Here is a 129,380-nt window from a genome sequence, read left to right as displayed (position 1 = left end):
TCTTCTCCTTTAAGAAGACATATTGTATCGCAGAGAATTTTTGTCTATTAGAAGAAAAGGGATATATTATTTCTGCAAAATCTTTTCGCAAAAGCAGAAGTATTTAAGAATTTTTCTTAAAAAAACAGAAGTTCGAGTGTCAAACACCAGAACCTGTCCAATAGCATTTAAAATTTGTTCCCTTTTCCGTCAAAGTTCAACAACCAGGACTTATCACTAGAATTGACCAAATCTCGTTTACTAATTATTTAACATAATATTTATTCTGTAAAATACATTACTTAAATAAATTATAATATTTTATTGTATTTATACTAATTATTACAATTCATTGCTTACATAGACAAGATAATGACTAATGTTGACAAATCAACACCTAAAAAATAGCCTTTTGACTAAGCACACTAGGCTTTTGACAAATGACATTAGCCTTTTGACAAATAAAACAAGGGCTTTATATTTCTCATGTGATAGAAATCAAAAACTTTTCTTATGCACACTCAACCAAAGTGGGACCCATTATGAAAGAGAAAAAAAACAAATCAAAAAAGTAGAAGCACGTAGATCGATGGGTGAGTAGGAATTTATTCTTCTCTCATGCAACATGAGAACTTCATTACCCATAAAACAGACATGATAATAACATAACAATTACTTTTGACTTAGCATACTAAAATCTAAATCATAAAGTAACTTTAAATTATAACAACAAAGTACTAAAATAGCTTTTTACTAAAATGACTCTTTAAAGGTGACTTTGAAAGTGACATTGTCTCTTAGTCATCACTATTCAGGATTGTTTGGTTGAATGTCATATTAAGCTTTCTCTTTTAATTTCTTCTAAATTGACACTATCATAGAAAGTGTGATACCAAGGTTGATCTGTCTTCATCTTTTTTGCATAATTTCATCCATGACATCAACATTTGGATATTAAGAATCTTGAAAGAACGGATCAAGATAAGGATCAAACTCTCCAAGCTTATCTAGTTCATGAATAGTGTTGTGAAAATTAATCTCCACTGGGCCTTAAGATGGACTTCGGCCTTGTGATGAACTTGGGCCGGCTCGGTTAGCAAGTGTAACATCATACCCATTTATCTCTTTCAAATGTTGATGCAATTTGATCTTATAGCTTAGATCTATTGGATATTCTTCAAATATGTTCCATAGATAAGCTATATTCTTAGACCATATAGATTAGAAGAGATACTACTGTAGATATGCTAGTGGACAATTCAAAGATTCTAAGAAACATTACCACGCCACTTTCAAAGAAGCATTGGCGGTGAAAAATGGAATCAAGAAATTTGACCTTCATCTTTGTAGTTGCAGTTTTGAAGTCCAAATGGATAATTCATCTTTCCAAAAAATATTGGAATTCAAAAATAAGATGCCACCAGATCCTTATATACTCTCTAAGATAGGATCAAATATCCTGGTCATCACCTTTTAAAACAGTGAAAGAGCAACCTTAAGACTAAGAGGTAGTACCTTCCATTGATATTGTGCATTTAAAATGAAAAATGCATTTTTGTATTTATTAGCAGGATCAATACCAAGTTTCCAAAATCCAGATTTGAGATCAAATTTAGAAAAGATGTAAGCATTTTTTATTAGTACTGGAAGTGCAGAGGCTTTTAAAATAGAAAATTTATTGTCTTGCAGGAAATGATTCAGTGACTTGTAATCAAAATATAGTGATTCTGTATCATTATCATCATTGAGATTCAAAGCATTAATCATATTTACTGATTTGTCAGATTTGTTGGGGGCAATTCTTTGCATAATGACATTTTTTTTTCAAATGAAGCATCTTTGTCCTTGCTTTTTCCTCAATTTCTTCTTCTTCTTGAAGAACATGAATTTCTTCTTCTGCTTTGTCATTCTTTTATGCTCAAATCTTTTGAAATGGTTCTTCCATTTTGTTTTACAATCACATATGCTACTATCTTTACACTTTATCTCCAAATAGGTCTTCTTACAAGCTTTGAAATACTTTGCTTTTTGTTTCATCACATCAGTGATGTCTTTAAATTGTGCTGCTTGTAGAGTTTGTCTACTGCTTCAAGTGACTTATGGTGAATTTGTCCTATTGTTAGAGTTGTGAAGTCTTTGTTCTATGTTATGGCCATGCGGTTCAACACATGTTGTAATTCTTTTGGTAAGAAAGCCAAGTAAGTATTCTTGAGACCAAGATCATTGTATCCATTCACCAGATAAAATCTTTGCATCATCCTTTTGAAATGCTTTTCAAGACCTTTAATCTTGAGAGAACAATATCTCATCACAAAATACTCTTGTCTGAATTTCTTGTCCAGAATATCTCCACCTCTAACAAATTCTTAATGTAGTACGACTAACATGGCAGAGGTTGAAGCAACACTGTTAAGTTGGTCTTGTCTTATACTACCAAGATTGTGATACCATTATCTAAGAAATCCAGTCATTCTGTAATAGGTTTCTTCAATAACTTTATAAAGATCAGCATCAGCAACAAGTTATTTGGTATAAATCCAAGCTCCAAATTCGAAGAGCCACCTTCTCCATTGAGATGGAGTAATATCATCATTTGTAAACCATGGTCCTATAGTAGCAGTAGGCTTTTTAGTTTGTTTTCTACTAGCAACGCCTTCTATTTCAGAATTAGGAGTATCATACCATGACTCAACTCTAGATTTTGATATTCTAGCCATCAATATGCTTGTAACATCAGCAAAGCAGTTTCTGAAGATTCTAATATAGAAGCAGGAGTTTCAGATCATTTTTCTTCAGTGGCTGTTTCTGGTTTTGTCTTAGAGGAATTGGCTGATGAAATTTCTAGTTGAAAAGAATTGACTTCAGATGACTCAGCATACATGTCGTCTTCTGAAGTTTCAGAATTCTAAGTGTCATTTTTAGATGAATCTGACTCAACTGGGTTCTCTGGTTCAACTTTGGTCAAGGCTAGTTGGTCTTTTATATTTGTGGTTTCAAGAAAAAAGGTTCATTTTGGGGGATTCAATTTTTCTGTGGGTTTAGAGGATTCTAATGGTTCAGATATGATAGTCTCTATTTTGGTTCTAGAAGAATGTCTTATAGAAGAAGATGGTTTATTTCTCTCTCTACTCTTTCTTCGAGCTTTGTGTACATGAGGTTGAGCAGTTAGTCAATTCCAAGGTTTTGATGGAATGAGGTTTGTGCAAAAGTATGGAGGTGGCTTCTGGAAAGGAGAATAATGGGTGGGAAAAGTAGGTGGTGCTAAGAATATATTATATTCTTTTGTTTCTAGGTTTTCTTGAGCCTTGATTTTGTGTTCAATAATTCTCTCCAATTCTTAAATTTATGCCTTCAATCTCCTTATCTCTTTGTCTTTCAAGCTGGCTTCAGGAGTGAATCCTAACTTTCTGACTTCTTCTTTAAGTTGAGATATCTTTATCACATTTGTCTTGTAGTATTTTCTCATCTTTTTTAAGAGATGTTGTAGACGGTCTTCAGTTGCATCCATCTGATTTGGAATTCTATTTATCTTGGCATCAAGCCTTTTTAGAATAGAATTTTGAGCTTGAGCATTCTCAGTTTTCCAGTTTAGAACTTCTTCAGCTTGACTTAAAGGTTTGAGTTTTCTATCTGGGACAACTTCTCCTTGGTGAACAGTTGGTGTGGTGGTAACTTTGGTGACATGGTTGGTTTGTCTCTCCAAAGGAGGAAAATCAACTGACAGGGTATTAGCTTAGAAACATGTGGTATTTCAGGCTGACACTTAGGAAAAGTATCTCTTGGGGACCAAGTAACAAGTTTTGGATCTTTGGTGGTTTAGGAGGAAATAATCATTCTTCTCTAAGAATTTCTAAACGTCTCTCATAGATCCAAAGAGGCTCAAATTTCTTTTGGTTTCTAAGACCAATCCATGGTCCATTATCAAGGTCAGACTTTCTTTGAGGAGGTGGAGGAGGCTTGCATCGCCTGCGTCTCCTTGCATCGCCTGCGTCTCCTTGCATCTTCATTTTCATATTCTTCATCACTGGAATCTCCAAAATGCATCCAACAATCACACTCAATATCACACGTATCAATATCTCACATATAATATTATATTATCTTGATTTTCTTGTGCTTCCTCGTTCAATGTACTACCTAGGAACATGATACTTCCTTATTTGAGATGGTGACCAAACTTTGTTAGGAAGGAGATAAAGAAAGGGCTTAGGGAAAAAATAAACATATATATTATTTATGATAAAAAGACATTGAAGTACCGAATACAAATTCCTATTAAACATACATAATTTTTTTAATTAATTATAGAATGTAGAGGATTCTCATGGGCATAATTAAATAACAAAATCGTGGCATTTGTTGGGAAAAACTCGGTTCCCTCAGATCGGCTCAGGGGCCTTTGTGCGGAAGTCAATCAACAAGATCATGATCTTGGATCTCGGCAATACCTCGGCCTGAACTTCACCAGGTCGGGAAGCGCAACGAAAAATCAAAACGAAAACAGGAGAGAGATAAGAAGAACACAACCAGATTTAACATGGGAAAACCTTCTCCAATGAAGAAGTAAAAACCCACTGGACCTAGTCCAAATCAGAAATCCACTATGAAAATAATGGTTACAAATAATCAAATACACCAATGTGGTGGTTAACTCAACCTCTCCAACAATGGTGATAATCAAACTACCCTAGAGATGTTTCACTCAAACTCTCTCTCTAGAGATCTTTCAAATGAAAAGCAGAAAGCTTTTCTCAAACAATCAAATAATTCTCTCAAATTTGTTCTCTCAAATCTGACCTCTCTTATCTAACCTAGCCTCCACCCTCAACTAATGAGTATATATAGAGGAGGTGGAAATTAGGGTTAGGGTTTTTAGGAAACCCCTCAAATGGGCTTGGACTTAGCATTGAAGGAGGAAGCCCAACAAATCTCCCCCTCCGACTTCAATGCGTCGGCTTCAGCATCAACCCGGCTCCTTCATAGCAGTCTTCAAATTTTCTTGCTAGAACCGGTTTTGTCATCATGTCGGACCAATTTTGATCAGTGTGCACCTTGACGAGTTCGAGCTCACCACCTTCCACCACATCCCGGATCCAGTGATACCTCACATCAATATGTTTTGTGCGGGAGTGATAGGTAGAATTCTTTGCAAGATGGATTGCGCTTTGATTGTCACAACCCAGTTCGTACTTGTCTTGATCATGGCCGAGTTCCATGAGGAACTTCTTCATCCACAACATCTCTTTGCTTTCCTCAGTAGCGTCAATGTACTCAGCCTCAGTTGTCGATAGTGCAACACATTTCTGAAGTCTTGATTGCCAAGAGACAGCTCCTCTGGCAAATCTCATCAAATATTCTGTAGTCGACTTCCTCGAGTCGGCGTCTCCCCCTAAATCAGAATCCGAGTAGCCTTGCAACTCGGCTTTGCCTTCTCCAAAACGGAGACATAAGTCGGTCGTACCTCGTAGGTACTTGAAGATCCACTTCACTGCTTCCCAGTGCTCTTTGCCGGGGTTTGACAAATACCGGCTTACCATTCCTACAGCATACGCCAAGTCGGGTCTAGTGCAAACTATTGCATACATCAAGCTTCCGGCGGCGGATTGGTAAGGGACCTTCATCATCTCATCTTTGTCTTCATCAGATCTCGAACATTGCTTTTGGTTCAGCTTTATGTGTCCGGCTAGGGGGGTGCTCACTGTTTTGGCTTTGTCCATGCTGAATCTCTTCAAAATCTTCTCAATATATTTCTCTTGACTCAGCCACAGTAGCTTCTTCTGTCTATCTCGGATAATCTTTATTCCGAGAATCTGCTTTGCAGGGCCGAGGTCCTTCATTACGAAGGACGAGCTCAACGCCTTTTTCAGGGCGGCTATCCTCGATTTATCTTTCCCTACAATAAGCATGTCGTCAACATATAACAACAAAATCAGAAAATCTCCGGCCTCATACCTCTTCACAAATACGCAGTGGTCGGCATCTGTCTTTTCAAACTTATGATCAGTCATGAACGATTCAAATTTCTTGTACCACTGCCGAGGTGCTTGCTTCAAGCCATAGAGACTCTTCTTCAACCGACATACCATGTCTTCTTGGTCTGGAGCTTGGAACCCTTCTGGTTGCTCCATATATATCTCTTCTTCTAAATCACCGTGAAGAAATGCCGTCTTCACGTCCATTTGTTCTACCTCGAGGTCCATTGAAGCCGCCATGGCTAACACGGTTCGGACCGAGGTCATTTTCACCACAGGAGAAAAAATCTCCTCAAAATCAACTCCTTTCTTCTAATTGCAGCCTTTCACTACAATCCGGGCTTTGTATCTCGGCTTTTTCCCGTTCTCTTCATTCTTAATCTTGTAGACCCATTTATTCTTCAAAGCTCGTCTTCCTTTAGGCAACTCGGTCAGCTCATAAGTCTGATTCTCGTGCAGAGACTTCATCTCGTCTTGCATTGCTTTTTCCCATTCTTCTTTCCCTGAGCTCGTCACAGCCTCATCATAACTCTGAGGCTCACCGTCTTCAGCAACAACAGTGTATTCATCGGATGAGTATCTTGTAGAGGGTCTTCTTTCTTGAGTTGGATATCTCGGCTGTTCTTCAGCTTGAGAACCCGGTTCATCAATTTCATCCCGGATCTCATCATCAACTTGGACCTCAGTGTCTTGGTCATCTTCAGCTTGTTGCTGATCATCATTTTCTTCATTTTCTTGATTTTCTCCCCCTGCTTCAGCTCGGACAGGAGGGATGGGTTCTTCACGTCTGACAGTAACCCGAACTTTGGGCTTCGAGATGTCATGAATGTTCTCATGCTCATGAAAGATCACATCTCGGCTTCTCACTATCTTCTTATTGATTGGATCCCAAAGTCGGAACCTGAACTCACATGTCGGCGAACCAAGATAGATGCATTCTTTTGTCTTTGCATCAAGTTTAGCCCTTTCATCTTTAGGGATATGCACGAAAGCTCGGCATCCAAACACTTTCAGTTGATTGTAGGCCGCTTTTCGACCTGTCCAGACTTCTTCTGGAATTTCTCCTTCAAGTGGCCGTGATGGTGAGAGGTTGATCAAGTCAACAGCTGTTTTGACGGCTTCTCCCCAGAATGATTTCGACAATCCGGCATTGGATAACACGCTTCGGACCTTCTCTTCAATAGTTCTGTTCATCCGCTCAGCCAGTCCATTCAGCTGAGGTGTCTTGGGGGGCGTCTTCTCAAGTCGAATGCCGGCCGCTCTGCAGTATGCATCAAATGGGCTGCAATACTCACCACCGTTATCAGATCGGACCACCTTCAATTTCTTACCAGTCTCTCTTTCAACCATAGCATGGAATTCTTTAAAGGATTGGAGTACCTGGTCTTTAGTCTTCAACAAATATACCCACACTTTGCGGGAATGGTCATCAATAAATGAAACAAAGGACTGAGCTCCTCCAAGGGATCTTTCCGACATGGAGCAGACATCAGTATGGACGAGGTCAAGAATATACCTGCGTCGTCTAGGTTGATCCGGTCTCACAAAAGAAACCGGTGCTGCTTTCCAGCTAGGCAGTGCGTGCAACTCTCCAACGCTTGGCCTTTCAACCCGATCAATAATCCTTTCTTGTTTAGGATGTGTAGCCCTTTCTCGCTCATGTGGCCGAGGCGCTTGTGCCATAGCTCCAAGCTAGGTTCATCTCGAACAGAATTGGCTTCTCCGCCATTGATCTTTCCTTGCATCACGTACAAGGAGCCTTCCTTCTTACCTCGGGCCACGACCAAGTTTCCCTTGGCCAACTTCCATCTAACACTACCAAAGTAGTTCACTAACCCGGCATCATCAAGCTTGCCTACCGAGATTAGGTTCAAACGCATGTCAGGTACATGCCTCACATCTTTCAACACAAGTTGGCATCCGACATTTGTGGTCAGAGTTACATCACTGACACCAACAATCTTGCTGCTCACTTGATTTCCCATCTTCACGACTCCAAAATCACCACCTCGGTAAGAGGAGAAAAAACCTTTGTGTGGAGTAACGTGGAAGGAGGCACCGGAGTCAACAATCCAGGTGCAGTCATCATATGCAACATTCAAATAATTATCATCACCAAGGAGGAATATCTCGGCATCAGGATTTGCAGCCACCGCAGTGGTGCTCTTGTCTTCCCTATTCTTGGGAACAATCTGATCCGGCTTCACTGAGCCGTTCTTCTCATCATTCTGCAAGGTCTAGCAGTCTGGCTTCTTATGGCCTGTCTTTCCACAGTAAAAACACTTCAACTCATATTTCGACTTTGACCGACCTCTGGACTTGTCTCGTCTGTCACGACCTCTACCCCGGCTTTTGCTTCTACCGCGGGAGTCAGATTTCCCTTTTTTCTCAGCAACGTTGGCCTCAGATGTACTCGAAGTACCTCGTTCTCTTCTCCTAGATTCTTCGCCCAGGAGGCTGTCTGTCACGACATCCATCTTCAATTTTCCATCTGGAGTCGAGTTATTCAGGGTCACCACCAGAGTATCCCAGCTTTCTGGCAGCGAGCTCAACAGCAGCAATGCCTGCAATTCTTCATCAATTTTCATATCAGCCTTTGACAGCTGATTCACAATACCTTTGTAGGTGTTCAGGTGTGCAATCATGCTCATGCCGTCCTTGTATTCAAGCTTAACAAGTCGGCGAACTAGGTGTGCTTTGTTCCTGGGAGTCTTCTTCTGAATCATGGACTCTAATTTCGTCCACAACTCATACGCGTTCGTGAATTCGGACACGTGCTCAAAGAGGCTTTTATCAATATATTTTCTGATCGTGGCTACCGCCTTCCGACTCAGGATCTCCCACTCCTTCTCTGTCTTGCCTGCTGGTCTCTCATCAAGGATAATGGGCTCATGCAAATCTTTGCAGTAGAGATGATCTTCCATCATCGGTCTCCAATATGTGAAATTGTCTGCGGTCAACTTGAACATATCTCCATCATGAGTTATGCCACTGGTCTCCATCTCGTCTCCCTCAGAACCCGTCGAACTCGGGCTTTGATACCACTGTTGGGAAAAACTCGGTTCCCTCAGATCGGCTCAGGGGCCTTTGTGCGGAAGTCAATCAAGATCCTGATCTCGGATCTCGGCAATACCTCGGCCTGAACTTCACCAGGTCGGGTAGCGCAACAGAAAATCAAAACGAAAACAGGAGAGAGAGAAGAAGAACACAACCAGATTTAACGTGGAAAAACCTTCTCCAATGAAGAAGTAAAAACCCACGGGACCTAGTCCAGATCAGAAATCTACTATGAAAATAATGGTTACAAATAATCAAATACACCAATGTGGTGGTTAACTCAACCTCTCCAACAATGGCGATAATCAAACTACCCTAGAGATGTTTCACTCAAACTCTCTCTCTAGAGATCTTAAAAATGCAAAGCATAAAGCGTTGCTCAAACAATCAAATAATTCTCTCAAATTTGTTCTCTCAAATCTGAGCTCTCTTATCTAACCTAACCTCCACCCTCAACTAATGAGTATATATAGAGGAGGTGGAAATTAGGGTTAGGATTTTTAGGAAACCCCTCAAATGGGCTTGGACTTAGCATTGAAGGAGGAAGCCCAACAACATTTACTTTTCAATCCCCTTAAAAAAAATAACATACCATACGTATTGTTTTTTTTTTAATTATATATTAAGCAACGAAGATTATAAATTAAGTAATAAAATAAAATATTAGATAATAACCCTTTAATTTTTCTTTATTTTTTTTGGTAGGGAATAATTGCATATTTAATTATTGCCTTTTATTGTACAAAACAGATAAGCCACTATTCTATCAAAAGAAATAAAAAGCTAACCAAACCAAACTCTTGTCTTTGTTTGGACAAAAAGACACTGTAAAACACTAAAACGTAACCCAGATCGCTTGTAGCAGCTACTCATGCATTGTTCCTCATTGTTTGTACACTCTGCGTTTCTCAAGCTCTCGGGGTCAAAACCTCACAACCCCATGGGATTGTGTTCAAGCACGGTTGTGGGTTTGGCCTTCTCAGAACATTAAGGACTGTCTATGATGTTGCCAAATTGAATATCACCGTTCATTACAACACTGAGGAGGTGGGTTAATTAATTTTTTTTTTTTTCTGGGTCTTGATGAAGTTTTAATTTTGTGATTGAGAACTTGTGTTGTAACTTCAACTTGGAGTGGATGAAAGCTATAGTTTGTTCGTTTCAAAAGCCAAGGTGCATTCAGTTGCTGGGGAAGTGACAATTGAGGTGTGGTTTATTTTGAATTTTATGGTGTCGTTGCGCTTATCCAGACGACTATTTATTTTTAGATTCAAATATTCGATTATATTATATCGCTGTGTAACTCTGAACTTTCCCTTCTTTTTTTTCTTTTTTTGGAAAATTTGAACTTTCCCTTTCTAAGTTTGAAGATATTTCCTTTTATATAATTTGTATTTTAATTAAATACATAATTTTCTTACTAGGAACAAGTCAATCAAGCGGTTAGGACTTATAAGTTATATGTCAAGTACTAATGATAAAGCTCGTAGGAATATCGGAGCCCAATCGACTCAAAGTGATATGAAAAAAAATAAAAATTAACTAATCAAACATATCCTCTAAATCCTCAAGGACGTTTGGTCGAGGAGAAATTTTTTGAATACTAGGGAAATGTAATTACTAGGAAAATGGTTAGAAAATGAGTTTGGTAGGAAAACGTAAAAAAAGTTGTTTGGTTGATCGAAATATTACCAGAAAAATTTATTTAAATTTGCAAAATCTATGTTCGGGAGAAACTTCGCACCTATTTTTTCACTTCTCCAGTTATCTCAAAATACCACATCTCAAGTGGTATTCTGTAATAGTGAATTTCATCCAAAAATCAACAAAAAAGTCATTTTTCCATCTATCCTATTTGCCTAGTATTTTTTTCAAAAACATGAACCAAACGTGGTATTTTTCAATATTCACTTACACTTTTCCATCAATCTCAAAATAAATCTTCTACCAAACACTACCTGTGTTTGGTTGGAGGATTGTGGTGAGATAGATAGGAAAATTAGAAGTGGGATTATAAGGTATCCATGTTTGGTTGACGAGCTTCCAAATTTGTCCACCTAAATCAGTTTGCTAGGTAACCCATTTACATGGTTATTTGGATCTAAATTGATGGCCAAATATTCCCACTTTAGATGTGGTATTCTGCTTATCTACCTAAATTTTCACATTGTCTAATAAGCAGATGACAACCCTATCCTCTGAAGATTGTATATCCTCTGACAACCCATTTGCATGTAGGTGAAAAAGGGTCCTTAGGTCTTCACCTTGCGTTTTTATGTTTTGGATTTTGTTGGTTAGTGTCTTTGAAAGTGATCGTTGATTAAGTTGTCATTCTGGGTACCCTTCATTTTGATTACTGGAAACTGATGATCAAAAGATTGTAACTTTGTATTGCGAATAATCTGTTTGTATCTGTGTCTAGTGCCTAATGGGTGTGATCCAGATTGTTGTTGTTTTTTCTTTCAGCAAGTTATTGATCTACTAAGGATGAAAAGAAAAAGGAAGATGATGGGAAGGGTGGATTCCTTGATACGGTAAAGGATTTCATTCAAGATGTTGGTGAGAAGATTGAGGAAGCAATTGGATTTGGAAACCCAATTGCAGATGTTGCAGGGATACACATTCCAAAAATTAACAGGAACATTTTTGTAATAGCAACTTTTTTACCCATCTATATTTTACCTACAACCAAACATAGATTTTATAAAAGTTACTTAATTTTTCAGGTTAAATTTTTTTCAACCAAACAACTTTTTTTTATATTTTTCTACCAAACTCACTTTCCTACCATTTTTTACATTTCTCTATGAATATCATTTTTTTATTATTCATAAAATTTTTCCTCAACCAAACGCCCCTAAGTGTTATAATTGGATAAACTTAACATCGGTAGTCAGTATGTTCAACTTAGATGCCAACAACTCTTCTATGCTCAGCAATCTCTCAGCATCACGCTAATGCTATTCTTTAAAACCATTCACCGAAAACTAAACAACCACCTATAAAAAGAACACGATCCATTTATGGACCTAAAAGACCAACTTCTTAGGGTTCATTGTCGATATCATGTTTGTCCCAAACTAGGTTGTTTGCCCATGGCATTGCCAACAGCCCAACATCGACCAGATTAATTACTACTATTTCAGCCACATATTGGTCGTGAAATGGTAGGTCTAGTTTATGAACATTTCAACTCCAAATTTCCAATGACCAAAAAAACATTAATATAAAACCATTTGATACACTCATCGAGTACCCTTCGTTACAATAACGCATTTGATAGGTTGCAAGAGGTATAATATAAAACCAGTGCATCATTTATTAGTTTGAGCGAAATGATTTTTTTATATGATAATAATATCAAAGTCAAGGTAATTACTAAATCACGAGTTTGATTTTTACTGTTTCATTTTTTAATAGAAATAAATCAATATTATAATACAGAAGAAAATGTATTTGGATAAATATATTTGAACCAGATTAAATTGGAGTGAATGAAAAAAATATTAAAATACATGTTTTCTTGATAATGTGCAAAATTACCATTTTAGAAATATGGTCGTGTCCTTGACAAACCTAAGTTCCAGTCTCAGCATCATGATTATATAAAAAAAATAAATTAAACTTCACTCCCAAATCAGTTGATGTGTCGAACGAGTTAAGTTTAGGGTTACTTGTAAAACTAACATGAAAATCAATTTCTGGTACTGGGAATGCCAGCGCGGCTTCCCCGGCCCCTACTTCATCTCCATCCTGAATATTTATTTATAATTTTTACAAGTAAACGAATATTTATATATATTTAAAGTTTTAATTTTTTTTAAAATAATTAAAAATATAGATGAAATTATTTTAATATCACATACTATAATTTTCTTATCAATTTACATTTTATAAAATTAAAAGAATATTCTTAATGACATAAAAATTTAATTATATTTTACAGTAGTTAATCTATGTAAATAATTATTATATGAATAATGTATAATTTTTAAATAATTTTTGTCGCTATATATGTTTTCATTCACCAAAAGATTCATTGTAAAAGAATAGCAAAATAATTTTTCATCTTGACCCAAAGCACCAAAAATCGCAATATATGTAACATATTGAATGAGTAAAATATATTTCGGGGAGGGTGCAGCAAACCGATTCCAGCCTGTGGAAATGTCTTAGTCGAATCTGGGACGGATTTCTCAATAATCTCCAATGGTCGATGGGCAATGGGAAAGAGACCTCTTTTTGGATGGATAGGTGGTCTAATCTTGAGAACCCTCTTATTGATTATGTCATGCCTACGACTAGCATAGCTGGGTTGGACAGTAAAGTGGCTGACTTGGTGGACACCAGTACTGGGGGTTGGAACTTTGAGCTGTTGCATAATTGGCTTCCCCTAGAGGTGATCCAAAATTTGCATGCTAGCCTTCCTCCTGCTGCGGACAAAGGTGAGGATGCTCTTGTGTGGAGAGATCCAGTTAAGCCTAGGTATGTGGTTAAATCTATTCATAGCAATTTGATGAATTTTAACAACTTAGTCCCTGATAAATGCTCTCCTCAAATGGCTGAACTGTGGGCTATTTTGGTGGGTCTTTGGGTGGCCTGGCATAACAAAGCTCAGCGTTTGTTGGTGGAAAGCGACTGCTTGGTGTCTATTCAAGCTATCTCAAGCCAAACGAACGAGTCTCCCCTTCAGCAACTTGTCCTTTGTATTAAGCGTTGGCGTAATTTGGATTGGCAGGTTGGATTTTGTGTTACTGTCAGCAGCTCCTGCTGAGATGGGTCCCCTGTTGGAGTCTGACTTTCCTTCCTTCTAGTTTGTTTTTTTTCTCTTTTGGGCTCTGCCCCTTTGATGTACTTAATACATACATATATATATATATATAGGGGCAGGATATTCTTACACTGGTGTAAGAGTTAGAAGTCTTACACTTAATCTTGACCATTGATCCACTTGTATCCAATGGCTCACATTACTAAAAAATTTGAGCTCTTAGATATAAATGGGATCAGTGGACAAGATTAAGAGTGTAACTTACACTGGTGTAAAATGATCCTAACCCATATATATATATATATATATATATATATATATATATATATATATATATATATATATATTTCGCTAACCATCTAACATCCTCTTACTATTTAAACATATTTAATAGTAATAATAAAGGTAAAACATTTTCTCCTTTTAAAGGAGAAATTTTTTCTCATATTAGTGACACATTGTATAAGTGGGTCCCACAAAATAGTGGAAAGAGAAAAAAATTAAAGGTGGGACCCGCATATGCTTTGAGTCACTAACATGAGAAAACTTTTCTCCTTTAAAAGGAGAAAATGTTTTCCCAATAATAAATAAATAAAAATATCTGAGAAAATAAATCTAGAAAGATTAACTAGGAATACTAACATCCTTCATTGTTTATACATGGATGGAAATCAGTATAAATATTTTTACACTCTAAATATTTTACATCAGTTCCACACATATATTATATTTCTAACTATATCAGGTTACAATGTTTATTCTACATACTTCTCATTCTAGTCTAGCCTATAGATGTAGGACTCCACACTGCCTGCATGGAATATGGTTGTTGCTCATTGGTTTTCAACTATTATGTAAAATTCCCAACGATCGTCATAAAAATAAATATTCACAATCCATCCTTCACCAAAAAAAGATAAATTAGGCATGATGATTTTCTGGAAAGGTTAGCACAAAATAAACAAATGTGAGATAATTCTCAATAATATTGAGATATTTAAACTATAACCATTTCCAATTTAATTCCCAATTTTGTGGGTCTCCTACTTGTGAAAAGATATGATATGCGGAGCTCAAGCCAAGATAAGGCGTCCCTTACCCTAACTATCTGATCCCAAACTTTTGAGGGTGAGTTCAGAGTAGTAACATACAGTTAAAATTTACACATCCTCTTAATAATTATTTGGTACCAAATAATTTATTGTCTCTTACTGCTAAGGAAGATTTAAAATTTGATGAAAATCACAATAACATGAGAGGTAGAATAAAATTAAAAGAAAGATTAAGATAGGACTATAGATGCAATTAATATTAAATAAGAGAAGAAATTAAAAAAAAAAATATTTTGACATGATAACAGCATTACAAGTTTTTATAAATAAATGAAAAGAATATAACTCGAAGGAAGAAAATAGAGAGAAAGTTTTACTCTCTCAATATTATCTTTCAACTATTCTATCCCCGTCTTCTTCCTCTTTATTGCTCTCTATGAAAATTTCTCAACTTTTCTCACTTTTTCTAACAGCCCTGCCCCTTCTGAGTCTTTCTTTTCTAACAAGATGAAAGGGACAACACCTATCTATATATATATATATAGTCACGTTTGAAAGCTGATTCATTCCCATTTTTTTTATCATGCATCATTTTACTTACCTCACTTAATTGACATCATCACATTCTATTAACTTGTAATTGTGGCTTGGAGGGGGTGATCCCCGTCGCCCCCTCCTTGCCATATATATAATACTATCTTACGTATTAATTTAAAATAATAAATAATATTTATTTAATTATTAATAAATAATAACTATAGTATCATTATTATTTATTAATAATGATTTAGGAGGGTGTAGTAACATATATAACTAAAAATAATTTACTGTGATTTTAAATAAATAAATTATACATAATTTAATATATATTTATTCATTACTAATACTAATTTATTTATTTACAGCAAACATATTAATATTAATAATATTATTTATTTATTCATTATTATTACTATTATTATCAATATGAATATTATTTTTATTATTATTATTTTATACATTATTACTTTGATTATTATTATTATTATTTTATTTTATTTTATTTTTTATTTGGTTATTACATTTCTCCTCTCCTAAAAAAAAAAATTTGCCCTCAAAATTTAGACATATCTTCTAAAAAAAATTCTAGATAACTTTGTTGTAAATCTTCTTCTTTTTCCCATGTGGCTTCGCGTGAAGAAAGTCCTTCCCAACGTACTTTAATTAACGAAATCACCCTATTTCTTCGTTGCTTTAGATTTTTGTCAAGGATCTGAGCTGGCCTTGTATTTGTAGTCATATTCTCTTTAACTTGTACTGAGTCTATATCAAGAATGTGAGAGAGATCTGAAACATATTTTTTGAGCTGGGAAACATGAAAAACATTGTGGAGATTGGAAAGATGAGGCGGAAGGGCAAGTTGGTAAGCATCTGGCCCTATTTTTCGGAGTATTTGAAATGGACCAATATACCTAGAACTCAATTTTCTAACTTTGAGGGTTCTGCTTACACCTGTGGTAGGAGAAAGTTTAAGAAAGACATGTTCTCCTTCTCCAAAAGACAGAGATTTTCGCATGTTATAAGCATAATTTTTCTGCCTGCTTTATGCCCTTTCAAGGTTTTCCTTTATCATCTGAATTTGTCTCGAGGTTTCTTGGACTAATTTATGTCCCATATTTTTTTCCATTTTCATACCAACACACTGGAGATCTACACTTTCTTCCATATAGTGCCTCATATGGAGCCATTCCAATACTAGAGTGATAACTATTGTTATAAGCAAATTCTATTAATGGTAGGTATTTATCCCAACTACCTCATTGTTCAAGGATGCAAGCTCTCAGAATATCCTCTAAAGTTTGAATGGTTCTCTCAGTTTGACCATCAGTTTGAGGATGATATACTATACTAAGTCTCAACTTAGTTCCAAAGGCTTGCTGTAAACATCCCCAAAATCTAGAAGTAAATCTAGGGTATCTATATGACACAATACTTAGAGGTACCTCATGAAGTTTGACAATTTCTTTTATATATAGTTGGGCTAACCTCTCAATAGAATATTGAGCCCTAATTGGTAGAAAATGAGTAGATTTGGTTAATCGATCAATGATTACCCAAATTGCATCATACCCCTCTTGGGTTCTTGGTAAACCCATAACAAAATCAGTAGCTACACTTTCCCACTTCCACTCTGGTATGTCTAATGATTGAAGTAATCCTGAAGGCTTTTGATGTTCAATTTTTACTTTTTGACAAACTAAACATTTTGAAACATACTTAGCAATATCTTTTTTTATTCTTAGCCACCAAAATGTCTTTTTCAAGTCTTGATACATTTTGGTGGAACCAGGTTAAACTATAAATTTACTACTATGTGCCTCATTCAAAACTTCTTTCATCAATTCTTTCTTCTTAGGTACAACAATCCTTCCTTGAAATTTCACCAAACCATCTTCCTCTTTGGTAAATCCTTCATGTTTCAAAGATTTTTCTAAACCAGAATCTTCCTGTTGAGCTTTCCTAATTTTATCTATCAACTCGTTATCTATTGTATTTCACTAATACCTAGACTTCGACGCAGTACAGTCACAGATAATTTCATTTCTCTAAATTTTTTCAACAATTTCATTTCTTTGACCATTAAATGTGACACGTGAAGAGATTTTATGCTTAAGGCATCAGTTACCACATTAGCTTTTCCTGGATGGTACTTAAGTTCAAAATCATAGTCTTTCAAAAATTTCATCCACCTCCTTTGCCTCATATTCAATTCTTTTTGGTCAAATAAATACTTAAGACTCTTATGATCACTAAAAACCTCAAACTTGACTCCATACAAATAAGGCCTCCAAATTTTAAGAGCAAAAACTACCGCAGCTAATTCTAAATCATGAGTTGGATAATTTTTCTCATAAGGTCTCAATTGTCTTGATGCATAAGCCACAACTTTTCCTTCTTGCATTAAGACACATCCTAATCCTTTCTTAGATGCATCACTGTAAATTTCAAATTTTCCTAATGGATCGAGGATTATTAAAATTGGTGCATATATCAATTTATTCTTCAAATCTTGAAAACAATCTTCACATTCTTGTGTCCAAACAAAAGGAAATCCCTTCCTAGTTAATCTAGTTAAAGGTAACACTAACTGTGAAAATCCCTTAATAAATCTTCTGTAATATCATGCCAATCCTAGAAAACTCCTGATCTCAGTGATAGTTTTAGGTCTTTCCCAGTGTATTACAGCCTCAATTTTACTAGGATCAACTGTCACTGCTTCTTTTGAAATAACATGCCCTAAGAACTTAACTTTTTCCATCCAGAATTCATACTTTGAAAGTTTGGCATACAATTGCTTATCTTTCAAAATTAGTAATTCTGTCCTTAAATGCTCCTTATGTTCTTCTTTATTTCTAGAATATATTAAAATATCATCTATAAATACCACTACAAATTGATCTAGGTAAGGTCTAAAAATTCTATTCATATAATCCATAAATACTGCTGGAGCATTTGTTAATCCAAAAGGCATCACTAGATATTCATAATGTCCATACCTGGTTCTAAAGGCTGTCTTTGGAATATCTTTAGTCTTAATTTTGATCTGGCGATATCCTGACCTTAAATCTATTTTAGAAAATATTGTGGCTCCTCTCAATTGATCTAAAAGGTCATCTATCCGAGGCAAATGATATTTATTTTAATGGTGACTTTGTTTAGTTGCCTATAATCCAAACTCAACCTCATACTTCTATCTTTTTTCTTGACAAAGAGCACCAGTGCTCCCCAAGGTGACATACTTGGTCTGATGAACTGTTTTGATAGAAGTTCCTCTAATTGTTTCTTTAGTTCAACAAGTTCTACAGGTGACATCCTATAGGGTGCAATAGAAATTGGTCCTACTTCAGGTATTAGGTCAATGGAGAATTCAATTTGTCTGTTTGGGGGTAAACCTGGAATTTCATCCGGAAAAATCTGTGGGTATTCAGAGACAATAGGGATATTGACTGCATCAGGTTTAGCCTTTGCTTCTGAAATATTAAAGAGAACATATCCTTGTGCTCCATCTAATAAACTCTTTCTAAGTTGGGAAGTTGACAAAAATAAAGATTCATTGCGAAGTTCTAACTCTTTTGTGAAAATTATCTTTTTATTATGAAAATCAGTGACCACACAGTTTGCAGACAACCAATTCATACCAAGGACTACATCAATGTCAATCATAGGCAAATAAACTAAATCTATTCTAAATTCTTTCCCTTCGACTTGAAGAGGACAATTTTTACAGACTTGAGATGTGGTGATTTTCTCTCCAGTAGGAAGAAAGATTTCAAGATAAGAAGATAGAATGGATATTGGTAACTTTAACTTTTGAGAAGAAGATAAGGATATGAAAGAATGAGTAGCCCCAGAATCAAACATTACAGTAATAAGAGAATCTCGTATTAGACCAGTATCTTGAACCAAATTTGAAGTTTGAGCCGCTTTCTGACCACTAAGAGTGAAAACTCTTCCTTTTGTTGCAGGTTGGATTGATGAATTTTCACCTTGATTCTGAGGACACTGCCTCAACATATGTCCAGGCTTTCCACATTTAAAGCATACTTCTCTTCCTGCTAAGCATTCTCAGCATGATTCTTTTTGCATTTTGGACATACCTGAATCTGAGTACTCATCTGACCTGTATTCTTCCTTCCTTTGTTGTTAGCAAAGTTATTTCCTGAGTTTTGTGCCTATGAAAACCTCTCTTTGTTGTTGTCATTGTTCTTTCTCCGGCTTGAAACTTTGTCTTTCTCTTTTCCCTCCTCAGCTTCCTTCATGCTTGCTTCAATGTCTCTGCACCTGTTTATTAATGATGAGAAATTCCTGATTTGGTGTCCTATTATCATACTTTAGTTAAAGTTTTAGTCCATATTCAAATTTATTTGTCAACCATTCCCCATTAGGTTGATTATGTACATAATTAGAACATCTGTATCACTCTTCAAATCTTGCCACATATTCTCCAACAATCATGTTTCCTTGTTTCAGTTCAAGAAATTCTATTTCTTACACTTTGAGGAAAGTATTTTTCCAAAAAGGTATCTTTAAAGATTGTTCAAGTAATCTCTGTTCCTTGGCTTTGAAAATATCTTTTGGTATTTCTCCACCAATGCTCTGCTTCTCCAATCAACAAGTATGTGGCAAAGTTTACACGATGAGTATTAGGACAGTCCATTACCAGGAATATTTTCTCAAGTTATTTCACCCATTCTATGGCTACCTCAGGGTTATAATCTCCACGAAAAGTGGAAGGTTTATGCTTACGGAATTCAGTGAGTCCTTTATAATCAGAATTAAGTCTTCCCTGAGTATTTGCAGTTCTAGGTCCACTCTCACTTTCAGAATTATGGGTGTGATTTTTGGTTGCACGATCCTCCCTTAGCTCTTGAATAATTTATTGATTAGTTGCAGTTTGTTCTCTAAGAGCTTCTGCCACTCGGATAAATGCATCTGTTACTAGGTTAACTTCTGGTTCAGAAGTTGAAGAATATATCTGCCTAGTATCTGCCATAGATCTACATATATTATTTTATGATAGTGAGTTGATCAGGCTCATTAAAATAACTCAACATATACATGGTCTATGACAAAATACCAAACAACTATATTAGTTTAGTTAGGTCTTTTATTTCCTGAACTGCACTCTGATACCATAAAATGTAACATCCTCTTAATATTTAAATATATTTAGAGTAAATACCCTTTTTCGTCCCTGGAGATATTTGCGAAGCACAATTTAGTCCCTCGGTTTAAAAAAGTCACATTTCAGTGTTTCATCTTTGAAAAAAAGGGCCACGTTCGTCCTTCCGTTAGTTGGCATCTAACGGCCCAACTAACGGTGCACACGTGGACCGTTACTTTGCTGAGTCACCGTTAAGTATGCCAGCTTGGAAGTAAAACGACGCCGTTTTGAAGGTGCCTTATGTCTTGTTGGAGTTTTGAACAGCTGAAGGTCCTATTTTGTCCCTGACAAATTTATCGAGGCCCTATTTGGTCCTTAACACTAAAAAGTCACCATTGCAGCAAACCTTTCAAACCACCATTGCAGCAAACCAAGGCTTATGCTATTGGCAAGGCTTATGCTATTCGATCAGATTTCCCATTGGCCAAGGCTTATGCTCTGATTCAATAAAAAATGATGATGATAAAATGAAACTAAAGTCGAATAGAGTATTTGGTGAAGGAGAACTGCATTTCATCGCAGGAAAATCACATTGACTCAAATTGCTCAAGTTTTGCATTGGTTGTGTAATAATGACAATAATATAAGAACCCACAATGAAACTTTTTTCCTCTATGAAGCAATATATTGTTTCATGCATCAGGGTTTAATTACAAAGGTTTCACTCTTACGACCTTTTAGAGGTATCACTTCTAAAGGAGTTCCTTGCAATTGCAAACAATGCATTAAATGAAAAGGGAAGAATGAGTTCTTTTTTCTTTTCTTTTTTCATGTGTTCTCCTTTTTCATTAGACAACACTTTTATTGTTACTCAAGACAGTTGCCATGATTTTGGAAAGTGGTGTTTTGTAAAAAAGAATGGTAAAAGTTAATTATTTATTATTTTTTTCATAGATCGTTGCATCTGTTATCATCATTACAAAGCTTGAACATCCATGAAATTTGTGGGATTGTTTGCCTTGTGTTTTAGTTCTGTGCCAATATTATTGATGGTTGCTTGGATATATGAAGTATGAACTAGATATTAGATTGATACTTGAACAAGATTGTATATATTAAGGTACATAGACTGGACAGAGACTGCTCTGGCATTCTGGTGATGGGAAGGACACAGACAAGTGCTGCAGTTTTGCATTCCATCTTCCGCGAGAAAACTTCCAGGGCGTCAGATGATGTGAGTGATAATTGTACTTTTTCATCAAATGCTTCATGCTGGTTGACCTGGATGATATAACCTCCAGAGCATTGGTCTATTATGATCACAATCTCAAGTTGCTATATCTGTTTCATTTTTTTCTGACCTTGTTCCATTTGATCCTTAAATAGATTGACACAAAAAAGAGAATCCTACAAAGAAGGTACTGGGCACTGGTCATTGGATGTCCTAGACGTTCAAAGGGGTTGGTTACTGCTTCATTGGGTAAGGTTGTATCCATATTGGCACTTCATATGTACTGTAGAAAGCTCGTTATATATTGTAAAAGATTGTTGTAATCCTTTTTTTGGTTTCAGGTGGTTGTTGACAATGGGAAATCTGATCGAATAGCATAAGCCTTGGCCAATAACATAAGCCTTGGTTTGCTGCAATGGTGGTTTGAAAGGTTTGCTGCAATGGTGATTTTTTAGTGTTAAGGACCAAATAGGGCCTCGATAAATTTTTCAGGGACTAAATAAGACCTTCAGCTGTTCAAAACTCCAACAAGACATAAGGCACCTTCAAAATGGCGTCGTTTTACTTCCACGCTGGCATACTTAACAGTGACTCAGCAAAGTAACGGTCCACACGTGCACCGTTAGTTGGGCCGTTAGATGCCAACTAACGGAAAGACGAACGTGGCCTTTTTTTTCAAAAATGAAACACTGAAATGTGACTTTTTTAAACCGAGGGACTAAATTGTGCTTCGCAAATATTTCCAGGGACGAAAAAAGGTATTTACTCATATATTTAATAGTAATAATAAATAAATAAAAATATCTGAGAAAATAAATCTAGAAAGATTAACTTAGAATACTAACATCCTTCATTGTTTATACATGGATGGAAGTCAGTACAAATATTTTACACTTTGAATATTTTACATCAGTTCCACACATATATTACATTTCTAACTACATCAGGTTACAATGTTTATTCTACATACTTCTCATTCTAGTCTAGCCTATAGGTGTAGGACTCCACACTCCCTGTATGGAATATGGCTGCTGCTCCTTGGTTTCCAACTATTATGTAAAATTCCCAACGATTGTCATAAAAATAAATATTCACATTTCATCCTTCTCCAGAAAAAGATAAGTTAGACATGATGGTTTTCTAGAAAGGTTAGCACAAAATAAACAAATGTGAGATAATTCTCAGTAATATTGAAATGTTTAAACTATAACCATTTTCAGCCATAATAATGGAAAATATCAATCTCCCAAGTTTATTTCATAATTGAAATAATAACTGAAATAATAACATAAATAATAAATAATAATAACAAATTGTGTAATATTTAACTGAAGCCAATTTAATTTCCAATTTTGTGGGTCTCTTACTTGTGAAAAGTTATGATATGACGGAGCTTAAGCATGATAAGACGTCCCTTACCCTAACTATTTGATCCCAAACTTTTGAGAGTCAGTTCACAGTAGTAACATACAGTTAAAATGTACACATCCTCTTAATATTTATTTGGTACCAAATAATTTATTGTATCTTACTGCTAAGGAAAATTTAAAATTTGATGAAAATCTCAATAACATGAGGGGTAGAATAAAATTAAAAGAAAGATTAAGGTAGGACTATAGATGCAATTAATATTAAATAAGAGAAGAAATTAAAAAAAATATTTTGATAGAATAATAGCTTTACAAATTTTTACAAATAAATGAAAAGAATATAACTGGAAGGAAGAAAATAGAGAGAAAGTTTTACTCTCTCAATATTACTTTTCAACTATTATATCATCGTCTTCTTCCTCTTTATTGCTCTCTGTGAAAATTTCTCAACTTTTCTCACTTTTTCTTAACAGTCCCGCCCCTTCTCAATCTTTCTTTTCTAACAACATGAAAGGGACAACACCTATCTATCTATATATATAGTCACGTTTGCAGGTTGATTCATTCCCATTTTTTTTTATCATGCATCATTTTACTTACCTTACTTAATTGACATAATCACATTCTAGTAACTTGTAATTGTGGCTTGGAGGGGGTGTTCCATGTGGCCCCCTCCTTGCCATATATATATATATATATATATATATATATATATATATATATAATACTATCTTATGTATTAATTTAAAATAATAAATAATATTTATTTACTTCTTAATAAATAATAACTGTAGTATCATTATTATTTATTAATAATGATTTAGGAGGGTGTAGTAATATATTTAATTAAAAATAATTTACTGTGATTTTAAATAAATAAATTATACATAATTTAATATATTTTTATTCATTACTAATACTAATTTATTTATTTACAGCAAACAAAATAATATTAATAATAATTTATTTATTCATTATTATTATCAATATGATTATTACTTTTATTATTATTATTATTATTATTTTATACATTATTATTTTATTTTATTTTTATTTGGTTATTACAAACCGCTACTCTAAGACACTTATTATGATCTCTGTCATTAATTCCCTACATGGGAAAAAATTTTATTATTAATTTTTACCATTAATGATATTTCCTTTCACATATAATATTATATTATCATGATTGTCTTGTGCTTCCTCATTCAATGTACTACCTTAGGAACGTGATACCTCCTTATTTGAGAGATGGTCACCAAACTTGTTAGGAAGGAGATCAACAAAGTGGTCTCGACAAAAATAAACATATATATTACTAAGGGTAATATATTTTCCCTGCACACTCCTTAAAAAATAGGTAAAATGTGTATATTTTTAAAGGACAAAAAATTATATTCTTTGAAGAGAAAAATAGACTATGAGTTTCACGGAAAAAATAAAATAAAAATAAATATGCGAGTCTCACCTCTTTCTATTTATATTTCTTTTAAAAAGATATAAATATATATCATTTAAAAAGATATACATTCTGTTATAAAAAAATATACATTTCTCCTAAAAAATAGGCCATTAATATTTTTGTATGCGGTGGGTCCCAGTTAAAAACGTGTCAGCACTAGAGAAATAGTTTCTCCAAAAAAGAAATTATTCCCCCTATACCGAGACATTGAAGTACCGAATACAATTTCCTTTTAAACATACATAACTTTTTAGATTAATTCCTGCACACTCGTTAAAAAATATGCCATTAACTTTTTTTATATGCGGTGGGTCCCATATTAAAAATGTGTCAGCAGTAGAGATAATAGTTTCTCCAAAAAAGAAATTATTCTCTCTATAACAAGACATTGAAGTACCGAATACAATTTCCTTTTAAACATACATAATTTTTTTAATTAATTATAGAATGTAGAGGATTCTCACGGGCATAATTAAATAACAAAACCGTGGCATTTACTTTTCAATCCCCTTAAAAAAATAACATACCACATTGTGTTTTTAAAATTATATATTAAGCAATGAGGATTTTAAATTAAGTAATAAAATAAAGAGATAGAATATTGTTATTATTAATTAGTGTTACTATCAATGTTATTATCAGTTTATCTTACTGTTATATTGATTACGTTATTTCAACAGTTCTGATTTAATTTTCTACAAATCTTCTTTCTTTTTTCTATATTTAATACTTTATATTTATTTTTACTTTTGTATAATTATAATTTCTCACGCATTAAATATGGAGAATCATAATCATATAGAAGTGAAAATAAATATAACTGTTAAATCAATATAATCGATTTAACGATGAAACAAACTGGTAATGATATTGGTAGTAACACTAATTGATAATAATAATATCCTATCTCTAAAATATTAGATAATAAAAAATAATTTTTAATTTTATAACTCTTTTAATTTTTCTTTACTTTTTTGGTATGGAATAATTGCATATTTAATTATTGCCTTTTAGGGTGCAAAACTGTCAAAACAGATAAACCACTATCCTATCCAAAAAATAAAATAAAATAAAATAAAAAATAAAAAGCTAACCAAACCAAACTCTTGTCTTTGTTTGGACAAAAAGACACTGTAAAACACAAAAACGTAACCGATTGTTTACACTTGCAGCTTGAGATTCCTCTAATTCCTTCTTTAAAAGCCTTCCTTTTATGTGTGCTAAGCTCGAATCTCAAAGTTTGCACTTATCACACAGATCATGGGTTTGTGGTGGTGCATACCCAGATCGCTTGTAGTTGTAGCAGCTGCTCACGCATTGTTCCTCATTGTTTGTGCACTCTGCGTTTCTCAAGCTCTTGGGGTCAAAACCTCACAACAACCCCATGGCCATGTGTCCCACCCATTCATTTGGCCTTTGCCTGAGAAATTCACATTCGGCAATGAGTCTCTTTCTGTTGACCCAGCACTCTCCCTCACTGGCAATGGTGCTGCATCTCCCATTGTCCTAGCTGCTTTTGATAGATACAAAGGGATTGTGTTCAAGCACGCTTCTGGGTTTGGCCTTCTCAGAACATTAAGGACTTTCTATGATGTTGCCAAATTGAACATCACTGTTCATTCCAACACTGAGGAGGTGGGTTAATTAATTATTTATATGTTTTTTTTTCTTTTTTTTTTCTGGGTCTTGAAAAAGTTTTAATTTTGTGATTGGGAACTTGTGTTGTAGCTTCAACTTGGAGTGGATGAAAGCTATAGTTTGTTCGTTTCAAAAGCCAAGGAACATTCAGTTGCTGGGGAAGTGACAATTGAGGTGTGGTTTATTTTGAATTTTATGGTGTATTTGGGCGCACCCAGACGGGTATTTATTTTTGGATTCAAATATTCGATGATTTTATATCGCTGTGTAACTCTGAACTTTCCTTTTCTAAGTTTGAAGTAATTTCCTTTTATATAATATGTATTTTAATTAAATACATAATTTTCTTACCAGGAACAAGTCAATCAAGCGATTAGGACTTATATGTTACATATTAGCATTAGTAATTTACTAGCGCACTTATTGATTGAAGTGTTTTTGTTTTTACGGGTAACAGCGATTTTTTAATAAAGATTTAGTGTTGTGCTTCTCTTAATTTTTTTTTGGTAAACTGTGTTTCTCTTCTTATTGTTGGAATGGACCAAAACATATAAATTGCAATTTGTTGTTTATTCTTTATTTTATTTTATTTTTTAAACTTAAAATCTGATGTATAGTCATTTCTAAATGATCGTTAGTGATCTAATTTTTTGATTTTGTTTATTGTAGGCAAATACTGTTTTTGGTGCATTGCGTGGATTAGAGGTATGTATAGAATTTGCAACTCAATCTGGTCAAATTTTTTTTTTTTCCTCCTTATCGTAGATGGTGAGGAAATAACAGTTGGTGAATAGAGAGCAGTTTGTTCTTGTTTATAGCTTAAACTTATGATGCTTTGATGACATTATTTTGTACATGATAAAAGGAGTTGGGGGTACCATATATTTCGGGAGAAATTTAGAATTTCAGATTTTTACTCTTTAAGATAACTTATGTTTTTTTTCGATCTCCATTTTTCATATTTTAGGTTTGTATTTTCTCCATAGGATTTGCAAAATCCATAATCTGTTATTTTCATGTATACTGGTTAATGTGTCAGCAATTTGAAATGATGTATTTCTTTCATTCTTATACCTGTTGGCATATAGATAGGAAGTTGCTTAAACTCAGTTTGTATTATATATATTTTTTTACCTTGAAAATGAAAACTGAACAACTGTTGTTTTTGTGTTTCTCAATGTGTATTGTGGTCACAGCACATTACCTACTTTCTAAATGATTGACAAACTCGTAATTCCTTTTGTCTTATGCCTCACCTATTTCCTTCATTTCTTTTCCTTTTTTATGATGCACCAGACTTTCAGCCAGTTGTGTTCTTTTGATTATACAACTAAAACAGTACAAATATACAAGGCACCATGGTCCATCCGAGATAAACCTAGATTTGCATACCGTGGGCTTATGTTGGGTGAGCCAAATTTTTTATAATGAAAAAAGTTTATAGTCCGTGAGTGATTATATGCTATGATCTGAGGTTATTGATACATATCTTGGGTTTTTATTGATTTTGCAGATACATCAAGGCACTATTTACCAATTGATGTAATTAAGCAGATAATTGAATCTATGTCCTATGCTAAACTTGTAAGATAAACATTATAAGTTTCTTTTTCTTCCCTCCCGGAAGTTTTGTGACAATTGGAAACCAAAAAGAAGCGTCTTCTAACTAGCATACCATGCTATTTTGTTTCATGTAATGCTGATATGAAAAATTCTACACGGAAGAATGTTTTACATTGGCACATCATAGACAAGGAGTCATTTCCTCTTGAAATACCTACATATCCAAATTTGTGGAAAGGTTCATACACAAAGTGGGAACGTTACACTGTAGAGGATGCATATGAAATTGTCAAGTAAGACTCACCTTATTCCATCTCTTTCCAATATATTAGATTTAATGGGCAAGGGGGATTTACCAATGGGAAAAAGTCGAAAAAAATAACTGAGTCAGGTCTTTGATAAGATCATATTTGCCTCAAACTATCCAGTTATATAGAATATTGCAACTACAAATATTGTATTATAAATCTATCACTCTCTCCAAAAAATTTGAACAGGAAATTTTAGACAAAAAAATTGTGCTAGAAACTCAGGTGAGAAGAAGATAGTGGAAAATATGTTGTTGTTATCTCAAAACAATATTAAAATATCCTGATCAATTGATCCTTGCCTTTTATTAAATTGTTACTTACTAGTTACTATCTTTGAGTTGGCTTTCTTAATCTAACGCTGACCAATATTTTGTTCTCTTCTCATGCTTTGCCTTGCCTTGCCTTGCCTTGCCTTGATATAAAGCTTTTCCAAAATGAGAGGTGAGTTATCTCCGAATTCCATTTGAATTTTCTGTTTCATATTATTTGCATTATTTTGCTGTTCTGGTCATGATTTTGGACTTCTTTAGTTTTTTTCCTTTTATCCCTTCCATCGTTCTTAGTATCGTGCAAGATAATGTGTATTTGCATGGTTTATCACAGGCATAAATGTCATGGCGGAAGTGGATGTCCCTGGTCATGCAGAATCATGGTAAGGCTTATGTCATGGTCATTTTTTCTTAAGCTGATAGACTGATAGTATTATAAATTTATATTATAAATTATAAATTTATAATAATGCCTTGAAAATGATGAAAGATGAAAACCCACAAAATTTATTTTTACTTTTACAATTTATTTTAAATATTTCTTTCAAGAAAGATTAATTTTACCATAGAAAAGTTTATGTTGCTCCAACAATTTTTTATTTCTATTGGCTACTATTATGCACCAGAAATATTTGAAGGTTTTTTTTGGTTTCCTGTTTAGGGGTATTGGATATCCTGATCTTTGGCCATCACCCTCCTGTAGGGAGCCACTAGATGTTTCGAAGAAGTTTACTTTTGATGTCCTTTCTGGCATTCTAACAGGTTAAGTTCCTATAAAACATTCATCGATGTATTCATATGCATATTCAACTTATTTCTTCTTCCGCCTTACCCTGTCCCTTGCTCTATCGTACAGCGTTATCAGTATTATGGGTATTATCTAAACCAGTCTAAAGAACATCACAATCCCTGCCCATATCTTTCCCTGGTACTATGTACAATGATCTCATAATTAATTTTCTTTCATTCTCCTTTTCTAAATTTTTCAGATATGAGAAAAATATTCCCATTTGAACTATTTCACTTGGGTGGTGATGAAGTGAATACAGGTCAGTATGCATGGCTTTCTTCTTACAAATTGCCAAAGAACCATTGACCTAAAAGCTGAAGCTATTAACCAAGGGCCTAAGAATCATTTTATTGTTAGCACAACATTAAGTTGATCACTATAGTGATAAAATGTGTAACAGTGCCCATGTGTGTGACTTCATAACAGTTAAAATAACAACAATCATAATAAAAAGTAGATTTTGGTTTAATGTAATTTTTAAGCTATTTTGTATCAATGCTAATTGATAAAAAAAATTATAATTTATTTTGACAGATTGCTGGAGCAATAGTTCTCAAGTGACCGAATGGTACAAACCTTAGCCTGTTATATTCATTCATTCATTATATGATGACTTTTTTTTGCCTAAAGCAGTAAAGCCATTAAATCCATCAAGCTATGGAAACTCAAATAAAACTCAAAATGTGAACTTGAACATAAAAAGTAGTTGTTTTTACCCTTATCTGAAGCTGAGAAAAAGTAATTCAGAAGGGATTGCTGTTGCTGTATGCGACTCACTTATACTTTGCGATCAACTGTAACTTTGGGATTATTTGCTTATGAAGCATGCAGAGGAATTTAGCTACTCTATTTTTGTTAGCCACTCGATTTTTGGTTTTGAGCATTGAGATGGTGATCAAATTTCCAGAAAATTAACCATCGTGATCCATGGATTTGATTGTTTGTCAATGTATCAAGCACAATGTTCAGACGTGATTATATCTCCAATGCAGGCTCCGGAATCACCACATGACTGCTAAAGATGCCTATCAATATTTTGTACTGAAGGCCCAAGACATAGCTCTGTCCAAAAATTGGATTCCTGTAAACTGGTATGATCTGTATATATGTGGCATTATACCATAAAAAGCTCATTTATACCCTCTATTTGTCTTTCATCGATATCTCTCCTAGTATTTCAAATGGCAGTAATAGTTTGCATGTGCATGAACAGTACAGCATCTATACTATTGTCTTCTGTACATATCAATAACTATGAAATAGTACTTCTATTTACAATATCATGTTCTTCAAATGTAGACATATTTTTTAGATATGACTTTTTTTATGTAAATTGTCAGGGAAGAAACATTCAATACATTTCCAACTAAGCTCCATCCGCAGACTGTTGTGCATAACTGGTGAATTTCCATCTATGTAGTTTTTCTTTGGTATGAAACTCAAATGTCTCAGTTTCAGAATAAAGAATTTCAAGTAATTACTGTAGGCTTGGCCCTGGGGTTTGTCCAAAGGTTGTAGCAAAAGGTTTCAGGTGCATTTTCAGTAACCAAGGTGTCTGGTATCTTGATCATCTTGATGTACCTTGGGATGTTGTCTATACTGCTGAACCACTAGAAGGAATACAAAAAGTTTCGGAACAAAAACTTGTACTTGGAGGAGAAGTTTGCATGTGGGGGGAGACAGCTGATACATCAGACGTTCAGCAAACAATATGGCCTCGAGCGGCCGCAGCAGCAGGTTAGCTGTCTTGCTAATACAAAGCTGTTCGCCATTCTTGTATTATATTCATGGCTTTTATTGTTTGACCATATTCCTTGCCTAGTAAGTATGCAATATATCTTATGTGCAATTGGTAATTCTGATGATGGATCAGGCAATTGGAATACCTTTTGTTTTGAAATATGTAAAGGCTTATTTATAAGTTAAAACTATAGTTGCCTCCGTAATAGACAATGACCAACCTACCCTGAGTACTTTCCCTTTCTTGTGGGTGTTTTGTGCATTTGGGCCTTCCTAGGAGAATACAATTATTCCTGAATTTTTTTTCTCTCATTTCCCTCTTCTATTTAATTAAAAAAACAGAAAAGCATGTTATCAAAAAAAAAAAAAAAAAAAAAAAAACAGAAAAGCAAAAATCAGTCTTCCTCAATCTCTAATCACCCATATAAAAGGTAAAATATGCAAGCCATGTGAAGGGCTCATAATGATGGCGTATCCACTATTGCTTGGTGGATACCCCACTATTTGAGGATTTAGAATATGATACATATGTCTTTTATGTTTATAAATCTGTCAATGTTTTGTCTTATGTAGAGGTGCCTCTTCACTTTGTCATTTTCCTTTGTTATATATACTTCTTGGGTAGGTGGGAGAAAGACAGTGGGATTGGGGAAAGGTAGGCTGCTGAATTTGATTATGCAAAATTAACTATTATTTGTTTCCAACAGAACGCTTGTGGAGTCCGAGAGATTCTACTTCTGCAGGAAATATTAATTTAACTGCATTGCCCCGGTTGCAATACTTTAGATGTCTGTTGAATAGACGAGGGGTTCCAGCTGCACCTGTCACAAATTTTTATGCTAGAACTGCTCCTATTGGTTCAGGCTCATGCTTTGAGCAATGATCTTATCTGTCCAAGTATAGACTGTTGTGAAAGTAACTCTGCCTGGTTGACGAACTAGAACTCTAACTTGATGTTCAACTCCTTGTAAACTATGGGTTATTGAATGTTAGAGCTCTCTGGTGAACTACAACAGTCATATTGTAAGTTATTGTTGAATCCAATAAATAATAAACTTGTTACTTCATGTGTTTCTAAATACTAATTTAATGTACTTGTTAATGCTTGAACTTGATCCATATAGAAAGCTGTTAACAACATCATAAAGTTGGAACCAAGTATTGGTTTTTCAGACGGAAATTTGTTTTGAAGTCCATGGTTCAAATGAATCTTTAGTGTGCCTGAAATTGAATTGAATTAGTAAACACAAGAAAAAAATAGTACCTATTTTTTTTTTTTTCTTGTTAACCATTTAGCAATTAATTTTGTTTTAAACTTTTAATTTTTTAATTTTTGATTAGAATGGAGTTCTATGACCTAGTGTAGGCAAAATGGCCCGATTCGACTTCGATCCCAAGATCAAACAGTAATCTTTAAGAGGGTCTTTGGTAAAAGATAAATTTTTTTTATGCCTAAGAATAATGATTCTCAGAAATATATTGAGAAAATAAATTTATCGAGAACGCTATTAAGAAGTTATTTGATAGTCCAAAATATTATCGAGAATGTTATTAAAAAGTGTGTTAAATTTTTCCATGTTATGGGAATCCAAGAAAACCATCCTCTTAGGTGGTATTTTTGGATATCATTTTGGTTCAAAAAGCTTTAAATTTTTTTTTTTGAATTTTTTTAACAATTCTTATAAATTATATCAAATGTGGATTAATAGAATTTCCATGTCAGTTTTCCAAGGATTCAAATTTTTTCCTTATACCAAATGTCCTACAAAATTCAGCGTAGAGTAAGGCTACAGTGCAAAAGACAGGTATTGTTACTTTACTTCTACTTATCTCACATTTCAATTACTATTTGAGCTAACGGAGGTCCGAGTAGCATTTAAATACAAGCTAAACTAGATTAATATTTGGTTACTTAAACATCGGTTAAATTATCTTAGAAGTGTCTGTTTAGAAAAAATACCCTATCTAGTATCTAGGAAGTAGGAACATAATTCCTCCTTTTAAGGTGTTCGATTGCTCCTTATATACCTTGGCCAATAATTTACCGCAAGGTCACGAGAAAGTAATGATGTGATGACAAAATGCCCTGAAATTCTAAACTATATCGATAATTTCCCTTGAAAGCTGCATGTTGTTGACGACTATTAGAGTTAAAGAAAAGTGTTGCCTTTAAATTCTTTTGCTATATTTTTTTAACATTATTGCGATAATTTATTTTGGCCTTATTAACGAAGGTGAACTCAACTTATGGTACGTAGTCAGTATAAAATTTCACTCAATAATAAAAATAGTGTTCAAATCAGCATGTCAAAGAATGCCCTAATTATGATGTTAAGAACTAATTTAACCCAAGTTAGTGTTAGAAATATATTGTAATTAGTATTTTTTCTTATTTCATTAGGATTTTGTATTAGGTTTGATTGTATTAGGTTTGAGCTTAGCACATTAGTATGTCTATACATTGTACATCCTTCATCAGTTCAATACATACAGTTTATTTCAATGTTCCTATCTTTTCTTGTTATTTAACAAGGTACCAAGAGCATAAGGAACCTTGTAAATTTTTTTTTCCGGTAAACCCATTGTTCATCGTCTTTTAAATTCTTTCCGGAACTGTCTCGCAGTTAGTTTCCGATACGTTTTCTTCCGCATTCAGGCTTCTGTCTACGTCAACCACCATCGTCCGGTGGAGTTTTCCGGAGAACCGCATACCGGCGTGCTCGTCTTGGAAGCGCGATCACAACAGCATCGGTCGCACCTCCAACGGACGTCTCACGCGCCTCCACGCGCGCGTGAAAGTTCCGGCCCTCTTCTCCACAAGGCGGTGCGTGGAGCCTCCTTTCTGGCCGCGACTGGTTGCGTTCTCCTCGTCTCACTGTGACGGTTCTGGATATGGTCCTGGTTTTGTGTTTGGACTTCGTTTTGTGTTGACGCACAGATCCCTCTTCTACCAGTTAGTTGTGTGATCTATCTTTTTGATTATTTTTTCTACTATTGATTATGGACTCTCCTGTCTCCAATGTTTCTGGGTCTCCGGCTGGACAAAAGTCGGAGTCTACTATTTTTTCAAATTATATCATTGCTCCGTTGAGTGTGGATAAATTGGATGGATCCAACTATGATACTTGGTCATCCGATCTGTGCCTTTGGTTGGAAGGACAAAATTATACATCCTATCTCACCACTAAGGCTGAATCTGTGACGGCCACTGAGCGCACACAATGGAAGATGATTGATGCTCAGTTGTGTAGTCTCATTAAAGCTACTCTTCATCCGTCCATTAAGCAGATTTTTCGACCTGCTAATACCTGTGAAGCTATTTGGAGTCAGGCAAAGGCACTGTACACCAATGATACACAAAGACTCTATGGTGTGTGTCAGAAATTGATGACTACTTTTTCTCCTCGGGACTTCAATTGTCCTATGACTGAATATTTGGGGAAAGCTCAAAGTTTACTTCGTGACCTTAAGGAACTTCTGCCTCTCACTGGTGAAGTTACTAAGGAACAGGAACAACGTAATACACTGTTTATGTTGTTCATTTTATATGGTTTGCCTGACCATTTGTCTGCCAATCGGGATCAAATTTTGGGATCTGCTACAGTTTCTACACTGGATTCCGTGATGTCTACCTTGCTTAGGATTCCCTCTAAGCCCTCTACGTCACCAGCACCTCCTATGATGCATATACCTCCAGTGGATTCTGTTGACTCTTCCGCTCTTGCTGCTCAAGGGTATGGTCGTGGACGTAAATTCTCTAAAGGAAAGCTATTATGCACTCATTGTCATCAGACCAATCATACTGTTGACCGCTGTTGGAAGCTTCATGGAAGGTCACCTCCACCTCCTCGGAATGCTCATATTGCTCAGGCTTTTTCTAGTACCTCTGCTCCAGGGTTACCTTCCGGTGCACAACCTCTAGCTGCTCTTCTTAACGAATTTGTGAGTTGGTGGTCTGAGAAGCAAACATCAGGTCCTACTGTATCCATTGCTCTCACTGGTAATTCTTTTGCTGGAATCTCTCAGTTGCACTCTATAGGCCCTTGAACTCTTGATTTTGGGGCTTCTGATCACATTTCTGGTAATAAGTCCTTATTCACTTTCCTTTGTACTACTGGTTCTTTTCTCACTATTACTATGGCCAATGGGTCTCTGGTCTAATCACGGGGGATTGGCACGATTCTTCTTTTACCTAATTTATCTCTGGATCATGTTCTCTATGTTCCAGATTCTCCTTTTAACTTACTTTATGTTAGTCGTTTGACAAAATTCATTGACTGTGTTGTTTCTTTTACTAAAACCTCTGTCATCTTTCAGGATCGGAGTTCGGGGACGGAGATTATCAAAGGATGTGAGTCTCAGGGCCTCTATCAACTATTTCCTTCTTCTTCAGCCTGCTCCACTGTGGATTCTCCTCTTACTATACATGCTCGTCTGGGCCATCCTAGTCTTGCAAAGCTTCAGAAGATGGTTCCACATTTATTGTCTCTTTCCAATTTAAATTGTGAGTCTTGTCAGTTTGGGAAACATACCCGTAGTACGTTCCCGAGTCGTCTTAGTCGTACGGCTGTTTCTCCTTTTTCTGTGGTCCACTCTGATATTTGGGGACCAAGTCGTCATTTTTCCACTTTAGGATTTAAGTATTTTGTTACTTTTATTGATGATTATTCCAGATGTACTTGATTATTTTTAATGAAAAATCGGTCTGAGTTGTTTTCTATTTTTCAGTTATTCTACAATGAAATAAAAACTCAATTTGGTATTCCTATTCGTACTTTTCGTAGTGATAATGCATGTGAGTACTTATCTCATCAATTTCAACAATTCTTTTCATCTCATGACATTCTTCATCAAACATCTTGCCCTCATACACCCCAACAAAATGGTGTAGCCGAGCGCAAAAATCGCCATATGGTTGAAACCACTCGTGCTTTGTTAATTGATGGAAATGTTCCATACAAATTATGGGGTGATGCTATACTTACTGCATGTTACCAAATCATTGGCGAATGTAATTCGCTATCAGTCGTAGCGAATTATGACACGTGACAGTCAGGTAAAAAGTACTGTTCGCGTGACATTTGGATAAAAAATTTACCAAAAAGTGACATTTGGTCATTGTTCCAAATTTTTCTCTCCTTTTTACTATGAAAAATAAGTTCCAAAGAAAAGTGCAAAATATTTAGAGACAATTATGTTTTTAATATATCAAAATTTGAAAACTACGTTTTTTGGAAATATTTCAATTCATTGTTTCGTAACTAATCCGATTCAGGGGCGGGTCAATGATTAATGCTTTAAATTTGAAAACTACTTTAATAATTGATTAATACCGTCAATTATCATATTATATGCTATTCGTCACTTACTTAAATGGTATAAAAGGGATATGTAAAATTTGATTTACAATTATCATTCTGGAAGTGCAAAGGTGTGAGAATAACATTTTTGTTTTTAATTTTACCCATTTGAACAATTAAAAAAGCTTTTCTTTCTTAAAATTTGTATCACTATAATGGACTCTGTTTTCAAATCAACTAGGCGTGCCGTTTCACTAGTTAGTACTCTGAAGTTGATTCGCCAAATTATATATAATTAATGACCAATAAGAACCCAAGAGTTCGTAACTGTATCCCTAATACGTATCTCGATTCCTATGCCCTGGGAATCCTCCAAATTCCAATCTATTCCCATCCTTTTACCTTCACCATTTAATTACGCAATTGTAACCCCTTGAATCTGCCTATAAATAAAAGAAAAATAGCCTCGGTGTTCAAAACAATTGTGATAAGTCTATTCAAATATGGCTTCCTCTTCACCCAAATTGAGCATTAAACTTCTGATTGACACAAAGCGTGAGAAAGTTCTCTTTGCTGAAGCATCAAAAGCAGTAATAGACTTTCTCTTTAACTTGCTTTGCTTGCCTGTTGGTACTGTAGTGAGGCTCCTAAAGAAGAATGGCATGGTGGGTAGCATAGGCAATCTCTACAAGAGTGTTGAATTCCTCAATGAAACATACATGCAACCTGACCAACATAAGGATGTTCTCTTGAAGCCAAGAGCTCATATCTCTTCAACTGAAATCTCTGGCCTTCTTCCTGCAAACGATGGAAATGCTGATCACAATTTAGAAACTTCGTTATACATGTGCTATAATAGATGTTACTACAATGTGTCGTACGATGACAATACTCCTTGTCCTCACTGCACCGGTACCATGAACATTAAAGTAATTTATGTCGGCAAGAAGGTTGCAGAAGAGAAAATTTCAAATAGTGGTTTTGTTAGAGAGGTTGTAACATACATGGTGATGGATGATTTAGTGGTTGAGCCCATGTCAATTATATCAAGTATCACATTGATGAACAAGTTCAATATCAAGGAGGTTGGTGCCTTGCAAGAAAGGGTGGTTGAGTTGGGGATGGTTGATGAAGGGATTGGTATTGGGGAAGGGAAGGATAGAAAAGAATAGAGAAGAGGAAAAGAAGATTGACCAAATTAATCTATGATTCTCATTGATCGTTTTCTTGAAATAAATAACCTAGCAATCCTAATTTGTAAAGGACTAAATAACTAACAATCCTAAATTACTGTTAACTGGGAATTTAAATAACTGAAAGATAAAAGCTATTATCTAGGAAACTAAATAACAGAAGGATAAAAGAATAATCTTCCTACTAATTGCAATAAAGTCTTATCCTAATAAAATAGAGCTTAATTAAATAAATAATCTTTGAAGTGGGCTGGAATTGTTGTTGCACGTTTGGGCCTGTATGCTTCATTCCCCACCTCATCAGAACAGGCCTTGTCCTCACGGCCCAGTATAGGTGAAACGCTTGTGGGCTGATTGGGAAAGACAGACTGAGGCGGGTCTCCTGCTCTGTTTGCGGCCCAGTGGCATGGTGGTCCCATGGATTATCTTGAAGAAGCTGACTTGGCAAGCAGGCATTGGCTGGAAATCCGCGTAGACAATTCTGATTGGTGCGTGTATGATGTGCCTTATCACCTCGGCCAGCATTGGATTCCCCATGGAGTGGTCCCTGTGAACCTTGGGCAGTGGGAATTTCTTGTGCAGTGTGCGCTGACCCATGTGAGTGACCAGTGGATATTGCAATGTCTCTTGGTGCCTTCTTGTGTGTCGAACCGGAGTCCGCGCCAGCGTGCAACGACGCTTGAGTTTCTTGGGTCGCGTGAAATGTATCTTCACGAGGTACAGCAGAGGCTCTTGAGCAGAGTGTAGGGCTGGTGGAGCGGATGTTACTTGTGACAGCTGGTAACACGCCTTCAGTAGCCTTTGAATCGTTGCCCTCTTCATTCCATCTTTCTAAATATTTTTCATCTTCCCATGTAGCAGCTTCTTGAGGAAGATTAGTCCATTGGATAAGCAGTTGGGTGATTGGTCGTCCTTGACGCCACACCTTGCGGGTCGCAAGTATAGTGTGTGGAATATGGATGAGGTCTTCAGTATCAATGGAGGTTGGGTATTGTGGAGGGGGTCTGTCCTTACGGTGATAAAATGGTCGTAGTAAGGAGATGTGGAAGACTGAATGAAGTTTGGCGTCCGGTGGTAACTAGTCGGTACGCCACCTTTCCTATCTGTTCTAGTATTTTGTACGGTCCATAGAACTTGGGAGCTAACTTCTGTGATGAACGGCCACGCAGGGAAAGTTGCCGGTATGGTTGTAAACGAAGAAGGACCAGATCTCCGATGGTGAAGGTAAACTCGCATCTTTTCTTGTCAGCTTGAGTTTTCATTGCATGTTGTGCCTTTTTTAAGTGTTCTTTTAGATTTTGCAGAACTGAAACTCGATGATGCAGTGTTGAATCAACGGCTTCAAGTGGTGATGTTCCCAACGAATACCGTAGTGGACACGGTGGAGGTTTGCCAAACGTAGCTTCGAACGGAGATGTACCTATGCTGCGATTGTATGCAGTATTGTAGTGATACTCTGCCAAAGGTAAAAATTTTAACCATTCTCTCTGCTTTTCAAACGTATATGCTCTGAGAAACTGTTCTAACGTTCGATTGACTCTTTCGGTTTGTCCGTCGGACTGGGGGTGGTACGCCGAACTGTAACGAAGTTGTGTGCCTTGGAGTTGGAATAAAGATTTCCAAAAAGCGCTGAGAAAAATAGGGTCACGGTCTGTGATGATGGACTTTGGTGTGCCATGTATTTTGCCCACATTATCCCAAAAGACTTGTGCAACTTTGGAGGCAGTATATCGGTCTGGAAGTGGAATAAAATGTGCTCCTTTGGTGAGACGATCCACGACCACGAGGATGACAGAGATTCCTTGGACTGGTGGCAGATGTGTGATGAAGTCCATTGTTAGCTCGGACCAAATTTCTGTAGGAGGTGCAATTGGCTGCAACAAGCCATAAGGTGAGTGATTAATGGGTTTCACTCTTTGGCATACTTCACAAAATTTCACAAATTCTTGTACATCTTTTCTGACTGTTTTCCATGTGTAAAATGTGCATAAACGAGACAATGTCCTCCTGACTCCTGCATGTCCACCTATGGGTGCTGAATGGAACTCTTTCAACAGACTTGGGATTAATGAAGAGTGTTCAGGCAGAAAGACACGACCACGGTGGAGTAGTAGTCCATTTTTAATATCCCAGTTTCCCTTTTTTTCTTTGGATGACTGTATTTCCCCCATTAATTTTGCTGCATAAGTGTCTGCTTGTAATTCCTTCTGTAATACTGGTAGATAGTGAGAACTGGGTGTGGATAATGATGTTAATCGTGCGACTGGGGTTTCACTAACCCCTTGAAGTTGCCTGGATAATCCATCAGCAGCAGCATTAGTGATGCCAGATTTATAAGTGATTGTGTACTGGTATCCTAGTAATTTCGCCAGAAATTGCTGCTGTTCTGGTGTTTGGATCACTTGAGACATCATATGGTGTAAACTCTTGTGATCAGTTCGTATGATAAAACTGGATCCCAAAAGATATTGCCTCCATTTGCTAACTGCCGCGGTAATTGCATACATTTCTCTGATGTATGTGGATTGGTTTTGCATACGTGGAGATAATGTTTTACTAAAATAAGCAATCGTACGGTCATCTTGTAGCAAAACTGCCCCAATACCTGAACCCGACGCATCTGTTTCAATTGTAAATGGTTTACTGAAATTTGGCAGCATTAAAATGGGCGCTTCAGTGAGACGCTTCTTTAGATCTAGAAAAGCCGTGTGAGCCTCGTGTGTCCAATTGAATTCACCTTTGGTAAGTAGGTCCGTAATTGGTGACGCAATTTTGGCATATCCTTTAATAAAACGTCTATAATATCCAGATAAACCCAAAAAAGCGCGTACCTGTGTAATAGTCTTAGGAGTTGGCCATTCTGAAACTGCCTTTATTTTTTCTGGGTCAGGTGCGACGCCTGCGCCGGAAACAATGTGTCCCAGAAAGTGTATAGAGTTAGTAGCAAAGGCGCATTTAGAAATTTTGGCATATAGGCAGTGTGAGCGTAATGTTTCCAGAACTGTAAGTAAATGTTGAACATGTTCTGTCAAATTAGGACTATAAACCAGAATATCATCAAAAAATATGACGACAAAACGCCGTAAGTATGGTGCAAATACTTCATTCATCGTAGCCTGGAAGGTGGAAGGTGCATTTGACAAACCGAATGGTAAAACCAAGAATTCAAAGTGTCCATGATGTGTACGAAATGCTGTTTTGTGGATGTCATCAGAGTGCATGCGAATTTGGTGGTATCCAGACCGCAAGTCCAGTTTAGAGAAAACCGTAGCTCCATGGAGTTCGTCTAGTAATTCGTCCACTGTGGGTATAGGAAATTGATCACGCACAGTGATGGCATTCAGAGCCCGATAGTCCACACAAAAACGCCAAGTGCCATCCTTCTTTTTGACTAATAAAACAGGAGAACTGAATGGCGATTGACTTGGTCGAATAATACCGGACTTAAGCATTTCCTGACATAGTTTTTCGATTTCATTCTTTTGGAAATGAGGGTAACGGTAAGGTCTAACTTGGACAGCTTTAGAATTGGGGAGTAGAGTAATATGATGATTATGGGAACGGTTGGGGGGTAATGTGGTGGGAATGGTGAAGACATCAGAGTAGTTGGCCAATAATTGTTGGACTTCATGAACTGTATGGGGGATGGGATCAGTGTGTGAAGGTGTAGTAATGGTGGAATTGTGGTCGGATTGGGTAAAACACAGCAGGCATGAAGTGTAGGCATTACTAGCAATAAGCTTGTTAAGTTTTGCCGGTGAAATCATCAGGGAAGTATCTGGCCGTTGTCCTTGTAGTTGAATAGTAATGCCATGGTGTTCAAAACTCATTAGCAATTTTCCATAATCCGTAAGAATGGGTCCCAATGTGGCTAACCATTGAACTCCTAGAACTATATCAGCGCCTTGTAAGTCCAACACATATAAATCCAAGAAAAATCTGTGAGATTGCAGCATTAACGGAATGTCACAACAAAGAGCCTTGCAGGTCAACCCCTCGCCATTGCCTACTTGGACCGTAAATGGGTGAACGGTTTGTAGTACAAGTCCCAAGTAAGTGGCCATTTTATGAGTAATAAAGTTATGGGTGCTACCTCCATCAACCAGTATTTGGACCTGTTTGCCATGTATTGTTCCTGTTAAACGGAAAGACCGAGGGGAATAATGACCAAAAAGAGCATTCAAACTAATCTCGGAAAAAGAATTAGGGGTAGAGTCTGCATCTGGCGGAATAATTGGAGTGTCCTCCTCCATTGGTTGGGCATTATCATCGTCAGTGCCTTCAAAATATAACAAGGTGGCTTTTCCTTTACATTTGTGTCCGAACACATACCTTTCATCACAGCCAAAACAAAGTCCTTTGTCACGTTTGTTTTGAATTTCCTCCGCGGTTAGGCGTTTAATTGGTACGGAAGGAGATGAAGTAGTATTTTTGTTGGAGGAAAACGTGTTTGAGTTGTTATTGTTGGTAATAGATGGGCGTGGTAGCCATGGTCGTTGTTGTCGGGGACCACTGTGGGTGTCAGCTTGCTGGTCTTCATAAATCTTGGCTAATGAAAAAGCAGAATGGACATCCTGTGGTCGTTGCACAAGGACTGGTCGCCTGATGTGGGGTTTAAGGCCTGCAATAAATAGCGCCCTTTTAAGTGTTGGGGAGAGACCTGGAGTGCGGCTAGCAATGATCTCAAAATTTGCTTGAAAATCGCTAACGGTGGTCTGTTGGCGAAGGTTAGCCAAAGAAACCGCGGGGTCCTCAAATTCTGATGGCCCAAAACGGCGTTGCATAGCCGTAAACAAGGCAGGCCAATTGGGAAGCAGTCCATCATTAAAAAGGCCATGAAACCAGGAAGATGCTGGTTTGTCCAAATTGAAAGAAGCTAATAAAACCCTCTCATTATCTGGAATGTGATAATAATCAAAATAGCGTGTGGCACTAAATATCCAGTCGGTGGGGTCTCCATCAGAGAAGCGTGGAAAGGTGATTTTCATTGGTTGTGGGTGATGCTGGCCAGAAGTGGCAGTATGGGTGCGGTGTGGACCGGCGCCCAGAACACCAGAACCGTTGTTGCCCATGTGTAACTCCACAAGTCGGTTTAATTCTTGACGCAGCATATTGAATTGTTGAGTTTGGGATTCTTGCATCTTTGTTTGGGATTCCTGTAATTGTAAGTATTGTTGTTCGCGCACGACTTCAGCCGCTTGGAGTTGGTTTTCTAAGGTGTCAATGCGTTGATTCATGTCACGCATTCGTGTGTTTTCTGCCATGGGAGAATGAGATCGAATGAAAGCACCAATGAAGGGATTGGTATTGGGGAAGGGAAGGATAGAAAAGAATAGAGAAGAGGAAAAGAAGATTGACCAAATTAATCTATGATTCTCATTGATCGTTTTCTTGAAATAAATAACCTAGCAATCCTAATTTGTAAAGGACTAAATAACTAACAATCCTAAATTACTGTTAACTGGGAATTTAAATAACTGAAAGATAAAAGCTATTATCTAGGAAACTAAATAACAGAAGGATAAAAGAATAATCTTCCTACTAATTGCAATAAAGTCTTATCCTAATAAAATAGAGCTTAATTAAATAAATAATCTTTGAAGTGGGCTGGAATTGTTGTTGCACGTTTGGGCCTGTATGCTTCAGTTGAGGTATTTCTGTCATGTTTAAAACTTTCGTTTTGAAAATTTCATTTCCTTATTCTATACAAAGTGTTGTGGCGAAACTGATAACGCTTCTTTTTTTTATTTTTTTTTTGTTCTTTTCTTAATAGGGTATCAACTTGCTGAAGGCTTCTCTGCAATCGAAGTCGGTTTTGAAATGTTTTCCTCAAGTACGATATGTAACCAAAAGGATTCAAATAAACATCTTTCGCATTTTCAAAATGATAAGGCTTCGTATTCACAAAAAAATAAAATGTTAAGGCTCCAACCTATGGTATTTGTTTTTGAAATTTTGGTCTACCATCATTATTTGTTATGTTTTCTACCCCATTTCGAATGAATAATTTCAATTTAATAGCCCCAGTCAGTGATAGTTGTCCTGTTGCAGTTTTTAATAATTATTAAGATATAACGTGGCTTACAATTAGCGTTATCCTTACTGAGTTTTGCTGTAACATTAATTGACAAGACAAGCATTATCCTATATCATACCCGATTTCGTGTCTTTTTTTTTTTGGGAAATATTATTCTTATGCAACATAAGATAACATCTCCTTCATACACACTCATTAATTTCCGTGTAGTTTAATTTTTATTTTTTATAAATAAGTGGACCTCACCCATGATTGTGTCTACAGTACTACAACATGAGATTACTAAACCCTTTTTTTTTATAACAATCTTCCATGATTTTGGAAGTTCCCAATGCCAAAGTATAATTAGCTTTAGTAGTAGGAATAAAGCTATTCTTGCACCAAAGATTTATTCTAGTGTTAGACCGCCAATGGAGCGAATACCTACCAATTGAATGAGCCTTTACAATATAATTAATCATTTGATTTAGTAATTTATTTGCCTAATTAACCAAATCCATTATGAATTATGATTATACAAACAGGGGGTAGAGACTATAGATGTTGGACTCCTTTGTAGACGTGTTGCTTCTATTAGCTTTGTTTTGACTCTGTTTTACACCTCTCTTTTTTCAAAGTTAAAGAGTTATTTTTTAAAAAAGAGTTTTATAAATAAAGTTACAAAGCACTTTGATGATTATATAAAAAATTTAGATTTAAAAGTTACTTAAAAAGCTATTCATTTTAAAAAAATGCATATTTAAAAAAAAAAACCTTATACAGCCTAAAAAAAGCTCGTTCTAATGGCTTTTCATTTTTTTCTTTATTATAAAAAAAAACTTTTTTATTATAAAAACTTTTATAAAAACCTAATTGGCTTAACTTCTATTTATAAGGAAAAAAAAAAGCTAAAAAAATTTCTCTCATACAGACACGTGTGGTGTCCCTAAAGAGTTTTAAGATCTTGCCAATGAAGTCACATGAAGAATAAATCTTCTTCTAGAAAATCTAATAAGGCCAACCTTGTGAAGGGGCCAAGTTCTCCAATGTTCTGTTTGCCGATTTGGAGATTATATTTCCACTGTTTTAATGAAATCTTTCAACACCTTATCTTCACAGTCTGCTGGGACAGAAGTTTTAATTCTTATTATACACTTAATTTATAGGTCATATTTAATTTAATTATTTATATAAATTTGTAAACGGTATTTGAACATGATTTGGTGGCGATAGTTGTGTTGGGGGCTATTAGCTCATGTCCAGAGTTTGCTGTGTGCCAACATGCCTTATTCCTCTTCGCCTAATTTTTTTTCTCCTTGTATTCGCGTATAGAAAGAGGCGTTCTTATGGGAACAAAAACAAAATATGGAAAGGATAAAATTTTCTCTCCCTTCTTACCAACGGCGGACCTTCTTCTTACCAATGGCGGACCTACTTGCGGGAAAATGCCGGCAAGTGAGGTAATAAAAAATTTTATTTCTGTTTTTTTTTTCTTTTTTCTTGGTTGCAGGTTTTTATTTTTCTCTTGATTTAATATATATTAGGAGCCTAACAAAAAATATGAATTTCATTTTAGTCCCTTACAAAAAAAAATAATCTTGAGGTCCCTACAAAATTTAAAGTGAATCAATTTTGTTAAAATCGTGATCCCTCACAAATTCAAAAAAGATCTACATTAGTCCCTCAAAAAAACCAAAATGGTTTCACTTTGAATTTCATAGGGACAAGGTGACTAATTGTTTTTATAATGGACTAAAGTGGGGACCGAATTTTTTGTTAGAGACCAAAAAAGATATTTATTCTTATATTAGTTAGCAACGTAGCAACGTACGGAGATGATTAAAACAACGTAGCAATGCAAATTGATTAGAGAAAAAACTTATTCTTCCTCTCTGTCACGTACTCATTTGTTTCCTTTTACATTTTTATAAAAAGAGAGGATTGATTGCAGGTCTTCACTGTGATTTTGCTTGCCTTCTGTACATGTAGTGTTGACTTTTTTATTCACCACTATAAAATAGAATGATGATGTATGGATGTACGGGAGTATATTCTCTCATATTTGTTTTGGAGGATTGGTAAGATTTAGGGGGGTAATAATTGGTCAAACTATCTTGTTATGGAAGCAACTAGATTATGAGCGGGTTCCAGCGTTGATTTAAATTTTCTTTTTCTTTACAAAAAAAATTTGGGGGCACTACCCCAAACCTCCATCACTAAATGTGCGGACATAAATTTTTTTTCCTATGTTCGCCCCTGCTTTTTACTATGAAAATTAACTACAACAGAAAAATGCATGATTATGCTTTTCCTATTTCAAAATTTGCACACTACATAAATAATTGATTAATTTTTCCAATTATCATATAAGTCTTTTGTCAGTCATTTAAATGGTATAAAAGATGTAAAATTTAAGATTATCATTCTGAGTATTTTTTTTTTTTACCCATTTGAACGTTACTACTCTTCTGTTCTCAACTGGTCTTTTTTTGTTGTGTTGTGCCGTTTCGTTTGCTAGAAGTTTTGATTGGCCAAAGTATAATTAATAACCTCGAAGAGTCTAAGAACTTGTGACTGTTTGACTGAAACCTCGATACCTCGAGATGGCATGGTCTACATTATGAATAAATTTTTAGTGCTACTGTTACACTAAAAATTCAGTGCATATCACTAATAGAAATATTATATGCAGTTAAAATGTTTTTTTCTCTGCCAATTTTTTTTTCTTTCCTATATGTGTAATGCTTTCATCGGTGAGTGGCATTAAAGATTTATTCCTAGGTTATGGGAGACTGGGACCTTCCAAATTCCAAGCTTTCAATAAATTTGAAGTTATTTGAACAATCTTTCCATTTATCTTCCGCATTTATTTGTGCAACTGCAACCCTTTGAATCTTCCTATAAATAAAAGAATAGCCTCTCTTCTTTCTTCAAAACAATTCTGATAAAATACATTTGAATATGGCTTCCTCTTCCACCAAATTGAGCCTGAAACTACTCATTGACACAGCGTGATAAAGTTCTGTTTGCTGAAGCATCTAAAACGGTAATAGACTTTCTCTTCAATTTGCTATGCTTGCCTGTAAGTACTGTAATAAGGCTCCTAAAGAAGGATGGCATGGTGGGTAGCTTAGGAAATCTCTACGAGAGTGTTGAAAGCCTCAACGAGACATACATGCAACCCTTTCAAGATAAGAATGTTTTATTGAAGCCAACAACTCCGATCTCTTCAACTGAAATCTCTGGCCTTCTTCCTCCAAACGATTACGATGCTGATGACAACCTGGAAACTAATTCATTCTACACGTGCTCTGGTCGACCTGGGAAGCGTTGCTTAAATAATTGCCAGAACCGTCCTCGCTGTAACTATGTGACAGGAGATAACAAGACTCCTTGTCCTCAGTGCCAGAGTACTATGAACGAAGAATTGCATTATGTTGGCAGGAATGTAGCAAAAGAGAAATTTCCCAAGAGTGGGTTTGTGATAGAGACAGTAACATACATGGTGATGGATGATTTGGTTGTTCAGCCCATGTCATCCATATCAAGTATTGCATTACTCAACAAGTTCAATGTCACGGAGATTGGTGCCTTGCAAGAAAGGGTGGTTGAGTTGGGAATGGATGAGGTATATATATCATGGTTGCTCTCATACAAGTAGTATATATCATAACTATCCCTAGCTAAAATCATATGTTTTACTTCTAATATATATATATATATAGAGTCAGGATCATTTTACACCAGTATAAGTTACACTCTTAATCTTGTCCATTGATCTCACTTATATCTAAAGGCTCTAAGTTTTTAGTAATGTGAGCCATTGAATATAAGTGGATCAAATATATATATATATATAGTGGTAGAATCTAATTTATATTTTTAAGTAAGAGCATGTCATGTATTTGTGTCCTTATGTGTATAAATTTTTTGATTTTGCAATTTCATTTATTGTATCACTACGAATTAGTTTGTTTAATTTATAATGTCTTTTGTCTTTTCTTTATAGGGTGTCAATCTGTTGAAGGCTTCTCTGCAATCGAAAACGGTCCTGACTAGTGTTTTCCTGAAGAAAAACATGGGATCATAAGCATTCAAATAAACCTTTTCCGATCTTCGAGAGGTTAATGGTTAAATGTATGGTATTTTGGTTTTGAAATTTCGGATTATATCATTATTTGTGATGCTTTCGTCTTCGTTTTCAATGAAAAATTTCAAGTAACTTGCCCGACGGTATTTCCCTGCAGTTTTTTTTTTTTCAACAAATTATTTATTAATCGATTAATCTAGTTGAACGAGGCAGAATAATCAGAGAGACAAACTTCTTATCAAATTGTGTGCCTGGAACTTCAACTCCAAATCAATTAATTATATTAATGATTGTTTTATAATCACTAGAAAAGTCATTATTATCCACAGATATTTTTCATAAAAAATTAGTAAGTTTTTGTTGATAATATAACTTTTGATGGAATTTTCCACTAATCTCAATTGCCTGATTTCATGTATTGGAAATGAATTCTATATGTACACTTTGTTTTCGTGGAAAACTGTAACAGAAAATATTCTGTAAAAAATGAATTATATTTTGTTGAAGAATTGTTCTAGCTAAAAAATGTTTTTTAATATCATTTCCGTTTCTAATTTTGATTGAAAATGACAATGAAGTTTTTTTTGACGAAATTAACCATTGAATTTTGTCTAAAAATGTTGTCAATTTTTGATGGAATCATATACGGTTGAAAATAATTCATCAAAAGTCTGTTAAAAAAGGCTGTACAACTTATTTTCATTATTGTGTAAAAATGTTTTTTTTTAAGTACATTGTGTAAAAATGTTTTAAGTATAAAATTAAAATGCGTAATACTAATAAAAATATTAGCACTAACAAAAAAAAGAAAGTAAATCGTTTTCTCATTTCCTCTTCGCTTAATTTATTTACATTTTTTTTCTTACAAGTTATTAAAGTAATAATAGTCATATAAATACTTATAGTTGAATCACTTTAATAAAATAAAATGTAATTTGAACTAAGAGAAAAAAAATCATTTTTCTTTTTTATTACCTAATTAATTTTCGTTCAAAACTAGTATAATGGTTTTTTATTTTTTTTAATGTATGGGTAATATTTTTTAATAGAATTAAGATCATTTTCGTAACAATTTAGCTCCAAAGGGTTGCTTGGGTCAAGGTTCAAACTTGTCTCAAATAAATTCTTGAAAAATCTTTAAGGAACAGACAACGTGTCTCTTTCATCGAATGGAGGATTAGTCTGATCCTTTCTCTGGTTGCGAAGTTTAAAGTACCCGCTGTTTCAATGAAAAAGTAGCCTTTGGGACTATATTATAAGAGCAAGGTGACCGGAAGAAGTTGAATGAGGATACGTACTTCTACTACCTACAGGTTATACCAAAAAAAAAATTATTAAGTTAGGTTTTTTAATGAAATAAATTAATCTTTAGTGTAACTAAAGTTGAGTTGAAATAATAAACACAATCTTAAAAAAATAGTAACTCGTTCTCTCTTTTTTTATCCATTTAGCAATTAATTTTTATTTTTTTTACGTTCTAATATGTATTTTTTGATTGCAAAGGATTTGCATGACCTCGTGTAGACAAAACGGCCTCGTTTGATTTCGATCCCAAGACCAAACAAGGGATGTTTGATAAAGGAGAATTTTTTTTTATACATGGGAATCATATTTTTTTATGCCTGTAAATCATGATTTCTAGAAATATGTTGGGAAAATATATTTTCAAGTAATGTTATTAAAAAGTTATTTGGTAGACCAAAATATTAGCAAGAATGTTATCAAAAAAGTCTGCGAAATTTTTCCATGTCATGGAAATCCAAGAATACCACCGTTGTATTCTTGGATAACATTTTAGTTCAAAAGCTTCAAAAAAAAAATTTCCTAAAAATTTGATTTTGTAACATCCTCTAAAGGTTCGAGAAAATCACACGTTTTATAAATTAAATATTTAATTTTTAAGATAAGAGAGATATAAAGTTATTTAGATCTTTAAATAAAACTAACGTTCTTCGTTACTCATTAATGATGATAAGTTGGTTACATATATATTACATGTCAACTATTTTATTGCAAGTCTACATTCTAAATATATTACATCAGTTTAATACATATCACACGTTTAACTAATCATTGTATTATTGTATATACTTGAATTTTAACTAAATTAACTTCATGTAAAAAAAATCTTGACTGCTCTGACTCCATGTTTAACTAAATTCCACGTTGATCTTCCAGACTTTTCTAAATTTTATTTATTTACTTGCTTTTGATTTGTTATTTTATATTTTTATATATTTATTTATTATATTTATTTTTTAATATTTTAGTATTTATTTATATATTATTATTATTATATATTACACAACGTCTTATTAAAAATGATGCTCTTAGAGCTTACCAAAAAAAAAAATGATGCTCTTTTTTTTTTTTCTGGAGTTACCCAACCCTAATTACCTCTTTGAGGCGAGTTGGCTCCCTCCGGTATCTCCACAAGCTTCGACTCTTTGAGCCGGCTATGGGACTAATCCGGAGTGCGGGGGTCAGGGATGGCTAAAGGTTCAGCCCCCTCCCCAAGAATGCATTCAGCGGGAATCGAACACATGTCCAACCCCACTAACTCAGCGCCAAGGAACCAACTAAGCTGCACTCATTGGGTAAAAATAAAATAAAAAATAGGAGATCCAAGAATACCACCGTTATATTCTTAGGCGCCAATTTCATTTGTTTCAATTTTTTTTACCTTATTTATTTTTTATTTTTTTAATCATTTTTTTATTTTTTTTCAATATTACATTTCCCTTTTTCTAAATAAAATTTTGTTCTCAAAATTTTGATATACCTGATAGAAAAAATAATGGATTATTCTGTCGTAATCCTTCTTCTTTTTCCCATGTCGCTTCGTGTAGTGAAAGTCCTTCTAACCGTACTTTGATTAACGGAGTATTTTATTTCTCAGTTGCTTCATACTTTTGTCAATGATTTGAACTGGCCTGGTCTTAATAGTCAGATTTTATTTAACTTGTAGTGAGTCTATATCAAGAATGTGAGAGGGATCTGGAATATATTTTCTGAGCGCAAGCAGAAACATTAAAAACACTATGGAGATTGGAAAGATGAGGTGGAAGAGCAAGTTGATAAGCAACTGGTCCTATTTTTCAGAGTATTTGAAATGAGCCAATATTCCTAAACTCAATTTTCTAACTTTGAGAGTTCTACATATACATGTGATAGGAGAGAGTTTTACAAAGACATGTTCTCCTTCTTCAAAAGTCAAATGTTTACGCCTGTTATCAGGATAACTTTTCTGTCTACTTTGAGCTTTTTCAAGATTTTCCTTGATCATCTGGATTTGTCTCGAGATTTTTTGGACTAATTCTGGTCCCAACAACTGTTTTTCTCCTTTTTCATTCCAACACATAGGAGATCTACATTTTCTTCCATAAAGTGCCTCATATGGAGCCATTCCAATACTGGAGTGGTAACTATTATTGTATGCAAATTCTATTAATGGTAAGTATCTATCTCAGCTACCTCCTTGTTCAAGAATAGAAGCTCTCAGCATATCCTCTAAAGTTTAAATTGTTCTCTTAGTTTGACCTTCAGTTTGAGGACAATAAGTTGTAGTAAGTCTCAACTTAGTTCTGAAGGCTCGTTGCAAAGATCTCCAAAATCTAGAGGTAAATCTAGGATCTATATCTGACACAATACTTAGAGGTATCACATGAAGTTTGATAATTTCTTTTATATACAATGGGCTAACTTCTCAATAGAATACTGAGCTCTAATTGGTAGAATATGTACAGATTTGGTTAACCGATCAATGATTACCCAAATTGCATCATATCCATCTTGGATTATTGGTAAACCCATCACAAATCATTGGCTGCACTTTCCCACTTTCACTCTGGTATGTCTAATGATTGAAGTAATCTTGAAGGTTTTTGATGTTCAATTTTTTCTTTTTGACAGACTAAACATTTTAAAACATATATATTCAACAATATCATTGTTCATTCTTGGCCCCAAAAACATCTTTTTCAAATCCCGATACATTTTAGTTGAATCAGGGTTAATTATGAACTTCATCTAAAACTTTTTTCTTCAACTCTTCCTTCCTAGGTACAACAATCCTTCCTAGAAATTTTACTAAATCATCTTTCTCTTTCGTAAATCCTTCATGCTCAAAATATTTTTCTAACTTAGACTCTTCCTGCCGAGCTTCTCTAATTTTGTCTATAAGCTCATTATCCACTTTTATTTCACTAATACTCAAACTTTGATCAGTTAACGCAGTCACAAAGAAACTCATATCCCTACAATTTTCTAATAATTTTATTTCTTAATCATTAAATATGACATGTGAAGAGATTTTCTGCTTAAAGCATCAGCCACCACATTTGTTTTTCTTGGATGGTATTTAAGTTCAAAATCATAATATTTCAAAAATTCCATTCATCTTCTTTGCCTCATATTCAATTCTTGTTTATCAAATAAACATTTAAGACTCTTATGATCACTAAAAATCTTAAATTTGGCTCCATACAAATAATGTTTCCAAATCTTAAGTGCAAAAACGACCGTAGCTAATTCTAAGTCATGAGTTGGATATTTTTTCTCATAAGATCTCAGTTGTCTTGATTAGGGGTGGAAAAAAGGAGCCAACCCGTCGGGTTGGCTCGTAACCCGCACAAAACGAGCCGGGTTGGGTTGGCAAAAATGAGCTGCCAGCTCGATTTAGCCAGACCCGAGCCAACCCGAGCTCAAACGAGCCAGCTCGCGGGTTACTTTTTTTTTTTTTAATAAAATACAATGGACTTTATTAATGGATTCTCCACTGATGGACTTTACTATATTGGTCGCTTTTGCAGGTCCTTTTTTTATGATTGGCTTTTGATTCCAGATGCTTATCGTTGAAATATATAATGGATTTCTTTTAATTCTTATTTTTTGGCTTTATATATGTTTTAGGGTTATCGTGAGTTAGAGTAATTCAGAAAATCATAATAATTGACTCCTGTGATTCGTGGAGTGGTTTGTGTTTCATTTAATGTTTTTGGATTTTGTAAACTACTCTACTTGTAGTTGGACTGCAAAATACAATAATTTTATACAGGAGAACAAACCACAAAAATTAAATTCTTTGAGCCAACCCGCGAGCCAACCCACTAGCATCATTTCGAGCTAACTCGCGAGCCTTTTTTGAGCCAACCCGTGAGCTTTTTTACGAGCCAACCCGCGAGCTGATTATCGAGCCAACCTTAACCGGGCTCGGGTCGAGCCGGGTTGGGTTTTCTGGCTCGTTTTTTTTTTCCGAGCCAACCCGACCCGACCCATTTTTTTCGGGCTAATGCGGGCCGGGTCGAGCCGGGTTGGCCCGTTTTGCCAACCCTAGTCTTGATCTATAAGCTATAACTTTTCTTTCTTGCATTAAAACATCCTAATCCTTTTCTAGATGCATCACTGTAAACCTCATAATTTTTGTGTTATATTTAAATTAAGTGTGTGTGTGTGTCTATATATATATATATATAGGGTTAGGATCATTTTACACTAGTGTAAGTTACACTCTCAATCTTGTGCATTGATCCCACTTATATCTAAGGGCTCTAATTTTTTAGTAATGTGAGTCATTCGATATAAGTGGATCAATGGTAAAAATTGAGTGTAAGACTTCTAACTCTTACACTGGTGTAAGAATATCTGCCTCATGTATATATATATATATATATATATTTGAGTTTATTGTTTCTCTTGCCACAGGAGATGTAAAGTTATCTTTTACAATACCAAAATAATGTCGTTTTGATGGTTAAGAGAATTAATGAATGATGTTTTGGTAAAATTCATATAATAAACAAATAAAATTACTGAAACACCTTTCATTAATTTTTATATCCCTCAAAACAACATAATTTTGGAATTGCAGGAGGTAAAATTATCTCAGATAATAGAAGAAACAATAAACTCATATATATATATATATATATATATATATATATATATATATATATATGGGGTTTGCATGCATCATGTCACATGAAAAGAGAGAGTTTCCTACACATACAACATTTTGTGGGGCCTTATTTTTTGAAGAAAAAAAAAACTAAGGTACAGAAAACGAATCTCTACAACATGACAAGTTCAATTTTTCTACAACATAACTTTTATAAAAACCTATATATATATATATATATATATATATATATATATATATTAAATTGCAAGTTTGGGCATAATTTGTTGCTTGACCAAAATGGTATTTAAAAATAAATTAATTTACCAAACGATGGTAGCTGGATTTGAGGAAGTGAGAGTAACAGTGTTCGATCCTCTCAGTACTATTTTTTGAAGGAATTTAAAGCCTTAATTTTGAATCTGGCCCGAACAAAATTGCTTTCCATGAAAAATACTTGTGGCTTATCTAAAAAAAATTGATTTATAAAAAATATAATAAAAAAACAATTTACCGGTATGAAGTTGTTACGGGCATGAGATGCGTCAGGAAACAAAAAAGAAATGAAGCTGTCAGGTGAATACTGAATAGTGCGGAAGACTGACCATTTTGCCACACTTGGCAAAAAAATTTACCAGACTGCCACGCCAACAGTAAATTTTGCCAAAATGCAAAGCTGCACCCTTAGCCGTCGTTGAAGAAGTCTGAAAATAATTAAGTGTTAAAATAAGATAATGCGAATTAGTTATATTTTCAGACTTCTTCAACGACGGCTAAGGGTGCAGTGTGACATTTTGGCAAAATTTACTGTTGGCGTGACAGTCTGGTAAATTTTTTTTTGCCAAGTGTGGCAAAATGGTCACACTTCCGAATAGTGCTGGGAAATAGAGGTGGCAAAGTGGGCGCCCCGCCCCACCCCGCCATCAACCCACTAAAAAATGAGTCAGCCCGCCCCGCCCCGCTTTTGAAAGTGGGCTCAAAAACTCAGCCCGCCCTGCCCCGTTTGACGGGTTGGGCGGGTTGGCCTGCCAGCCCGAACCTATTTTACACTGACCCGCGCTCGGCCCGCCTATGCCCGCCATCGACCAGCCAAAAAATGAGTCCGTCCCGCTTTTGAGATGAGTTGAAAAACTCAGTCCGTCCTGTCCCGTTTAACGAATTGAGCAAATTGACCCGCCGAGTCGAGTCCGTTTTGCTGGCTCTACTAGGAAATAGCGCGTCCCTTTGCGCTAGCATGGCATAAAATAAGCATGCATTTTCCTTCTCCTGAAAATTAAACTAATCTTGTAGAGAAATACACGTTACTAACACAGTTACCCCTGAAAAGCAGTGCCAAGAAGGAGACATGAAAATAGGAAAAGGTAAAAAATTTCCTCCTTTTTTCATTGTGAAAAATAAGTACAAAAGAAAAATGCAAAATAGTTAGACTGACATCTACTTAATTAGGTTATAAAAAAAACAATTATTAAACTATTAAATGGATACACAATTTATATATGTAATATATGAGAAAGGTGGATTGAAAGAGTATTTTTATTAATCGTTGATGTATATATATATATACCTTGGTGTCTTATTTCAACATGATACAAATAGAGTTTTATTAATGTCATGTTAAAGGAGATAAGTTATCTCATGTCATAGAGACAAATTTGTGGGCTCTACCACCTGAAAAAAAAAAAGATGGCACAGTTATCGAATGATGTGTAGGAGAGAAAGTTATCACATGTAGCATAAGAGTAATTTTTCCCATTCAAATATTTAAATTTTACCGTGTCCATACTACCCATTCAATGACTTTGGCACCAAAATAAAATGAGTTAATTTTAACATGAATTTATACTAGTAATTAATTATGATCTTACTTAATAATAATATATGATTTTTAAATTAATCTTGTTATATGTTATTTAATATCATTAGATAATGTGAAACAATTAACTATTAATGATAAGAGATAAGGGGTGATAAAGTGATAACTATTAATTTTTTTTTGGAAATATTCCATCGGTTCATCGTTTCGCGATTAGTCCGATTCGAGGCGGGTCTAAGATTAAGGCTTTAAACCCCTCCCAAAAGTGGTACTAGGGAGGTTCGAACACATGCCCTCACCCCCACCTGCTCAGCTCCCATACTCACGAATGATTAAGATTTTTTTATCTTATCATGTTAAATAACAAGAGTATATGTTCCTAGTTTTTATATATCAAAATTTGCAATTTAATATATAATCGATTAATATTTTTTATCATCATATTAATATGCTGTTTGTCAGTTCTTTAAATGGTATAAAAGAGACTCAAAGTGTAATAGTGTGAGAAATTTTTTTTTTTTTTTTTTTAATTTTACCTAGTTGAATGTTAAAAAAAAAATCCTTCTTTTAAGTTGTAGCCTTGTAGGTATCACTGCCACTACTAGGAACTCTATTCTCAACTTAATTGCTCTTTTCTTGCTTGTGCCGTTTCACTTGCTAGAAGTCCGAAATGATTAGCCAAAGTATTATTAATAACCTAGAAGAGCTCAAAAGATTGTCACAGTATGACTGAAACCTCGATTCCTTCTGATGGCATGGTCTGGAGACCCTCGAAATTGCAAGCTTTCAATAAATTGAAAGTTAGTTGTGGAATCTTAATTTGCATACATCTTTCGCATTTAATTATCCAACTGCAACCCCTTGAATCTGCCCTTATATATACATGAAAAAAATAGCCTCTCCCATTCATATAACAATTCGAATACAATATATTGTAACATGGCTTCCTCTTCCATCACCAAATTGAGCCTGAAACTTCTCATTGACACGAAGCGTGAGAAAGTTCTGTTCGCTGAAGCATCGAAAGCGGTCATAGATTTTCTCTTTAACTTGCTGTGCTTGCCTGTTGGAGCTGTAGTAAGGCTCCTAAACAAGAATGGCATGGTTGGTAGCATAGGCAATCTCTACGAGAGTGTTAAGAATCTCGACGAGACATACATGCAACCGAACCAAGATAAGGATGTTCTCTTGAAACCAAGAGCTCCTATCTCTTCAACTGAAATTTCTGGCCTTCTTTCCTCAAATGAGGACAATGCTGATGGCAATTTAGAAACTTCATTCTACATGTGCCCTTGTCGCTGTAACTACAACGTGACATGTGTTAATAACACTCCTTGTCCTCAGTGCAGGAGGGCTATGAATGCTGAAGTAAGTTATGTTGGTAGGAAGGTTGCGGAGGAGAGATTTTCCGAGAATGGGTTTGTTAAAGAGGTGGTAACTTACATGGTGATGGATGATTTGGTTGTTCAGCCCATGTCAACCATATCAAGTATTACATTGCTCAACAAGTTCAATATCAAAGAGGTTGGTATTTTGAAGGAAAGGGTGGTTGAGATGGGGATGACTGAGGTATGTCATGGTTATTAATGTAAAAGGATCATAGTTCTTACCTAGCTAAAATTAAATATATTTTAAATCTTAATTATTTGTATTTTTTTAAATATATAAGAGCATGTCATATATGTGAATCTTTTTGTGCCATTTACAGATACTGTACCTAGTAACAATTTGTTTATTGATAATGCCTTTTTGTCTTTTCTTAACAGGGAATCAATCTGCTGAAGGCTTCTCTTCAATCCGAGTCTGTTTTGACAAGTGTTTTTCTCAAGAAGAATAAGGGAGCACAAGGATTCAAATGAACCTTTCCCGAGCTCTAAAATGTTAAGAATGTACGGCATTTTGGTTTTGAAATGTTACATCTTTATTTGTGTTGCTTTCTGCTTTTTATCGAATGAATATTTTCAATAGACTCCCTGGTTGTATTGTAGTTGTTCTATCGCGGTTTTTAAACAATCTTATCACGTTACTTGCAATTACCATCAAGTTATAACATCTAGAGTTTCAGGTTTTTTAAAAGTATTAAAATTTCTTAGAAAGCTATGATAATTATTAAGTATACATCAAAGTCGTGTATTTATAAGTATTTTATTTTTTATAAGTTGATGACAATGCGAAGTTGTAATTACCACTCCTGAATGGGCCTTCTGATCGATATATCTTTTCTGCTAAATTCCAACCGTTATAAATAAAATCCCTATAAATATATAGGGGCCTCGTATGCTGTTTTCAGTGGCAAAGAGTAATTCGAGTTATATTTTGGTTTTGCATCTACCAAAGTCTTAAGGCTTGTCAAATGATACGACACTTGCGGCAAAACTATGACGAGGATGTTCTCTCGATACAATTAATACAATTATTTGTAATCGTGATCATCTAAATTGTTGTTGTTACTTGTTAGAGTTAAATATAAAACCATTAATTAAAGAATTTAAGAAAGAGCCCTCACTTTATCTTAAATTAGTTCTTTACATAGTATTAGAGTTTTGGTGTTTCGAGTTCGATCCTCGTTGCCCTAATTTTTTGTGTGAAATTTCTTAATACAAGTAGGCTAGGCTTGATGTATCATCTACCTTTCAAGCCCAATGAATTTTCTTGTGAGAGGGCGTGTTAGATTAAAATATAAAACTATTAAAGAGGCCCTTACTTAATATGTTAAGCTTTTGGGTTAATTTGATTCTTTATAATTCTTTGCTTACTTATTCCTTCTTCTTTTTTGGTATCCTGTATGCGGAGGAACCCCCAACAGGCTAAGAGGAAACAATAGAACGAGGTCTACCTACAACACCTAAATAAGCTAAATACAAAAAATGTGTACTGTAACACCTAAATAAGCTAAATACAAAAAATAATTAAATACCGAGGGTGGGAGGATAGAGGTCTTCTTGAGTCTGGTACTCTAGCGGGAGATTAGACAGCCAATTTGAACAATTCCCTTCTCTATACATGTGATTAATCTTCACAACCCAATCCCTCTCCATCCATGCCCAAATACGAATAACAAAGTGAGACTCATAGACTATCTTATCTCTAGCAGTAAGTCATGTGACAACAATGCAGAGTCCCTTTCAATAATCATCCTTCTCCAACCTCCCTTCTAAACCATTTGGATACCCTGTATCCTCCACAATTCATAGACTATCTGTTTACATATTTAAATTTTAAATGTTTAATTACTTTTTCCGATTAAAAAATCAATGTAAAGATAAAATAAATAATACTAATAAAAATTTTAAAGTAAGTAAATATAAAAAGGAAATGTAATTCTCATTATATGTTTAGGTTAAAAAAAAGAAGAAAACTAACAGCTATGAGATTTTTATTACTGTAATTAACCTTTTGTATCAATCAAAAAAATTATGAATAAGTATGTATTAAATTTATAAGATGTAATTATTAATTTTGAAATATAAGTAGAAATAATATGAACTTAAAATACTTTAAGTTTTGCATAAAAAATAAAATTTATAAATATGATTTATCAAAAATATAAATATTAAAAGTTCCATTTAAAATATTATTTTTATAAATACTTAAGGTTGTTAAGTTTATAATTAGTCCAACACAAAAAAATGGAGTAAGATGTAATTTATGACCAAAATTTAAATTTAAATGTTATTTATATAAACCTCAAGATGTAATATATATGTTTAATTTATGACCATTTTGTACTAGTTGTCTGGTCTTTACTTAATTGTGTGACAATTTAATGCACCGTTTGGCAGACACCAAGTAGCAGCTTAGGTCGCTGAAACAGATTCGTGTTGATGATCTAATAACTCTTCTTCTTTTGTACTGGACAGCAGTGTTAGAAGAAAGCTACAAGAAGACCAATAGTTCAGTCAGATTTCACCTTCTAAGTATATTCTCATATTAGTGCACCACCAAGAAACAAGTTGGACCATTATCACATTCTTAAATTTCCTCCATCTACCGATCCCGCAATGAAGAATTGAAGACAGCCTCCTTCTAACGTTTGCATTGTGACTACGATGCTCCATGACTGTAGGAGAGCATACATACTCTCTTTTTTTTTTGGGAAATAAAAAAAAAATTAAGTGAGGTTAAACACCACCAGTATCCCACTAAAATTAGAAAAGACCCCAACCTCTTTGAAAATTTTTAAGAGGTATTACATATCATCCACACTCTTATAAAATATCAACCAAACCCTTACGCCTTACGCAATTGTGACCACTTTTTTTTTTTAAAAGCATACATTATATATATCCTTCAACCTAGAATATCTCTTGAGAGCGTTTGTACTAGTCCCGAAACAGCTATTCCTTTCGTTGAGCTGTCACTTGGATGAAAAAACAAATTTTTCCTCTCCTCCATACAAACAAGCTAGAAAATACTCAATTTTTATTGACTTGAACCACTTAATCATAGATGAATCCGGATCATATTAAATATTTCCCTACTCTCCCTTGTAGAAGGCTTCAGCAACTGCATGTTTGAGACACGGTAATAAAAGCATTTTTGAGACACACGTGTAATAAAAAAATCACAACCCAGTTGGTTATCAGTTGAAACCAGCATTACCTATCCTGTAATGATAACACCCGTGGTTCATAAAGTCAACATTTTGTTTATAAAGCTAACTACTTATTCCCTCTGCCTTAACTATCCCTACCCCCATACCTTAATAATTACACCCTCGGTTCATAAAGTTAACATTTTGGAAGTCAATTCCTTATTTTCTGTGAGGAGGTATTCCTTTACTAAAATAAATAAATAAATTAAAATGTCAATAATTATAAAAGAATGGATAAAATGGGTAATAATAGTTATTTGACTTTTTTTTTTAAAATTTAGTAAAAGATATACCAAAACTTGAATTTATGATGGGTACGGGTATTTGGCTTGATCATAGATTCCAAAAGGCATTTACTCCTTCTCATGTATGAATATTTTTTGTTGGTTTCTCATATATTATTAGTTATTATGTTGTTAGTTATGAAGGTGCAAAGAGATTTCTACTATAAAATTAATTGAAATTTGTATTAGTTTAAATTTGATTTTTATATTATTCAATTACGTATTGTTACATAATTAGACAAATTTAATTTCTTTATTAATTATTGTCTAAATTATTTTTTTAATGATATGATGAAACATAATTAAATAGTATTATAATTAAATTAAACTAAAATCTTCTAATAAATTTTATAGTATTAGAAATGTGTTATTTGATCTAATTGCATATAATCTAATTTTGATATACTTTATATGATTCAATAAATTTTTGGTGTTAAAAAACAAATGAACTTACTCAAACTACCATTAAAAAGTCGTTTATGATGCTAATACTAAAATTCATCTTCCTTCTTTGAGATACACCAAAAGGTATTGCCATAGAATACACAAGCGAACAAAAGAAAACAAAATAACATAAAGGGCTGTTAACCCTGGAACCTGAATTTACAGTTGAAAGTTGAAACGCAAGATCCAGACCAGATTTTGGAGTTAAAGATTGCTAACTTAGGATCCGAATGAGACGTTGCTAATAACGTATTATTATTTTTTTTTTAATTTGAAAGCAGATTTTGTTAAAATGAATGGGCAGCCTAAGAAGAAAAATAAGAAATAATTTTTATTTTTAATTTTTTTCTGACAACAATTTTGTTTTAAAATTCTTCTTAAATGCAGAAATAAAAAATATATCTTTTTAGAAATAGAAAAAAGGAACGATTATTATACACACCCTTAATAACAAAGTGAATTTAGAGTAAACAATAATAAAATCCCCAGAAACACGAGATACTATCATACAAAGTGGATTAATCAAGGTGTCAGAAACACGAGATACTATCATACAAAGACTATTGTCAGAAGGAAAAGAGGTAGAATCGTGGAACTCAAGGATGATAATGGAAGTTGGATTCGTGAAGAGGAAGGCCTGGTTAAGATGATCTGCGATTTTTATATTAATCTTTTCAAAGATGAAAGCTGTCATCGTGAGTGGATCAATACTAGATGGCCTATTGTTCCTGAGGAAGTCATGGATAAATTAAGGGTGAGTGTTACTAAGGAGGAAGTTAAAAAAGTTTTTTTCACAATGAAAGGCTCAAAAGCCCCAGGGGAGGATGGGTACATAGCTGCTTTTTATCAAAAGAACTAGAATCTGGTAGGTGATCAAGTCTGGAATGCTTTCCTAGCTTATTTGGAAAACCCGCAAACCATTGCTGATATTAATGGTACGATTATTACCCTTATCCCAAAGGTTAATAAGCCTACGTTGGTTTCTCAATTCAGGCCAATTTCCTTGTGCAATGTGATTTATAAAGGCATGAGTAAAGTTATAGTGGGTAGACTGAAGGAAGTAATGGAAGCTTTGGTTTCTGATAACCAAACCAGCTTTGTCCCAAACAGAAACTTGCAGAATAACATTATTGAAGCTAAAGAGATTGTCCATTCGATGACAAAGTTTAAAGGTAAGATGGGTACTATGGCCATTAAAATTGATTTAGAGAAAGCCTATGATAAGCTGAATTGATCGTTTATTCGTAAGGTTATCTCTGAAATACAGCTTCCGTCTTGGATGGTTGAATTCATTATGGCGTCTATCACAATTAATAGTTTCAAAGTGCTTGTGAATGGGGGCTTGACTGAAACTATTATTCCTGAACGTGGAATTCGACAGGGTGATCCATTATCCCCATACATCTTTGTCTTATGTGTTAAAAAGCTATCTCATCTTATTGCTCAAATGGTTGGCAGTGGTGTGTGGAAACCGATCAGAGTGTGTAGAGGTGGTCCAGCAGTCTCCCATCTCATGTTTGCAGATGATATTGTCCTTTTCTCTGAAGCTTCGGTGCAGCAAATGCAGGTAATAATGGAGTGTTTAGATCTTTTTTGCAGAATGTCTGGTCAAAGTATAAGTGTTCATAAGTCTACCATTTATTTCTCTTCCAATACATCTGATGCAACTGCATATGCAATTTCTGCGCTCTCTGGGTTCAAAAGAGTTGGTAGCATTGGTAAATATCTGGGCTCTTTTATCAGACAAAGGCGAAATTTGAAATCAAATCATGCTGATCTAATGGATCGGGTTCGTAAGAAACTTGATGGCTGGAAGCATCAAAGTTTATCTTTTGCGGGGAGAGTCACTCTGGCTAAATTAGTGATTGGTGTTATTCCCTCTTTTCATATGCAGAATGGTCTTCTTCCCACTTCTGTGTGTGATGAGATTGAACAGCTTCAACGGAACTTCATTTGGGGTATTAAAAAAGCTCATTTAGTGGCTTGGGACACAATGTATAAGCCGAAGGAAATGGGAGGTCTTGGTATTATCAGATTGCGTACTCAAAATGAGGCTTATATTCATAAGTTGGCCTGGAAATCTTAACTGACAATGAGGAACTTTGGGTTAAGATTTTGAGAGCCAAGTATGGCAGAGGTAAAGATTTGAGGCGTGAGATAAGCTCTAAGCCTTATGATTCTAAACTTTGGCGGGACCTTTCTAAATGTTGGAACAATTTTTTAGCCGGTCTTCGATGGGAGGTGGGTGATGGAGAGACTATTAAATTCTGGGCGGATAATTGGCTGAATCTGGATGAAATCTTTGTAATTTAGCTCCTAATCACATTCCTGATCTGGAATTGCATAGAACCATTGTTGAGATCTTTCAGCATGGTACCTGGGATGTTCAATATTTGAAGCAATTCTTAAATGATGAGCTAATCTCTAAGGTGTTTTGCGTTCCTGTTGCTTTGGAAGATAATACTGAGGATATGTTAGTTTGGTGTCAGAATCATGTGTCCTCTTCCTTAGTTAAGGTTTCCTACTTGAACTTTATGAATTTTCAACATGCTCAAAGGAATGTTCCCTGGAAGAAGATTTGGGACTGGAAGGGTCCAGAAAGAATCAAGACTATGATGTGGCTGGCTTTTCTTAATAAGCTTCCAGTTAGGAGTCGTACATGCAAATGGAATGTGGGTCCTAATTTTTGCATTAACTGTCCAAACAGTGAAGAAACTCTTATTCATGTCCTTAGAGGTTGTTCTCAAGCCAAAAGATTGTGGATAGATTGGTTTGGTAGAAGGGTCCCCAACGATTTCTTCACATTAGACCTACAGCCTTGGCTCATAAAAAATGTGATTAAGGGTTGGAATTATCAAATTCATGTTGATTGGAGAGATGTTTTCTATACTACTTGCTGGAATCTTTGGAATTGGCGTAATCATCATATTCATGATGATAGTTTTCGAAGGCCAAGCAATGATAAGCGTGTCATTTCTGATTTTATTGCGCGTTTAATTGAAGCTAGAGGTAAGAATAGAAGCATTCTTGGCAGCTTCCCTAATGCCCATCGCCTACTAAATGGTGTCGTCCTGAATCTGGTCGGTTGAAGATTAACACAGATGGTGCTTCTTCCCTATCTAAGCAGCATGCTAGCTGTGGAGGCCTTGCTAGAGATCACAATGGTGCTTTTCTGGGTGGTTTCTCTTTCAGATTAGGTTTCTGTAATCCTCTTGATGCAAAACTCTGGGGTATCCTCAAAGGTTTAGAGCTGGCCTGGGGTACTGGTGCTAGGAGAGTGGAGTTGGAATGCGACTCAGAAATTGCTCTTAGCACTATCCAAGAAGGGAGCAACACTCACAGAAACTCTAAGGTTGTTTCCCGTATTCACAAATGGCTTGCTGAAGATTGGGATGTTCGTTGGGTCCACACCTTTCGAGAAAATAACAGATGTGTTCACTGATTTGCTTCTAGGCATTTTGAGGTTGATAATAATCTTATTGTTTATCATTCTCCTCCTTCTCCTTTGTTAGAGCTCCTTCTTCAGGATGCTTCTGTAGATCTTTTAAGTTCTCGCGTCGTGTAATTTTTGTTTTGTTTGAGACTTTTGCCCCTCTTTATTACAAAAAATAATAATAATAATAAAATCCAAAAAGAGAAGCACTTTCAGAAAGTCACAAATGGGAAAAGAGGGAGGTAACAGATAAAATGCACTGGCACGACAAAACAGCCTCTCCTCCTAGTCAATCATGCACTCACTTGCCCAAAACAAGAGGGCTCCATTTTTAAATTCATTATATTATTATCATAAATAAATATTAAAAAACAGCATATCAATAATTAACACGTGTCACTCCAACGACTATAAGCAAGGGCCTCAACGTAATTTCAAGCACATCATCCAGCTGTTCACACATTTAACAACACCATCATTGCCTCTGAATTTACGTAAAAGCCCCTCCTCCATTTTTCCAGCCCTGCATGCATGCCATCACAATTGCACAGCACACACTCACTGTATCGTGTTATTCCCTTCGAAACAAAAACACCAATCATCAAAACACAATAATAATAAAAAATAAATAAAAATAAAAATTCGAAAACGAAAGCTGAAGAAGAACATAAGAAGAAGGTTTCAGAACTTAAAAAAGATATTCAGCTACCGTACACCTTTGTTGACCGAGTCAACCTACGCGCCGCCACCTCCCAACCACCGCGGCGGCGTTAAATACGACGTTGTTTTCTCGAGAGAAAAAAGGAGTTTGCGCTGTGAATTTGGGTGGGATCTGTTGAGAGAAGGAAGGAGATTGGGATCGGAGATGATGTCGAGGGGACTGTTCGGGTGGTCCCCACCTCACATACAGCCTCTCACGCCGGTTTCCGAGGTATCGGAGCCGCCTGAGTCGCCGTCGCCGTACCTGGACTTTGGCGCCGAGACCTCCGCGTCGCAGCAGGTTGAGGTCGAGGAGGAGATTGAGGAGCTCGAGGAGATTGAGCCGCCGCCCGCCGCGGCACCTTTCTCCCGCCTCTTTGCCTGCGCTGACTGCCTCGATTGGTTTCTCATGGTCGTCGGCTCCGTCGCCGCTGCCGCTCACGGCACCGCTCTCGTCGTTTACTTGCACTACTTTGCCAAAGTTATTCAGGTTCCTCAGCAAGGATCGCCGGAGGAGCAGTTTCACAGGTTCAAGGAGGTTATATTTCATTCCATTTTCTAACAAAACCCTAGTTTTTGTAATACATATCATCTATATTTTAATTGATTCCTGGTAATTTGATTTGGCTTGCCTTAAGTAGTGGAAATGTGTGTTCTGCACTGTTTTATTAGTTTTGTAGTTTTTTGTGGCCTTGGTTGCAGTGTAGCTTGAGGTAATTGAGCAAATAAATTTTTTTTTCTCCTAGCACGAGTTAAGTGTTCAGAAGATGGGGAGAGTGAGAATCCAGAGAGAAGGATTAGGGGCGAGGGTGTGGCAAGTAAGTCCATAAGTCCCATTTTTAGAAGAATTTACCCCTCTTAGCTGGCCTGGTTTTTATGAATGGGGCGATAAGAGCCTGGTTTGTCCACCTGAGGACTGATGAGCTTGATGCAGGAGCAAGTCCTTCATTGGTTGGGTGTGAGACTTGAAGCTGCATTTAAAGAAGCTCTTCCCTCTTATCTCTTAAGCTTGCATAAATTTCTCTATAGCCTCCCTCAAACCAGAGCTTACAGTAGGATGCAGGACAACAGAAGAGTTAGGTTTAGGGTTAGCTGGGGTGATCAAGGGTAGACAATTTGTTAATTAAAGTTTCATTGGGGTTATGTTTAACAAAGGGATTTTAGGTTCAGTTCAGCAGCCATTTGTGTGCTTGAACAGGAACTGTGGGGATACAGACTTGGGTTTGAAGGGTTTTAGAGCAAATTCAAGCAAGGATTAATTAGGGTGATAATGGGATAGATTTTTATTACTGTCTGCCAAGAAAATTAAGTCTTGGGTAGAGTCGAAAACTTGAGAAAGCTGAAAAATAGCGGAGAAGCAGAAGAGAAAGAAACCTACACATCACACCTTGAATTTGATTGCATCACACAAGTACATAACTTGGAAGATATCGATTTACTGCCTTCATTCGTAAAACTGATTATTCATTTCTTTTTTGGGTGCTATAAAGATAATAATTGTAATAAGGAGAAAAACATTAACACTTTTTCAATAGGACTCCACTAACTTATCTTCCAAGTCCTCATGCTCTAAATATTTAGATTTCCTGCTATCACCAGGAAAAGTATCAATTTAAGGCCCAATATCAGCTAAATAACAAGCCAAGCCTGAATTCAACCCAAGACCAGAAACAAAAACTACTAAAGTAGACCTTGGACTGAAGAAGTTAAAAAAATATTATAATGACCAAGTATGATCTTTGGAATATTACAATTTTTCCTGTAATCATAAGGAAACCTTAATATTTTGAATTGGGGCAATCTGATATTTAAAAATTAGGCTTTCTTGATGCTAGTGAATCTTTCCTCACACTAGCACTGAACTTGTTACAAATACATTGAACTCAGAGAACTAAGAGTATGGCTGTCCTTGGTTCAACTGGTTAATTTTTGGTTTGAACCAGATGACATCGTAACTACACATTTAATTTTTCTGCAAGGAACATAATTTGTGATCCATATGTTAATAATGGACTTATGCTTGATTACCCTTGTTGTTTCTTCTGCAGCTTGCTTTAACCATTGTTTATATTGCTGGGGGAGTTTTTGCTGCTGGTTGGATTGGTAAATTAATCAAGAGGAATGTGTCTTATTTGATATTGAATTGAAGTTTTCTGAAATACTAATTTTTCTTTCTTGTTTAATAGAGGTTTCATGTTGGATTCTTACTGGAGAACGGCAGACCGCTGTCATCAGGTCAAAATATGTTCAAGTATTACTTAACCAAGAGATGAGTTTTTTTGATACTTATGGGAATAATGGAGACATTGTGAGTCAAGTATTGAGTGATGTGCTGCTCATTCAGTCTGCTCTTAGTGAAAAAGTATGTTGTGCTCTTGTGTGTATATATTCATGCCTGTGCAAATTCGTTATTCTTTGCAGATAATATCTCAACACATATATCTCATACAATATGTCTATTGACTTTTGATGATACAGGTTGGGAATTATATTCATAATATGGCTACATTCTTCAGTGGTCTTGTTATTGCTTTTATCAATTGTTGGCAGATTGCATTAATAACATTAGCCACAGGTCCATTTATTGTTGCTGCAGGAGGAATATCAAATATATTTCTCCATAGGCTTGCAGAGAATATTCAAGATGCATATGCTGAAGCAGCCAGTATTGCTGAACAGGTTATTTGTTGTTTTAACTTTTAGTTCATTCTTACATTGAACCTATAATATGCTTTATACATACATTCAATCCAATGGTGGATTTTGGTTGGCTTTTGATTTTACTATATATAGAAAGAAAGAAGGATTTAAATCTGTCTCAAAGTCTTTCATGTGGTTCTGTATTTTACACTATAATATTATTCATACTGTAAGCGTAGAACAATTTATGACTGGGCATATAGCGGGGGTTTCTGCAAAATGTCTTTGATAGAATCAATTTTTATCTTTTTTTCTTTACCATGTTAAGGAAATAAGACTTGCTTGAGATAGCTGTTACTTAGACCATAGCTATTTTTTGATAGAAAGGGAATTTTATTAGAGAGAAAAGAGCGAAAATATAACTAGGGGGAGGATAAGATATGCTTCAAAACAGAAAATTCTATGCAGCAAGGAACCCCCCCCAACTTTGCATATCAGAGACAGCAACTTCCTACAAGCAGACATGAATAAAACACCAAAAAGCAGCCATGAACATCATAATTCTATTCCATAACATGTTTAAAGGAACATAAACACTCTTCAATATGCCAGCATTCTGCTCCGACTAAAAAGTGCGTGCTCTGTTTTTCTGACTGCAGTTGAGAGTAGATCACCATCTTTAGTCCCTTCAAATGGGATGAGAAAACTATGTCAGAATTCATGAAATGAGTCACAGATTATAGCCACTATAAGTTATTTATATCTCTGGTCCATGCTTCTGTTTCTACCTGCTTCATTGAATCTATATTTAGTTGATTATATATGGAATAGTTTTGAGGTTAACTTTGTGGTTGGATGGAAATGAATATGATTGCCTTGATTGCTTTAACTATCTCTTAAGATTGGTGATGCTGTACTTTTTTTTTTTCCTTTAATGTTTTGAATTTGGTGTACCACCTCCAACTAATTTGGTATAAATGTGATGTTGATGTTTTGAATTTTGTGAAGTGGAAAGAATGTTGAAGTTCTCATTATTTGATGAATCATTTTAGTGCCGTTTGTTCTGAGTGTGTATAATTTCTTGTGATGCAGGCAGTTTCCTATATAAGGACCTTGTATGCATTTACAAATGAAACATTGGCTAAATATTCATATGCAACGTCACTGCAAGCTACTCTTAGATATGGTATATTAATAAGTCTTGTTCAAGGGCTTGGCCTTGGATTTACATATGGGCTTGCAATATGTTCTTGTGCATTGCAGCTCTGGGTTGGAAGGTTCTTGGTTATTCATGGGAAAGCTCATGGTGGTGAAATTATAACAGCTTTGTTTGCTGTGATTCTAAGTGGCTTGTGAGCATCATTCCCAACTTCCATATTTTCTTTGTTTTGTTTCACATTTTGCTTACCATTTTTGTTAATTTGATTAAGGGGACTGAATCAAGCAGCGACAAATTTCTACTCATTTGATCAAGGGAGAATAGCTGCTTATAGACTTTTTGAGATGATAAGCCGGTCATCCTCATCTTTTAATCACGATGGCAGTGCTCTTGCTTCTGTGCAAGGAAATATTGAGTTTCGGAATGTTTATTTCAGCTATCTTTCTCGCCCTGAAATCCCTATCTTGAGTGGGTTTTATCTCACTGTTCCTGCCAAGAAAGCTGTGGCACTTGTTGGCAGAAATGGCTCTGGAAAAAGTAGTATTATTCCACTCATGGAGCGGTTCTATGATCCAACATTAGGTAATTGTTTTCCCCTTGATAGTGCATATTTATGCTATTTCATTCATAGCAATCTATGGTTCATTTCAGATTTAAATTGATTTACCAATCTGTGATTCAGGAGAAGTTCTTTTAGATGGTGAAAACATCAAGAATTTGAAACTTGAATGGCTGCGGAGTCAAATAGGACTTGTCACCCAGGAACCTGCTTTGCTCAGTTTGAGTATAAGAGACAACATTGCTTATGGGAGGGACACCACCATGGATCAAATTGAAGAGGCTGCTAAAATAGCTCATGCGCATACCTTTATCAGCTCGTTAGATAAAGGTTATGACACACAGGTGAAGTTTGATTGACATGGTCATATGAAGCCTATTGTTCTTTTTCCTTGGTTTATATTTTCAATTTCATTTATTTCCTTTCCAATGGGAATCTCATTGCACTTTCAACACTGGAGCTTCTGTCTTTCAGGTTGGCAGGGCTGGTCTTGCTTTGACAGAAGAGCAGAAAATAAAACTCTCTATTGCGAGAGCTGTACTTTTAAATCCATCAATTCTTCTGCTTGATGAGGTTACTGGTGGACTTGATTTTGAGGCTGAGAGGTCCGTTCAGGAGGCTCTGGATCTTCTTATGTTGGGACGCTCAACCATAATAATTGCTCGAAGGCTTAGTCTTATAAGGAATGCTGATTATATAGCTGTTATGGAGGAAGGTCAACTTGTTGAAATGGGTACTCATGATGAATTATTGACCCTGGATGGCTTATATGCAGAGCTCATTCGACATGAAGAGGCCACAAAACTTCCCAAGAGGTCTAATACTGGATCAAATAATGCTTCTTCCTTTTCCATCCTGTTGTTTGTGTTTATTTGAGAATATAACACAACTCTTTGAAAACAGATATTGTAATGGAGAAAGTGGCTAGAGTCTGTTAAGAAAATGATTTATTATAATAATAACTAATAATCATTATGCTTTCTTTTTTAGTAAATCTAAATACCCTTGAACTAAAGTATGTAATATTTAGTGCATTTTTTAATAAATTGTAAGATTTCACCATTGGTATGTAGAAAGTTACTTATTGTTGTGTTTATCATCATCCAGGATGCCTGTTCGAAACTACAAGCAGACTGCAGCTTTCCAAATTGAGAAAGATTCTTCAGAAAATCATAGTTTCAAAGAACCATCATCCCCTAGAATGATAAAATCACCCTCTCTTCAAAGAGTTTCTGCTGTATTTCGGCCTTCAGATGGCTTCTTTAACTCACAAGAATCACCAAAAGTTTTGAGCCCACCACCTGAGAAGATGATGGAAAATGGTCAGTCTTTGAATTCACCAGATAAGGAGCCATCAATAAGAAGGCAGGATAGTTTTGAAATGAGACTACCGGAGTTACCCAAGATTGATGTTCAGTCTGTCCATCGACAAACATCAAAAGGTTCTGACCCAGAATCCCCTATTTCACCTCTTTTAACATCTGATCCTCAAAATGAACGCTCCCATTCACAAACTTTTAGTAGACCAGATAGTCATTCCGATGATTTTTCAGTGAAAATGGATGAAACAAAGGATGCACGTTATCAAGAACAACCCTCACTTTGGAGGCTGGCAGAGCTTAGTTTTGCAGAGTGGCTTTATGCTGTGTTAGGAAGCATAGGTGCTGCTATCTTTGGTTCTTTCAATCCCCTTCTTGCCTATATTATTGGCCTGGTGGTGACAGCTTATCATAGAATTGATGAAGCTCATCACTTACGAGGAGAGGTAGACAAGTGGTGCTTGATCATTGCCTGCATGGGTATCGTGACAGTTTTTGCCAACTTTTTACAGCATTTCTACTTTGGTATTATGGGGGAGAAAATGACAGAAAGAGTTAGGAGAATGATGTTCTCAGGTGTGTACATCCTTTTGCAGTAATTTTCTTTAAAACAATTTCAATTTGTACTTCTGGGCTGAACTTAAACCTGTTTTCATATCATGGCAGCCATGCTACGCAATGAAGCTGGATGGTTTGATGAAGAGGACAACAGTGCTGACAATTTATCCATGCGCTTGGCCAATGATGCTACATTTGTGAGAGCGGCTTTTAGTAACCGACTTTCCATATTCATACAGGACAGTGCTGCAGTTAGTGTTGCTTTTCTCATTGGTGTTTTGCTGCACTGGCGAATAGCACTTGTGGCTTTAGCAACACTTCCAGTTCTCTGTGTTTCTGCCATTGCTCAGGTTTGCAACTGCTCTTCTGGTCTTGCAATGTAATTTTCTCTGGTGGTTTGGGTTGAGCTTTTCTTTCTTTTTCATGTCAACACAGTTTGTGGAAATTTATGCCTCTTGCAAAGTTCAGTGATTTTGAAAGTCATAATTTCTTGATCTTTTCCTATCTTAAATTGAAAATGGGTTGAGGATGCTGATCCTAAATTGTGTTTTTTATATCATGTTGACGGCCTTTTATCTTCTTTTTTTCATATATTTCATTCATTAGAATCCAAGTTAGCTGGATAATATGCCACCAATTAGGGAACAATGAGTATAGTTGGTGTCTCCTTTGCCTCAAGAATGATGTTGAAGAGAATAACAAATCCTTTTAAAACCTTGAGATGTCTGGGACTATGGGTGTTGATTTGCTAAAAAATAAGGGATAGCACAGCACAAAAAAAATTACTTTCTTTGATTGTTTAAAGAGTATAATTACCCTAAAAAAGCAACTCAAGAGACAACACAAATCTCTAAATTATTGTTACCCAATAAACCAGGTTACAAAATTTTGTCTACAACACAGAAAGAGGAAAAGATCAATTACCCCTTTATTATCCATTTTTAATATGTGCAAAACAATGCCCAACACAAAGGATATTATAATAAATTTTGTTATTCTATTCATAGATATCACAAAATTTAGTTCTGCATTGGTCATCAAAACAGCTAACAGCATAAAAAATAGTTCTGTGACTCAAGCACTTGTGCTGTACTATTGTGTTTGTAATGTCGCTGAATATGCATCAAACACAAAGACTTGCTAATGTTTAAAAAGGAAAAGTTGAGAAAGGAAAATATGATAATTTTCATATGTGCATGTTTGTGCATCTCTCTTTCTCTCTATCTTAGAAATAAGAATACATTTGGCTCTTTCACTGTGAAATTAAAGGCAAAGATGCATCCTGAATGATGAAAACTGAATCGGCATTCAGTTGTTGTGATTGTTTTGACAAACTTGATATTGGAATTATCTGTTGCATTGCTGTAACCATAAAATATCTTTTCATGTTAAAGTTACTAATAAGCGTAATTTAGCAGTGTCTATTGCTAACTTTATTGTTCATCAAATTTTATTTGTCTCTTTAAGAAATCAGAATTTTGTTGCATTTATTGGCTTGCAGAATCAAGGGTATCTTGATTGAATGCTATTTTACCTCTTTTTTTACTGCTAAGTATGTGAATGACTTAATAATGCTAGCTAAGCATAACTGAGCATTTTTTATTTGCTTTTATCATTTGCATCATGCATGTGTTAAGGCAGCCTCCTTGAATATTGCAGAAATTGTGGCTTGCTGGATTTTCAAGGGGCATACAGGAAATGCACAGAAAGGCATCTTTGGTTCTTGAAGATGCAGTTAGAAATATTTACACTGTAGTTGCATTCTGTGCCGGTAATAAAGTAATGGAACTTTACAGGCTGCAGTTAAATAAAATATTTAAGCAGAGCTTTCTTCATGGAGTTGCCATTGGTTTTGCGTTCGGCTTTTCACAGTTTCTACTTTTTGCTTGTAATGCTCTTCTACTTTGGTACACTGCAACGTGTATTAAAAATAGTTATGTGGACCCACCTACTGCACTCAAGGAGTACATGGTTTTCTCATTCGCTACATTTGCACTTGTGGAGCCTTTTGGATTGGCTCCTTACATACTTAAGCGACGCAAATCTCTCATTTCAGTGTTTGAAATTATAGATCGCGTGCCTAAAATTGATCCTGATGATAGCTCAGCTTTGAGGCCACCCAATGTATATGGAAGCATTGAGTTGAAAAATGTTGATTTTTGTTATCCTTCTCGTCCAGAATTGTTGGTATTAAGCAATTTTAGTCTCAAAGTCAATGGGGGCCAAACAATTGCTGTTGTGGGAGTATCAGGGTCAGGAAAGAGCACTATAATATCTTTGATCGAGAGATTTTATGATCCAGTTGCTGGACAAGTTTTACTAGATGGGAGGGATTTAAAACTATATAATTTGAGATGGTTAAGAAGCCACCTTGGTCTGGTTCAGCAGGAACCTGTTATCTTCTCAACAACCATAAGGGAAAACATCATATATGCCAGGCATAATGCCAGTGAAGCTGAAATTAAAGAGGCTGCAAGAATAGCGAATGCTCATCATTTCATTAGTAACTTGCCTCATGGTTATGACACACACGTTGGGATGAGAGGTGTTGACTTAACTCCAGGACAGAAACAGAGAATTGCAATTGCAAGGGTAGTGTTGAAAAATGCTCCTATCTTGTTGTTGGATGAGGCTAGTTCATCAATTGAATCTGAGTCAAGCCGAGTGGTGCAAGAGGCTCTAGACACACTAATAATGGGAAACAAGACCACTATTCTAATAGCGCACAGGGCTGTGATGATGAGGCATGTGGACAACATAGTAGTTCTTAATGGAGGACGGATAGTGGAGGAGGGGACCCATGATTCATTGGTGGCGAAGAATGGTCTGTATGTCCGATTGATGCAACCTCATTTTGGTAAGGGTTTGCGTCAGCATCGGCTTATTTAGAATGGGAGTATGTGATGTGAGTAATTGCTACTAATGTTGGTTCATGAAAATTGTTTCATATTCTGCTTGAGTTGAATCACTGGTGATTGCTACACCTGATGGAATTTTCCAATGTCATGTGGAGGTTTACGTGTTGCAAGAATGGGAATATGAAACTTGAATAGCACTCGGCATTGTTCGGGATAGAAGAGGTTTGAGCTGTGGTGAATGCATATTCTTTTTGGAGGCAAGCAGTTTAGACTGACGGTGTTGTCTCCATGGTATATTGATTTGTTTTTCAAAGGGAGGAAGGTGGAATCAACACTGATTCAGATGAGTTATGACTCTTTGATTGGACTTTTCATTCTCCCTGTCTCAAGCGTGGATGATGAACTTATTCAATACTGTAATTTTATTTTATTTTTCATTTGTGAAAATTGTAGAAAATACAGTCCAAGAGTTGTAACCTTTGTATATAAATAGCGATAGTTTAGAAGGCATTCCTTCCGGTGCTTGAATTACACGGGTTAACGAGTTTTTTTGTTTTTTGTATTTCCTATATAATAGATGCAAATTTCCACGTGTATTTTGCCAAGATTCTTGGTAGTTTTTTTAATTAATTTTCAATTTTGTTTTTAACCTTTCTACTTGTATAAACAGACAAAAGTGAGTGAAGAGAATTATATTAGATTATCCTATCATGAGATAGGAGCTCTGGATGAAAAAGAAGAATAAAAGGTGAAGACACACTAGAAGGATCAAGAGACCAAATACTTTTACATGGACGGAAGGACAAACGAACAAAGACTCAAAAGAACATCCAATTCGAAGGATTCCCTATCATTTAAGTTACGAAAAAAGTGGAAATCTCAATAAAAAATGAAATATAGAGTACTATAAAAACTGTGGCTCAAATGTTTATACTTCCTTTTCCTTCTAACTAAAGCATTAATTTAATCTCTTTCACATGCTGTGAATTGATATTTAGGCTTCTTTAGTGAGTGGTCATTTTCATGGCAACCCTTTGTAGTTCTCTGGATCGAGGAAGTCTACATACACATATAATGTATGTTGTCAAAGTGGGCGTCCTCAGCAGTCAGCATGCAATGTATGGATGGGACAGCGAAAGAAATTCTCTATTGGTATGACAGATGAAATTATTCACTTGCAATAGTTTATTTTGCTTTTGATATATATATATATGTCAAACTTGATCTGTTGGCAAATAATTAGTGTCTTGCATTGTCCTGTAACATTTCAGATGTCAAGGAGCTTAAAGGAGTCTGCTACCACCTTAAGCTGATCTCGTACTCTTTTCCATCGCCTCTCAAGGGCTCCCACAATTAATGTGTAGTACCTTCCTGTACAAAGTGCAGGTTATTAGTTAGCATTACAACCATGACATGATGCCATTATATAGAAGCAACTTCAATTATGCTTTTATCTAGACATATTTCCAATTGCAAAACTAAATTAATAACTTGTTTATGATTCTTTTATTTGATAACCTAGCATGAATATACTGAGCTTTTTGATTAAATGACAACATTTTAGTTCCCTAATGTACTTGGATTTTGGTGTATAAAACTTGAAACGCATAGGGTATACCATTTAGTAAGCTTTTCATAGTCATGCAAGAAGTCAAGTGCAGTCAAGTTTGTAGGTTAGCAGTTATATCTAGATGTTCCCATGACACCCAGAAGTCACATATTTTTGAAGGAATTGGAATTCATTTTTGAAGAATTAATCTTCTCAAAGCTTTCCCGAAACTGCTAATCCCATCAGTTTTATGTCTTTTTATCTGAGCTACATATTTATTGAGTTAGGATTACTTTGAGAGAGCATTTATGGGGGTAGCACATTGAGATTTGAGATGGTAGGTTACATACCATTTCCTATAGCAATTGTTGCAAAGGAGGCACTAGAGTAGTTTGGTGATGTAAGTACATATTCAAATGTGTAGTAATGTTTTCCATCTACCGTTCGCTGCATTCAGAAATCAGATATGCTTGTTAGTTGGCCATTGGCCATCATGATCATAAGAAATTTACTAAAAAGAATTCATCTGCGGAAGAAATAAAATGAGAAGAAACCTCCTGCATGTCATATATTGTAGGTCTTTGGTTTGGTGCAGCATATATATGTCTCACCAAATTGGATATAACCTGCTTAATATACAAACTGGTTAAGTATAAATTAGACTCTATAACATTAGGACACAAAGTTCAGCATCATCACCTCTTCCATTGGACCCAAATCTCGGATGTCTTTCTTCTCAGTTGGTATAAATCTCACCCTTACATTTTGTAACTGTAGATATCTGTCTTTGAATGCAGAATCATGAGCCCTGAAGTCAAATTCCTAGGGAGGAGATCATTCAGACTTCTAGAAAATTATCTGGTTGAAACTAGCATTTCTGTGGGATTAATATGATCCTTATTTCTTACCTTCCAATCTGAGGGATATATGTAAGAATACCCATCTGAATTGTCAACAAAAGCTCGGTATTTTTTTGGTATTTCTACACAAGAAAGAGTAGTAGAATTACTAAATTTCAGAAGATTATGATTCCTCTCAGTTTCACATATATATGAATAAAAAACCTTTTAGTGAAGCTCAATAACAAAAAAAAAAAGATCACCGGGCATGAAATTCACCTTCAGCAAAGAGCAAATTTGTTGGTTGTAAATTTGCTGTTAATGCTCCAAAACCCAACAACAGTGGTCTTCTCTGGCAATGGCCTGAAAATTTGGAAGGAGATGAGAGAAGCCCCTAAGGTTTAAAAATTCTTCAATATATGAACTACTCAAAATCTACTTCTACCAAAGAGAACTAACTTTGTTTATCATCAAATTCTCATTTTTTACTAAAAAGAAAATGGTTCAGGTCTCCTACTTATATTCATGTCAGAATGAATTTATAGTGAAAATTCAGATAAAGCTTTAATGAAGATGGATACTTCTGAGTTCTGATTCTCCTGTGGAGACTGTGTCCAATGCACAAAAGACACTTTTGGAAGTTGAGGTTGAATTATTGCGAGGCAAATAATTTGAATGTGGCAAGTTTAACTGAAATAGTGAACAATTAAGTACGTGAGTAACAACATATATATGGTCTGAATGTAATGTAAAAAATCATCAACACACCTTGTGGGACAAGCAGGGCGAAGTCCAGCTCAAAGAGCACGAAGAAACTACCATATTTGACAGTTGTTTAGAGCTTCACTATTGTAATGGGGTGTGTGTGTACTTGGAATACTGGATAATATAATTCAGGCTTTAGATATGTGGTTCGGAGTTTGTGGTCAATATGACAGTTAAACATGACTTTCCTCTTTTCATCAAGAGTAAATATCCTTTTTGGTCATCAGTAAATTTCATGATGCTCGCTTTAGTCCCTAGCAAATAAAAAGGCCCATTGTGGTCTCTAATAAATTCAAAATGGATCCATTTAGTTAAAATCGTGGTCCCTCACAAATTCAAAAAAGACCCGTATTAGTCCCTAAAAAGATTAAAATGGGTTCATTTTGAATTTTTTAGAGACCACGATAGGCCTTTTTATTTGCTAGGGACTAAAATGAGTATCGTGAAATTTGTTGAGGACCAAAAATGATATTTAGTCTTTCTTCTATTATTTGTCATTGGATGATCCATAACGAGTTTATTATTCCTTTCCCAGTTACGAGTTTGAGAGTTGAGATAAAGTGGGCCTGGCCCCAGTATAAGGACATTATATGGTTCTGAACATGGTAGTTTCCAAAAGTCAGGATATTTACTTGTAAAAGTTTTATGGCCCAACCTACTAAAAAAAAAAAGCTTTCTGGCCCATATCTTTTAACAAAGAATAGTTCTTGTTTGTATTTTTTTTATTTGGGCTGGGTCAGTTTTATAAAGAAAAAACGATTTAATATTTATTATGTTGTAAGAGATTTACGTGAAACCATATAAGAAGAAGAAAGAATATAGGCTACACATATTTTTATATATATGTGTGTAGGACATAAACTTATCTTTTATAATATTAGAAACATCAAATTAAAGGAAAACACTAGAAAATCCAATATTAATAATATCAGCTGAAAACTTAAATTTATGAGAAAAATATTTCAATTTCACAAGAAATCTCTTCTTCTACCACCCTCATTTCAATGTTCGTGCCAACTGCTTTTTTAATTTCTATTCTTTTTTTCAAGATGGATCCCACTCCTTTCTCTTTCGGTAGGGAAGCTTCAACTTCTTATGCAATATTTGCAAGTCCTAAATTTATATGTAGTTATGTCTTTATCAAGTTGGCCTAAATTATTTGTAAAATAAATTGCACACTAGTTAATTTTTATTTGTTGCAATAGGTGGTCATGCGATACTAAACCAGTCATAAAAGAGAATTTGTTGGAGTGTTATTATTAAAAATGACCATAATAAATCGAAAGCAAGAAGAAAAATCATCCTTTTACTTCGGATAAGTTTTAAAAGACATCATTGAACATTAATTTATTTGTAGCTTGTCATCTAAAATTTTGATTAATGCAATTTGCAATTTATATAACTTATTAGCTGACCTGAAACGTGTAAATCCATACTTCCGTCCTAAAGACATTTAAATTGGTGACTAAATTAACAATAAAATTCTTAACTTTTTTAATTTGTGCAATTCATCTCCATTAATTGTCAAGTTTCATTGTCAATTAGGACGACACTAAGACTGAGGGGATCAATTATTATAGATGGGCTTGGACATAGATTAGGAGGATGAATTGTACAAATGAAAACCTTGGAGGATAATATGAAAGTACTTAGGTGACTATTTCAACCCTTTGATCTACCAATTAGTTGTAGCTGCACCACGTAACATGACAGCCAAAAATGTGGCAAAACTAGGACCAAATATAGGTATCAGGTAGCAAATGAATGACTCCAAGCATGAGGACTCGTACTTGTAGGCATAAACTAATTGTACACAGTCTTACCGGGAAACAATTGGACCGTGTCTTTAGCCGTTAATTTTGTTATTTAAAGAGTCTCACAGTTTATGCTCACTCTTAACCAAAATAGAAAAGAAAAAACAAAAGAAAAGAAAATTAAGAAGCACACAGGCTTCTGTTTCTGTAGTTTCTGATTCCTTAGCTAATATGGCAATGTATAGAATTGCAATTGGGACACCAGGAGAGGCTAGCCATCCTTCTGCAATTAGAGCAGCACTTGCAGAGTTCTTTTCTATGCTCATTTTTGTTTTTGCTGGCCAAGGCTCTGGCATGGCTTATAGTGAGCACACTCTATATGATTCATTCCTTTTATTCAAAAAAATGTGTTTTTGAAACTTTTAATATAAGTTAAAATTGCTTTTATAACAATTTAAAACAAAAGTTGCCATTTTCAAAATAAGGGTCATGTGATTTTTGTTCCCTATTTTGAGATTTTTTTTTCCTTCTAATGCTTAGCAATGTGAGAATTTTAGGATACTAATGTGGTGACTAGTTGTTGGTTATTGTGGCAGGCAAAATTACCAACAATGGACCTGCAACTCCTGATGGTCTCATAGTTGCATCATTATCTCATGCATTTGGACTTTTTGTGGCTGTGGCTGTTGGGGCAAACATTTCTGGTGGCCATGTGAACCCTGCTGTCACATTTGGTGCTTTCTTAGGAGGAAACATAACCTTGTTGAGAAGTATTTTGTATTGGATTGCACAGTTACTCGGTTCAGTTGTTGCTTGCATTCTTCTCAATTTCACCACTGGTGGAATGGTACTATTCATTCTTCATCTTTAATAATGATCAGCACTCTTCCCATGATTGAATCTGTTTTTGTTTGCATTGTGCAGGAAACATCAGCTTTTTCTTTATCCTCTGGTGTGTCTGTCTGGAATGCACTAGTCTTTGAGATTGTGATGACTTTTGGGTTGGTATATACAGTTTATGCCACAGCAATAGACCCAAAGAGAGGGAATGTGGGTGTTGTTGCCCCAATAGCAATTGGTTTTGTTGTGGGTGCTAATATTTTGGTTGGTGGTGCTTTTGATGGTGCATCAATGAACCCAGCTGTGTCCTTTGGCCCTGCCATGGTTAGTGGGTCATGGACTCATCACTGGGTCTATTGGATTGGCCCATTCATTGGTTCAGCAACTGCTGCCATTCTCTATGATAATATCTTTATTGGTGATGATGGTCATCAACCCCTTTCAAATTCTGAAGTCTAGAACCTTTTTTCCTTTTTTGGATGTAATCTGGTCATCTCCATATTCAGCAGTGAATAAATGAATGAATCAAACTCTTACTTATCAAACCAATGAATGTGTCCTTTATTCTGAAACAGCATTAACAGATCAATCTCTCTCTCTCTTTTTCCCTTTTAATTTTCTTTTAGTATTCCCTTTATCAATTTAAAAGGAGGCGAACCAGAGTAATGATAAAATTGTTCTTTCATGATTGAAAGGTTATAGATTCGAATTTAGGAAATAATATCTTTGCAATTATGCAAGAGTAAGACTACGTATAAGGATTTACTCCACCTCACACTCACTAGTTTGATTTAACGGAAAGTGATTTTGTTTTTTTGTTTTTTTATTCTATTTAGGTAATAGAACCTAAATTATTATTAAAGATTTGTATTGTCAAGATTTTTAAAAAAATAGGGCCCAAATTTTTAATCCAAACTGGATATATACATACAAGCATGTATAGAAGTGTTGGTTACATACAAAATGAATAAATGTTGGTTACTCATACCATTTTTAATGTGCATGAAAGAAAATTGCATGCCATGTAAATTAAAAAGAAAGGAAAAAAAAGAATATTAATTTATGCAAAATTTTATAGCTTGTGCAATGCCATTTGGCATTGATTCCATATGCATGCACCATGCCATGTGGCCTAAGATTCTTTGTACGTGACTAATGCTAATTTTCCTGCTGAAAGTATGCTTGAAAATGTTCTTGAGGACGAAGTCAAGAGGAGTAGCATCCAAAAAGAACAAAAGAACAGGCCATATATACTTGATTATAAAGGAAAGGTGGCATTACTGGCTAGCAGCAACAAGCATGCACTTGGATTAGGAACATGAAGTCTGTTAACGTCAATAAAATTGAAAACGTAAATTAATTTATTTCTATATTTTATCTAGAGTTTTATAAGAGTTATGTTGTAGAAAAAGTGATTGTGTAATGTTATAGAGATTCGTTTTGCACGTCGTAATTTTTTTTCTTCAAAAAGTGTGAGTCCCACAAAATATTGTGTGTGTAAAAAACTTTGTTGTGTCATGTTAAATGACAAATGCAAATCCCTTTTATCTATTACAAATTTTTACATATTTTAAAGTAGATTTATTTGGACTATTAAATTTTTTTTTTGAAAGGTTTCTTTGTGCAAAGGTCATTTTTCTTGACTTTATTGTGATGTTGCTTTGGTTCTCTTGATTTTATTTACATAAGGAAGTCATTGGATACTATAATTTAACCGTCACATCTAGGAAAATCGTTTTTGTTAATAATTTGCTTATGGTAATTAAATCTTTCTTCATGCTGTGGGAAGCATAAGAATTACATCGAAAATCACGCTACTTTAGGTTAATATTAAAACCGCTTCGCCGGTTGAAACGTCTACTTTCTTTGTAAACTATTAAATATGATTATAAATACGGTGACGACTTTGTCAAGTTTACAAGCTACTTATTTAAAAGCCACCTGTAATCACTTGAATTGGTCTACTTTGACCATTTATGTCATCGTTATGTCATCTTTTATGTCATCATTTATATATAAAAAAAAAAAAAAAAGTCGTTTGAAATGACTTTTACAAGCCCCAACACTTATCCGCATAGGCTATTTATAAATGGAATTTATTAATCTCATTTTAAAAAAAATAAGTTATCTTATATCATATAGATAAATTTATGAGTTTTATTATCTGAAAAAATAAAAAAAATAAATAATACAACTATCGAAGGATATATAAAAAAAAAACTTATCTCATGGAATGAAAATAATTTTTTCCTTTATAAATATATATTGCTCTTTTAATGTCATAACATGTAGTTTTGAAGTCGTGTTTAATTAATATGCAGTACTGCCGTACTGGGAATCTTACACCAATATTAATTAATATTTTGATAAACTATTATTTATTATTATATTTTTTCATAATATAAAAAATAAACAAATCGTCAAATGAATTTTGGTATAAAATTCTTTTATAGATTCACCGTGCATGCCAATTAAACTGTTTACACTAAAAAACATCATCAAAAGAATTTAAACTTGTGTAAGAGAGTATCAAAACATTTTACGGTGAACAAAGAAACTTGAAATCGAAATTCATTTTTATCAAAGAGACTAGAGTTTTATGTACTTGAAAGTGACAAGAGTTTTGAAGCCTTCTTGATTGTACAGATGAAAAGTTAGGAGGTAAAACATCTTAAAGTCAACATTATGATGCAACGAAAAAGATGAAAAACAAAATAGAACTGTTTTCACTTCCAAGTCATAAATTCGACTTAAAAATAACTTTTACGTTGTTTTTCATTTTTACCTTCCCACTTTGAAAAATCATTTTCAGATTGATGAAAAAACAAGAATCAGCTCAGGTTGTCAAATGCACGTTATTAAACAAATAAAAATATAGATGTCATTGTGATAACTTGTTCAAACAAATTGAATCTCAAAGTCATAACCAGGAAGTAACATTAAAAGCATAGAAATTAATGGTCCTTAGAATTGAATACAACAGAAAGAAAAGACCAACAGATATAGACCGGAAGGTGGAGAGTGGAGACTGTTTATATATATATATATATATATATATATATATATATATATATATACGAAAAATCCAAAATTCAGTCACTGGACTGTCCAGTGAGTGAATTTTGACTATATTCTCCGGCGAGAATATAGTGCAAAAACATTACAATGGTGTTCTTCCGGGAGAATATAAGCAAAAATTTTTGTGCACTATATTCTCGCGGGAGAATATAGTGCACTGGACCTAATCTACATCAAGTCACTTGATACTCACTGAACCTATATATATATATATATATATATATATATATATATATATATATCCGTAAGGTCCCTAGCAGATTATCCGTAAGGTCCCTAGCAGATAATGACACCAATATCAAATTTTGAGTCTTCTAACACCTAAAAAGCTACCTTTGAAACATCCATTCTTGTTCCACACCTAGTTAGTTGAAAATCCTAATCCAGTTTTGAAACATTAGAGATTCCATGGAAGAAAGTGTAGAGGATCTGTTCAACAATTTGCCAGACGAAATTCTTAGCAGCATAGTTTCTTTTCTGCCAAATGAAAATGCACTTGAAACCAGCCTCGTATGTACCAGGTGGAGAGACCTATGGAACCAAGTTCTTGTTAGATATGGAACCACAGAGGATATCACTGGTGTTGTTGCTGAATTTCTGGCTCGTTTTGAGGAACTTGATCCATTAAAGCATCCCCGCAAGCTTCAATTTCACTTTGCTGAAGACAGTGCACTCTATGCAGCTATTGCAACTAATAGTAAGCTTCTTCTTGATTTCTCATCAGGGAAGAAAGAACTTGAAAGGCAGTATGAACTGCAATTCAAGCTCAATAAACAACACATCACCTACCAGCATGTTCCTCCTACTTTCTTAGTCAAAACACTTTATTTGAAATCAGTGAGCTATTTGGCAAGTGATGCAGCTTCATCCATCATTTCAAATTTGGAGCATCTTGAGAACTTGACAATCATTGAGTGTAGTGGATTGCTATCTTTGTGCATTGAATCCAAATCAAAGCTTCACAAGTTAACCATCTTAGATTGCCTGCAGTTGAAGTCCCTCCATCTTAGAACTTCCAAACTTAAATCTTTCATATATCGTGGACCTCTTCCTCGGATATTACCAGAATCTCATTTCAACCTGTGTGATGCCATGCTTGATTTCAGACTAGGCCAAAGCTGCAGTGACTACAAGGCTCAAGATTTCAATGAAGCACTATTAACAATAAAGAATTCTGAAGTTCTTACTTTATGTGAATGGACTTTTGAGGTATGATGCTCTTTATATTATTTCCCATCTACTATTGCTGGTTTTATGCATTTATCTTGCTTAGTTTCTTATTTTTTGGTTGGTGAGAAGTTGTACCATGAAATGAGCTTAGAATGTCCATTTTTTTCTTATACAAAATTTAACTCCAAAAGGGTATTCTTGCAGGCACTGATATGGCCATCAATTTCTCTTTCGAGTGGGAACTTCATATTCTATAAATTAAGAGAGCTAAGATGGATTGATAAGCATATGCATGAAAACAGCATCGATGCCTTAGTCTCTTTCTTGAAATTATGCCCTGCCTTGGAGCAACTTTTTGTGACTGTAGGTTTCTAACTTGGGAGTGATTGATGCTACTGATTTGCTATATAGTTTTTAAACTTTTAGAGTTCTGACATTTTTATCATTGATTGGGTGCAGATTGATCCTAAAAGTTATTTGGCTCCACGGTCCAATTCATGCTTAATTCAAGCTACTAAATATACAGAATTGGAGCATCTAAAATTGATAAAGTTTATGGGATTTACAAGTCCAGAGGATGAAATCTCAATGGCAAAACAATTAATTCAGCTAGTCAAGGGAAAGCCTCCAAAGATAGAGACATCAAAAGGGAGTTGCTTGGATGTAGTGTTTATGCAGTGATTTTTATTTTTTATGTACCTGAGAAAGGAGAATGATATAAACAAGTTATTTTCCTAATTGATCGTTTGTCACTTATCTATTGGAGCCTCATGTTTTGTTTCTTTCCTTTTCCTTTTCTGCCGTCTTTAGCCATACCCAATTTATGTAATCTTGAAGGAGGCAGCATATTTGTTCAGCGGTGAATATTAATGTCTAGTTGAAGAGCTAATAATTGTATCTACTAAGCAAGTAAAAGAAATAACTGGTAACGATGGATCTAGTACCTCTGGCCAAAGTTTGATGGGTATGCCAATAAGAGGAGTGTGAGTGATATGAAAATGGTGAGAGCTCTAAGGCTTGGTCATGCTGTTAAATGCTTGTGAAGATAAAGTGTCCCTCCTTAACCCCCAAGGGTAGCTAAGTTGGCAGCTGAGCTCCCAAGGGATTGCTTGGTGCAGGGATCAAACCTTGCCTCAAGCAGTTTCTTGAAAAATCTTTGGGGGCTAGGGGATAAGTCAAAAATCTTTGGTTTGGGGATTAGTCTCGTCCTTTCTCCGGTTGCGAAGCTTAATGCACCCACTGTTACAATGAAGGGCTAGCCCAAACGGACCGTACCCCGAGGACATGGTACCCGGAGAAAGTTGAATGAGAATAAAAAAAAAAAAAAAAGTGTCCCTCCTTTTAATACTGTGTATGTATTTATATGGACTTAGGGAGCACTTACTCCTAGATGGGGATCATGGGTGTCAGACGCCAATAGGTTCTTCTTCAGATGGAAAGCCTGTTTTAGTCTTAAGCCCAATACTAAAACTTAGGCTCATACCCGAAACAATATCTTTAAATGTAATTCCATCGACAAAGAAGGTTCATAATTGAATACACAATAATTCACTCATTGAATTACCTGTATGATTTCTCCTCACCCTTTGGCCTTTGTTGTAATAAGTTACATATAAAATTGAATGGTCAATAGTTGGTCTTGACAAAATATAGAGATAAAGGATGAAAACGGTGAAACTTGCAGACAAGATCAAAATTCGTTCTCACGATTTCTAAACCAGACAATATAAATAATCGTTCTGTTTTGTTCACGTAAGAAATCTTTTACTTTGAAGTGTAAATATAAATAATGTATCCGTCAAAAGTCATATTCAATCCCTATTAAGAAGCAATTTTCTCAAAAGTTTAAAAATTAAAAGTACTTTCAAGTGTAAATAAATGATTTTATTACACGTTGACCAAATATATAAATATATACGAAAAAACTGATATCTTTTTGTCACTAATTTAAGAATTAAAAGTAATTTCAATTGCTAACATGATTAAGATTTGGGTTTGATTTCAAGATAACCAATTAGTAAATAATATTTAATATTTTCATAAATCTTTAATGAAGTTAGTGATCTTCCTAAACGTTACCGCCTTAATTTATTTTTATTTTTTTGCCGGAAAAATAATTCAATTTACATTCATTTAGATATATTGATTTATATAAAATCAATCTTAAATCACATATCCAAACAATAAAACTAATTCTCTAGTAGTTCTTAAAATCTCGATTTTGTTATTACGATTTTTTTTATCAAAATGATTTTACCAATATTTCAAATATTTTTACGTTTTTATGATTTTTTTACATTACAATTTTACGTTTTACGATTTTTTAGTCTCCTTCCAATTTTATTTAAAATCTCAATTTTAACAACCCCGCCCACAGATAGTAAAACCTTATTCTATTTTCGGCTTTTTGATCCTTATGCCCCTTAATTAATTACCAAATTGCCCTTCATTCAAAACTATTTTGAAAATTTACCCTCCCCAACAAACATAACACCAATCTGCCCATGTTTGACTGTTGACCACGAAGCCTACCCGGGTACACCATTACCTACCCGGGTAAATTTTGAAACTTTTTATCTACCCGAGTATGTAGGGGTGTACCCGGGTAGAGTTCTTGAATCTGGGAAAATGTTTGAATTATTTACCCGGGTAAGGAGCAGTGTACCCGGGTAAACATCGACGGTAGGGTTTTAAAATACCCCAGCAGCCCCATTTCGAAAACCCACAAAAGGGGTACCCGAGTAGAGCTGCTGGAGGAGTGTCATCTTGAGCGATTTCAGGCATAATCTTGCTATGATTTTTTAATCCCCTTCCGATTTTACTTAAAATCTCAATTTTAACAAAGATAGTAAAACCTTATTATGTCCTATTTTCTAACTGACTTACTATAATTGGGTTTTTCTATTTGGGTTTTCAGCCCAAATGCTTAATGGTTTCGCCAAAAGCCCAGAACAAATATCTCATTAAAACAAAATTATTTACGGCGTCGTTTGTCGCGTCTTCCCCCCGAAACAAACGAAAACCTGGTAACTAAAACCCTTTGTTCAGCGGCGTGAGAGTGCAAAGCTTGAAGTTGAAGCTGAAGCCTTAGCTTAACTGGGATTCGGAAATGGTTCTATCGAACAAGAAGCTTAAACTGAAGCTTAGAGCTGACTTGACCCAAGACCAAACCAATTCCAACGTTGTTGATGTCCCTTCATCTTCTAACTCTCTCAAAAATCTTCTCGACTCTGCCACCCACAAACCCATATTGTCCAAGAGAGAGAAACGCCGAAAGATTCGATCTTTGCAAAACCCTCACCCTCCAGAAGCCGCTAATGAAGATGAAGGAAGGATTAAGGAAAGTGGGTCAGAGGGTTTGGGAAATAAGAAGAACAAAAAGAGAAAGAGGAAGGTAGAAGGTGATGATGTGGCAAATGGGGTTCTCAAGGATTCCAAGAAATCAAAGAGCAAGAACAAGAAGAAGCAGAAGCAGAAGAAGAAGAAGGCCAAAACGGTAGAGGAGAACAGTTCCAATCATGGAGGTGAAACGCCAGAGGCTACAGGGTTAACTAAGACCAATAACACTACCAGGTGATATACATTACAACCATTGTTCCCAATCTCTCTCTCTCTCTCTATCTATTATTGTTTTTCCCAGGGAAGGCTAATTGTTAATATTTTGTTGGTCCTGATAATCGTCTCAAACAACGCAATGGTTGGATACTTGGATTTGTATTTAATTGTAGTATTACTGTTCAATGTTCATATGTGAAGGAAAGAAAGAATGTGATTGTGAGCTGAATTTATTTTTATTTCATATGTGTATTCAGCCAGGGAAATGTTGATGTTCCCACAAAAGTTTACGTCGGAGGAATTCCCTATTATTCAACTGAGGATGATATTCGAAGTTATTTTGAAGGCTGTGGCACCATAACTGAAGTTGATTGCATGAGTTTTCCTGAAAGTGGGAAGTTTAGAGGGATTGCCATTATTAGTTTTAAGGTGAGGACCAAAGCAGTATTCATTTCTTTTTTATTATTTTCCCTTCCTAGTGCCCCCTATACTTCACTGTTTGGTATTATGCAATTTCAAGTTAAATGTAGACTATTTTTTTGAGCTTCCTTATATGGTAGGATTGATTGCGTTAGAGCCCTTGCCGATTTTAAGATCACTCAGTTGAGCCCTTAAGATTTATCAGCAGGCTATGTTAGCAATACATAATAATTCTCCTTCCATCAGTAGATTTGTTGTGTCAAAAGTTTATCATTACAGAGAACCAACTTGCAATTTCAAAAGTTGACTCTTGGTTATGGATCATGTTCATAACTCGCTGACATCTCTGCGGCATTCTTCCTGCAGACTGAAGCAGCTGCCAAACGAGCATTAGCTTTTGATGGAGCTGACATGTTAGTAACACTGGCAATTTTCTCTTATACAAAGATGTTTTACTGGGTTTTTGACCAAACCAAGGCATTTGATAAAAGAATATATATATTTATGTAATTTATTTTTCAAAAGATATTCCAAATTAATGCGGTCAATTCCCCGCACGTCAAACGTGTGGGATTTAGTGCCAGCATAGAACATGGAAGTCTCACACATTGACCGTACGAGACTCTTTGAGTCCCACACATTGACCATATGAGATTTAGTGTCAATGTGGAAGTCACTCTTTAAGTCTCGCGTTAACAAATGTACGAGAGTCCCGTACATTTACTGTGTGGGACTTCCACGTTGGCATTAAGTCCTGTACGGTCAATGTGCGAGATTAACCGCATTAGTTTGGAATATCTTTTGAAAAATGAATTGAATTAGTATTTTTTTTTTCAAATGCATTGGTTTGGTCAAAAAGCCCTGTTTTTGCTCATTTCTCATGTCATGCTCACAAGATATTTAATGTATAACAGGGGCGGACTCTTTCTTAAAATCCAACCATATAAAGCAACTCGAGCCAGTAAAGCATCAGATTTTGCTCCAGAAGTTTTGGAGGGATACAATAGAATATATGTTGGAAATTTGTCATGGGATATTGCAGAGGAAGAACTAAGGAAATTCTTTTCAAATTGCAATATAACGTCCATACGATTTGGTATGGACAAGGAAACAGGAGAATTTCGAGGGTATGGTCATGTGGATTTCAGTGATAGTCAGTCACTGAAAACAGCTCTTACATTGGACCAAAATGTTTTGTCTGGTAGACCTGTCAAGATAAGTTGTGCGGTTCCTTTGAAGAAAAAACCAGGAAACAATAAAACTAATGGAGTTGATGGTGAGAAATCAAGTTCCACTGGAAGTGTCAAGATGAGTAGGAACAATACAAGCTCTGAGGCTCCAGTTAATGGAGTTGATGGTGAGAAATCAAGTTCCACTGTAAGTGGCAAGATGAGGAGGAGGACATGCTACGAGTGTGGTGAAAAAGGACATATGTTCTCGGCATGCCCAAAGAAACAAACAGTCACTTCAACCACAACCTAAAGCATGCACGAATACATAAACATGTCATTGTTCCTGATTCTTCTCGTAGACAGTTTTATTTTTGTTTCTTTTAAAAATAAAATAAAACAGGGCAGTATCTATGGTTGAACAAGTTGACAGTTTCCTACTTTCCTTTTCGTTATCATTTTATTTATTTTTACCTTAAAGTGAGAATTCCTCGAGTGTTTGATATAGGCAAAGAAAAGTAAGTGTGAAAAAAATTTCTTACGATGTTTGAGGTTTTCTTCAAAAACTAGTTGGACAATTTATACGTAAGCCAATAGTAAATCAAAGCTTTCTTTTTGTTGCACCTTAACTTGGTGGTATTCCTCAAATGCTTATTTTGACCCCATTTCTTTTAAAATTATCGACTAGCTTCTGCACATTCGGTTTGGCTGTTGGGAAAATTGTCCAACTATCTCTTTTTGATTCAAATGTGAATATTATAAGGGACTACTTTTGAGTGTTGATTATATGAGGAAAATAAGAATTTTGTTAATCGATGTGATAACTGAAGCCCAAATCATGGAAGTGATAAGCCATTTATATAGATATTGTTCAGAAATGATGTTAAAAATGTCAGAGAAGAGAAAGAGAAAGAAAAATGATCGAGTAGAAGAGTGAGAGTGAGAAAAATAAAACTTCAATGAATTGTTTATTATGCGAGCATTGACAGACAGCATAATATTGAATGAATTTGTAATAAAGTAATGGGAAAAAAGCTTTTCTAACGTTACTTTAGATAAATTTATCTAATCTAATGTTCATTAAAATGACGTTGTTTTGGAATTGAAAAATTAAAAAATCAGAATGATAAAGACTATTATATCCCTGAAATAAATTAAAATTACAAAAATACCATGATTTACATCCCAAAACGACATCGTTTCAATGAACATTAGATAAAGTTATCTAAAGTAACTTTAGAAAAAAACAAACCCTAAAGTAATATACAAAAGAGTATTTAGCTATGTGGATCATTTCCCTCTTTTCTGCACCTAGTCCACTTGCCTAATAACCAAGGAAGCACGGACACTTGTAAAAATAGGAAGAGTCGAGTCCGACACGCTCCAACACGGCGACACGGTGTCGGACACACGGTTGACTTTTTCCGACACGTTGACCATTTCGACACGCGAATTTGACCTGACATGGTCAAATGGCATTTTCGTAAAAAAAAATTTAATTTTTTTTAAAAAAATTTATTTTTTTAAAAAGTTAAAATATATTAATAAAGTTTTCACCTGATCATATCAATTTTATCTTTTTGTCTTTTTTCCCCTTAAGTAGATAAGAGATCATCTCAGCATCATTGTTGTCAATTCCTCTCACGCTCTTGTTGTATCTTCTTCTCTCTGATCTCTCTCTAATATGATTTGATCTCTCTATCTGATATTATATCTCTCTAATCCCAGTTCTTATTTTTTTTATTAAAGTTTCCATCTTTATAACGTGTTGATGAGTATTATTAATTTAGTTTCATTTTTTTGTTAAATTATTAAATATTAAATGAAATATACACTCTATAAATTAAAAATATTATTTAATATTAAAACGTATCCCAACGTGTCGAAATCCATAATTTTTTAGGATTGACATTTCGGAGTGTCGTGTCGTGTCACGTGTCGCGTGTCGTATCGGTGCTACATAGCTAATAACTAGTTGTTTGTTTGGAGCAATCAGACACAGTTCTCGTGAAAATTTAACTTTTTGAGATAAAATTTTGTGTAATTGGAATATTACATGAAACAGTGCAAGCATTAGTTAAATTTAGTTCCTGCATTGCATCATGAACTGCATTCTGATGTCTCCAGAATGTTGCAACGTTTGTAAGCAGAAATAATAAGAAACTTCACATTTCTAGATTTCATATGGTTCAAGGAATTGACACAGAATGCAGTCTAATAAAAGGTTGAAAACAAGATTTAGGAAGAAAACCAGAAGATGACAGTCATTTGAGCAGAAGAGAAGAGACCAATGCCCATTCTATGGAGTTGAGTTAGGCCATTGTCCATAAAGATGACTCCCATTTATTTCCTTTTTTTCCTTCCCTTCTCAGCCTTGTGTGTTTATCCTTCTACTGCTCTCATCCTTGGGTCATACACTTGGGTGTCAAAGATAGAAAGAGATGGCGGTGGTATCTTAAAGTGAGGTGCTCATCTGACCATACAGACACAGTAGTAAATATGATGCCAGTGACCCATACAAGAAGCAATCTAAAACTGGATTTCAGGTTATCTGACTCTCCTCGCCCTTCTGCTTTGTAAAAGAGTCTGCTCCTGGCATTTCAGGAATTATAATGTCACTGAACAATTGGAAAACAAATGATTATAAGATTGTCATATTTTGATAAGATAGTTGATTGTGTGTGCAATCTCATGTAACAGAGACATGTCAGCAGATACAGATACGAGTGAGGTGGCTGCCTCCAAGCTTCTGATTCCAATACCACCGAGTACCAGAAAAGAAACTCACCAAAGCGATTGTCATGGCTACTGCCCGAATGCCAATGCCACATCACTCCATCCCAGTATTTTTTATCCAGACCAATAGAGAAGAGAAAATAAGAATTTGGCTTTAGTTGCTGACAATTACCTGATAGTCATCAATTAAAAACAACGGGTTACCTGCTAACTATCTTATTCATGGACTAAGTTGTTAATTTGGCAGAGAAAAGTAAAATAAACTATACATCTAAGATAATTTGATCACCAGAATTGCATACACAGGCTTCTGCACCCACACCAGGCTAGCTTGCGTGCATGTGTGAGCAAAGTTACAAAAACCTGTTATTTGATGACTATATTACTAGAACATGTATCTTGTTGACCATCTTACTCTTGTTTTAGAAATGGTGATCTAACTTCGGTCTTCATGGATTCCTAACTCTAGAACTCTCTGGCATTTTTGTTCTTTGATGCAGTTGAGCCATTGCATTCTTTCAAAGTCGTATAAGCAAATGTGGCCGCCTGTTTATTGGATTTTTTTCTACATCAAGGCAGCTGAACAAGAAGTTGCGAAATTTGCTATCGTTACCACCAGTCAGAGCTCCCAGAGGCTAGATAACTATATTATTCTGTAACTTATTAAATGAATTTTTCAGGTTCTTCTCTCATCCATATTATTGACTAGTCTACAAATTTCAAGATGTACAAGAATTAGTACAAACAAATATGGTGCGGTTCATTCATCACATGGTAATAATGACATTAGAGCACTTCGCAACTCATGTTAGCATCCTTCAATATAGACAAAAAATTCAGGATTCCTATAGGTTTGTCCATAAATGATGACTCTGCAAAAGAAAACACAGGTAGATTTAGTTTTCTGTGTTGAGCATGGCTACACAGTTGGTTATTGACCAATTGTACAAATGTATTGAAGTCACAATTTGTAACATGGTTCATCATTAATTAAGAACATAATGCCGTGAAAGGTGAAGCAGAAAGGATAAGCAAGAAAAGGATAAAAATAAAAATAAGTTACTATGATCAACTACCATCATATTTTCTTCTATTATGGCTTTGTTGATCCACCCCGCCAAAGACAGGTTGATCCATCATATTTTGTATCTTCCTTTAGATAAGAATACCAAATGGAATCAACTTTAAGGAGTCACAGCAAAAATAAAAATGGAATCCTTGCTAACCGGAATAAAACATCTACATCCGCAAAGCCACACTTCAAAATATACAGGAAAAAAAAAAAAAGGAGAGAAATTGAAAATCTGAGCTCTAGTTCTATATTTTTTTTCTTTGTGCGTCATTCAATGAAGAAAAAGACAACATACTTCAATACACCTTAAGGCCTCCTAAAGGAACACCTGGCAGGATATATGGTCACGGTGGTCCTAAGGGAAGCTTGGTGTTTATGGTTATGTTGATGTCCTCGGGGGGTTTCTTGGGCACACGAGAGTTAAGTTTTATAGCTGGTTCTGGTTTCATGAGTCCTGAATAGATATGAATGTTTGGGATTAGTTGTTGAAGGTGATCAAGACCAAGGTGTTTTGTGATGGTGGCACACTAAGTGTGGATTCCTACAGCTCCACCTTCTCAGGGTGTAGGGTGGATTACTATGTGACGTGTGAAGTTTGGGAGAGCCCAAATGGTGGGACAATATAGAAGCTGTGTGGAAGTGGAATTGTGACATTACTTTTCAAAGTGGTTATTACTGCTGCTCTGATTCATAATTTATGTGATTAATATGAGATGGTTTATGTGATGTAATGAGTAGTTAAGAGTGCAATGATGAAGATTGGATGGTAATGAAGGAGAAGGAGATCTGAAACACTTTACTATAGGCGTGACTACAATAATTTAGTAGAAAAGAGGAAAGGGAGGAGGAGATAGCTTTCTTTCTTTATCCTGTAAAACTTAAAATCAAAACTATCTCTCCATCTTTTTCCTCATTCCTACTAAACAACTGCAAGCACATTTAAACTAAATATTCACATAATCCTTTTTCTTTCTTAATCTCTAACATCTGTCACTACACTTTTAATTACTCATTGCGTCCCACACACCAACACACCATCTTATACTGGTTACGCACAAACAGTGAAGCAGGGTAAAAGAAAAAGCCACTCTTAGCTACTATGAGAAGTGATGTCACAATGAGATGGAGCGGTTCGGTTTTTAACAAAAACCAAATCCAACTGGTTTTAATTGATTTGAAATTCAAACCGAACCATTTTTCCTTTTTAAAATCGGTTTTTGATTTTTCCAAAACCGGTTTAAAACAATTTGGGCTACTATCTCTGCCAGTATATTTCCTGAGACGTTCTAATGAAAATTTCATCAAACAGTTGATGTGCAAAAATAGAGCTAGCTTCCAAAAGCAAAATCTTATCAGGTTTTAAGAATAACCTATGCAAATTAAGGGCAATATCAAGAGAAAATCCAATATCCACATGCATATCCAAGCTTGGCAGCATATTCGACAGATATTTGCGCAATGTTTCGCCTATTCTCACCAATATATGACTAATGTCAAATCCCACCAAATAGCAGAAACCTGAGAAGTAACGAAGAAACATAGTTGAAACCTTCACTGATGGAGGCGAAGGTAAAGCCTCGAAGATAACATAGTACGGCTGATTTAGGGTTTCTTTGTTGATAAATAAAACTGAGGGAAAATGAAAGAAGAGTGAGAAATGACAAGTGATATAACTTGTATTGGTTCAATCCAGTTCTAAACCGGTTATAATGGATATCCAAACCGGTTTGAAAAATGGATATCCAAATTTTATTTAAAACCAAAAATCATATCGGTTTATAAAAAGGGGAGGGTTATATTTATAGGGGAATGATATTTAAATAATCAAGTTGTCTTACTATCATGTTACTACTAATCAATCTCACCGTTAGATCGATTATGTTGATCCAACGGTTAATGATTATGATTTTTCAAATTTAATACTTTATATTTATTTCCATCTTTGTATGATTATGATTTTCCGTATTTAATATTTTCACTTTAAATATGGAGAATCATAACCATACAAAGATGGAAATAAATATAACCGTTGGATCAACATAATCGATGTAACGGTGAGATTGATTTGTAGTAACATGGTAGTAACACAATTTGATTGTTACAACTTACAATATCATTTCTCATATTTATAAACTTTTTGTTTATAAACTCTTACAAACTACACTATGTACTCCAGGAACATTAGGTTACACTATGTTGTCCTGGGAGTACATAGTGTAATTTGCAAAATTTATAAAAAATAATTTGTAACCGGATCTTTACCCTTAAAAAAATATTTAAAAAAACCGGTTTTTTTTAACCTGTTTGATTTAGTTTCTAAAACAATTTGGATAATTTGGATTTTTTTCTTCACATCCCTAAGACTCACAATCACACACTCTCAATTTGGTATGGAAGAAATTTTTTATTACTAAAGAAAAAAAAATTCAAAATATAATAGGTAAATTACGAAAAATTATTTGGTAAGCAAAAAATTTGCCGATTGAAGTGGAGACATGGGTGAGCAAAAAAAATTTTTATTAAGGAATAACCGGTTGGCCTGTCATAAAGCAACTAGTCTTGGAAACATGCACATTTATTTCCTCTCTAATCCATTCCATCCAAGAGGTGGCATAGTTGAGGTGGAGAACGGGATGTTTGGAATTCGAATGGGTTGAGAGTTCAAAGGATTTGATTTGGTCCCATATGGTAGTTCCATTTGGGCCAAATAGGGTTAAGTTGGATAAAATAAGCTCGTGCCTTGGGTCATGTAATTGGGATGTTGGGTCCAATGTGGTAGGGAGCTGTGATTCTAATTCTTGGTCTTTCCCCATTCGTTATTTGGTAATCCAATGTGGTTAGGTTTCAAAACCGGAAAGAAAAAAAAAATGAATAAATGGTGAATTATCAGACAATTGGGATATTTTATAATGATGTTAACTGTCTAGCAAAGTTGGGTGTGTGTTGTCTATTACAAGTTGCTTATTTTTTTTTTTATTTTTTTTTATTTTTATCTCAATGTGTTCTTGCAGGTAGAATCTTTCCGCTTCCCTTTCTATTTTATCATTGAGGTAGGATATTCATATTATCAAATTTTTCTACTATCACTCTAATTACCAATGAATTAGAGAAAAAGTTGAATGAAGAGAGAGAAAAAAAATAACTTTTGAATCCAATGGTAATTAGAGTAATAGTGAAGTGGTAGTAGAAAAATTTGGTAGGATGAATATCCTACTTCTTTATCATTTCTTCATTAAGTCCGCAAGTCATGTGTGCGTCAAATTAAACCCCATAGTGTGTTTGTGAGAACAAATCATGTTATAATTATATAATCTTTTTATAATTTCTTATTGATTTTTCTATTATTCTAAAAAGAAAATGTTATCAGCATGCCCAAAGAATTGACACAGATTCTCTTCAACCGCAAACTAAATCATGCAGAAAGGCAAAAAATATATTATTGTTTTTTCCTTCTTGTATACAGTTTGGCTGTAGTTTTTGTTTCTAAATTTTTTATAGAGGCTAGTATCCATAATTGAACATGTTAACAAACAAATTTTTTATCCTTACCGCTTTTTTCTTGATCCGAGAATTCTTTTGGTCTTTTACAAAAACAAAGAAGAGATTGGAAGAAACAAAATCTAGAAATCGTGGTTGAAGAATTTGAAGAATGCCCTTTCATCAGTTTGATGTAGTTGTAATTTGAGGTTTTCTTCACATTTAGTCAAACATTGTGTTGTGAATCATCGTTTGCTATGCCCTAATGCCCACTAAAATTTTCAAATTAAAAAAACGTGGTTAATTCTTTGCCTTAATATAGCTAAGAGTCTAAGACCCGTTCTACTTTTTAGGCTAAAACTTCACGTAAATTCTTACAACTCATCAACCCCACAACATCATGAGCACTATAAAAGCCACCATTCACACAAACAATTCTCATCTTCACCGACGCTCATTTTTTTATGCCCTGCTAGTTAACTAGTAGTACTTTACACCAAAAAGTTTAATAGCAGTGCTACTTGCGATTCATTAATCGAAGAAGGAAACATACATAGATTAGATATACATAGGATTTGAGATGGCTCCGAAAACTAGTTCTTCCCTTGCCCTTTTCCTCACACTCAATATTCTCTTCTTTGCACATGTCTCCGCACGAGTGAAGTGTCCCCCAAAACCGTCAAGCCCCAAGCCCAAGCCCTCGAGCCCGCATAAACCAAATCCCCCAAAACCGCCAAAACCCGATCCTTCGGTTTCATCGTGCCCTCGTGACTCACTTAAACTAAGCGTATGTTCCAGTGTGCTAGATGGGAAGTTTAACTTCTCTACGGGAGCACAAAAGACACCTTGCTGCTCTTTTTTTGAAGGACTAGCTGCTTTTGACGCGGCAGTCTGCCTCTGCACTGCCCTTAAAGCAAACGTTATGGGCATTAATATCAACATTCCAGTCTCATTTACCTTTCTTTTCAATTTTTGCTCAAAGAAAGCCCCAAGCGATTTCCTATGTCTGCCTGACAATTAAGGATTTCGTATCTTTTAATTTGCTTAATTCGTCCTTGCTTGCACTGTCTTTCGGCTGCTTTTTTCATTCAAGTGAGTGTCATTCTTGCGTGCAGCATGGATCGTTAAGTGTGTGCTCGCCATCCCTTCCCTTCTTTACATGTTTATTTACGTAATAAACTGTAAGGAAATCAAAGGTTGATGAACTATTGAGTGTTCTTTTATTTTTATTTTTTTGTAACTTGAGAAATTAATCAAATAAAATCTTTCGAATCTCAATTCATGTTTCGTTTAATTTGCTAGAGATTCAGGTGTTCAATAATGTAACGCAGTTTTAGTTTGTTCTACTTCTATCGACAACATAGTTTATTTTGACCTTCCCTCGGGCATAAGAAATGGATCAAGTCTTAGGAATTGAAAGACCAATTTTTGTAAGCAGTCTTATATTCTTACGCTTGCAAATGTGCAAAGAAATTATCTTCTGGATTTAAACTCGTGTCCTTCCACTTCTCCAAACTCGCCCTTTTTATATTACTTTTTTTTATATAAATTTAATTGAAGCTGTTCAATCCCATTAACAAGTACCCGTTAATGACTAGTTCGGATTTATTAACATTGATTCAAAGGTTTGATAATTTTAGATGTTCAAGCTATTTGAGTACTTCAATACATGCGTTATGGTTATGATCAGGAGTCAGGACGTTTAGGGTTACAATGACGTTAAGCCCGATTTCTCAAAATATTTTTTTAAACAAAAAAAATTGTGATCAAGAAGAGTTTTTGAGAAAAAAATATGATTGATAACATCATTTATTTTATTTCCACACATATATTTAATAAAAGAAAAGTATTTCTCTGGTCACCGGAGATAAAGTTATCTCCAGTGAGTTCAAAACGACGTCGTTTTGGGTTATAAGATTAAAAAATTATAATGATAAAGAGTAATATAACCCTGCAATATATTATAATTATAAAAACACCTTGAATTCCGTCTCAAAATCGTTTTGCGCTCACTGGAGATAACTTATCTTCATTGACCGGAGAAATCTTTTACCCATTTAATAAATAAGAGGGACATTTATATTTACAACCTCTTTTCAATTACAACCTCTTACAAAAAAAATCTTAGTTGTTGATTTTAAAAAGATTCTAATTCTTGGTCATTCCTCATTCGTTATTTGGTAATCCAATGTGGTTAGGTTTCAACACTGGAAAGAAAAAAAAAATGAATAAATGGTGAATTATCAGACAATTGGGATATTTTATAATGATGTTAACTGTCTAGCAAAGTTGGGTGTGTGTTGTCTTTTACAAGTTCCTCATTTTCTTTTATCTCCACAAGTCATGTGTACGTCAAATTAAACCCCGTAGTGTGTCTGTGAGAACAAATCATGTGCATCAAGAATAATTATATATTCTTTTTATAAATTCTTATTGATTTGTCTATTATTCTAAAAAGAAAATGTTATCAGCATGCCCAAAGAATTGACACAGATCCTCTTCAATCGCAAACTAAATCATGCAGAAAAGCAAAAAATATATGATTGTTTTTTCCTTCTTGTAGACAGTTTGGCTGTAGTTTTTGTTTCTAAAAATTTTATAGAGGCTAGTATTCATAATTGAACATGTTAACAAACAATTTTGTTATCTTTATACCACTTTTTTCTTGATCCCAGAATTCTTTTGGTCTTTTATAAAAACAAAGAAGAGATTGGAAGAAACAAAATCTAGAAATCATGGTTGAAGAATGCCCTTTCATCAGTTTGATATATATAGTTGTAATTTGAGGTTTTCTTCACATTTAGTCAAACATTGTGTTGTGAATCTTATGTGTGAAAGAATAGTAATCCGGGCTTTCTTTGCAAGTTGTCACTAGTTTAAGCGCGTTCTGCTTGGTTGTGAGAAAATTGTCCATTTGTTTCCCGGAATTCAGTGTGATAGTTTCACGGGATTACTTCTGACTACATATGAAGAAAATGATAATTTTGTCCTCTGCACACTATGGTCCGTGAGCATGTTCTATGATATATGCATGCCATTCCACTTGTTGGTACATATCACCTCATTAGCCAAATGTAAACAAAAGAGGAATAATATTCCTTCGCTTATAAAATGCCAAGAATGTCCCTCTGTTCTGTACGTGAGAACAAACAACAATTCTACACCCTTCTTCCCAAATGTAATAATAATACCCTCTCATTCTGCTTAGCTTTCATTACCTTCATTCGCTTCTTCTTCTTCTTCTTTTTTATTCACAAAAATGGGAACCAAATCAGCAGGAAGGAAAATGTTAGAAAGGGAAGCAAGGATTGAACCAAAGCATAAAGCAACTGAGCTGAAAGTTCCAGTAATATACTACCTTTCTGGAAATGGGCAACTTGAGCATCCACATCTCATGGAGGTTCTAATCTCTTCTCCACATGGAATGCTATGTCTGAAAGGTAAATGCATCCACAGTAAAGGAAGATAGAGATATTCAATTTGATTTATACTTAGATATAATTTAACCCTATTTTTTTTAATTTTTTTTTACAATTTTTACCCTATTTTTTCTGATCAGATGTGATAAATAGATTGAGTTTTCTCCGAGGACAAGGAATGGCCAACATGTATTCTTGGTCTACAAAAAGGTATATTCAATTATGGGCTCTTAAAAATCTTAAGACCTGGAATCCCGTTAGGTTCATATGTCTTATTTAATTCACAAGTTTAAACTGTATTTTATTTGCAACCAATAATATTTATAAAACAACACTGATGTGATCCTTCATAATCATCATTCTAGGAGCTACAAAAATGGGTATGTGTGGCAAGATTTGTCAGAGAACGATTTCATTTACCCAAGTAGTGGCCACGAGTATGTCCTCAAAGGAACTCAACTCATAGAAACTTGTTTGAGCTTTCGATCCCATGAAACAATATCAACACCAAGCTCCAAAAGTTCCACTGAAACAAACAATTCTAGCACGGAGTGTGATTACAAGCTTTGCATGGCACAGACATGCAGGGAATTTTCTAGGAAAGCTGCAAATGCTTCGACTCAGACTGAGGAGAAGAGTAGGCAGAGGATGATGCAAAGGGATCAAAATGAAGAGAGTGAAGGAAATGATGCAAGGGAGTTAGGTGAGAATGGGGATTCTTTGCCATTTTCTATTTCTAGTTTTGGAGTGTTGGAAGGGTCTTTGGAGGGTTATGGATCTGCAGATATCAGAAACCAAAGGGTAGAGAATGAACGTCCAAGTGGGAGGATGAAGGCTTCAGAAGTTCTGATGCAGTTGATAAGGTGTGGAACGTCTTAAAGGCTCAGATATTGTGACTTGTAAGTCACTGAAGTTGGTTTCATTTTGGGATGGAACAATATATTGAGTTACTTGTTGCTACTACTGCATCTATCCCTTGTGTTCTTTATTCAAATTGAAATGAAATGAAATTGAATTATTATTCAGTCAAGAATCAATTAAAGTCAAAAGCTTAAGCTGTTAAGTGAAGGCATATTAATGACTTTTATACTTCTCTAACACGCCCTTCGAACAAGAGCAACTCGTCATGAAAGGTGGATAATGCACGTACCCGCTTATTTGTGCTAAGAAATTTCACGAAAGAAAGTAGAGGACGCCGATGATCGAACCCTTAACACCAATATGTAAAGAACCAATTCAACCCAAAAGCTTAGGCTGTGAAGTGAAGGCCCATCAATGACTTTTATACTTCTCTAACATATTCCATGTATATTTGTTGGCATCCAAAATTGTTTAGGCTTCGCCAAGCCACACAGGTTCAAGAATTGTGTTTTTGTGACCGTAGTGGCTAGGAGGAGATGAGACGACCAACTCGGTAGGCTAATTTGCAACATCTAAAAGCCTTTTGAGGATAAATTTTCTCTCCCTGTGACTCTCAACATCATTGTCTGCTAGTTTTGAATTTCTATTATTGACTCTAGGACTTAAAAAAATAAAATGAAGATTTTGAATGAAATTTCAAAGTAGACAATATGGAGTATTCAAAACTTCATTTTATCTTTTGAAATCACAAAGTTTATAATAAGAGTTTTAAAAATAGGTATTGATGACATCGTAAGTTATTAAGCAAGAAAAAAATGCACCTAAGAGACTCATTCATAATTGTTTATAGCTGCTAGTATGCTTGTTTATCGCTTCTTCTTCTTCTTTTTTCTTCACAGAAGGAAGTATAATTTTTCGAAATAAAGAGAAGAACATAATGTAATTTGAACATATCTTTAGAAAGGAGAATATAATTTAACCCTTTATAAAACCAAAAACAATATTTCAATATTTTTTAGGTATGAGTATTGCCCGTTGTGAATTCCAGGGTTTCTTGATAGTTCTCTCACTTGGTAAGTTTCATACCAATGTTCAATCTAATTAAATCCGTAGTGTCCATCATTTACACCATACCCCCTTTTTTTCATTGAGATTTGGATCTTATGATGATGCCTTTTGATTTATATAATGAGAATTAAGCTGAAATTGTTGAATTCATTATATACCAATTCTTATATTGAAAAATATTTCCTTGTAGTTAATTATTTTTCTTTCGTTCATATCTAATATCTATATTTGAACCAAAGAGCGGCATAGTTGGTAGATGGTTAGGTCGTTTAAATATATTGACAATTCCTCAGTCATGTGTATGGAAAATATTTTGTTTATAGAGACAAAATCCACTTCGATGATCTCTATGTCTCGAAAGATTTAGTCTTCGAATATCGGTCGAAAGATACCTTAAAAAAACTCAAAAAAATAATAATCTATATCTGGTCGAATTATTTCTATATTCTCAGTTCAATTTATTTGTATTTATGGTTTGAAAAAAAAAACCTTTTACCCTTATTTAAGTTTAAGAAAAAATCATAACGATGTGAAACCAAAAATGGTCCAACAATAAAGACATTTTTTTTAAGAGTATTCACATCTGGTAGTTAAATGTGATACTTATTCTAAGAGTTTTTTTTTTCATGCTTATAATTCTTAAGATCGTGGCGGATTAAAGGGGCTATCGTCCCCCGTATTTTAAATTTAAATTTCAACTTTAATATATAATCTCACCTCAGTAATAATTTTATAAAGACAATTGGTCAATGGGTTTGTTTTTTCTGATGTTACTTTAGATAACTTTATCTAATGTTCATCAAAACGACGTCGTTTTCGGACATAAATCATGGTATTTTTGTAATTTTAATTTATTTCAGGGTTACAGTAGTCTTTATCACTCCATTTTTTTAATTTTTCAACTCCAAAACGACGTTGTTTTGATGAACATTAGATAAAGTTATCTAAAGTAACATCGAAAACTTTTTTCCCTTGGTTAATAGTGCAAACGATAAGGTGAATTCTCGAAAAGTTAAAAGCTGAGTGCTTATATCAATGTTCTTAAACCCGGCCCGATTATTGACCCGGTCGAGGTACTAAGTCACTGGTTCAACTAGTAGATCACTGGTTCAATCGCATGACCCAATAAGTATATGTAAATCTACAATTTATATTAAAAAAACTATAAATAACTTAAATACTTGTAAGAAAATATACCAAATTCAAATATTTTAATATGAAATTAATAAATTACATATCATTGTCTAACAAAAGATCAATCAAACATATAATATTTGTGATATTAATGTTTCAGGTTCAGTAAACGACATCTCTACCTATAAATCAAATCAAAATTTCCTACATATTGCATAATCAATATAATATTAATGTTGTAGGTACATAATCTATGTAAGTTAATAAGCTACCAATCACTCAAATATTTCAAAAGAAAACAAATCATTTGAGTTTGAGAGTAAAAAAAAGAAGATATTAATTTATGAAAATTAATTAATTTTTTTATAGACCGGGCCGGGTCACTGTTTGAACTGACCGGGTTACCGGTTTTTACGAAAACCGGCCGGGTCACACCGGTTCTATAACATGGCCGGTCCAATATGAAAACTGGACCGGTTATATGATCAGTTCACCAATTTCCGGATCGGTTCGATTTTTTAAGATTGGTTTATATGACTATACATCAATTTAATTTATAAATAAAAAAATCTTTATAATCTCACACTTCCACTGCGACATCCCACGCCTCCACTGGCTTTTACTGATGCAAACATCGTGTTCTTGTTTAATTGGTGTAACATGTTCACGGTATTTTTAACTAATCATTTCTTTTGATCTAATAATTCTTTATTGAATTTGATGTTTGTTATTTTAAATGACATAAGTTATATTATTTTAGAAAAGAGATAGACACAAAAATAAAAATCATGAGAGAGAAAATGAGTGATTTTTTTTAATTTAAATTTTAAATAAAAAATTCATTTTGTGTCTATCTCTCTTAAAATGACATAACTTTATGTCATTTAAAATGGCAAACACTTTTTCCTTGTTTATTTGGCGTGGTTTATGGTCGAATTTGAAAAATTAAATGCACAATTGAAATTCTTTTGATTTTATGTTATGATCGAATTCTGATTTTCGAAGCTATAAAATGTCCAGGATGAAGATTGGTCTTTCCTACTATTTATCTTCTACATTTATTTATTTCATGATAATGAAATGGTTGTCACTTGGAATTTATTATTTTTTGACCTGGACATAGATTTTCACTTTTTGACTTGGTGATGTTTTTATTAAAAAAACAAAAATCTTAGAACTCTGAATATAATATTTATTATTTTTTTATGTTAATTATGAGCTATTTCTATCTTTTATTAGCCTTAAAGGGAGGATATTTCAATTTATACAGATTTATGAGTTTTCTTTTTCCGTTTTGGGACATAAATGTTTAAATTAATTTTTTATTGATGCATGTTTTCAGAGAAAATATATTCTATTTTTTTACGTTTATATACTTTATGTTGAATTACATATATTAAAAAAAATTGTTATAAAGTTTAGACAAATTCAATTACAAAAGAAATCAACATTATAAAATATTATAAAGTAAGAATTAAGTGAATTAATTTTTATTTTTAATAAATTTCTTTATTTCTTTCTACTTTTTTATACTACAATAAATTGTGAGTATATGTATTTAAATATAATTTTATGTTAAATTTTAATTTTTTGTTTTTTGTTTTAATTATAAATTATTATTTTAATTATTAGAGTAAAGTGTCTTTTGTATCCTCAACAAATATCACACGACCTAATTTCGTTCCTTAAGAAAAAAATCGAATCGTGATTTCTATGAAATTTAAAATAGACCCAAGAATTAACATGGATCTTCTTTAGATTTTGACTAAGTGAATTTATTTTAAATTTTGGAAAGACCATAAGTCAATTTTTCTTTTTAAAGGACTAAAATGAGTCCCGTGATTTTTGTTGAGATAAAAAATATACTTTACACCTATTATTATTATTATTATTATTATGATCATCACACACATATATATATAATTTCTCGCCGTGCACCAAAGTTTTGTCAATTCTCCAAATCAAACCCAAAACAACTCCTTTCAATTGAACAACCACGAGTTGATTGGCAAAAAATGATACTTGAAATGAAAGTGAATATTATTTATGAGATATGAATAATAATGAACATAGTAAAAGTATAATCTAACTAACATTTTTCTTAGCAAAAATTGTATATCATTTTAAATGATATAAAGTTGTGTCGAGAGAAAGAGATAAATAAAAGAGAAGAGAGTGGACACAAAAATATAAAGGTGTGGATCCCATCTCTTATGAGAGTGAAATGACATAAATTGTATTATTGAAAAGGACAAACATTTTTTTCCTATTTGTTAATGTAAATTCAGTTTTTTTTTTTTTTTTTTTCTTAAAAAAAAAAAAGGCCTTAAAAATGATGAAAAGACCATAAACGACGAAGTCTTCAATTGTTCAAGGGTGCAGTAGAAGACTGGTCTCGTTGGACTTGGCCTCAGCATTTTTATTCCTCATCTTTCTTTTCTTACATTCTTTGATTCCCTTCACCACTATATATATATTATAGCGTGCGTTACTCACGTATTGTTTTCCATTTTTTTTTGTATATGCTTTTCTATTTCCTTCATCTTTTCATATTTCCTTTTGTGGGTGTTGTTGGCTTCGAAGTATATTGTGTTGTGAATGGGTTCCATCAGAGGGATCAAGAAGAGGAAGAAGGCTGACAACAAGTATTGCCAAGATGCCACCAAAATCCCATTGCACTCCCAACTCAAGCCACCCTTCGATTGGTGGCATCACTTCTCCCGAAGAATTTCAGGTACCACTACAATATCCTCTGCGGTAGTTCTTGTGCGGTTCATTCTTTTTCTTGCACCATATTGATATTGCTTTTAATGTTACTTCTTTTGAATGGATTCTTGATATTGTGACAAACAAGTATTGTATTCCAAGAGGGGTAGTTAGTTCGTCTGTTATTTTTCATCTAGCGAAATTTGGGCAAAGAAGCTATACGCTTTCTGGTAATTGGATGATAATGATTCCAGATTTGTTCCTCCATGCTTAGAAACTTGCTCACTTTCCGTCCCTAAAGAATTTGGTTTTGTTGATATTGATTCTGTTAATATCTTTGGCTTTACTTGAATTTTCACATTCATGTTGTTCTTTTTGAGCATACATCTTGCTGAGTTACTTAATAAAGAATGTAACCTCTTACCTTTAACCTAAATATGTTTCTGTTGCATATGGTATTTATTTCTTACTCATGAACTATCTTAAGAGTTTTGGTTATGATTTTGTTCAATTACTCGTATTTTGGTTCACATATCTCTATTTGACTATTTGTTATTTTGTAGCTTAACCTTCCAAATTGTGAAAACTCCTGTTGTGATGTTACCAGTCACACTATTAAAGCTTCTCTTTGCCCAATTTCTTTAGAACATTGGTGTGATTCCAGTTATAGCATCGACATTATATTCTTTATCTTTACTTGTTGCAATTATTCACTGTACATAACAATTTGGGCATCTTCTGCGTTATTTTCACATGAATTGTGGCAGCTTCTTTCTGTTGTTATGCATAGATGTCAATACTCGTTTTTTGACTTTCATCTTCATTGTTTCAATCTCATCACTAATGATCTATCCTCCCATAATCCAGCTTTTTGTCTCTTCCCAATTTCTGCTTTGAAGTGTCAAATAATTTGCAATCTCATCTTCATACTGACAGATTTCCAATTACACGAGCAGTGAGATTACTTAAGTGAAGTTTCCTGATTCTTAGTTAATTACAAGCTTGTGGTTTCTAACTAATAAAACTACTTATTTAATAGGTTTTTTCTGCGTGGCTTATTGAATTGTTGAGAAGTATATAGATTCAGGAGAAATTCTTAGGCTAAATGTGACAATGTGCTTATGATATTCTGCTAAAGCCCTTGAAGAAAATCAATATCCCTGTTCCTAAAAAGATAAATGGGAATTTTTTTTTTGCAATTATACTGTCAAATACAAAAGAATTCATTCTTATGAGTTGAAAACTTTGTAATCTAGCTGACAGCTGAAGAGGTTTTGAAAGAAAAAAAAAAAATCAGAAATGCAGAGGTACAAACCCTTTTCCAATTTTTTCAGTTAAAGCCCTTCATTCAATTTATTACTATGCTGATTTTCTTATTCAAACTGCGTATAAGGATTTCCTCCACCCCACACTCGCTAGTCGGGTTTAACAGGAAGTGGGCTGATTTTCTTATTCAAAATTCTGTCTCAGACGAGTTAGGTGTTCATATTATGTCATATTTATGCGTTTGTGACTTTGAGTAGATTGCATTGTGGAAGAGAAGGATTTTACTAACATATCTTTTAGAGAAATTGACTTTTAGATAAACCATCTGGTTACAAGGAATTTGCACATTTACTTCTAATTTGATTATACCTATGTCTGAACATAAAGAAGATCAAATCTGTCGTTGCTTCTTGTGGCTTGGGGACTACATTTTATTTATTTTACTTAAGAAGAAGCTGCACAATGAGCTGAACTTATACAACACTATTTTTTTGTTGTGAAACCCATTGCCCATCTGATTTCTCTTGCTTTAATTTTGCTAATTTTAGGACCTTTATCACAATGTAAAGATGTAGAGAAATTTGAGTCTGTTTTCAAGATTTCAAGAAAGACATTCAACTATATATGTTCTCTTGTGGAAGAAGACATACTGGCCAGATCACCAAATTTCGTTGATTTAAAAGGTAAGCGTTTGTCTTTGAATGACCAAGTAGCTGTTGCTCTTAGAAGGCTTAGCTCTGGTGAGTCACTGTCAACCATTGGCGACTCATTTCGGATGAACCAGTCAACTGTTTCCCAAGTAACATGGCGGTTTGTGGAAGCAATGGAAGAGAAAGGGCTCCGCCATCTTAGTTGGCCTTCGACTGAAACGACCATGGAAGTGATTAAATCCAAGTTTGAGAATATACAGGGCCTTTCTAATTGTTGTGGTGCAATTGATAGCACACACATACTGATGACTTTGCCCGCTACAGACTCTCTAAACAATGTATGGCTTGATCATGAGAAGAATTGCAGCATGGTCTTGCAAGCCATTGTGGATCCGGATTTGAGATTCCGTGACATAGTTACTGGATGGCCAGGAAGTGTGAGTGATGACCATGTGCTTCGAAGCTCAGCTTTTTTCAAACTTGTTGAAGAAGGGAAGAGGTTGAATGGGGGTAAGAAAATACACCCGGATGGAACAGTCTTAAGGGATTATGTAGTTGGGGATACAGGGTTTCCCCTTTTGCCATGGCTTCTTACCCCTTATGAAGGTGAAGGCCTCTCAAATGTTCAGGTTGAGTTTAATAAGAGGCTTGCTGCAACCCAAATGGTGGCCAAGAGAGCATTGGCTAGGCTGAAGTGGATGTGGAAGATAATTGAAGGTGTGATGTGGAAGCCTGATAAGCACAAGTTACCAAGAATTATTCTCGTTTGCTGCATACTACATAATGTAGTTATCGATATGGAAGATCAAGTGCAGATTGATATGCCCTTGTGCCACCAGCATGATTCAGGATATCAAGACCAAACTTGTGAATTTGCCGACACTACAGCCTACACTTTGAGAGAGAAGCTTTCTCTTTACTTGTCAAGCGAACTGCCTCCACTATGAAAGATCATTCAATATGACTGTTACAATTTAAAAATGGACTTTTACTCCCATCTTCATGTTTGTTGTCAACTAACTTTGACAAAACAAATTTTAGTTGCCTCTGGTTCAATGTCAAGATGCAGGACACAAATTCTGCTTCTGGTTGCGTAATTTGTTTGCTTGCTAGTTAACTATGTCTTTGATTATTTTATTTTTCTTTATCTCTCTCTCTCTTTTTTTCTTTTTTTTTTTAAAGTATTGATCTCTCTCTCTTTTTATTCTTTCGTCTTAGCGGGTTAAATATTAATTTGGGGAGGAACAAATTAAGAGTGCGTGAAATTCACAGTACCTAAATTTTATTTTATTTTTAGTACGGAGAATAGGAATTTTTAGGAATTTTTTTTGATAAAATTGTTTGTTTTAAGAAAATAAACCGGAAACTTAGAAAATTAAACTAATAAAAATAAAATAATTTTTTTTTTTTGCTTAATTTCTTGCTGTATTAATTATTAAATACATATATATTATTAGGATTAAATATACATTATTTATTAAACATATATTCTTTGAATTCAAATAAATTGTTATGAATTTTGTTTTTCCTGAAACTCTTTCTAAGCACAAGAATAAAAAAATATTCTCTCTAAAAATAATAATATCATGCACACCTTAGTCATTCTTTGATGGGAATTTAGGTAAATTGACAAGAACTTTGATAACATAATTTTCGCTTCCAACTTCCGGATTAAATAAAAAACTAAAAATGATATAGAAGATCCATAGAACAGTACACAATGTATACAACACGGGAATAAGTGAAAAACATCTATTCTTTTAAAGGATATAAGTTTATATCATTTTAGATCTTAATTATTGATTTTCGTTCATCAACGGTTATAATTTATTGGATCAAAATTATTAATTAATTAATAATGAATTTAGCCCATTAAGTTTGACCCAATAGATTATAACCGTTGATGGACGAAAATCAACGATTAAGATATAAAATGATATAAGTTTATATTCCTTAAAATGATAGATATTTTTCCCATACAACATATGTATAAACTAAAATAAATAAATAAAGGGTTAAAAAATAACGGAATACAAAACATAACATCAAACATTTGTCACCACGATTTCAACCTAGGACTATTAATCAAATAAATTTATCTTAGGTAGAATCTTAGAGGAATATCTGGGATATTTTTATTTCTTATTTTTGGAGGGTATGAAAATACCTAAGAGCAAGCCTTAAGGTTGCCTACAATCAATCCTTATTTTTACACTCACAATTCAGAAAAACCTTGGGTACCTGAATTTGCAGATAAAACAGAGTACAATCAACTTACCAAAAAATAAAAAAAAAAAAACAGAGTACAATCAGCTCTCATAAGTGGGAAGGTTTCTTTGGTACTACTGTTATACTAAATATCTTTTTTAGAAAAAGTAAGGTGTAAAAATTTGAAGAAAAATATATAAAAAGACTTGGATTCAAATGGAACCAAAAATTTGAGGGAATAAAGTTTTTGGGCCTTAAGAGCGAAAGTATGTTATTGGGCTTGGTGGCGTACCCATAAGAAAACACCAAGGAAGGCCTGTTGCGTCATGTTGCAGTTTGTCGTGTGGCCGTGCTCTTCTCCTCTGCTGTGTGAAAATGGAATTGAAAAATGTGGTGAAGGACAAGAAATTCTGGGTGGCGTCTTTTCTAATCGCGTGGGCTGCTGCTCTCCAGGTATTCTCCTCTCCTCTCCTCTCCTCAATCAAATCAATCCTCTATCCTATCACGAACATTACTTTTTTCTTTTTATATTTTCAGGGTCACATGATGTGGTTACAGCGCCAGGATTCCTTCAAACAAAAGTTCGGTAACCTTGATCACTCCGACGATAACGATCCTCATAACTCACTCTCATAGACCCCCACAACAACTTTCTTCCTTCTACATACTGTGTATGTTTGTTTTTTCCTTTTTCTAATCTGTCCTAACTAAGGATACGTTTGGCGAATTTGGCTCTGATTAGAAAATTTGGTTGAAATGCCCCCCCAGACTTGCATAATTTGATAACATGTTTTATTATTTTCGGTTACAACTTGCACCACCCAAATTCCTAAAATACTATTATTTCACAACTCTTAAGTTTTTCAACTTCGAAACTGCTGGATGGGCCGCTTTAAAAAATTAACGGAACCTAACACAACTTGGATGCATAATTCACCCATCCTTAGTGTAAGGAATTTGTAATTTTTAAATGTGGGGCATTCCTATCACCCTCACTCATATGGAAGGGATGAAGCTCCTCTAAAGTAAGCAAATATTATAGTGCATCCAGATCTTAAACTCTCTTTAGATTTAAGGATATATGTGAATTTTTTAGCTGTAAATTAGGATGCAATTATGCCCTTAGATGATGTACATTATATTTCTAACAATAGATACATCCTTTCTTGCTCACTTTGATGACAAACTACTCACTTTAGAGAAGCTTTGTTTCGTATGAAAGAGAGACACTCTGTTGGAAAATATGCTCACAGACTAGCGCTGAGGATAGATGCTTTACAATCGTCGATCTTTTTGTACATTATTGTATTGTAACATGCTATCTACACCGGTAGTTAACAGCTCAGTAGGAGAGTTTTCCTGCTGTCGTGATTTTGAAATTTTAGGTTCCATACTGACTTGGAATTTTCCCATAGAGGATATGCCAACTTGTATTACAAAATGTTCCCTAAGGATAAGGATCATAAGGAAGAAGACAACATGGATCACTTCTTCCTTTTGTTTAGCAAATTGGATTTCCCCTGTTTCCTTGCCAAGAATTCACATCCACGCTTAGCAAACTATAAATTATTTAAAAGGTTTTTTTGCTGTTAAAAAGGTGTAAGATCTGTTATCGGGAGTGAAAGAAGTGGGATTCTATTAGGTCAAGCAATCTAAAAATTCTTGTATAGATTTATCTAATAATAAACTGTCACAAAAAGTAAAGAGTATTTAAACTTGGCAGAAAACATATTTTATACAGGGTGGGTGTGTTGGGACGAGCTCGTAGGTTGGCACTCGAAGGTTAGTCTGTAGTCACCAGGTCGGCTAACACAACAAAAATGAAAAAATGCAAAAGTGAGAGAGACAGGGAGACATATTCAAATTTTTAACGTGAAAAACCTTCTTCAGTAAAAACCACGAGACACTAGCTTAGAAAATCTTTCACTATGTAGAAAAGAAAGATTACAAAGAGTCAAGCTTCCCTAGTTACACTAGAGGTGCAATCAAACTTCACCAAAGATGGTGGTAATCTCAAACATCTCTAAAGAGGTCACACTCAAACTTCTCTCTCAAATTCCAAGCTCTAAGCTTCAAAATCTCTTACAAATGTCTTCAAGTGTTTATATAAGGTGAGAGGAGTTGTGTCCACCTTCTTTCATAATCTTCTTCAATGATTAATGGGAAATATTTATTGAGGTTGTTGCGCAATCATTGAGCCCGGTACCCATTAAATATGGTGCATGTTTGCATTAAAGGAAGCAACCACCCCAATGTTGGCTTTAGTAGTTTGAATTCCAATGTTGAAAATTTAATCCTTGGAAAAGTACTCTTGGGAAGACATTTGCAATATATGTATTTCCAAACAAAAAAAAGTTATCGTCAATTTTAAAATTTGTATTTTTTGATTTAATTTATGAGTTTAATTTTTCTGTCACACTCATATAAAAAGTGAGTATGGCAGAAAAGCTTTTTTTCCAGCAAAAATAGAAATATTTTTTCTTAATTTATATAGTTTGTATTTATTATTGTATATAGATATAATAATGTACATAATATTTAATAGAGAAATATTTGTCTCATAATTTCATTACATATAGCTATCTTATGTTATACACTCATTGAATTTTGTGCCAACTTTTTTTTTCTTTTTTAAATTGTAGACTCCATTTATTTGTCTCACCAACACAAGAGATTGCAAAACTTGTAAGAATAGTAACTCCCTATTTAATAACTAATAACATTCCAATGATTGATAGCAAACCTTGTAAGATTGCAAAAGTAGTAGTACAGGGAAAACTCAGATTTTATCCCAAAATGAAGAACTTGATGCTATTTGAATTTGGGTCTCTGTATGAAGAAACAGATTGTTACTACCAGTGGTACCAGACTGCGACTCGTAGTCTACGAGTTAGAAGGAATTGGACCTTGTTTGGGCTTTCACGCCGTCACACTCACACCGACCACTGCGGCCAAACAGAGTTCATGTTACTTGGGTTGGGTTGGGTTGTCTGTTCTCAGCCACCCCCACCTTCACCTAGTCATTCAATAGTCTTTGATTGTTCATCAATTTTGTGCCTCTCCTTTCTATGTCGATGCCAACCTACCAACTTATTATTGCTATGCGCTAGCTTCTAAAAAAGGTGGAGTTTGACCCTTTCATTAAGATTTTGTGTGCATAAGCGAGAAGTTGATTGTGGAATTTTTTAAATTAGCTGATGAGTGCAAAATATGATGCAAGGAATGTTTAGCTTTTATTAAACCTGAAGCCGTGAAAAACGTTTGTTATTTTAACCAAAAAAATATATAGATATTTTTGTTCACTCAAACGACGAATACTGGACAATAGAAAACAATTTTATGACTTGCGCTATTTTTTTTGTCAAAAGATCGGTTTTTTTTTTAATACTGCAGAGTACCAAATTCGGTATACTTTTTTTCAAATTAGAAAAATTCTCTACCGTTTGAATCCATGTTTTTTTATGTATTTTATTTTAGAGGGTGTTTGGTAAAAGAAATAATTTTTTTTTTACCAAAAAAAAAAATTTGGGAATATGATGGGAAATTTTTTTTCCCGAGTAAGTTACGAAAAAATGTTTGATAAATCTAAAATTTTTCGGAGAATGTTTGGTCAATTTTACTGATACTATGAAAAAATAAAAATACAATTTATCATATGATATTTTTATTTAAGAATATAACGTGTAAAATGAAATGATAAGAAAAAAAAATTTCAAAGATTATTTTCAATTTCCTCTTCCAAACGTTAGAAACAATTTTGCTTTATCCCACTTTTTCAAAATTTCTAGTAAAATTCCCATACCAAACAGCCGCCCCTGATTGATTATTAATTTGAAAAATGATGTAGGTAAAACGGTTGCACCTTTCCAAAAGATCAGCTCACGTTGGAAATATGATATGCGAGTCTGAGTCAGCAAGACAGCCATTGGTAGCTGAACGGTTCCAAGTTACTAATCAAGTGGGTTTCAATTTGCTCATATACGTTAATACGTTAGTGTACACGCAACAACATATTATTTCCCCCTTAATTGCTAATTCTCTTGTATTCAATGTTTCACATAATAAATTTAAGTCATTAAATATAATTAAAAATAACGATAAAAAATTGAGTGTAATTTATATGGATGTATATCTTTTTGAGATAGGATATTCTGACACCCAAGTTATGTTACATCCATGTGACACCCAATCAATCTCACCGTTAGATCGTTTATGTTGATCCAACGGTTATATTTATTTCCATCTTTGTATGGTCATGATTTCCCAAATTTAAAGTGAAAACATTAAATATGGGAAATCATAACCATACAAAGGTAGAAATAAATATAAAATATAAAATTTGGAAAATCATGACCATACAAAGATGGAAATAAATATAACCGTTGGATCAACATAAGCGATCTAACGGTGAGATTGACTGGGTGTCACATGAGTGTAACATAACTTGGGTGTCACAATATCCTATCCCTATTTTTTTTATCTTCAATTTATTTTTGGTTCTTAAATAATATATAATGGTATACAAGGATAAAACAAATTTGAACACAAAACAACCCTCAATGGAGCAAGTGTTGTCAACTGGTACTTCAATCATACATCGACATATATAATTTGCATATAATTATATAAATAGTTACTAAACCGGTTGACATGAATGTTCGAAGACTACTTTTGAGATTCCTTATGTTTATTATAATATGGTTCATTCGGTTGACAGAAATATAGCATTCTCTTGTAATCGTAAAAAAAAAAAATGGTATATAATATCATGCCAAGATATTTAGGGCATGTTTGGAGCACCTGATAAAGAAGATAGGATAGGATAACTTATCATATCCTACTTTTATCTCTTGTTTGATGGGTCAATATGATATGATTAGTTTATCTTATTGTCTCATTTTATCCTATCTAATACATAATTTCTTATCCTATAGGGAGAGCTGAGTTAGGATTCAACATGATAAGATACCAATATTGGATACCCAATATATCCCTATGCTACCCAATATATCCTCACGCTACCCAATATATTTGTATTTATTGCATTATATTTTGTTTTTTCTTTCTTTTTTCTCCTTCTACATAATCTTATCATATTGCTAATCAGGTGCTCATCAAACACAGAACATGATATGAGCTTATCAACCCCATATCATATTCTACCATTATCTTATCATGTCCACCAAACGAGCTCTTAGCCTCCTCAGGTGTTTGGAGAATAGAGGCGTCAATTCAGATCGATACAATCCGCATAAATTTGATATGAACATGATAACATTCTAACACAAACATAATATAAATTTGAAATCAGATTAAAATTTTAGATACAAACACGATATGCTTATTTTGTGAGTTGATACGACACGAATAATTTATCAACCTCAAACTATCTTACTTAATATGTGGGTCGACATGATATGTAAAGATTACATTTTGGTCAATTTCGGGTTTGCAAATTACGTGACATGACACGAATTTTTTTAGATCAATTTTTATCAATACAAATTTGTAAATGGATCGATCCGAATACAAAATTTTCATGACATATTCATGTGGGTGGGTGGCTGGTATTTAAAATTGCGACCCTAGAAGAATGTACAAATTTTGAAGAGAAGCAAGTTCAGTTTAAAGTGTCTGCTTGCCAAATAAAATTATCATTAAGGTCTAATGGGAAAATTTTGAAGGATGAGGACAAAACATTTATAATTCCACTGAAATAATAAGAATGCTCAAAATGTAAGAAAAGAGGACACAAGATGCCTCAATATATATATGACGTTTCCTTATCGTCGTATGGAATATGGATAAGCCTCAACTAGCTAGCTACAGGTAAACGTAGAAGCATCAATTTACAAGTCGCATTTTGACTTACAAAGCTGGTCATATTCAATTTGGAGACTCATACCAAAGCATAAAATCTGAAGTGGTTTGTGTGAAACATGGATGGGTAGGAGGTTAACTTGTGTTATAGCTTTGACCAAGAACCAAAAGGCAGCTTTTAGACCGAACTGCTCAGATCCCATCTGGATCAACGCACTATGTATCTAGCAACAACCAAGCTTGTACCCATTGGTCATACTTTACTCTTTCTAGAATCGTTTACCTTTTTCAGTGACGTGCAAATAAAATATATTAACTCCCTGTCACCGCCAAGCTAACTGTGAGATCAATGTCATGCCAAATACCAGATCTCTAGAACAAAACGAAAGGGGAATTTTCATCTTAAAAGGTTGTAAATTTCAGTGAAAGATCATGTTCTAATCAACGGCAAATCAAATAATTATTCACATAATTATTTTAAGAGAATAACTAGTAGAGAAATATAATATAAATTTATATGAGTTCGTGTTTTCTAAAATTATTTTAGATAACTTTGTCTAATATTTATTTAAATTATGTTATTTTGGGGCGAAAATCATGTTATGTTTGTAATTTTAATTTATTTAAGAGTTATAATAGTATTTATCATTCTAATTTTTTAATCTCAAAATAATATTGTTTTGATGGACTTTAAATTAAATTATCTAAAGTAATATTAGATACTTCTTTTTTTTTGGACTCTAATAAAGGTAATTTTATTTATGAAAATATATTTCTCATATTACATGAGATAATTTTATAACTTATGCATACACAAAAAATGGATAGGATCCAATTTTTGTATTTCTCTCTCCTCTCCTCTCCTTATTTTAGTTCCACATATATTCATGTGTTATATGAAACAAAATTGCCTCTTGCTATGAGAAACATAATCACCTTTAATTTATTATGAAATCTCTCTTAGTTACAGACAAAAATTATCGTGTTGATCCAAAGTCTCTAAAGTGACCTGACTAACAAAATGTAGGAAATTGCTACTGAATAGCTTTGACAGTAACTGCAGAAGGTGACCAAACGATGGTGACGATAATGACAATGACTGTGAACTAAAGTCTATTGTAATTAGTTATGCTGTACATAAGCACATAGTTCATTATCTTATTAACCAAGGAAATTTTGCCAGACTACATATATGTGAGACTTTGCAATCCATTGCACATAATCTGTCGTTATTTTACAGGTTTGGAATTAAAAAACTCATTTTCTAGATATATAACTTCGTGTGACTACCTGATGTAACTTGCTGTATTATTCAAATTGTCACCATCTCTTGTGGGGTACTTTATCAACTGAAATTCCAACTCTTTGGACAACCTTGTGTACCTTCTTAATTTGTAACTTGTAGTAGGATCAAAATTTCTCATCATCACTTGCGGGGTAATATTCCAAAGATATAAGGAACAAAAACAAAAATAAAAATTAAAAGAAAACCAAAGAAACCAAGAAACAGTTTAGAAAATACATATGCACTTGAACTCCATTGGTTATCGTGTTTATAAAGTTCAAAACTACATTGGATAGCTAGGTCTTTTTACTCATATATATATAAAATCATCACTTTGTCTATTCCTTTTTTAATGTTAGATTAATTTCATTCACATAGAACTCACACCTTATGAAGGTGTTCCGTGCTTAAATTTACTCAACTTACTCTAGCCACCAACAATATATAATCGTTAAAATTCTTGAACATAAATTTTGAAATAAGAGTGAGAATGAAACAACTTTATTATAATGAAAGGACTTCTAGATGGCTGCTGCGAAGATTAGATATATATTAAAGTGTTATTGGATCCGAATGCACGGCACTGGTATAGAAAATAATTCCCATCTAGACTGTATGACCACGGAAAATGGAAAATCAATCCAACGTGTTGCTATATTTTATACATAGAAAACTTGTGATTCTGATACAAGGGCCTCTTCTGTATTAAGTGACAGAATCACTAAGTTAAAAAAGAAGTGAATTAGTTATTAGCTGATTACATTGAAGCCGAAGGTCGATAGCATATATAACTAATAAGACAAGTGGTCAGATACAAACCTTTATTTTTTTGGAGTTAATCCAACCCTTATTATTATTTTTAGACGAATTGACTCCCCTTTGAGCTAATTATGGGAATAATCTGAAATACGGAACGAGTCAGGAATGAAGATATTTAAATTTACTAATCTAAAATTGAAAAAAGGATTAATCACATGGAATATCCTTGATTAGCTACCTTTTAATAAGTTCATGAATCTTGAAGTGAACATATGTTTCCTGTTAAAACCATATATTTTAGTTGGAAGGTACGTAAACGGTTTGATTTATAAATTAGCAGACAATATTTTTTTTTTATTAAAACTATATAAGAATAACAAGAATTTCTTATATCCAAGAACTGAACAATTAATTTACATACATATACGGTAAAGTAAAATACAAACGGGAGCAAAATGTACTCATCTACCTATCTGGTTTGCACTATAACCACCTTCCAAAAGTTATAATCATCGATCTCTCACAAGTTCAATTGAAACAATCCACCAATGGAGTTGTTGCTTGACCAATCTTCAAAAACTCCACATCATTCTCTAAGGGTGTCAAATTCAAATCCAGAAACAAAACTCTTTTGCTGTTATCCTTCTTCCTGTTCCTGTTTGCCGAATTATCAACACTGCTACCAGTACTAGTGCTACTCATATTCATAGAAATAGTACTCTGCATGTTTCCATTTGAAGCTGCTGCTCTGTGTCTCCTCATGTGTCCACCCAAAGCTTGCCCTATAGCAAACTCCAACCCACATATTGAGCACTCGTGAGTTTTAGGCTTTGGAGGTGAACCATTAAGCACTTGGCTATTATCACCCTCTCCCATCAACCTTGGCTTCTTGTGGCTCGCACGGTGGCCACCAAGTGCTTGAAACGATGGGAATTGCCTGTTACATGTCTTGCACTCAAAGACACGGTTGTTGGAAGAGTTCAAGTAGCTAGTCTCAAATTCACCTCCACGAGAAAGTAACATCAAGTAGTTGGCCATGGTTATGCTATCAACTTCTCTTTCTCTTTTCATGACTTATCAAAAACAATTGAAGTATTGATGTTCTGGTTTAGAAAGTAATGAAAAGCTGTGGAATAGAACTCTATGAGACTTTGAAGGGTGTGATATTTATAAAGGGTGGCTTTTGTTTGTTTGTTAGGTTGAGAGTTATTTGTGACACTACTTGTAATAAATATATATATTTGACGTTTCTGAATGAGAATGTGTGAACATATTGTCACACACTAAACTTGTGAATTATGACTTTGGTTTCCTCTGACGCAAGCAAGTATGAGTGCAAAAGCAATTAAAGTAAATCCATTATTTGAGGCGTTGAACTAAGGCTTTTCCTTTGACTAGTTGTTGTTTGATGTGAAATTAAGAAGCCTCTTGCGCAGAAGATGTAAGCGTGACTGCATAGCTGATTGGTGTGGGTGGACGCTTTGATTTACTCAACTAACTTAAGCTACCAACAATTTAATAATAATATTTGAAATTCTTGAACGCTTATTTTGAAAATAAGATTTCCAATCAAATAAATTGCTCATAATAAAAGGGCTTCTAGATGGCAGCCGCTATAAGATAAGGCGTAAGTGCTTATGTATTGAACTGCTCCTCTGGTTTTTGGAAAACAAATTCTCTTCTAGACAGTATATGACCAGGAAAAAATGGAAAATTAACCTAGCGTGCTGTATATGTCTTGCTCAAAAAAAGTTTGTTATGAACCAAACCTATGGACCCACATCTTAATAGTCCGTGATAAATAATAACTAAGATAGATAAGAAAAAAGTTGTCTAAAAGATATCAATTTTACCATATCATCGTTGGATCAAGTACTTAACCCTCAATTAACCCTCAATATTTCTAATCATCAGTGGATCATGGTTATGTGACCCTCAATAATTCTAAGAGGATTAGAAGTCCACTCTTGTCAAGTAACACATCTATAAATAAGAGGTTAAAGTCAACTATGTATATACACTTATATTCTTTTATTAGATGTCACTGTTGTGTACACATCTCATGTCTTGGCTACACCGCTAGCTAGTTCATCGTGCATAATAATCTACTAGTCTCTAAGATATCTCCCACATAGATACTTAAGAGAGGAAAAACGAATTCCATAAAAATCAATCAATCCTTTGATTGGACATCTCAATCCGCTTAGCAATTTAAATTATTATGTCCATTTATTTACTATTTGTTTTTAAAAAATATTTGGGTCTCACGTAATTTTGTTAATTAGCGACTACAAAGCTTAGCAATATGCCTTATAAATAACTTATTCTCTATTAAGTGTCATAATCACTTTTAAATTAAGAAGTGAATTAGTTATTAGCTGATTACATTGAATATGATGGTCAATGCCATATAACCGGGACAAGTCAGGGATACAACCTCCAATATCTTTTTGGTCAAACACTATCAGATGTATATAAAAAAAGTTACTAAATCAGTTGTTTTCATGCTCACGCTAAACCTGCTGATTAAAGATTTGCGAGGAATTGAATGCTTATAACTATAGATTCGTATAGCAAATAAATATAACGAGAACGTTAAGAAAAAATTATAAAATAAAATGATAGTAAACGACCTAGATTTAATGTTATTTATGTTAGATAAATTTAAAAGGTGATCACTATCTATCCATGTCATATATATAGGGGTATTGATAAGGTGTCGTGTTCGCCATACCAAGAATAATGTATCAAACAATTGCAATTCTTCACTGTGAAAGGAAAATATCAATCCATGTTGAAATATGTGGTTGTTTCTAGTTATAAAATGTGATCTTGGTTTTCCATCTACTTTACATATCAATTCTATATTTAAAGAAGAACCATCAATTGTGGTAATATTGTTGAAAAACTACTGATGTAAAACATATATAAGAACACATTAGATTAGTGAAAAGCTACTGTCCATTAATTCTATAAGAACACGTAGTAGAAAGTGTAATTAGATCAGACCATCCAAGAGAATGAAATTCAGGATCGTCCTGCAAATATAAAAAGGAAATTCAGCAGAATCATTAGTTTTGTCTATAGCATATCACTGTTGGTAATGGGTTTGGACTTGCGAATTAAATCTTGTATCCTCATTTTTTTGTGGTTTTTCTCTCTTTCCTCAATCAAATTATGATAATTTAGCCAAAAAATTCTTTCTCTCATTATTAGCAATAACTTCTTTCTAATTTGTTAGGTTTTTTTAATTATTAAAATTTAAATGGAAGGACGATAAATGAAATAATTTGAAATAGGAACATCCTACCTATAAGTTAAATTCTGCGTAACTTGATAAGGACAATCGACTCTCTTGTGAATGTGATGTTGGTTAGGGAGAATCTTACCTAAGAAAAATAAGCATTAAAGAAGGTGAGGAGTAAAGAGAAAAATTGCGAACAAATGACAATAGTTAAAGATTTGTTAAACAATAATCTTGTTTGAGATTTTTATAAAAGAAGGGGGAAATGGAATTTATTTTTCATATAATATTCTAAAATTCTCCTTTTGTAAGAATCGTTCTAATTAACACCCAAATTTAATTAAGTTTCAATTAAAAATTTGTGAGTGTTAATGGGTCACCTTTTTAGGGTAGAAGGTTTTAAGATAATGGATTACTGATATGGCAAGTAATGGTGTGAGGTGAGACTAGTAGTTTTGTAAAAAAGTTTTTTTTTTTTAGAAAGAGGAACACATATCAAGCACTATAATAATAATAATAATAATAGTAATAGTAATAATATGGGAAAAATGTTTATGCTTTTGTCGTGGAAAATATTCTTCTGCTATACTAATATAAAAGTGAGTGAGTGGGACCCATTTATTTTTATGTAAATGTGTCAGATAAATTTTTTTTCAGCAAAAACATAAATATTAAATTCTAATAATATTGCTTACATTTATTCATATTCTTATTTTGTTTATGAGTTCGTTTTTTCTGCCGTTACTGCAGATAAGTTATTTGTAGTAAGCCCAATACGACGTTATTTTGGGGCAAAAATATGATGTTTTTATAATTTTAATTTATTTCAGGTTTATTATAGTCTTTATAATTATAATTTTTTAATCTTTCAATCCCAAAAAGACGTCGTTTTGAAAATAAATGCAGATAACTTATCTGCATTAACTGCAGAAATATTTTTCTATTTATTTATAACGATACACAAATGTTAAATAGAATTATATTTTCACCTTACTTGCTTCTTCAAATAATTTTGCCAACTAACTTATGCATAATTTAGGGAAAATAGGCCAAAAAGAAAGAGAGAAAGTTGGGAGAATTAAAAAGAATAGCTTTTGCACTTTACACAGAGCATACCGCCCAGTTCGGGTGCTCCGCTCAGGAATTTATTTATTTTAAAAAAAAATTCTCCGCTTGTTTTTTTTTTTTTTTTTTTGGTAAACACATTAATTATTAGATTGATCAGATTCAAGTCGGATAAGATGATAAGAATAATAAAGTTTTTCTTTCTGAATTTGTAATACAGCTAAGGATTCAAACATAAAATCATGAATTAACCTGAAATAACTCATGCCAATTCATGAATGGTTGGTTTGGATCCGGATCTTCTGATGTAAAAAATCACAGGACATGATAAAGTGAGAAATTATAACCATACAAAGTGGATCAATGGTAATAAAAAAGGAGAGGAAAAAAATAGTAAAATAGATAGTTACAAAATCGTAACCATTAATTTAATTTTATATAGTTGTGATCTTCTCACATGATCATGTCATATTTTTTTCTCACGTTAGAAGATCCATTTCCGGTTGGTTTATACAGAGTGATGTGTTAATACAGGAGGAACAAAAGTGGGTACTTCTTTTTCCAGATGTGAAAAAAAAATTGGGATATAAATTGAAAAAATTAGTAGAGTAGAAAATTTATTTCCACATTTAGAAAGAGGAAGTACCCACCGATTCACTAAAGTTTTGTTTCATAAAAAGTAACAAGATTTTAATGCACTTGGAGTATTCAAGTGGATACTCCCTTTTTTTAATTATGAATTTTTTTTTGAGACAAATAATAATATATGAAAGAAATGAGTAGAGTGAAGACTTTTTTTCCACGTTTGAAAAAAAGGGAGTACCCAAGTTTTATTCTATAAAAAGGAACAAAATTTTTAGTGCACCGATAGTACTAAAGTGAGAACTCCCTTTTTTTCAAATGTGAAAAAAAAAATTTGACATAAATGAAAGAAAAATGTTAGAAAATAATATAAGAAGATCATAATCCAACATTTTAAAGTTTTGACTTGAAGTGATTATTTATATAGTATCAGAGCTTCAGTGATCACAAGTTCACGAGTTCAATACTCACCGTCCACATTTTTGAAATCAAATAAGTATAAGGTAAACAAAAAAGAAAAAAAAAATGAACCTATGCAATATGCTTCAAGTCCAAACGGCTCTTGTGTGAGGGGTGTATTAGAAAATAATATAAATCATTAAAAAGCTCTTATCCAACACTTTACCAATTAGTGTTACTACTAATCAATTTCACTGTTAGATCGATTATATTGATCCAACGATTATTATGATTATAATTTCACTCTATCCTTTTTTCAGAACTCCAGATTCACTAAAGTTTTGTTCTATAAAATAATGAACACAAGAGACGAGTTCAATTTTTTTTTTATGGAAAATTTCAAAAATTTCCCCTAAGTTTTCTCATAATCACTTGTCTTCTTCTAGAAATTTTAAATCATTTATATTCTTAACTTAAAATTTCTTTATCTTTTACCCTAATAAATAAGGGGTGATTAACAATAAAACTTCAAGTAAAGGTATGAATAATTAAAAAATGGGGAGGTTATAATTACGATATCTTTTTCTTATTACTAAATTTTAACCGCTGATTTCTATCCATCTAACTATTATAATTTGATAATAAAAAATAATAAGTATAACTGTCTGTTAAAAAATTTAGAAAGGGAAAGTTTTTCCTTCTATTGTTTATGAAATATTCCACGTCATCTCTTTTCTCATTCTCGGGGGGTACAGGCACGCAAATAATCAATACACGTGTACGGACAGTATGAGAGAAACATAGCATAGAGATGATGTGCACTGCAGCGTATATTATTCTTGTCTGCCTCACTCCGAAACCTCTCTGTCTCTTCTGGCTGCGCTCATTTTCCATTTTCGAACTCTCTCTCTATCTCCGGCGATGATTCCGGTGAATCCCGCCGCTCTCAACTTCCACGATTCCCGCCACTATGTTTTTCCAGTTTCTATCTTCATTTTAATCGCTTACTCATTTTTTCAGCGTGATCCAACCTCAATGAGTTACTCTCTCTTTTTTTGCAGATTAATCTGATCAAGTCCAAGCTTCGATTTTACGGTGGCATAGAGTAAAAGGCATAGTGGGTTGAGTGTATCTGGATACAGACCAAAAACATTTGCATCATTCTGTGGTTGGCTTCCTTCAATAGTTGCTGCCGTTAATCATTCACTCCAGATTGCTTATCTTCAAACATATACTGGAAAATGGTACCTTCAAAATTATTATAAGCTATTTGCATGCAAATGCCTGGACTCAATCTTGGGGTTTATTTGTTACAGTTATCATTTATGTGAAGCTTTGCTTGAAATTTGTACAACACTTTTTAGAGAAAACACTCAGATTAGGTGTTGCTTCTTTGTGCTGACGATGTTATCAATATACGGATAAGGAGCTCATTAGCTCCTTATACTCAAGTGTGATATAATGCAATGCATGAAATGAATGTTACATATCATTTCTGTGATCATTCTATATTATACCCATTTGTTTCCCTTTCCAGTATTTTAAAATACAAGGTATCTTTTGAGAATTTAGTTTATGAATTTTTCGGTTGAAGATACACAGAACCGCATGCTTAGGCAAATGTGTATTACAATCTTGTTATAGATTGGAAACTCTTCTAATATCTGACTTTGATGTTGGATTTTTTTATTGGTGTGAATCATGTAACTACCCTTTTGTAAAAATGTACATCCTGTAATCAGTCATGGTTGATAAGAAAATATGTATTGTCTAAAGAACTTTCTCTGTAGATGGGAAAACACGGTATTCAAACTCCATGCAGGCATAGTTGTCAAAATCCTGATTTGGATCGTAGGATCCTATGATCATAGGATCTTTTGGCCATAAATGATATGAATCGCAAGTAGGATCCTTATGGGACAGGATAGAGTGGAATCGTAGAAGAAGATCCTAAAATCAGTGAGATTGTTTGAACGGTTAAAGAAAACCACGATCCGGAATCACTAACACTTGGTTGAACCTAGTCCTATGGATGATTTGGACTTGGAGTTATTAAATTTTGATGAAGAACTTGCTGAAGTTGGAGAAAATGCCATAGAAGATGATGATTATGACTTGATTGAAATGATTTGATTTGATGGATTAGATTTGAACTCCGTTGGATTAATTTTGGGGTTTTGTTAGAAAGTGACTTGAATTATTTGAATTTGGTAATGTTTTGGAATTGCCTTTTAACTCTTTTTGGATTTTGTTGTCTTTTATGTTCCCTATCTTTTATGATTGAAGTTATGATTTTAATGTTATTTTATATACACAGATATTATTTTTTATGATTAAAATTAAGAAGGTAGGATCTTACGATCCGTCCAGATCCCACAATTTATGATCTTTTTATCCCCTTCCAAACTTAGGTAACATCTCAATTTTGACAACCATGCATGCATGGAATGACATAACATTTAAAATTCATGCGGCTTTTTTTAATGTGTTCGACTGTGTTTCTCCTTTATTCACCCCTTTTCTATACCATCTTGTCAGCTTTAGTTGGAGTGGTTTTATGAATATATCCATAGATGTGGCTGTGGTAATTTGCTTGTTCGTTGGTGATTTTGTGTTTCATATTTCATGCTATGAATGCATGTCCTCACTTGATCCTAAAGTCATCTGTTTTCTGAACTACTTTATTTTAGTTTTGGTTCTAAGCTTATTCTATAGGTTGATCTGTGGCTAAATTTCTCCTTGCATTTTAGTAAGTTAGATACACACAAACCATAAATCACATTCTGTCCATTAATCTATCAACTAACCTTCATTAGATCCCAAAAGTGAACTTTGAATGAACTATGTCAGTGCAAAAGATTTAAACAGCATTAAAATGGTGGAACTCTCATGCTTATGTCTTCTTAGTTCTGTTTTGTATATAGTTCGACTCAAGATTACCATAAGACATGATCATTAACTACCCTAGTGACCTTTATTTTGGACATATCTGTTTAAAACAAGCTGCTCCTTTATTTGAATGCACCGATCTTTCATAGCAACAGTTTTTTTTTTTCCGTTCTGATTAATTGTTATTTTCCTTAAAGGCACCTAAAAACCTAATGCTATGAAATTCTTGTCAAGATTACTTTTGAGAAATGCCAAGACAAAAATTCTGAAGTATCAGTTTGATATATTTAAACTGTTTGTTAGTTAACTCCTGGTTTTTATGATGTTCCATTTCCTGTTTCATGCCTGCTAAGTGCAACGAAACAATGTCAGCAACTTTAAGGATAGTTACTTTTGTTAAGAGAAATATCTACTGTGATATATCTTTCTTTCTTTTTCCAAATATATTATAGTTGGTCACCAACGCAACTATTTTAGGATAAAGGTGATGTTGATGTTGATATTATAGTTGGTCACTATTTTAAGGCTCCGTATTCTGTCAATAAGATTAATATTCTAAGCTATGGTTGCTATGGTTTTGGCAGTCTTTTCAGAATAAAAACTTTTGGATGCCACGGGATGCTGGCTGCTTAGCTGAAGAAAATATGGGATATGAGAATTCTTCCAGAATTGAACCAAAGCGTGGTCATGGTGAACCAGAACTATTCAGCAACAACAAGAAGCAAGCTGTTGAAAGTGTTAGCGGCAGCCCAATTTCAGGAGTTTCACATATAAGTGTTTCTCCATGGGACACCAATTCGGGATTCCACTCAGTCACAGGTCAATTTTCTGACCGTCTCTTTGGATCTGAACTAAGGGCTGTCAATTTGGTTGATAAAAACATGCCATCAATTGCAAGTGGAAATCTGAACATGGGAAGAAGGGATTTTGAGAATCAATATGGTAATGATCCATCCGTGGGTTTATCAATATCTCATACCTTGGAGGACCCTTCATCATGTCTCAGTTTTGGTGGTATCAGAAAAGTCAAAGTTAATCAAGTCAGAGATTCTGAGAATTGCATGTCTTCATCCATGGGGCACTCTTATGGTAGGGCTGATAATAACACATTTTCAATAGGTGTTGGCTACAGTAAGAATGATGGCAACATATCATTGGGCCCAACTTCTAACAATGGAAATGATAATACCATATCTACTAGGACGACATTAAGTAAGACTGATGACAATCTTGTTTCAATGGGTCACACCTTCAACAAGGGGGATGGGAGCTTTATGTTGATGGGCCACAATTATGGCAAGGGAGATGAAAATATCTTATCAATGAGTCAGGCCTTTGACAGGGGAGATGGAAATTTCATATCAATGGGTCAGTCATATGAAAAGGATGATAGCAATATGATATCTCTGGGTACCTCATACTACAAGGGGCATGAGAACTTTCTATCAATGGATCCAACCTATAGTAAATCAGGAGAAAATTTCATAACTATTGATGCTTCCTATGACAAGGGCATTGATCATATAATACCAATAGGTCCAACATATGATAAGGTGGATTCAAACATTGCATCAACAGTTCCTTCATATGACAAAAGAGATTCTAGCTCTTTAGCCGTGGACTACAACCACAATAAGGGTGAGGGAAGCACCATATCTTTTGGAGGTTTTCATGATGACCGGGAATCGAATCCCTCTGGAGGGATAATTAGTGGCTACGATCTATTGATGGGCAACCATACCTCAGCTGAAGGTTTGGATGGGGAGAAGGCTCTGACTCAGTCAAACTGTGAACTACCTGTAAATAGCAGTCCAAAATCTAATCTCAAAACTGATACTATCCTTAAGAATAAAGAGCCAAAGATAACCAAGAAGGCTCCTGTTAACAACTTCCCTTCAAATGTTAAAAGTTTGTTGTCAACTGGTATTTTTGATGGTGTTCCTGTGAGATATGTTTCTTGGTCACGAGAGGTAAACGGTTTACTTTAATCTTACTATATTTCTGGGGTGTCATAGTTTTTTTATAATTAATTATTTCTTTCTAATGTGTTTGATATTATGCTTGGTAGAGAGTTCATAAAGGATTCATAAAGGGAACTGGGTATTTGTGTTCGTGTGATGACTGCAAGCAGTCCAAGGTTAGCATGGCTAAATACTTTGTTTCTTTGGTATTTTGCATGATCTAAGTTATTATACTGACATGTTGAATTCTATCATGAAGGCTCTCAATGCATATGAGTTTGAGCGTCATGCTGGTGCCAAGACCAAACACCCTAACAATCACATATACTTTGACAATGGAAAAACCATCTATGCTGTCGTTCAAGAGCTGAAAAACACTCCTCAGGAGATGCTTTTTGATGCAATTCAAAAGGTGACTGGCTCTATCATCAATCAAAAGAATTTTCGTATCTGGAAAGGTAATGTAAATATCAGTTTGCTTGTTGTGGTTAAGAAAACTGACAACTAGGCTGAGCACCACATCCTCGCATTAATTGTTATGCTTAAATATAAATACAGTACAAATTCTTTAATCTTACTTTAAATGTATTTTCCCTATTATCAGCATCATACCAAGCTGCTTCTCGGGAGCTTCAGCGTATCTATGGGAAGGATGAAGTGATCATACCATCTTGAGCTCAATTTTCTGCTACTTGGAAGTTCGGAATTATGGTAGATATGTAATATGTTCATGCATAGCAGGTTAATAGTTATTTGACTAATTGAAATTGAAAAGTTTGAGCTAATGCATTCGTGTAGGAATTTTGATTGTTTTTTTATGGAAATGATGTAAATTCTATGGTTTTGTTTGATGATTCTTTCGCTCTCAATTTGCAGATACCTTGTCACATTTCTCTTGTTAATTTAAGGCGACTAACCATTTTCATTTGAGTATTTGAGGGGATCCTAGGTCAATATTGCGTTGTGGCTGTATTTTGCTGATGTTAGCTCATCCCATGTCATTTTATGTGGTAGGAAAGCACGGTATAATGTTAAAAAGAATTTATTACAGGGAACGAGAGAAAGGGGGATATTCCTAGGAATATGTGGAGAAGTGGAAGTATGAACACACAATGACACAGGACATAACATGGACATCAGAACACACTAAATATGGACATATATATATATATATATATATGGAAAAACATTTCTCAAGCTGCTTGAGATAAGTTTATCTCCGGCCACCCCAAAACTACGTCGCTTTATTTATTTATTTTCTTATATTAATTGATTTACTTTTGTATGGTTATGATTTAGTAGCCGGAGATAACATTATCTCAAACAGCTTGAGAAACGATAGGCCCATACATATATATATATATATATATATATATATGGTTTGCTTTTTCTGATGTTACTTTAGATAACTTTATCTAATGTTCATCAAAACGACGTCGTTTTGGGACGGAAATCATTGTGTTTTTGTAATTTTAATTTATTTCAGGGTTATAATAGTCTTTATCACTCTAATTTTTTAATTTTTCAACCCCAAAACGACGTTGTTTCGATGAACATTAGATAAAGTTATCTAAAGTAACATCGAAAACTTTTTTCCCATATATATATATAGGGATAGGATATTGTGACACTCAAGTTATGTTACACCCATGTGACACCCAGTCAATCTCACCGTTAGATCGCTTATGTTGATCCAACGGTTATATTTATTTTCATCTTTGTATGGTCATGATTTTCCAAATGTAAAGTGAAAGCATTAAATATGGAAAATCATAACCATACAAAGGTAGAAATAAATATAAAATATTAAATTTGGGAAATCATGACCATACAAAGATGGAAATAAATATAACCGTTGGATCAACATAAGCGATCTAACGGTGAGATTGACGGGGTGTCACATGAGTGTAACATAACTTGGGTGTCATAATATCTT

At 34.4% G+C, this 129,380-nt stretch overlaps 13 protein-coding genes and 1 long non-coding RNA gene across 19 annotated transcripts; 11 read left to right on the top strand and 3 right to left on the bottom strand.

The window, feature by feature from the left end:
* The first annotated feature begins 25,798 nt into the window (after positions 1-25,798).
* LOC133314744 (beta-hexosaminidase 1-like) lies at positions 25,799-31,883 on the top strand. The gene is made up of 15 exons (XM_061516267.1): positions 25,799-26,173; positions 26,267-26,350; positions 26,846-26,881; positions 27,473-27,584; positions 27,690-27,760; positions 27,902-28,032; positions 28,475-28,491; positions 28,654-28,702; positions 28,981-29,081; positions 29,309-29,368; positions 29,644-29,677; positions 30,102-30,200; positions 30,450-30,509; positions 30,596-30,846; positions 31,557-31,883. Exons 1-15 carry the CDS (start codon positions 25,799-25,801, stop codon positions 31,730-31,732), a joined length of 1,656 nt encoding a protein of 551 aa, XP_061372251.1. The 3' UTR covers positions 31,733-31,883.
* Positions 31,884-36,652: 4,769 nt separating this feature from the next.
* On the top strand, positions 36,653-37,321 carry LOC133314743 (uncharacterized). Its single transcript, XM_061516266.1, has one exon. The coding sequence runs from the start codon at positions 36,653-36,655 to the stop codon at positions 37,319-37,321; it is 669 nt and encodes a 222-aa protein (XP_061372250.1).
* An 18,775-nt stretch (positions 37,322-56,096) lies between these two features.
* Positions 56,097-57,016, top strand: LOC133314742 (uncharacterized). Its single transcript, XM_061516265.1, has 2 exons — positions 56,097-56,726; positions 56,924-57,016. The coding sequence occupies exons 1-2, from the start codon at positions 56,097-56,099 to the stop codon at positions 57,014-57,016; spliced, it is 723 nt and encodes a 240-aa protein (XP_061372249.1).
* Positions 57,017-64,529: 7,513 nt separating this feature from the next.
* On the top strand, positions 64,530-74,419 carry LOC133314764 (ABC transporter B family member 20). 2 transcript variants are annotated; one of them, XM_061516291.1, is made up of 11 exons: positions 64,530-65,149; positions 66,660-66,714; positions 66,798-66,973; positions 67,090-67,290; positions 68,344-68,603; positions 68,682-68,992; positions 69,093-69,313; positions 69,444-69,784; positions 70,077-70,864; positions 70,955-71,196; positions 72,506-74,419. In XM_061516291.1, exons 1-11 carry the CDS (start codon positions 64,778-64,780, stop codon positions 73,733-73,735), a joined length of 4,197 nt encoding a protein of 1,398 aa, XP_061372275.1. In that variant the 5' UTR covers positions 64,530-64,777; the 3' UTR covers positions 73,736-74,419. The 2 variants fall into 2 exon arrangements, with proteins under 2 accessions (XP_061372275.1, XP_061372276.1); XM_061516292.1 differs by having other exon boundaries at positions 65,102-65,139.
* A 47-nt stretch (positions 74,420-74,466) lies between these two features.
* Positions 74,467-77,000, bottom strand: LOC133314765 (photosynthetic NDH subunit of lumenal location 1, chloroplastic). Its single transcript, XM_061516293.1, has 8 exons — positions 76,861-77,000; positions 76,674-76,782; positions 76,372-76,455; positions 76,162-76,235; positions 75,953-76,075; positions 75,808-75,879; positions 75,604-75,700; positions 74,467-75,075 (listed from the first exon to the last, which is right to left on the bottom strand). The coding sequence occupies exons 1-8, from the start codon at positions 76,912-76,914 to the stop codon at positions 74,972-74,974; spliced, it is 717 nt and encodes a 238-aa protein (XP_061372277.1). The 5' UTR covers positions 76,915-77,000; the 3' UTR covers positions 74,467-74,971.
* Positions 77,001-78,842: 1,842 nt separating this feature from the next.
* On the top strand, positions 78,843-79,910 carry LOC133314741 (aquaporin TIP1-3-like). The gene is made up of 3 exons (XM_061516264.1): positions 78,843-78,975; positions 79,208-79,458; positions 79,536-79,910. Exons 1-3 carry the CDS (start codon positions 78,843-78,845, stop codon positions 79,908-79,910), a joined length of 759 nt encoding a protein of 252 aa, XP_061372248.1.
* Positions 79,911-82,910: 3,000 nt separating this feature from the next.
* Positions 82,911-84,395, top strand: LOC133314762 (F-box protein At2g39490-like). The gene is made up of 3 exons (XM_061516289.1): positions 82,911-83,738; positions 83,904-84,062; positions 84,159-84,395. Exons 1-3 carry the CDS (start codon positions 82,938-82,940, stop codon positions 84,378-84,380), a joined length of 1,182 nt encoding a protein of 393 aa, XP_061372273.1. The 5' UTR covers positions 82,911-82,937; the 3' UTR covers positions 84,381-84,395.
* A 2,319-nt stretch (positions 84,396-86,714) lies between these two features.
* On the top strand, positions 86,715-89,342 carry LOC133314754 (phragmoplastin interacting protein 1). Its single transcript, XM_061516281.1, has 4 exons — positions 86,715-87,272; positions 87,512-87,683; positions 88,041-88,087; positions 88,589-89,342. The coding sequence occupies exons 1-4, from the start codon at positions 86,809-86,811 to the stop codon at positions 89,154-89,156; spliced, it is 1,251 nt and encodes a 416-aa protein (XP_061372265.1). The 5' UTR covers positions 86,715-86,808; the 3' UTR covers positions 89,157-89,342.
* Positions 89,343-90,984: 1,642 nt separating this feature from the next.
* LOC133314755 (uncharacterized) lies at positions 90,985-94,275 on the bottom strand. 2 transcript variants are annotated; one of them, XR_009751998.1, is made up of 4 exons: positions 94,022-94,275; positions 91,849-92,451; positions 91,632-91,751; positions 90,985-91,435 (listed from the first exon to the last, which is right to left on the bottom strand). It is a non-coding gene; the product is annotated as an uncharacterized LOC133314755 (long non-coding RNA). The 2 variants fall into 2 exon arrangements; XR_009751999.1 differs by having other exon boundaries at positions 94,129-94,275.
* A 5,112-nt stretch (positions 94,276-99,387) lies between these two features.
* LOC133314740 (protein SOSEKI 5-like) lies at positions 99,388-100,426 on the top strand. Its single transcript, XM_061516263.1, has 3 exons — positions 99,388-99,568; positions 99,688-99,757; positions 99,913-100,426. Exons 1-3 carry the CDS (start codon positions 99,388-99,390, stop codon positions 100,424-100,426), a joined length of 765 nt encoding a protein of 254 aa, XP_061372247.1.
* Positions 100,427-105,055: 4,629 nt separating this feature from the next.
* LOC133314756 (protein ALP1-like) lies at positions 105,056-108,296 on the top strand. Its single transcript, XM_061516282.1, has 2 exons — positions 105,056-105,344; positions 107,131-108,296. Exons 1-2 carry the CDS (start codon positions 105,209-105,211, stop codon positions 108,177-108,179), a joined length of 1,185 nt encoding a protein of 394 aa, XP_061372266.1. The 5' UTR covers positions 105,056-105,208; the 3' UTR covers positions 108,180-108,296.
* A 1,483-nt stretch (positions 108,297-109,779) lies between these two features.
* Positions 109,780-110,716, top strand: LOC133314766 (uncharacterized). The gene is made up of 2 exons (XM_061516294.1): positions 109,780-109,893; positions 109,978-110,716. Exons 1-2 carry the CDS (start codon positions 109,816-109,818, stop codon positions 110,074-110,076), a joined length of 177 nt encoding a protein of 58 aa, XP_061372278.1. The 5' UTR covers positions 109,780-109,815; the 3' UTR covers positions 110,077-110,716.
* A 7,059-nt stretch (positions 110,717-117,775) lies between these two features.
* On the bottom strand, positions 117,776-118,375 carry LOC133314759 (zinc finger protein ZAT11-like). Its single transcript, XM_061516285.1, has one exon. The coding sequence runs from the start codon at positions 118,373-118,375 to the stop codon at positions 117,833-117,835; it is 543 nt and encodes a 180-aa protein (XP_061372269.1). The 3' UTR covers positions 117,776-117,832.
* A 5,100-nt stretch (positions 118,376-123,475) lies between these two features.
* On the top strand, positions 123,476-128,322 carry LOC133314753 (uncharacterized). 4 transcript variants are annotated; one of them, XM_061516280.1, is made up of 7 exons: positions 123,476-123,524; positions 123,656-123,838; positions 126,068-126,339; positions 126,586-127,453; positions 127,552-127,620; positions 127,704-127,902; positions 128,049-128,322. In XM_061516280.1, exons 2-7 carry the CDS (start codon positions 123,836-123,838, stop codon positions 128,117-128,119), a joined length of 1,482 nt encoding a protein of 493 aa, XP_061372264.1. In that variant the 5' UTR covers positions 123,476-123,524; positions 123,656-123,835; the 3' UTR covers positions 128,120-128,322. The 4 variants fall into 4 exon arrangements, with proteins under 4 accessions (XP_061372264.1, XP_061372263.1, XP_061372261.1 ...); XM_061516279.1 differs by having other exon boundaries at positions 126,068-127,453; positions 127,704-127,856; XM_061516277.1 differs by having other exon boundaries at positions 126,068-127,453.
* Positions 128,323-129,380: the final 1,058 nt, after the last annotated feature.

Source organism: Gastrolobium bilobum, unplaced genomic scaffold (assembly GCF_033153095.1).
Source record: "Gastrolobium bilobum isolate Gb01-03AN ecotype WA unplaced genomic scaffold, APGP_CSIRO_Gbil_v1 utg14977, whole genome shotgun sequence".
NCBI classification, from domain to species: domain Eukaryota; kingdom Viridiplantae; phylum Streptophyta; class Magnoliopsida; order Fabales; family Fabaceae; genus Gastrolobium; species Gastrolobium bilobum.
This window is presented reverse-complemented; position numbering and strand designations above follow the sequence as displayed.

Coding starts and splice junctions, on each gene's coding strand:
- LOC133314744 (XM_061516267.1), top strand. CDS start 25,799: ATGGGTTTGTGGTGGTGCATACCCAGATCGCTTGTAGTTGTAGCAGCT. Junction 27,761..27,901: donor CTATGTCCTATGCTAAACTT/GTAAGATAAACA, acceptor TCTACACGGAAG/AATGTTTTACATTGGCACAT. Junction 30,847..31,556: donor TCGAGCGGCCGCAGCAGCAG/GTTAGCTGTCTT, acceptor TGTTTCCAACAG/AACGCTTGTGGAGTCCGAGA.
- LOC133314743 (XM_061516266.1), top strand. CDS start 36,653: ATGGCTTCCTCTTCACCCAAATTGAGCATTAAACTTCTGATTGACACA.
- LOC133314742 (XM_061516265.1), top strand. CDS start 56,097: ATGGCTTCCTCTTCCATCACCAAATTGAGCCTGAAACTTCTCATTGAC. Junction 56,727..56,923: donor TTGAGATGGGGATGACTGAG/GTATGTCATGGT, acceptor TTTTCTTAACAG/GGAATCAATCTGCTGAAGGC.
- LOC133314764 (XM_061516291.1), top strand. CDS start 64,778: ATGATGTCGAGGGGACTGTTCGGGTGGTCCCCACCTCACATACAGCCT. Junction 67,291..68,343: donor CAGCCAGTATTGCTGAACAG/GTTATTTGTTGT, acceptor CTTGTGATGCAG/GCAGTTTCCTATATAAGGAC. Junction 68,604..68,681: donor GCTGTGATTCTAAGTGGCTT/GTGAGCATCATT, acceptor AATTTGATTAAG/GGGACTGAATCAAGCAGCGA.
- LOC133314765 (XM_061516293.1), bottom strand. CDS start 76,914: ATGGTAGTTTCTTCGTGCTCTTTGAGCTGGACTTCGCCCTGCTTGTCC. Junction 76,783..76,860: donor CGCCCTGCTTGTCCCACAAG/GTGTGTTGATGA, acceptor TCACTATTTCAG/TTAAACTTGCCACATTCAAA. Junction 76,456..76,673: donor AGGAGAATCAGAACTCAGAA/GTATCCATCTTC, acceptor CCAAATTTTCAG/GCCATTGCCAGAGAAGACCA.
- LOC133314741 (XM_061516264.1), top strand. CDS start 78,843: ATGGCAATGTATAGAATTGCAATTGGGACACCAGGAGAGGCTAGCCAT. Junction 78,976..79,207: donor AGGCTCTGGCATGGCTTATA/GTGAGCACACTC, acceptor TTATTGTGGCAG/GCAAAATTACCAACAATGGA. Junction 79,459..79,535: donor ATTTCACCACTGGTGGAATG/GTACTATTCATT, acceptor TGCATTGTGCAG/GAAACATCAGCTTTTTCTTT.
- LOC133314762 (XM_061516289.1), top strand. CDS start 82,938: ATGGAAGAAAGTGTAGAGGATCTGTTCAACAATTTGCCAGACGAAATT. Junction 83,739..83,903: donor TATGTGAATGGACTTTTGAG/GTATGATGCTCT, acceptor GTATTCTTGCAG/GCACTGATATGGCCATCAAT. Junction 84,063..84,158: donor TGGAGCAACTTTTTGTGACT/GTAGGTTTCTAA, acceptor GATTGGGTGCAG/ATTGATCCTAAAAGTTATTT.
- LOC133314754 (XM_061516281.1), top strand. CDS start 86,809: ATGGTTCTATCGAACAAGAAGCTTAAACTGAAGCTTAGAGCTGACTTG. Junction 87,273..87,511: donor AAGACCAATAACACTACCAG/GTGATATACATT, acceptor ATGTGTATTCAG/CCAGGGAAATGTTGATGTTC. Junction 88,088..88,588: donor GCTTTTGATGGAGCTGACAT/GTTAGTAACACT, acceptor AATGTATAACAG/GGGCGGACTCTTTCTTAAAA.
- LOC133314740 (XM_061516263.1), top strand. CDS start 99,388: ATGGGAACCAAATCAGCAGGAAGGAAAATGTTAGAAAGGGAAGCAAGG. Junction 99,569..99,687: donor TGGAATGCTATGTCTGAAAG/GTAAATGCATCC, acceptor TTTTCTGATCAG/ATGTGATAAATAGATTGAGT. Junction 99,758..99,912: donor TATTCTTGGTCTACAAAAAG/GTATATTCAATT, acceptor TCATCATTCTAG/GAGCTACAAAAATGGGTATG.
- LOC133314756 (XM_061516282.1), top strand. CDS start 105,209: ATGGGTTCCATCAGAGGGATCAAGAAGAGGAAGAAGGCTGACAACAAG. Junction 105,345..107,130: donor CTTCTCCCGAAGAATTTCAG/GTACCACTACAA, acceptor TGCTAATTTTAG/GACCTTTATCACAATGTAAA.
- LOC133314766 (XM_061516294.1), top strand. CDS start 109,816: ATGGAATTGAAAAATGTGGTGAAGGACAAGAAATTCTGGGTGGCGTCT. Junction 109,894..109,977: donor CGTGGGCTGCTGCTCTCCAG/GTATTCTCCTCT, acceptor TTATATTTTCAG/GGTCACATGATGTGGTTACA.
- LOC133314759 (XM_061516285.1), bottom strand. CDS start 118,375: ATGAAAAGAGAAAGAGAAGTTGATAGCATAACCATGGCCAACTACTTG.
- LOC133314753 (XM_061516277.1), top strand. Junction 127,454..127,551: donor ATGTTTCTTGGTCACGAGAG/GTAAACGGTTTA, acceptor TATGCTTGGTAG/AGAGTTCATAAAGGATTCAT. Junction 127,621..127,703: donor ATGACTGCAAGCAGTCCAAG/GTTAGCATGGCT, acceptor TCTATCATGAAG/GCTCTCAATGCATATGAGTT.